Raw genomic sequence first — 144,179 nt, 5'->3', positions numbered from 1 at the left:
TTTGTTTTCATTGTTGGTGTAACGTTAGCTAATGCTAACAGCTTTTAGCTGCTGGAGCCGCAGTGACGCTAACGTAGTTATTGTTTGTTTATTGTGTGCAAGATAAACATGAAACTTATATGGTGAGGTTAATTATTTTTATTTATTTTTTTTCCAACTTTATTTATCATTATTTCATATTGAAAACATTGACATCATTGGTTAAGAGCATTTCTTACAAAAGTTGTGAACCTCCCCCCCACCCCCCACAGGTGGCATCCCCACAGACACATCCACTTAAACACCCACGTATCAGACAAGCAAACAGAACATCAAAAGAAAACAAATGTACATCAATTTAAAAAAAAAAATTAAAAAAAAGCACAAAAGGACTCAAACCAATCTGTGTTGATCCTAAGGACGTGACACCAACATTCTGGACCTCTGGCATTAAAAAAGAAAAAAAAAAAGGAGTCCCAACAGTCAGAGTAAGGGCATTGTAAAGACCAGGACGGCAGTCATAGAGAGAGAGAAAAAATAAAAATAAATTAATTAATAAATAAAAACAGGGAGTCAGGCAAAAGGCAGGCTCTTGATATGAGTTATGAACTGTGACCAGGTTCTGTCATATTTATCTTCCAATCCGTGTACTGCATACCTAGTTTTTTCCAGGGCCAATCCCAACATTACCTCTCTAATCCAATGAACATAGGCAGGAGGGTTCTTCCCCTTCCAGTTCAGCAGTATCAGACGGCGGGTATGCAACGATGCAAAGGCAATTGCATTTTTGTGGAGGCGGGACAGCTTAAGCTCATCCCTAACTACACCGAAGATAGCAATCAAAGGGTCAAGCTGCAGTGTTTTGCCAGGTATGGCTGAAACTGATTGGAAGATTGAAGACCAGAAACCATACAGAGAAGGACATGACCAGAACATGTGTCCCAAAGAAACAGGGGAATATTGACATCTAGGACAGTTTGGTGCAACATTAGAGTAGAATTTTGACAGTCTGTCATTAGAGTAATGCAACCTGTGGACAACCTTAAACTGGATCAAGCCATGTCTAATGCAGAGAGAAGATGTGTGTATACGCTGTATGGTATTTTTCCAGGTGTCTTCTGGTATTATTTCTCCAACTTCTCCTTCCCATGCTGCCTTCATTTTGTCCCACGTATGAGGGCAGCTATCCAGAATTAAAGCATATATTTTTGATATTGCTCTTTTATTGAATGGATTTACATTAAGGACTAAATACAGTAGGTCTTTGGAGGGTGGAGATGGATACCCTGGGAAAAATTTAGAGGCAAAACTCCGAACCTGAAGATACCTAAAGTAATGAGATTTTGGTAAATTATGATCTTCACATAGAAATTTAAATGATGCAAAGCCATCATCACTGAAAAGATCTTGAAAGTAGACCAAGCCACAAGCCCAAACTGCAAATGCCTGGTCTATTTGAGATGGTGCAAAAAGATGATTAAACATAATTGGGGAAAAGCTACATATACTTGTCAAATTAAAATGTTTTCTGAACTGACCCCAGATGTTAATCGAGTTTTGGACCACCAAATTAGAGTTCAGTTCAGGTGTTTTGATGATTAGTGGGAGAGGGGCAGTCAAGATTGAAATCGGGGAAACTGGGAGTGTAGCTCTCAGTTCCATATCAGCCCAGACCGGACCCTCCTTGTCTGCGAACGGGGTGATCCAATATGTCAGCTTGGCAATATTAGCTGCCCAATAGTAAAATAAAAAATTAGGTAAACCCAAACCACCATCAGATTTAACTCTCTCCAGGGCTTACCTTCTTTATACGTGGAGGTTTTTTATTCCATATGAACGAAGAGATAAAGCGGTCCAGCTGAGCAAAATAGGATTTAGGGAGAAAAATGGGGATCATTTGGAATAAATAAAGAAACCTGGGCATTACAGTCATCTTCACTGCATTTATCCGTCCTGCCAGTGAGAATGGGAGTTTCGACCACCTATCCAAGTCAGTTTTGGTACGATCTAAAATAGACCTGTAGTTATGCTGAAAAATAGCCTTAATTGAACCTGCTATTTCTATTCCCAGGTAAGTGAATTTGTCATTTTCAATTTTAAAAGGGAAATTTTCATAAGTGATTTGTTTAGCCAGATTATTCAATGGAAATAATAAAGATTTCGATAAATCAACTTTATACCCTGATATGCTACTGAATTTTTGCAGCCAGTGGAGAAGGTGGGGAATGCTCTCAATTGGGTCTGATATTTGCAAAAGCAGATCATCAGCATAAAGCAAGGTTTTATGGTCTGTTTCACCCCTGGATATACCCTTAATCCTGCAATCTGATCTAATAGCAATTGCCAGTGGTTCGATTGCAATGTCAAACAGAAAGGGCGACAGACAGCAACCCTGTCTTGTACCTCTGTGGAGCGGAAAGTATTCTGAAATCAGGCCATTTGTCCTGACTGCAGCCAAAGGTGTTGAATATAGGACTTTGATCCACCTACAGAAAGTGAGCCCCATTCCAAATCTTTCTAAGGCTGCGAAAAGATAGGTCCATTTGATTCTATCGAATGCCTTTTCAGCGTCAAGGCTTAAAATAACTTCAGGCTGTACAGTTGAATGGGGGGAAAATAACACATTAAATAATCTTCTCATGTTAAAGAATGATTGCCGTCCAGGAATGAAGCCTGTTTGGTCCTCATTAATAATTGTGGGAATTACAGGGTCTAATCATTGTTTTAGTTAAGGGTTTTTTTAAGGGTTTTAGTTAAGATTTTATAATCGCAGCACAGAAGACTAATTGGCCTGTATGAGCTGCACTGTACAGGATCCTTATCTTTTTTTAGTAAGACTGAAATTGTGGCCTCTGTAAGCGTTTGCGGTAATTTTCCATAGGTCAAAGATTCATCATAAACAGATTTAAGGATGGGTGCGAGTTTTGAAGAGAATTCCTTGTAAAACTCTATGGGGAACCCGTCCGGACCTGGCGCCCTTCCTGTCTGACATGACCTGATGGCATTCGCTATTTCCTCAAGCGACAATGGCTGCTCTAAAAGTGACTGAGCATCTGGAGAAAGCTTTGGGATATCGAGCAAATCAAGAAACGACTGAATCTCCGATGAGCTACCATCTACCTCAGATTGATATAGAGTAGAATAATATTGTTTAAACTGGTCAATGACTCGGGGGCTGCGAGATATCGAGTCAGCACCTGTGTCAATTCCTGGGATCATTTGTTCAGCTGACTGTTGTTTAAGTTGAAGTGCAAGAAGCCTCCCCGCTTTATCTCCATGCTCATAGTATACCTGTTTGGATTTTAAAATATGTTTTTCGGCTTTCCATGTCATAAGTGTATTAAATTCAGTTTGCAACAGTAATTTCTCCTTAAAAAGATCTGGCATAGGTGAAAGAGCATAGCGCCTGTCAATGTCTGCAATTTTGTCAGCCAGCTCTTTAAGTTGTCTGGAACTCTCCTTATCCCTATGTGCCACATAAGAGATAACTTGGCCCCTAATGTAAGCTTTCATAGACTCCCACAAAACTCCCCTTGATACATCCTGTGTGTCATTGACTTCCAAAAAAAAGTCAATCTGATTGTTGAGATATGTTCTAAAATGCTTACATAAAAGTAATTGGGGGTCTAGCCGCCAAGTTCGTTGGGGCGCTACATTGGCTGGAAAAATGAGATCCATCTGCACTGGGCTGTGATCTGACAATACTATACTGTGATATTTGCTGTTGGAAATTAAAGGTAGTAGTTGGTTATCGACAATAAAATAATCAATCCTGGAGTAACTGTGATGCACGGGGGAGAAGAAGGAGAATTGCTTCGTAGTTGGATTTTTTATCCGCCAGGGGTCTGATAATCCATAAGAGCGAAGGAAGGAGTTAATAGCCACTGCGGCTGACGAGAGAGTGTTGTTTGACCTTACACTTGATCTGTCTAGCTGGGCATGAAGGACGCAGTTAAAGTCCCCACCTAGAATTAGTTTGTAGGAATTAAGGTCCGGGAGAGTTGAAAAAAAATTAAGAAAGAATTGTGCATTGTCCCAATTTGGTCCATAAATGTTAGCGAGTATTATTGGTGTATTAAATAGCTTGCCCACTACAACAATATATCTGCCGTTGGCATCTGTTATTACTTCAGAGTGTTCAAATGGAATCCCTTTCCTAATTAGAATATGGTGAGGTTAATTTAAGCCAGCTGGTGCAGATGTCTCCATATTTTTCCCTGCTGCGATTTTTTTATAGAGATTTACACAAAGTTTATGCCGTTAATTACCGGTAACCCCCCCCCCCGCGGCCACCATTAGCTTTGTGCAGGGGGGACCTTGAAGTTACTGTTGTGAGTTTCGTGGTTTAAGCCACAACTAGCTTTATTTTCGTCTGTATTTTGGTAAATGTGCATGCTTTTCAGTAAGTAACTGTTACTATGTTTGTGTGTGTCGCTGCTAGAATAAGCAGAGACATAACCTCCGACCGAACAAACTGTAGCGATGCAAAAAGTGTCTGTTTTAAACTGAATTAGCTGGGCACAATACCAGGACGTTATTGTTCAATGTGAAAAGCTAGTTAGCTAGCAGCTGACAGTCATTGTTAATCTGCGGATAAAATCACAAGAAACAAATAGATCAATCAAAGTTATTTGCTTTTACTGTATTTTTTGAGTATAAATATCACTGCTCTTTGTGTTTAGGCAAGCACATCTGGACTGCTGGATAGGGTACATCATGTGGCATGCCGGACGGACCCACCAACAACACGCTCATTCGGAACACAGCTTTCAATGAAGACTCTCCAACCTCATTTCAAAAGTATAGATTAGTTGACCAAAAGTAACTTCATTCGTTGATGGGATTTCTTGTTTGTGTACTGTTAATGAGTAACAATACGATTGCTTATCATTTTAGAATTTTGCATAAACAATAACATCATCTGTCTGTTTTTAAGGCACACAGAAAACTGTTTCCTGCACTGATGTTGGTGTTGGCACCTCAGCTCTTCTGCCGTTTCTTACATCAACACCTATAAAGAGACCTAGTAAGAGACGTCGCATAGAACTGGAGGAGGAAGAGGAGAACCGTGACGTGAGTTACCTAAACATTTTAGTAATCATTGTGTTACATTCCTCTACTTATTGAAGCTCTACTAGGACGATCTTTGACTCATTTTCTGTCAATGTTTTGTTTTTATTGCAGAATGGAATCTTCTACCCCTGTCCATAAGACTCCAACTTATATTGTGTATGAGAACTGCCTAATGGAGCTGTTTCAGGCGTGCCTGTGTGTCAGCGGGAATGTGACATGCAGAAAAGAAAATTAGGCACGTTCCTCTTTGTAGAACAACGGTGCCCGCATTGTGAGTTCTACAGAAAGTGGAACAGCCAGCCTCTTGTTGGGAGCACTGCTGCTGGGAACCTGCAGCTGTCCACTGCCGTGTATGCCACTGGTGCCTCTTTCTTTAAGCTTGAAAAGGTATTGTATTTACACTAAACTATGAATAAAGTAATGGAATATAGCATATGATGTAGCTAAATTTATATACACAATGTGTATTTCTGAGAAAGTGATTAACGTGTGGGTGCCTGTCCTGTCTGTTTCTTTCTCCCACAGATCTTCCGGGCAATGCAGTTGAAGATGTTTCAATATGACTCATTTCGAAGGCATGCTCGGATGTACATAGAGCCCGCGATTGTACACAGGTGGAAGACGGCACAGACTGCAATGTTGGAGCAGCTCAGTCAGCAGCAGAATGTTGTCCTCGGTGGTGACTTGAGAGCAGACTCACCAGGTATGTAATACTCTGTCATAATATTCTTTTTTATATATAAACAAATTTACTTGAAAATAAATAAAACACACTGATAAATACTATGTAATGTATATATTAAAAATAATTACTTTTGAAGGACATTGTGCCAAGTTTGGCAGGTACACAATAATGGACATGAGGAGCAACACTGTTATTGTTTTACAGCTGGTTCAAGTGAGTGACAGACCATAAATAATCTCTGTTGTAATCTGTTACAGTGTAGCTCTTATCAGCTGAAATAATCGATTTTTATCTGCTTTCTTAAATAATAGAGTAATGAGGTTGGTGGAAGCTACCACATGGAGAAAGAGTGCCTGAAGAGGAGCGTTGCTCTGTTGGAGGAACGGGGTGTTACTATAGATAGTATTGTGACGGACCGTCACCCCCAAATCCAGAAGTTCCTGAGGGAGGACAATATCACGCATTACTACGATGTGTGGCACATGGAAAAAGGTATTATTTTTTGTGTCTTATTTGTCAACATGAGAGGGAAAAAAAGTTTATTTATGATAACTGTAGTTCCTTTATTGTTACACTGACAGTTATTGATGTGTTCCAGCCTATTATTAATTCAATTTAGACTGTAAGATATATAATTTCTGCTATGTTAATTCAAAGTAATATGGTGGTTTACTATGTAATTAATATACGCTCTATATATGTGAAAGACTCTAACGCTTTTTGTATTATTAGGACTGTCCAAGAAACTGTCTAAGATCTCACAGAACAAGGAGTGTGAGAAACTAATTTTTTGGAATGTGTACAATGTGTTCTCAATCTTATTTAGCATTTTATTATTTTTCCTCCCAAGACTATACCTGGCAGCCCTGCACTTCAATGAAAATGCAGACCGTCCACAGGCAACAACCTCAGCTGGTGAGCCGCTGTTCAGGCTTCATTTTCCAAAGTGGAAGAAAGGAGAATGCACAGCAAAGCCAGTGAAGGAGCAACCAACCTTCCGTAAGTTTTAAACCTTTTTATTGAAAATCACACTGAAAAATGAAACTATAAAATATTTGTAAAATTAATAAAATATAAATTAACCAGTGTCTTTGGCTTTTTCAATGTTTTTAATAAATAATAAATAAACACGATAGAGTAAACACAATATTTTACTTTTTCTTATTGCAGATTACGTGGATGAAATCTTGGACCTGGTGTTTGAGAAGGTTTTTACTGATCCATACGCAGATGAGGTTTTGAAGATCTCCATTCCTGAGGATCTCTCTGCGCAGTTCGAAAGGCCCGACAAGAAGGAGGTGATAGACCACTATGTGACGAGGTTCAGCCAAGGGCCAGTCTGAACCCCACGTAGATGCCTTGAGTGTTGGGGAACTCCGCCCGTGTACGCAGCACCACACAGCTGGGCAGTGCCACGCGAACTCTTCGGCCCAGAAAGCCCCAACACCAGCTCACAAAGCTCCTATAGGCCAAGTACCTGTAACGGCTGAACAGAGTAGATATATTTAGTAATACATTTACATTTATATTTAGACATCATTTATGATTACCCACATTTTTTTTGTAAATATTTGTATTACCTATTTTTTGAACAGTTGTTTGCTGTACTTGTATTTATAAAAATAAAACTATATAAGCTGTTTTTTGTACTTTCAGTGTTTGATATGTAGACATAAACATTATGGTCAGCAAGAGACAGGTTCTTATGAGTGGGATGAGTATCCAAAAGTACGAAAGATAAATTCCTGCACAATATCAAAATGCCAATACCACCATTTATTAGCAGCAAGTTGGTGTTGGACCTAGGTTTAAATGTTGATAATAAATTATGTTATTGCAAGTTAGATTTGGTGCAGAAATTAATCTTTTCTAGTGTTTGATATGTAACATTTTAACAATTATCAAACTGCCTTACAAGAAAAGTAAGCAATGTAACAAAGGGGAAAATGGAATTGTTTTTGGAATATTTTTATTTTGTTTGATGACAGATAATATGACTGAATAGTTACATTTTCATTCAACAAGCATCCATGTACTACCTGTGGTATCTCCCTGCAGCAGACATTCTCTGGCTCTGTAGGCATTGTTGTGCAATTCTCACAAGTACACCTAAACCAGAGGCAAAAAAGGGAAAAGAAATCAGTTATAGTTTTTTATTTGAATATGTTGTTAGCAATAACGACAGGTCAGCTTATGCAACGATGTGATTTGGAATTGGAATTATTGCATTATGTTGAAACACAGTAAATACGGGTAAACAGGAATTACTATGGGGTATACGGCGCTGGCAGAAAGTCGCCCCAACCCCCACTACATCCCTCGTTTCACACCTAGGTGAAAAGTGGCTACAGTGTGGCTGTGGATAGTACATTAACGTTTGATGTTGGACAGAATAATGATGCAATGTTATTACGGCGTAGCTGAGAATAAAAAAAACGAGTGCTATATTCCCACTCGTAGCTAATATTGCGGACTTGTGAAGTGTACTCGTGTAACGGGAATAGCATGCTACTTATGTTTACTCAATTAACAGAAATCTAGATTTTTATAAGCAGTAAATTACCCAAACAGCGGTCAGCGGTTGACCGTATTTAGTCAGCGACCGTATTTACCCGACGTCCAAACATACACATTTTTAAGAATCAAGTAAACTAAAGCTCATAACTCACCATTCAGAAAGGTCTTGTTGCAGTCTACATTGAACAACTTCTTCGCTAGCTCCTTACTGTTCAGGGTCTGACTCTGGTTCAAACATATATGGTTGGACCGAAAAGTTTCTTCCAGCTGCCATCTTTCTCCCAGGGTTCACATTCAACTGTTGTCATGGTAGCGTGAGCGTGCCGACATCGGCACACCTCCCGGAAGAAGTGGGTGGATTGCCTGTGTCTCATTTGCATTTAAAGAGACAGGCACTCAAAACCGGGCGCTCTGAACAGGGCTGTTTTGGCAGGGTGATTGAACTGCTATTGTGCTTCATCCTTATGGTATTTCGACCAAAGCATGTCACAGACATTACATCAGGACACCAGGGAACTAGGTTAACTTGTTGAAATAGGGTATAATATGACTCCTTTAAAATATTTAAGGTGTTTTAATTAGGGACCGAGCCAGTATCAACTGGAAGGTCCCTATTGTTTTTGCTGGATTTCTTATTATTATTAGGGACCAAGCCAGTATCAACTGGAAGGTCCCTATTGTTTTTGCTATGTTTATTATTAGGGACCGAGCCAGTGTCAACACTGTGAGGTCTCTATTGGTTTTGCTTGATTTTTAGGGACCGAGCACTAACAAGTGCAAGGACATTATTGTTCCTCTAGGAATTATTATTATACCTCTGGGACTTCGACCGCATATTTGGCCCCTGCAACAGTCTCAAAATGGCATGAAAATTTGCACAAAATTCAAACGTAGCAAAAATACCGATACGACATTGTCCCCGTGCACGGGCGCCGCCAAACGTCTAAGCCACGCCCCCCAGAATCAGCCCCCAAGACACGTAAGGCCCACATGTACGAAAATTGATACGCATGTGTATCATGATACAAGAAGCAGAAAAGCCTCTTGGACCCATGCCCCAAAACCCACAGGAAGTCTGCAATTTCAATTTTAAATTTTCATCATTTTGTGGTCATTTTGACTTTTTGGGCTTGTATTTGAACAAACTCCTCCTAGGGAATTTATCGGATCTGCTTCAAAATTGGTCAGTACAGTCAAAACATGGTGCTGAATGAACGCTGTTCAATTTGTAACTGTACGTTGAAGGGCGTGTCCGTGGCGTGCCGTCAAAGTTGGCCATTTTTAAGTCAATGGTCATTTTCGGTGAATTTTCGCCTTGCATTTGAACGAACTCGTCCTAGGGATTTCTGGGATCTGCTTCAAAATTAGTCAGTACAGTCACAAAATGGTGCTGAATGAACGCTGTTCATTTTTTGACTGCACGTTGAAGGGTGTGTCCGTGGCGTGCCGTCAAAGTTGGCCATTTTGAAGTCTGTGATCTTGTATTTGAATGGTAAATGGTAAATGGACCTGTACTTGTATAGCGCCTTTCTAGTCTTCCGACCACTCAAAGCGCTTTTTACACTACGTGCCACATTCACCCTTTCACACACATTCACTCAGTGATGGCAAAGTCCATCGAACAGAAACTAACATTCATACACACTCACACACCGATGCACGGCATCGGGAGCAATTCGGGGTTCAGTATCTTGCTCAAGGATACTTCGACATGTGGCACCAGGAGCCGGGGATCGAACCCACAACCTTCCGATTGAGGAACGACCTGCTCTGCCTCTGAGCCGCACAGTTGAACAAACAAACCTCTAGGGAATTTATCAGATCTGCTTCAAAACTTGACAGTACAAGTTGTGCTATTTATGACTGTACGTTGAAGGGCGTGTCCGTGGCGTGCCGTCAAAGTTGGCCATTTTGAAAGAATGTCACACTGTGATGTCATTTTTGGCATTTCAGGGCTTCTATTTTAACTAACTCCTCCTACAGGTTCTATTGGATCTACTTCAAAATTGGTCAGTACAGTCAGTTTTTTTTGTCCAACATTGTGCCCGTGGCGTGGCGTCCCGTGGCATCCAATTTCAAACTTCGCCACGAAAGAGGGATTCGTCATAACTTCTGCGTACGTGATCCGACTGCAACGAAACTTCACATGTTCGATAAGAGTCCCGCCCTGAACATGTCTATGTGATAATATTCGGTAATAGTCAGAGCGCCACCTAGTGGCAACAGGAAGTATCACGTTTTATACTTTCATGTTCTACTCCTAGCAGGATGATCAGACCCAGCTGAAATTTACTTATAAAATGCAAAACACATTGCTGATTATATGTGATGACTGCGGTGAGGGGGCGTGTCTGTAGCGTGGCGGGAAATTTTTATGTACCGCCACAAAACACGAATTTGCTATAACTTGAGTGTACATTGTCCAATCGGCTCCAAACTTCACGTCTGATAAGAGTCCCGCCCTGAACACGTCTAAATGATAATATTCAGTAAAAGTGAGAGCGCCACCTAGTGGTAAAAGGAAATGTAATTTTTTTATACTTGCATGTTCTACTCCTAGTAGGATGATCAGATCAAGCTGAAATCTAGTCAGAAAATGGAAAACATGTTCTTGATGATATTTCTTGATTGTGGTGAGTTTTTGTTACAGGGCGTCTCCGTGGCGTGGGGTCAAACTTTGATGTACCGCCAGAGCACACAAAGTTGCTATAACTTGAGTGTACATTGTCCAATCGGCTCCAAACTTCACATGTCTGATAAGAGTCCCACCCTGAACACATAGTGATAGCGCCACCTAGTGGCAACAGGAAGTAAGTGCTGCGTGGCGATTTTGAGCTGATTTACGTGAGATTTTCATGTCGCGGTCTGCACGTGTTACGATGGCACGTGATAGCACGCTACGAGTTGCGTGGAGTGCGAGGTCCCGTCCATCGCTGCTTGCAGCTTTAATTTCTTATTATTATTTTTAGCCCCTTTCACTGCATTTTTGACCCCCTGAACATATACGAAAAGTCTATTTTATTTGTCAAAGTTGTCAGGCCTGGGGTACTCCTGGATATTCTTCGCGTCACTTTCAGGTTGGCCACTAGGAAGGCCACTAGGTGGCGCTACTTTTAGGCAAAGTTCGATAGGCTAATAACTCCTGTATCGTTTGTCTCACATTCAAAAATTGTATATCAACGCGTTCGGTGAATGGAGCTGAATCTCCCTATATAGGCCACGCCCACTTCTGCCTAGATTTTTTTCCGCTACAGCGCGAAATGTCCAAAAACTACGTTTTCCTGTTCCATCCATGCACTTTTGTCCGATTGGCACGAAACTTTGCACGTAGAATCTGGAGACCATCCTGGCAAAAAAGAGTAATTTAAAGTATTTTGATATTTCAAAAAATAAGCACGTTATAAAATTAGCACTTCCTGTTGATTTTTCATCAAAAAAGGAGGTTGACCATTTCTCCACATTGGTATGTCCGATTGACAGCAAGCTTGGGTCAATGGTTCATCATGTGTTCATTAGGCATCTTGCACAATCTTTAACAACTCGAGGCCACCGCCACAAGGTGGCGCTCTTCCAAAGTTAAACGTTTATATCTCTGCATCGGCATGTGTGATTAAAATGAAACTTGGTACGATGCTTGTCCATGGCTCCCTGAGGCTCCTCTACAAAGGAAAGAAAATCACGCCACTAGGTGGCACTCTGGTGGCAGGGTAAATCATTCTGCAGAGACTGTAATAGTTATGAATATGAAATTCACAGGACATGTGTAGCGTGGTGCCTGTAGTTCACATACCAAAAATCGTTTTTGTCGTGTTTGTAGCGCCCCCTACAGGATTTTTAAAAAGCAGCCCCGGCGCCACGTTTCACCGATATGTATGAAACTTGGTAGGCATGTGTGAGGTGCCGAGACATACAAGAAAGCCTCTTGGATCCATGCCCCAAAACCCACAGGAAGTCGGCTTTTTTCATTTTAATTTTCACTATCGTCGGCCATTTTGTGGTCATTTTAACTTTTTGGGCTTGTATTTGAACGAACTGCTCCTAGGGAATTTCTCGGATCTGCTTCAAAATTGGTCAGTACAGTCAAAAAATGTTGCTGAATGAACGTCGTGCATTTTGTGACTGTACGTTGAAGGGCGTGTCCGTGGCATGCCGTCAAAGTTGGCCATTTTGAATCGGATGTCAATCTGTGATGCCATTTTTGGCATTTCAGGGTTCTATTTTAATTAACTTCTCCTACAGGTTTTGTCGGATCTGCTTCAAATTGGTCAGTACAGTCAAAAAATGTTGCTGAATGAACGCCGTGCTATTTGCGACTGTACGTTGAAGAGCGTGTCCGTGGCGTGCCGTCAAAGTTGGCCATTTTGAATCGAATTCAAACTGTGATGCTATTTTTGGCATTTCAGGGCTTCTACTTTAATTAACTCCTCCTACAGGTTGTATCGGCTCGACTGCAAATTGGGTCAGTACAGTCAAAAAATGTTGCTGACTTTCGTGGTCTTGTATTTGAACGAACGAACTCCTAGAGAATTTATTGGATCTGCTTCAATACTGGACAGTACACTTGAAATATGTTGCTGATTAAAAGTTGTGTGATTTGTGACTGTACGTTGAAGGGCGTGTCTGTGGCGTGCCGCCAAAGTTGGCTATTTTGAATTCTGTGGTCATTTTCTATGAATTTTTGCCTTGTATTTGAACAAACGCCTCATAGGGAATTTATCAGATCTGCTTCAAAATTGGACAGTGCAATCAAAAAATGTTACTGATTAAAACTTGCGCAATTTGCGACTGTATGTTGAAGGGCGTGTCAGTGGCGTGCTGTCAAACTTTGATGTACCGCCTGAAGACACAAATTTACTATAACTTGAGTTCTTGACTTGAGTTGTTCAGTCGACACCAAGCTTGGGTCCATAGTTCCCCATGTCTTCCTCAAGCATAGTGCACAATTCGAGGCCATCGCCACAAGGTGGCGCTCTTTAAAATGAAGAAATGTATATCTCCGCATCAGCACATGTGATTAAAACGAAACTTGGTACGATGATTGCCCATGGCTCCCTGAGGCTCGCTAAAAAACGTGTCAAAAAAATTGCCACTAGGGGTCGCTCTGACTGTAGGGTAAATCATTCTGCAGAGACCGATAGTTATGAATTCACAGGGCACGTCTAGACTGGTGCCTGTATCTCACATACCAAAAATCGTGTGTGTTTTATTTGAACGAACTCCTTGTAGGAAATATATCGGATAAATTTCAAAATTGGTCAGTACAATCAAAACAAACTGGAGATAAAAAGTTTTGCTATGTGTGACTGTGCGTTAAACGGCATGCTCATGGCGTGGCGTCAAATTTCAATGACTGACTTTCAATGAAAAAGGAAGTTGCCATAACTTCAGCATACATGATCAAGCTCAATGAAACTTCACATTGATCTGATTTGCGTGAAATTTTCATGTTGCGGTCCGCGCGTGTTACGACGGCACGTGTTAGAACGGCACGTGTTACGACAGCACATGACGCGCCCGCAGCACGCCCCGAGTTGCGTGGAGTGCGAGGTCCCGCACAATGCTGCTTGCAGCTTTAATTTTTTATGTTTCTAGATTTAAATTTATTTTACACATATTACACATTAATGTTACACATAACTGAATTCAAGCCATTGACCACTGAGTTGACACAATCCTGATTAAGCTTTTCGGTTTACAGAGTTATGTGGAGCTGATGGGCTTAATCAGGATTGTGTCAACTAATTTGTCAATGGCTTGAATGTAACAGACATTTATTTAATTTACATTAATTTATGTGATGTATCTTCTATAGAGTTTATGTCTAAATAAGCTGTTTTCATTTCTAGTTTCAAACAGTATTCATGCTTAATGTTAATAAGAAACTTTTTCAGAACTGCTTGAGTATGAGATGCTTGAATAAACATACGGTTTATGTTAAACTTCCCTTTAACTTTATATGTAATATTGAATAAACACATAAGGTTTATGTAAAAGTTCACCTAAAGTTTATATGTAGTAAGTAAATTAACACATTAAGTTAATGTAGAAATTTGCATCAACATTATTTATTTATATTACTTATAAATGATAGAAAAACATTGCATTTAATGTGACCTTTTACATTCAACAAAGTCCACGTTTTTGTTCTAGTTAAAAGGCTGGCAGGCTATACAAATAAAATTTAGTCGAATGGAATTGAATAATTTGTATGTGTATTTGAACTGGATACCAAAATAATACTGTGATGGAGGCAGTCATGAGTTTGCTGTTTCTTATAAGAGGAAGAGCAATATGATGTACCATTACAATTTCGGGCCTGGTTGTTTTTGTGTGATTTTTATGCGCACAAAGGCAAATTCCTTGTATGTGTAAAAACTTACTTGGCAATAAACTTGATTCGGATTCTGATTCTGGTTCAAATCCAAACATTTTGGATGTGGATGTGGAAGGGAAGACAACAGAGGGCAAGCACTAGGACCCAGTCAAAGGGGCAATCTAAGGGGAGGGAAGCTCACCTGGCCTTTTCTTCCTACTGTGAGACACACCTGAGAGAGCAGCTGAGACCAGCCTTTGATTCTTCATGTTGGTGAGGTTCAAAAGCTTGGAGTGATTGTTTAAACACATCAGCCAATGAACAGATTATAGCTGGGGGAAGGGACTGTGTTTCCAGTTAAGCAAGTTTTAAACATCAGAAGAGCCAACCACTGTTTTTCCCATATTCATTAGATTTTTAATGTGCCTTAACTCATTTATTTCACTGAAAACTTTGTTTTATTTTTCCTTTGTGGTGTTTCTGGTTTCGGGTGTGTCTCTGGTTCCAGGTTATTCTGGTACTGGGTCACATTAGGTTGACGTTGGTATCATAGAGTCATAATATTGCTTGGAGTTTGTGTTTTTTGATAGTCGGAAATAATTATATTATTATTTAGAAGTACAAATATGAAAATTTTATTGTCCAAAATGTGGACATTTGTCTCATTATAATTAGTGTGTTTTTGTCACACAAGTCTACACTATACACAAAATCACATTAACTAGGGCCTACTTTCATTTATTACCTTGATGGTATTTGGGACAAAGGATTTCTTGTAGTTATTTCTGTTAGCAATTGGTAATCTATGAAGATCAAGCATCTCCCTGAAGGTAAAAGTTCAATTCACTGTGCAAAGGGTGAGAAGGGTTGTTGATCAGTCAGCCTTACTTCTTAAGTAAGTTCATCTTACATACTACTTAGCTGTTTGTGTGGCTTCCCTACAATTTAGGAGGCCATGTTCACTATTTTCTGCAGTTTTCTCCTCTTAATGTTCAGATTACCATATAACATGAAAAGATAAAATTCTTTCCACTTGGGTTTTATACAGTTTCCAGAATATTTTGGCTTACTCCAAAATGGTTGAGTTTGCCTATATTGTTTAATATTTACATTATCTTGCCAAATTATTATTTTCTATTAGCCTATATCAATGTGAACAAACTTAAAAACATGGGAATCCATAATGATAACTAGATACCTTCACCAAGGAGGACTCACTGAGGTTTTGACGCTATAATGTAGTTGCACAGTTACTGTGCACGTGACATCTGTAGTTAAATGTTGAATTTAAGAGGAGTAACTTAATACTGCCTTTCTCCAGATATTTCACCACGGTGAATACCCCTAACCTAGACCATTGTGGAAGACTTCGTGGTGCACAAGACTCACAGGGTTCAGACAGGTACGTTAGTTATACAGGTAGTACAATAACAATCAATCCCCCCCCCCCTCCATTTCTTAGCCGAAAAGTCAAAGGTAAGCTTTCACCTGACTACAAATGACGTATTGGCTAGCTAATGAGTTTCACCGACAGCTCCTCAAGAGGATTCATATCTAAAAATGCCCGGAGAAAACAAAAGCACCTCATTTTGTATAGTTGTACCCTGTAAGAATCCATCTTGGAGCCAATATATTTATGATAACATTCAAACATGCATATTCACTGGAATTATACATATGCACCATCAATAAAGTGATAATCTCCATTTAGCCAGAAACTATACTTTATACCTTTTTTACATGGTATCTTTCAAGTATTCACCACATATATGAGTCCAGACAGACATGGAGGTAAACTGTTACTTGAATGATTAGCAGTGTGTTCTGTGCAGTGTTTTTGTTTTCCCTATGAGTATCAAGTAAGTAAAATTGGATGAAGGCACAGACAACAGCCTACAACAGGATGTAATAAGTTAAACAAGTGCATTTGTTTTACAGTATTTGCACAGTACACAAAAATGTCAAAATCATGCCTGAATGTCATCAGAGGCAGATCTAAATGTGACACTAAAAAGTGCCTGGCCACCCCAGCTGCCACCCCAGTTTGATGTCAAATGTGAAATGTAAATAAAACAATTTACTGATTTCTAATGCCACCTTTAGAATTTCTACTTAATGCTTTGCTAATCTTTATTAAATGCCACCCTCTGGACACCCCAAGAATATTTTTCTAGATCTGCCCCTGTCATTCCAGTTGGTTGGTGATTTAACATATAGTTTTGTAACTACTGACAGAAATCAGACAATTATACAAACCATTATGATTCAGGTTCCTCTGTAACACCTGTGTTAGCTAGTTCCGCTAGTCAGATGTTAAGTGACAGAGCAACAGGAATGTAATTGTATTTAAGGAAAGTCTGGCAGATGGAGCTGTGATTTATTTAGTCAGCTGCTTGAAGACTGATGAAAGATCCGCTCCTGTATTGTGGAGTGTGAACAGAAGAAATAGCAGCCACAGACTGAATCAAATTCTGTTTATCATTGAAATACAAATACATCTGAACAGATGACGTACTCTCACAAAAAAAGATGGATTAGCCCCAATTTTATGTGTTTGGGAATATACACTATAATCAAATTACATGATAATAGCTTTTTCTTATCTGGGGACACTAGGGGCTGTCAGTCAAGTCTCAGAGGAGGTTTTTGTCCCAGACAAAATATATCTGTAAACATATATGAAAGGCATTCAGTTGGACAGTTTTACAGTGTCTTACACAGTGTCTAATCACTGTGTGCAAAAAAAGGGCGCAAACAAATCTAACAAGCAAGGTAAAAGCATTAATGTCTGAGACCAAGATAATCCCAGAGTGGAGCCAGATTTGGGGATCACTGCCAATGTTGTTAGGGCCAATTACCATGGCACAGAAAGCTTGATTACAGGATTCCTAAACACACTAAAGAAAAGTTAGAACAAATCGACTGTCTTTCACACACACACACACACACACACACACACACACACAGCTTTACTACTATCACAGAGTCATATATACTATCACTATCAATCAACAACAATAATATCAACATGAATTATGTGTAAGTAAGGGTGTTGATCGAGGGTGCACATATTCTCATCTGGATTCCTAGAGAGAGAGAGAGAGAGAGAGAGACATATGACATTGTCCATACTTAATTTTTTTTCTCTCCATATTACCTATTATCTATCAATATGCCAAAAAGAGAAGACTTACTGTGGTCACTGTAGAATGTCTGCCAGCTTCTCTTGATAATACTCATAGTTTTCTTTGCAGTCCTCCCACAGGTTCAGAGGTTGCTCCTCGTTCTCCACAAAAGTTTCCCAGGTGTAGGAGAAGTCCAGAGGCTTCATCACTCTCAGCTTACAGCCAGCAGCGTGCAGGGCCCTCAGCCCGGCCTGGATCTCTGCTTCCTCCCACTCAAACAGCCGAGCAGCAAAGATGCTCAGCTTGACGTTTTTCCTGGCTTTCAGCACCTCAGCTACCTTTGCTGCACAAGCAGAGCAGGGACTGGAAGACACATACCTGAAAGGAAGGACAGATGTTTGTAATTTTCGAAACATTTATCATTGTATATGTGCATTAAAGGACACTCATATTACAATGCATGTATCTAAAGCCAGAGAAATGTGTGTGCTAGCATGATGCTAAGAAGGCTCTCCACTGTTTTACATGTCAAGGTCAGTTTACTCGTCATGAGGAGTACTACACAGCTAGCCCAGTCTGAGAAGATGACATAAGTGACATCACTTGAAAAAGATGCTATTAGGTCCAGTGTGTAACATTAAGGAGGGTTTTTTTCAGGGTCTGCCATGTTGAAACACCATGTTTCAGTAGCCCAGAACAGAAAGTAAACAGTGGATCTAGTTGTGGCCATAAGTGTTTTTTGGGAGTTAAACAGCCACTGTAGTTTCTCCCAACGTGCTTGGTTGACTCGAGGGGTTTTATTTGGTTGCAGTCTGAAATATCACCGCTAGATGCCACTAAATTCTATATGAAGTATGAGACAAGTATAACCCTGTGTTTTTCCTATGCTGCTTTGATTTTGACCGTTTTTAATCCTGTCTCTCACAAGACCCCAAACTTTATCTATTTACAATACAAAATCACTGGAGTACCTTTTGATATTTAGTTACTTATCAGAGGTTGGTGGAACATTGTGTAGGATTTAGTGGCATCTAGTGGTGTAGTTACAGATTGCAACCCCATTACCTCAACATCCTGTTCCAAGCATGAAGGAGAAACTACAGTGGCCATGAAACTCAAAAAACAAGTGTTTGGTTTGTCATTCTCTGATACTGTAGAAGCGTGACGGACAATATCCAACAGTTTGAACCCACAGATATTGTTAAGAAAATATTTTGCTCATCACAAAAATCAGAAGGATGAGAGAAAATTTAATTGCTTCACCATACTATTCATTAGTGAGCTTCTGGTATGTCAGAATAAACTAATAATCATTTGAAAAAAAAAAGATTATTAGTCTTGGGGATGAATAAAGTATCTATCCATCTATCTATCTCTATCTATCTGATGCATGCATGTGAGGCTACACAATGTGTCGCCACAGTCTTTTTTACATTCTCTGTGCCACATACCCTTTAACAGTTTAAGAGAGGTATATACCAGGTGACTGTGTATTTCAGTGCAGGATCGTAGTTCGGCAGGCACTGAATAAAGAAGGCCTCCTCAGCATGAGCACAGGTATGCTCATCCTCCAGATAGCCCCTCAGCAACCCATCACTTGAGTTCCCTTTATCCACAAGGTAACACAGGAAGGTCTTGTTGCGGCCTGAGGAGTATTCCACATTCTTGAACTGGAACTTAAAGACGAAAGGATCAATCCGGTCCCTGTATAAAAGAGAATAATGAAATTGGCATATTAGTTTTCACATCCAAATGTTGCAAACCAAAGCTAAAGTTTTATTTAGGGCGGCTGTGGCTCAGAGGCAGAGCGGGTCATTCCTAAATCGGACGGTTGTGGGTTCGATCCCCAGCCCCTGGTGCCACATGTTGAAGTATCCTTGAGCAAGATACTGAACCCCAAATTGCTCCCGATGCCGTGCATCGGTGTGTGAATGTGTTTGAATGTTAGTTTCTGTTCGATGGACTTTGCCATCACTGAGTGAATGTGTGTGAAAGGGTGAATGTGGCACGTAGTGTAAAAGCGCTTTGAGTGGTCAGAAGACTAGAAAGGCGCTATACAAGTACAGGTCCATTTACCATTTAGTTTTTTTACCTATTCTCTCTGACACCAAGCCCAAAAAAACTGCTGTGATCTGTCATTAAACATCACTAAAATAAAAGTTAAATCGTGGTCATGGTAGCCTATCTCTAACTCACTGAAGTTCTTCAAATGAGTGAAACAGTTGTTGGGTCCGTGTATCTTTTGGTCATTCCATTTTCCTTTCAGAAACGGGTATTAAAAAACAGAAAACAAGTGGTTATTTCATTTTCGTTGGTTTCTTTTCTGCAAAACTGGGTTGTTATAAAGTTACAAACTTTGTTATAAACTTTGAATGAATTATAAAGAAAACAGTCAGCCTATCGGTTACATGAGTATCGTCCATTTCACTGAACCCAGAGCAGGTGCCACAACATAGTAACATAGAGTACTTATTTCTTATCCCTTCCAGGACATTCACCTTTGAAAGACATTCCACAATGATCTAACAGTATGGCTGTTTATCTACCAGTGGAAACAAAAGTTTTTGTTAGTATATTAAAGGAGACCTATTATGCTTTCCCATATTTTATATATCTATATATATATATATATATATAATGTTACAATGTGAGGTGTGAAATGTTCATATTAAACATGGTCAAAGATATAAATAATGACGTAACTGTAAAATTGACCCCTTTGAGTAAAAAGCTCAGGTTTCAAACTTTCCTATGGCTTTTTTTACGGAAGTAACAAAAAACTAAAACTGCAGTTCCTCTAACGGCCATTTGAAGCTTAGAAGTGTTTACAGTCTGGTACAAAAACGGCTTTTGGTCAGGGGAATGATGAATGTTTATATGACTCACCCATTTAAATGTATTAAGGCTTAAAGGGTCGCATAACTAAGGGAACGGCTGCTTTGCATGACAGGTGGGTGCTGTCACAGGCAGCTGTTTTCAGTAACCAGGCTTCTTCAGCCTGCCTCAGCTCCACCCACGCTCCACCTCTTCACCCGTTTTTGGATAAGCCGGGAGCTGGCGGAGTCAGGAGTGCCAAGATGGTGACGGACAGAGCCGACCACACTGAGCTTCGCAACGGCTCTTCAGAAACCGGGCTGGCTGCTGATCTACCGGTGGAAAACATTTTGTTAGTGATGTCACGTACACTACAACCCTTTTTAATTACAGTCTATGGGCACAGCACGCCAAGGTATATCCCATCAACCCGCTCGGCCTGTCCAAGTTATTCAACTGCTCTGCTCGGGACTTGCAGAGAGTGCTGAGCCAACAGAGCGCAGGTGTTTACGTCGATGATGTTTAGTGCTCACTATCTTGTTGCTGCTGTTGACATTTCCATGACGCAAATTCAAAAGATGCACTGCATAATTATTTCCTAAGAGTATATGTGTATGTATATATGTATATAAATAACTGTATATGTTGTTGTATTTAATTTTATCTTTTTCTTTTTTGTTATTTTATTAATTGAATTATACTTTTCTTTACATGTAGCATCAAGGGGCCCAAACATTAATTTTGTTAAAAAACCTTGTGTTGTATATTGATGAATACATTTCCTTGATTCCTTGGCATAATCCAGTTACACCAAAATCAGTGAATACCTTTATAAAGTTGTGTTTTTGTTCAGTGAGGTCCAGCCCCCAGAAACACTGTGCTCCAGTGGTGTCTACTGTTTTTTCAACCAAGTTCTTTTCATTGATGGTCTGACTAATTAATCAAATGAATTTGGAAATAACTGTCAGTTAGATAAGCTGTAGGTCGATGCTAGTTACTCGGCTGACCATGCAAAACCACTGGTGTGGTGCTTTAAATAGAAGGCCAAATCTAGCGAACATCAAGGATAGTGAGGTGGGTGTCAGGTTGAAACTCGGGTTGTCAGGATGGGGGCAGCACGGCAGCAGCAGGGAGAGCAGAGCTAATTTTACATTGTGTACATGGCTGTGACTGGAATTCCACTGCCTTATTATTAGACTTGTTAACCAGTACAGTCTCTCTCTCTCTCTCTCTCTCTCTCTCTCTCTCTCTCTCTCTCTCTCAGTGTCAGAAGTCAGCATCATTAACATACAGTGCCATTACTCTGCAGTTACAGTGTAATATTTAGTACTAACAGTGTACAGTACATAACCATACTTTTGTGTAGGCACAGGGGAACAAGATGTGAAGTTATGGAAATGCTGACATTTCAGGGAAGATGTAGTGATGACGTTTATGATCTTCCAACACACAGTGATAAAAGTCAAAGCCATTCAGATATGACTTAAATTGCAAAGAATCTAACCTGTATCTGATTTGGACCTCATATGTTGTTTATCGATGTAGCAGCATCTCTGACTATTTTGTTGGTTAATCTTATATCTGCCTAACATATACCATCCTAACATCTGATGAGCCTGACCTGAGAAGTAACAAGGTAACAGCTGCAGACGTTGAGCTAATAATTATGGGAGGTACCACGAACGGAATCAGAAAACATAAGTGACTCTCATTCATGTTCATCACAAACTACCTATCTTCTAGCTCTCACAGCTCTACCCACACCTGATTAGCTAACTGCCAAACTGGTGTTTTATCTACCTGTTGACTGGCTGAACAATCCCGATTTTACTAATCAGATGAGGGTGGAGAGAGACTGCAAATATGCAGGGCTTCCTGTTTATTTGTGCAATAAGGTAACCAGAGATCACTCGCCATTGAAGTATTATATTTTTATTCGGGCTGTCTAACTATTATTTCCATGATCAATTATTATTTTTCTCAATTTAATCAATTCATTGTTTTGTCTACAGAATGTGAAAAATTCCTAATATATAACTTTAAAATATATACGTATATACAGTATATATAATATAATATATAAAGTCGAAGGTGACGTTTTCAGATGTCTTGTTTTGTCCAATCAGCAAGTGGGCCATTAACTCTGCTATCTGGTGTGTAGGGCCCTGTATGACCTGTGATGACATGTATAGCTGCATGTCGTCATTCCACCACTGGCTGTAGAGGTGGTATCCAGAAAACGATGTGGGCTTTATAGATAACTGGCAGCCTTTTTGGGAAAAACCTGGTCTGATTAGGAGAACCGGGATCTATCCCACTTTGGATGGAGTGGCTCTCTTATCTAGGAATATGACCAAGTTTATTTCTAAAACCTGACAATCCAGAGTTGGGACCAGGAAGCAGAGCTGCTGTCTTACACACTTCTCTGCGCTTCCATTAGAACAGTCACCCACCAAAAACCCCATAGAGACTGTGTCTGTCCCCCAACCACCTAAATAATTTAAAGAAATAAAAACGAGGAATTAAACATAAAAACCTAATAAAAATTAAAACTAACTCCTCAATAGCATAAAATAAAATAATGTTATGTGGACTGTTAAACATCAGGTCCCTGTCTTCTAAAGCTGTTCTAGTTAATGAATTAATATCAGATTATGACACTGATTTACTGAGACCTGGCTGTGCCACAAAGAGTATGTTAGCCTAAATGAATCAACCCCCCCAGTCATATTAATGCTCACATTCTTTCACACTCTTGACCTCCTTCCATCATATGGCATTGATATTGAACATTTAATAGTCTTCCCACAAAATCCTTTTCTTTCTGGCCATTATTAAATAACTTTTGAATTCCTACTACTAGATTATAAGTCATTAGGCAAAACGTCCTACAGCAGATGTCTATCTGATAGTGCTGTAGCTAAATTTAAGGAGGAGATTCCATCAATGTTTATTCAGTTTAGTGAATTGTTGTTATTTAGTCCTATAACAACTTTAGTCCCTCCCAAATTGATAATCTTGTTAATAGTGCTGCAGGCTCACTACGAACAACATTAGATTCTATCGCCCCTAGATAAAATTATTACTATTAGAGACAAAATTAATAACCAAAAAGGAACATTTGCATACAGCAGGTCCAAGGTCTTATTGTCTCTGGTGGTGCATGTGACAAACTGGTGGAAGGTTGGGAGTGTGGACGAGAGAGAAACGTGGTTGAAGTCCCCTGTGATGATGATGAAGCCTCCGGGTGTTTCGTTTGTAGTCCTGCAGTCAGTGTGGATGACGTCACATGCTGCTTTGTGGCAGATAACATGGAGGACGTAGTCTGACGGCGACAAGCTTGATGTCCGGGCCGCAGACACGCTCTTTAACACAGATGTGCCTGGAGTTACACCACCTGTTGTTTATGAGCACAGCCGGTCCCCCCACCGTTCTTCTTGCTTTTCGCGGTGGTGTCCCTGTCGGCTCGAACCGTATGGAAGCCGGGAATGATGACGTTGGAGTCCGGGATCTGTGTAGCCACGTTTGTTTCCAGTGATGACTGCAGGGATGTAGAGTTTAAACCTCCTCTTCTTCATCCTCCATTTAACCCCTGCTCTGCAGCCTCGCCGTCTCCTCCTCAGCTCCTCCGGTATGGAGGGTCTCTCTCCAGTCAGGATGCTAGGGTGCCTCAGGGCGATCATCTGGTCGCTGGTGTAAGCAATGCGACTCCCCGTCGCCATGGAGACACGTGCAAAAAAAAAAATAAAAGGTGCTCAAAAACGCCAAAAAAATATTTAGGCGACATGAACAAAGTAGTAAGAAAGTAAGAAAGAAGGAAAACAGTTAAAAATAGGGGAAAAAAACACAGGCTAAAAATACACTAAAACTACAACGATAGGAGCTGCCATGACAGGCTGCCGTCGTCGCCGGCGCCATTCCAGAAGTCAGATCGCTCGGCAGGTCAGACCACAACCTAGCCCGGCTCTCACCATCATACAAACCTGTGGTTCAGAAGCAACCAGTCACCGTGAGGACAGTGACGAAATGGTCTCCAGAGGCCATAGAAACACTGCGTGGATCACTGGAGGCCACCGACTGGGATGCTTAGTATGGGCCACACGGGGAGGACATTGATGGCCTTACTGACTGTGTCTCTGAGTATATTAGATTCTGCATTGACAACTCCATCCCCACCAAGGAGGTCCGATGCTACCCAAACAACAAACCGTGGGTAACCAGCAACCTGAAAGCCCTTCTCAATGAGAAGAAGAGGGTCTTTAGATCAGGGGACCGAGCAGAACTTTACGTGTACAAGCATGTACAAAGAGAGCTCAAACACAGCATCAGGGGGAGTAGGGACGCATACAGGAGAAAACTGGAGGACAAACTGGAGAACAACAACACCAGGGACGTGTGGAGTGGGATGAGAGAGATCACCGGCTTTCAGGGGAGAGGTGGGGGTGCAGCTGAGGGGAATCAACAACGAGCCAATGAGTTGAACCAGTTCTTCAACAGGTTTAACTTCAGCTCCCCCACCCCTGGCAGCCCCTCTACTGCTCTTCTAAGCAACAAACCCAGGACACTCCCACAGCCCCCACAGCCCCCTACCACCTCCTGCAGCAGACACCTCTCTGTATCAACCTCGTCATCCCCATCCCCCAACCTACTGCTGACACCCACTACAGACCCTGCCACATCCCCCACGTCCCAGACTGGACTTTATATCAGTCAGCAAAGTGGGGCGGCTGTGGCTCAGAGGCAGAGCGGGTCGTTCCTAAATCGGAAGGTTGTGGGTTAGATCCCCAGCATGTCGAAGTATCCTTGAGCAAGATACTGAACCCCAAATTGCTCCCGATGCCGTGCATCGGTGTGTGAATGTGTATGAATGTTAGTTTCTGTTCGATGGACTTTACCATCACTGAGTGAATGTGTGTGAAAGGGTGAATGTGACACGTAGTGTAAAAGCGCTTTGAGTGGTTGGAAGACTAGAAAGGCGCTATACAAGTACAGGTCCATTTACCATTTACCAAAGTGAGTTGTATGTTTACAGCTAGACAAATAAGTAATTCTGTCTAGCTGTAAACATACAGCTAAACAAATAATTAATTCCGTCTAGCTGTAAACAACAACAACACGAAAGAGAATGCTGTTTTCACTGTTGTTGTCATAATAACATAAGTTAACTTATGTACTGTAATTAGGGACCGAGCCAGTGTCAACACTGGGAGGACCTATTGTTTTTGCTGAGCCAGCGACCGCGCTAGAGTCCATGAACTACGTTTTCGTGTTCCATCCATGCGCTTTTGTCCGATTCGCACGAAACGTTTTACGTAGCATCTGGAGACCGTCCTAGCAAAAAAAGTAATTTAAAGTATTTTGATATTTTAAAAAATAAGCACGTTATAAAATTAGCACTTCCTGTGGATTTTTCGTCAAAAAAGAAAGTGGACCATTTCTCCACATTGGTTTGTCCGATTGACAATTTGTCCAATTGGGTCCATAGTTCCCCATGTAATTGTAATAGTTATGAATATGAAATTCATAACTATAGCTCAGATACCAAAAATCGTGTGTGTCATGTTTGTAGCGCCCCCTACAGCATTTCAGACCTCGCGCCACGTTTCACCGATATGTATGAAACTTGGTAGGCATGTGTAACGTGCCTAGACCTACAGAAAAGCCTCTTGGACCCATGCCCCAAAACCCACAGGAAGTCAGCTATTTTGATTTTCATTGTCACTCTCGACGGCCATTTTGTTTGTCATCTCATTTTAGGCAAATGTTCGCCTTGTATTTGAATTAACTCCTGATCGGGGACTTATCAGATCTACTTCAAAATTGGACAGTACAATCAAAACATTTTGCTGATTAAATGCTGTGCTATTTGTGACTGTACATTGAAGGGTGTGTCCGTGGCGTGCTGTCAATGTTCGTCATTTTGAATTCCGTGGTCTTGTATTTGAACGAACAAACTCCTAGGGAATTTATCAGATCTGCTTCAAAACTGGACAGTACACTTGAAAAATGTTGCTGATAAAAAGTTGTGCGATTTGTGACTGTACGTTGAAGGGCCTACAGATTTTATCGGATTGACTTCAAATTCGATCACAGCAATCTATACACTTTGGTGATCAAAAGTTAATCAAATATTTAATGTGCGTCAAACGGCATGTCCGTGGCGTGGCGCTGAATTTCCACGTTTCGCAGGGAAGAGTCTTGCTATGAAAGCTTAAGTCTTTTGCACATTGTCTGAAATGCCTGACAACGTAGAGCGGTCTCACTCAGCTTCTGGCGATGAGGGCTTGGTAGAGGGGTGACGTGGCATGGCGTGGCTGTGGTGGGCGACCACCATGCAGGCCCCGTCGTAGGTTGATGGCGAGGTCCTGTCCAATGCTGCTTGCAGCCTTAATTAGGGACCGAGCCAGCGACCGGCAAGGTCCCTATTGTATTTGCTATGTTTCTTATTATTCTTACCTATTATTTTTAGCGCCTTTGATTGCGTTTTTGCCCCCCTGAACATATACGAAAAGTCAATTTTATTTGGCAAAGTGGTCAGGCCTGGTGAAAAATTTGATATTCTATGCGCCGCTTTTGGGTTGGCCACTAGGTGGCGCTACTATCATAAAAAATGCGTTTAGGCTAATAACTTCGGCATAGTTTGTCGCACATTAAAAAAACATATCCACGCGTCCGGTGAGTGGAGCTGAATCTCCCCATATAGGCAACGCCCACTTCCGCCTATAATTTTTCTCTGCTAGAGCGCGAAATGTCCATAAACTACGTTTTAAAAAAAACAGCAGCCCTGGCGCCACGTTTCACCAATATGTACGAAACTCGATAGGCACGAGTAACATGCCGGGACTTACAAAAAAGCCTCTTGGACCCATACCCGAAACCCCACAAGAAGTCGGCCATTTTGATTTAAAATTTCACTTTCGGTGAACTTTTCGCGTTGTATTTGAACGAACTCCTCCTAGGGAATTTATCGGATATGCTTCAGTCAAAAAATGGTTCTGATTAAAAGTTGTGGTATTTGTGCATGTACGTTGAAGGGCGTGTCCATAGTATGCCCTCAAATTTGGCCATAGTGAATTCCGTGCGCATTTTCGGTTAATTTTTCGTGTTGTATTTGAACAAACTCCTCCTATGGAATTTATCGGATTTGCTTCAAAATTGGTCAGTACAGTCAAAAAATGGTGCTGATTAAAAGTTGTGCTATTTGTGCATGTACGTTGAACAGTGTGTCCGTGGCATGCCCTCAAAGTTGGCCATAATGAATTCCGAGGTCCCGCCCAACGCTGCTTGCAGCTTTAATTGATTATTGTGTTTATATGTGTCATTTTCGGTTTGTTCAATCAAACTGTAAAGTGTCTAGCTGTATATATGCTTGGTCATAGCACAAGATGTATGAGACAGGCATATAGCATTATTTTTGTTCATTTATTTTTTCTTTCTTTAACCCAGTTCTCACGGGTTGACCAGCAATAAAGCCCTGTATTTTAATCAAGACCTCTTGCCTCATGCCTGTCACTGGAGGAGCTACATGTGTTGTTGCTAATTTGACAGTGCCAATGTCTAATTGTGCAGCTAATAGCTAATTTGTATTTATGAAATAGGAAGAAAAACTACTAGTGTCTTTGGTGGTAGTATTACGATTGTCCCTAAAATATGAAACGTTTGTCTTTTGGCTTTATTTTAAGAGTGTAACCGGACGTTGCTTATTTATTTTCCTAATTTGCTTACTCATGGTGGGAATTGTTTGGTCTCTGTAAATAATGTCTAGACCTGCCCTATTTGAAAAGTGTCCTGAGATAACTTCTGTTATGAATTGGTGCTATGCAAATAAAATTGAATTGAATTGAATTGAAATAGTGCTACAGGCTTCATGTTTTAACCCTGTTATACAGTCAGACAAGTCCTGTCCATGGTGCGGATCGGTTTAGACTGCCTACAAGTCAGGGACACTAAAATTATTTGACAAACTTCAAACATCCTCCTAGCCTGTCTGGGGGCTCCTATGAAACTACAGTAGAATGTGCAAGAAAATATGGGATTGATTCAGTAAGGGACAGTGCATTTTATTTTTCAATACGTGACAATCCTGTATTATATGGGACAGATTGTAACCCTAGTTAGTGACAACAAAGGTCAGAGTTGAAATAATTTCAACTTAAATGGTAAATGGACCTGTACTTGTATAGCGCCTTTCTAATCTTCCGACCACTCAAAGCGCTTTTACACTACGTGCCACATTCACCCTTTCACACACATTCACACAGTGATGGCAAAGTCCATCGGACAGAAACTAACATTCATACACATTCACACACCAATGCACGGCATCGGGAGCAATTTGGGGTTCAGTATCTTGCTCAAGGATACTTCGACATGTGGCACCAGGAGCCGGGGATCGAACCCTTCTGATTAAGGAACGACCCGCTCTGCCTCTAAGCCACAGCCGCCCTTAGCTGTTATCTCACTGGTTTTCTTTAAAAGGTCAGCATTGGTTGCACTTTGAAAGGTCAGCGGCAACCAAGGTCATAGTTGAAATCATTTCAACTTTGAGCGCAGTGCTCAGTGGCAGTTTCGAGCATTGCACCACATCAAAAGTAACATCACAGCTTTCCCCATATAAAAACAACGGCCCATTCAGTGCTGAGCAGTTTTACAGCTGATCATGTGCAGTGGAAGTTTGTATGGCTGTTATTTTGAAGTACCATTTATAACAGCTGAGTGATAGTCAATAGCAGCAGTTTACTGTTGGTTGGTTACGTTTTTTTAATCACATTCTAATTGAAGTGAAAGTTGGTCTGAATCTACATTTAGACATTTTATAGTCACTGGTATAAAACAATCCGTACGATGCACCAGGCAGTTTATAGGTTAGGTTATAGGTTATGTAAATTACATTAGGTACATTGATCATATTAGAAGTTTCTGCAAGGTACCTCCTTGGGTTAAGATCCACATCAGCACTACTAAATGTCAGACAGTTCACTGAAGTCAAATCTGTGGGATCACTGATGTGATCAGCCAAGACAAACTGTCGACTTAAGCACATGTTGAATGAGAATGTGGTCTCTTACATGCATAGCCTGAGCTTTGTCTAATAAGCTGTTACATGAACAATACTATGTGATTTGGACCTACCCTGCGATGATTTCAAATGGAGGTAGTTCCATTGGCTCAACCTGAAGATCTCCGTTCTCACCGTTAGCTACTGAACCATTGGTGACTGTCACCTCAGCTGATGGGAGTTCTCCACTATCCACTTCCATCTCTCCTTCATTCTTAGCTTTCTTTACATCCTTGGTCATTTCAGCAGACTCCTTTTCTTTCCTCTCTTTTCTTCTCATTGGTGTACGACTTTTGTCAGCCATGGTTAAAGAATGGAAGTCTGTAGAATTTGTGTTGAGAAAGAGAAGACAAGATGTAGATGAAGACAGGAGGTAAGGACAGAAGACGTGAAACAAAAAATGACTTAACAGCAGACAAGCACAGAGGAAGGAAGAACTAGCTAGGGGGAGGAGTGGAATGGTAGAGAGGGCAGGGGGGAGGCAATGGAAGAAAGTAGTGCAAGGAGCTAACCAAAGAGAGAGAGAGAGAGAGAGAGAGAGAGAGAGATGGGAGAGAGAGAGAGGCAGACCATACAGTTCATAGGATTGTCCATAACCCAGGCTGATATTAAGGTTTGTTTACAGTTTCACTATCAGCGGGGAAATCACTCTGCTGTGGTGAGGGAATACTTTACTCAAATCAAATAAAACTATCTATAAAACTTTAAGGGCTGGTTAACCATTCCATTTTTGGTGAGTTTTAGCTTCAAGCTTTGAAGTGTGTGACTTCTTAGGCTTTCAGAGGGGAACACTGGATACTTTACTCTTTTTTTTTTGGCACAGAAATTGTAAGATTCAAAGATAGTGAATTAAAACTCACCATATAGTATTGTCAATCAGCAGCTTCAATCTAAAAATATATGTATTGGCACTAGCCTTTAAAGGTTTATATAGGTCAAACCATGGTAGACACACACAGCAGCTGCAGCTCAAAGACCAAGCAGGTCTATTTAAAGACCCTGAGGGTGGGGGGGTTGGACAGTTGTTTCTGTGCTTATCTGCATTTTGACTGACTAAGATTGCTGCTAATGTCAACTGATACATAAGATTTATCAGTATTTGTCCTCAGTGTGGCAGTGTCGAGTATACGTATGTAAAAGGACTACAGTTATATAGCACCATTCTAGTCTTCTGACCATTCAAAGCATTTTAGTACAGGTCACATTCACCCATTCACATGTATTCATATATGATATGGAGGGTGAGAGAGAAAGTGTCAGAGTAGTCAACTGGTTAAAAGTGGCCACAGTAACCCTGTCCCTCTCCCCACAGAAAACATTTCTCAATTTGGGGCATTTAGCTGCATCTTGCACAAACATTTTAAGCTTTTTAGTTCATAATGCACCACCCATTTCTTTTTCTTTTTCTTTCTTTTTAGCATTTTCAGTAATTATGTTAAAGCACAAAATGACAGATGAAAATGACTGAGCAATCAGATTTCAACAAAAATGAGGATCAGTCCAAATTGGGAAGGGCAGCGCCTTTACCTCCTCAATACTGATAGTATAGGATTGGCCCAGTCTGACAGGCAGTTTTTTGCTGTTTGCTGTGAGGCTTAGAGGACCAGGGTGGTCCATGGTAAACGGTAAATGGACCTGTACTTGTATAGCGCCTTTCTAGTCTTTCAACCACTCAAAGCGCTTTTACACTACATGCCAAATTCACCCTTTCACACGCATTCACACTGTGATGACAAAGTCCATCGAACAGAAACTAACATTCATACACATTCACACACCGATGCATGGCATCGGGGGCAATTCGGGGTATAGTATCTTGCTCAAGGATACTTTGACATGTGGCACCAGGAGCCGGGTATCGAACCCACAACCTTCCGATTAAGGAACAACCCGCTCTGCCTCTGAGCCGCCCATGCCATGGTTGGGGACCACACAGTTACTACTGACATTGGAAAAATAAAAACTCTATGACGAAACAGACAGATGATCATGTCCTTGGCTTCTTAGTGAAGTCTCAACATCCCGCTGTTTACTTGGACATAGAGTGTAGATAGAAACAGGGCTTAAGGTTATATGCATATAATAGCCTCTTTAACAGTTGCATATGTATGTATGTATATATATGTTTACAATAACTGGGTCAAAGGGTTTTATAGGTTCTTAAAAATTGCCATTACAAGAGATGGTTAAAAGTTAAAAGCAATAGCTAACAAATGGCTAATGTAACTAGGTAGCTAGTTAGTTTGCTAATATTTTGCTAACATTATTCCCCATTGGGGGTCAGCCCCATGTTCCCACAGCTCAATAGTCCCACAGCCCTATGATCCCACATTTCTAAGAACGGTTAGGGTTAGGGGTAAGGGTTAGAAAAAGGGATACAATCTGATACAAATTTAGAAGAAGGAAAAAGGAAATGTGGGAAGGGTTAGGGTTGGGATTAGGATTTTAAATATATTCTAAATTTTACAGGGAGCCAGTGCAGAGAAGCTAGTACAGGAGAGATGTGATCTCTTTTCCTAGTTCCTGTCAGTACTCGTGCTGCAGCGTTTTGAATTAATTGGAGCGTCTTAATGGACTTATTGGGGCAGCCTGATAATAAAGATTTGCAGTAATCCAGCCTAGAAGTAACAAATGCATGGATTAGTTTTTCTGCATCTGTCTGTGACAGGATGTGTCTAATTTTTGTAATATTACGTAAATGAAAGAAGGCAGTCCTAGAGGTCTGCTTTATGTGGGAATTAAATGACAAATCCTGATCAAAGATAACTCCAAGATTCCTGACAGTGGTACTAGAGGCCAAGGTAATGCCATCTAGAGAAACTATATCTTTAGACAGTGAGTCTCTGAGGTTTTTGGGTCCAAATACAAGAATTTTGTTTTTTTCTGAGTTTAACATAAGAAAATTGCAGCTCGCACTCCACGCAACTTGGGGTGTGCTGCAGCCGTGTCACGTGCCAGAGTAACACATGCGGACCACAACGTGAAAATTTCATATAAATCAGATCAAAATCATCGCCCACTCACCACAGTGATCACATATCATCAACCATGTGTTTTGCATTTTATAAGTAAATTTCAGCTTGATCTGATCATCCTGCTGGGCACGTGTAGACTGGTGCTTGTAGCTCACATACCAAAAATTGCATTTGTCGTGTTTGTAGCGCCCCCTACAGTATTTCAACAAAGCAGCCCCGGCGCCGAGTTTCACTGATTTGTATGAAACTCGGTAGGCACATGTAATCTACTTCAAAATTGGTCAGTACAGTCAAAAAACCTTGCTGATTAAATGTTGTGCTATTTGTGACTGTGTACGTTGAATGGCGTGTCTGTGGCATGCCGTCAAATTCAGCCACGTTGAATCGAATGTCAAACTGTGATGCCATTTCTGGCATTTCAGGGCTTCAATTTTAACTAACTCCTACAGATTTTATCGGACTGACTTCAAATTCGATCACTGCAATCTAGACACGTTGGTGATCAAAAGTTAATCAAATATTTACTGTGTGTCAAACGGCTTATCCGTAGCGTGGCGCTGAATATCCACGGTTCGCAGTTTAGAGTCTCGCTATGAAGGCACAAGTCTTTTGCACAGTGTCTGAAACGCGTGACAATGTAGAGCGGTCTCCCTTAGCTTCCGGCGATGAGGGCTTGGGCGTGGGGTGACATGCGTGCAGGCCCGACGTAGGTTGATGGCGAGGTCGAATGTCAGCATATACAAACACCTTAAGATAAACATAATTTATCTAAATATAACATGAATTTGTAACTACACATCAATTCTTATGTGGAGACATTCAGACATTTTTTAAGGCTTGTGCAAATTTGAATTACATTGTAGAAGAACTATGAAAATGTGTTGTTACAATACATACCAACCAAAGTCTGAAAAAATAAACTATACGCAGAATTTATCTGCAAAGTAGCACAGCATGGTTGTAGCATGGAGTGACTTTTGTCACCCCATGCTACAACAGCCATGCTCATTGTCTATATTTATTCTCTTGACCAAACAGCTGCTCAGTAAACTAATCCCTTACAAGTCGAGGGGACAGCTGCCATTCCACAGATAAGAGACAGAGAGGGAACTCCGTCAATCCATCAGCGAGATACAGTGTGGAAGATGTTGAGACAAGAGAAGGGTTATTAAGGACAGATTGGCCGACAAGACTACCACAATTTGAAAGATCTTTGACAAATCTTTTGGAAAACCGCTTGTATTTCAAAGTAAACTTGGTACAAATATTCTCTTGACGCCGCAATGACAGACAGCAGCAGTCCCCCACTGTCATCCTACATCATGGATGAGGAAACTCTAAAGCGAAAACAGAAGGAGAAGCTAAAGAAGCTGATGGCTACAGGAGGCAACCCAAGGCCTACACGCTCTCTCCTCTTCTTGACACTCAGGAATCCCTTCCGCAAGGCATGCATCAATATTGTGGAGTGGAAGTATCCTGCTGTAAAAGGTTGCTAGAGGGACAGCTGAATCAAACTTATAAGATAACATTTAATGTGATTATTGCTACCACAGACCATATTTACCATATTGTTACATTTGGTGTTCTATTTGCAGAACAGCTGTAGGTGGTGTGTATAAGTGTGTCAAGGTGTTTGCTGTTTACTTTGCGTGATGTGGGAACATCTAAATGTGAAATATTATGGTTGGTACGTAAGCTTCCTATGAATCACTTTCAGACCTTTTGAAATCATAATCCTGCTGGCCATCTTTGCCAACTGTGTGGCGCTGGCTGTGTACTTGCCCATGCCTGAGGAAGACAGCAACAACACAAACAGCAACTTGGTACGTCAGCATGCTTTTGTTTGAGTGTAAATGGATATTATAATATACTGTGGATATTAATAGTGGTTTAAGCCAGTGGTTCCTATAGTGGGTGCCTTGAGGACAGGTCATGTCATTGACATCATTCATTGTTCATGTTTTGTGTTCAAGTAAAGAGACCAGGTGTCTCACCTTGTGTAGCACTGCACAGACCTTTTGATATTTGAGACAGTGTCCCACAGTTTAATTGGCACATAAGTCAAATCACTCCATGATAGATGCTTTTTTTTCAAAGTAAAGTCTGGCTTTTATTCCCATGGCTGTGAAGAAAGCAGGGAACTCTGTTATTATGTTGTGTTTGATGTACACGTGGGTCAACTGTAGGTTAACCATGTCAGTACCTTTTACTATATTAACTATGAATATAAAATTGATATGAATCTGTGTACATACAGTGAATGTTATATTGGGGATTGGGTGGTTCAGGGTGCCATGGTATAAAAAAGTTTGGGAAACACTGGTTTAGGCACTTAGTGCTTCTAAGAAGTAAGTAGAAAGCATGTATATTACATTTCTTGTACTTTGAATACCTGACTTCTAATAACACAAATATTTCATTGGAAGGAATAAAGTACATTGTTTCTCTTATCCTGCCTTATCTGTCGAATATATTTACTAATCTAATCTAACTAATCTAAGAATGTACATTTAATTTAAAATTCATTTAATTTTACATTTAAAAAGTTTCGTTAAGATGACACTAACTGACTTATGTGCAACCAACATAGGTGAATTTGAACAATTAAATGAACTTGGATAGAATTAATATTTCAATGTCCAGCTAACTAAACAGACCAAGATTCATTGACAGAATGCAGTTTCTTTTTTTTGTATCCAACTTTATTGTCATGTGTAGGCACATATGTAAATGAAAAGAAGTGGGCCATAGACATACAACATAAGATAAATACAGATAAATATAAATATGTAAAAATCTCATGTACAAGTTTATAAATGAGGTAGTGTATGTACGTGTATGTAGTGGCACTGTAAACATGTCAGTAGTGCAAAAGAGTGCTGTAAAGGTCAATGCAAACTGGATCTTGTTCCTGTATGCCATCTCATCATTGATGGGGATTCAGCCTACAACTGTGGTGTCCTTTGCAAACTTTATTATACAGTTTCAGAGGTGAAATAGCAGGCAGTTGTGGGTAATGCGAGAGTAGATGAGGGGTCTCATAGCACAACCTTGTGAGGATGTGCTGAGGGTCAGGTTTGAAAGAGAAGTGGTTACCTAATTTCAGAGAGTCCAGGGTCAAGTTATAGAGGGAGGGGTTAAAGTCTGAGGGAGGGGAGTTTGGTGGGTTGGTTTGAGTGGATGATGGTGTTAAAAGCAGAGCTGTAATCTATGAACAGGTACTATCTGAAGTCAAAGGACAGACCCAGTATTTCCACTCTTTTTTAAACAAGATCACATCATGGACTTTGTTGGTTTTCTCTATTTGTATTCTGTCCCAAAGGCATACAGCTGTGAGCTTGAGTTGTTTTCTGTAAATTATGTTTCTTTGTAAATAATTGACCAGATGATCTGCAGTTTTGACCTTGGCTGCAGCATTACTTATTTGCTGTAATGTTTTTAGAGATGTATGATCTTGGATTTTTGCCAATATCTGATATGACGATATTCAATTCAATTAATTGTATAGCACCAAATCATAACAGAAGTTCAGGACACTTTTCAAAATAGAGCAGGTCTAGACCGAACTCCTTATAACATTATTTACAGAGACCTAACAGTTCCCACCATGAGCAAGCATTTGGCAACAGGGGCAAAGAAAAACGTCCTTTTAAGAGGCAGAAACTTCGGACAGACCCCGGCTCTAGTTGGGTGGCCGCCTGCCATGACCAGTTTTCCAGCTCATTTTGGCCAATTGAGAATAGATAGATAGATACTTTATTGTCCTTCACAGGAAATTTGTCACTATATTTGTCACACGAAATATATAGGGACACCACGACATAACAAGAATAAACACTTAAGGCAGCACCTTTAGCATATTTACCCCTCCCTGTCCTGTGCGTAGCACCCACCAACAGCGGTTACCGGGATGCCTTGTTAAAAGATGCTATGGCAGAAGGTACAAAACTCCTGCCATAGCGAGCACGTTTACATGCCAGAGTCCTGTATGCTGATATATGCACATATTTTCAGCAAGGGCTGATGCAGACATAAAATAAATGCAGTCACTTTCAAACTGTAAAATTCATCTTGTTTAACAGGCTTGGATGATGCCCTGCCTGAGACAATCCTGAGAATAACCGTGCGGCTGTGGCTCAGATGTAGAGCGGGTTGTCCACTAATCGGAAAGTTGTTGGTTCGATCCCTGGATCCTCCAGCTGCATGTCGAAGTATCCTTGAGCAAGATACTGAACTGTACATGCTGAAATGAACTCCGATGCTGTGTCATTGGTGTCTGAATGTCCATTCAATGGACTTCGCCATCGTTGTATGAATGTGTGTGAAAGTATATGTACGGCATGTAGTGTAAAAGTGTACATTGTCCATTGGGCTCCAAACTTCACTTGTCTGAAAAGAGTCCCATCCTGAACACATCTATATGACAATATTCAGATATAGTGAAAGCGCCACCTACTGGCAACAGGAAGTAAGTGCAGCATGGCGATTTTGATCTGATTTATGTGAAATGTCTGCTTTCCCCAGCCATGCACCAACCCCTGCCGATTTATTGAATCAATTATAAATCCAAAATTAAGTATGTAATTGCTCTGATGATGGGAGGACATACAGACTTCTATGCTGGTCCGTGCAGCTAACATTGGGGCAGCTGTGGCACTTAGCTCTAGGCTTTCAGGAACAGCCAGTCCTTGCAGGGCAAACATGGCGGACAGCGGCGAAGACAGCTCTCCTCCTTGGGAGGTGGTTAGTCAGAGGGTAGGCGGTACTATGCAAATGAATCAGCTTCCTAGGTAGCAAGGGGAGCAAAATCTTCTGATATAGGTAGCCCACAAAAAAAGGACTGAGTGGATTTTTTCCCCAGTTTCTGGTCTGGTAGGCCACCCAAATACACAAATGTGTGTACAAACACTAAAAAAGTGCATGGTGACTCATTTTTAAATTCAAAATGGGCGACTGGACAATGTACAATGAAGTTATAGCAAAGTCGTGTGTTCAGGCAGTACTGTTGCCAGTAGGGGGAGCTATGTTGCAGACCGAAAAAATGCAATAATTTTGGCAGAAAAATAATAATTCCTTGCATTACAATATAATAATTAAAGCTGCAAGCAGCGATGAACAGGCCCTCATACTTGCGCGCGTTGGGGTGTGCTGCGGACCTGTCATGTGCCGGTGTAACGTAGATCAAATCAAAATTGCCACACACCGCTTACTTCCTGTTGCCAGTGGCCCCCCCATTACATTACACTGGTATCGATCAATATCAATACCAATGTTGGACTAGTATCTTGCTCAAGGATATTTCGACACGCCTGGAGGAGACAGGGATGACTATGACTGAATATTGGCATGTAGATGTGTTCAGGATGGGACTGTCACAGAATATGTGAAGTTTGGTGGAGATTGGACCATGTTCACTGAAGTTATGATTTTATGGTGAATTGTTGAAATTCGACGCAACGCCACAGGCACGCCGTTCGATGTTCAGTCACAAATAGCACAACTTTTAAAGGCACACTATGCAAGATTTTTACCTTAATATAACAGCTTCAAAGTCATTGATGGTAAACGAAGACGTAGTATAGCGAATCATCCCGATAGCAAAGCAGGAGAGGGATGCCGCTAGCAGAACCAGCAATGCAAGTCTGAAAGGTGCCGCCCTGCCAAATCTCGCGAGAATCACAAATTGCTTTACGGCGCGACGTCACATACATCAGCGACATAAGAAGCAGCCTCAATGGAAGACACTAGCAGGCATTCACGCAGACGTTACCTGGTCAGTAGACATCTTTGGAGTCTATCTTTGCCTGTTCAATGTCCGAGCTTCCATCCTACTGAACATGTGTGTTTTCAGTGTGTTTTTAGCCTGTGTTTTTTGCTATTTTTAACTCTTTTCTTACTTTCTTACTACTTTGTTCACGTCGCCTAAATACTTTTTTGGCATTTTTGAGCACTTTTTATTTTTTGTTTGCACGGGTCTCCATGGCGACGGGGAGTCGCATTGTTTACACCCGTGACCAGAAGATTGCCCTGAGGCACCCGAGCATCCTGATTGGAGAGAGACCCTCCATACCAGAGGAGCTGAGGAGGAGACGGCGAGGCTGCAGAGCGGGGGTTAAACGGAGGATGAAGAAGAGGAGGTTTAAACTCTACATCCCTGCAGTCATCACTGGAAATAAACGTGGCTACACAAGCAGATACCGGACTTCAACGTCACCATTCCCGGCTTCCAGACGGTCTGAGCCGACAGGGACACCACCACGACCAGCAAGAAGAACGGACGGGGGACCGGCTGTGCTCATAAACAACAGGTGGTGTAACCCCAGGCACAGACTACGTCCATGTTATCTGCCACAAAGCAGCGTGTGACGTCATCCACACTTTGACTGCAGGACTACAAACGAAACACACGGAGGCTTCATCATCATCACAGGGGACTTCAACCACGTTTCTCTCTCGTCCACACTCCCAACCTTCCACCAGTTTGTCACATGCACCACCAGAGACAAGAAGACCTTGGAGCTGCTGTATGCAAATGTTCCTGTTTTTTATATCTGTATTTATTACACTCAAATGTTGCTGTGACAAGTGAACTTCCCCATTGTGGGATTAATAAAGTCTATCTATCTATCTATCTATCTATCTATCTATCTATCTATCTATCTATCTATCTATCTATCTATCTATCTATCTATCTACCGGTATACAGGGGGGAGGGGATCAGGCCATGAGTGCAGAGACGCAGAGCCGTAATACAGTATGAAAATTACATTTCCTGTCACCTCTAGGTGCTGCTCTATTACTGAATATTATCACTTAAACGTGTTTAGGACGAGACTCTTATCAGACAAGTGAAGTTTGGAGCTGAATGGACAATGTACACTGAAGTTATAGCAAAATCGTGTGTTCTGGCGGAATAAACTGCCATTGATCTGCACCAAAAAAATGTTGTGGCTCAGGATTCATCCACTAATCAGAAGGTTGGCGGTTTGATCCCTGGAATGTCCTTGAGCACGATACCCAAGAATGAGTGTATAAATGTGTGTGTGAATGAGGCATGTAGTGTAAAAGGATCTTGAGTGGTCGTAAGATTTTCCTTTATTAGACCTAGTATATGTCCCCCCTCATGAAGCCTTGACCACGCTCTGGCCACCCCTTGTATAAAAGTCTAGTTCCGCCACTGCGGTCTTGTGAGACAAAAGCCTGTGATTGAGAACTTTAGTTTTACATTGTAGTTTTTCCATTACTTTAATTAGTTCATTTAAATGAATTTGAATCACTTTAATCTATCCAAGGACAAGGACACAAGGACATTAGGCTCACATATCAGTTAAACACCACTGAAGGACACTGTCCTTGTGGTGTGTTTTTAAAATAGACATTCACTGCATGCTGCGGCTGACATGGAAGTGGACAGTTTGTATGTGACACGAATAGACAGAAGTAGATTAGTGTAAGAAACACGAGCAAGGGACATTATTTGACTACTCAACAGTGTGAAAAAAAAAACAGTCTCATTTTGATGTAAATAAAATTATTTGCTACATGTTTGTGTACACAGCAGATACAACGATAGCAGTAACTCGGCATCTCTCCATACCAAAAATGATCACCAATCCAAATAAAAGCCATTGTTGTTGTTTTACAGGAGAGCTTGGAGTACATCTTCCTCATCATCTTCTCTATAGAGTGTTTCCTGAAGATTGTTGCCTATGGATTTCTTTTTCATGCTGATGCATATTTAAGAAACTGCTGGAACATTTTGGACTTTGTTTGTGTATCTGTTGGGTAAGTTTATAAGTTTGTGTTTATAGCCCATTCAGTTTGTCGTGTAATGTTCTGAATGGTCGTATTAAAGCTTCTGGAAATGTGACTTGAAATACACAAAAAGCCTGGTTTTCCTGGTTAGCTCAGTGGGTAGAGCTGGCGACCCATGTACCAAGGCTGAGTCCTTGCTGCAGCAGCCCAAGGTTCAAAATCTTTTGCTTTAAAAAAAAATATATATATATATATATATATAGTAGGGATTAAAAATAAAAAATATGTTGTAATGACAGAAGAGGAGAATATGATGTTTAGCACCAATAAAAGCATTTTCATTTCCGCATGTGACACTGAAAATCCCTATGTATCAAGTAGAAACTGTATATTTTGATGTGTGAAATATTTAAATTTCCTTTTTCCAAAATAATTTTGGATGAATGACTTCCACTCATTATTAAAATCATAATCTGGATACTTGACAGAATATGCAAATAATTCAGAAATTAATTTGATAAATGTGCCGCTACCAGCAGTTTCTAAGCAGGGAAGGGAAAACATATGTTCTGTTTCTGTCTGTCCAGCCTGTTCACTGTGGCTGTTGATGCCATTAACCACATCAGTGGAGTGGAGGCTCCAGTAGGAGAAAAAGGTGGTGGCTTTGACATGAAAGCTCTGCGGGCATTCAGAGTCCTCAGACCACTCAGACTGGTCTCTGGAGTCCCCAGTAAGTAACTGGTCTGCTGTTGAATCAAAAACTTTCAACAGTTAAACTGTATATAATATTTAACTGTTTATAATGTATGTAATTTAATTCCATCATGCTACATAATCAAAAGCACCAAGTTAAATTTACTTTTATTGTTACTTTTTCTCAGTAGTATTTATTATTATTAAAGCATTTAACAGTTATAACTGGGAAATTATTGATTGCTTGCTTGTGACAAAACACACTGTGTTACATGTGATCTGAATTCAGATTTTACTTGGATATTTCTACTGATTTGATTTATTTTAAGATGCGTCCTGTTTCTCCTCTCAGGCCTGCAAGTTGTGATGAACTCCATCCTGAAGTCCATGCTGCCACTTTTTCACATCACCCTATTGGTCCTTTTCATGGTCACTATTTACTCTATTATGGGACTGGAACTCTTCAAGTGCAAAATGCACAAGACCTGCTACTACAGAGGCACAAGTACAGTATACTATATTATAGTACCTATTAATACTAGGGATATCTTATTATTGACAGAGTCAATGCAAGATAAGGCTTAGGGCCCTATTGAAACTCTATTTAAAATATATAGGGCATGGGTGCATGGAATCAGCATGAGAACTTAAACGTGTTACCTTACTCATAACACACACAAATGTGTTTATACCTTTTCTTTTGAGAAATTAAGAGTACTGTTATAGGATTTTTACTCTGTATTGGCCAATACTGAGTTTAGCTTTAGGGAAAAAGTCAGACAGGTGCAATGCACACAGAGATCAACCTAATCATTACCATTACCCTCTTCTGGCCTTCAGACATCATTGCTACTGTGGAGAATGAGAAGCCAGCTCCATGTGCCCAAGCAGGGAATGGTCGCCGTTGTACCATCAATGGCACAGAATGTCGACCTGGCTGGCCAGGCCCAAACAATGGAATCACCCACTTTGATAATCTGGGCTTTTCAATGCTGACTGTCTACCAGTGTATCACCACACAGGGGTGGACTGATGTCCTCTACTGGGTAAGGTATTAGCCTAGTGTAAAAGCAAATTGGTTCACTCCCAAAGTAATATGTTATTGAAGTTTTTATTTATTGTCAAGTTTGAATAATTAAAAAAAATCCTGTATAGAAGTACTCCAGAGCTAACCTGACTGCGCCAGACCGTTTGTTACATAGAACCATGTGGAAAGTGGACGTTGGAAACACAAAAAATCTGTAGCAGGTGATCGAATAAACCATCTGTTTATCATCATCTATCACAGGCAAACTTCAACCAATCAATCAATGAACTATACACTGATCAGCCATAACATTATGACCACTTGCCTAATATTGTGTAGGTCTCCCTTTTGCCACCCAAACTGTCATGGGTATGGCTGTATCCTTGCCTTTTCCTTTTTTGTTTTTGTGTTTCCCCCTCCCTTGTGTGTGTTGTAGGTGTGGTTTTCTATCCTGACTTCCAGCTCTGCTCCACACACCTTTCTGCCATCAACTCATCAACTCCCCAAGTCTGCTCACCTGCCTTCAATCAACTTAGCTATCCAACAGTATATCTATCCCAGTGCTCCATCTACTCTCTGCCAGATCATGCCGTCTTTTGTGATGAATGCGCCGTCTTCTATCGTCAGTGTTCCGGCTTTAGTATTTCGCCATCCATCTTCCATGGGAGTTACACCTCAGCTGTCCATTCATTTGCCAGCTTTCATGTAGTCCAATCTGTTAGGCTCTGAATTGTAAGCCTGCTGCCTTCCACTCCTGAGTCAGCCTGTCAGTCACCTCTTGAGGGAACCCACCTGGCCATTTTCATGTGGTCACATGGAGGCCACAGAAGAAGACGAGTTTGTCATGGCTCCTGACACCTCTGGGTGCCTCAGCTGCCCAGTGCCCCAGAGCCTTAGCTGCCCAGCACCTCAGAGACTGAGTTGCTCAGTGCTGCAGACTCTCTGCACAGCCCCCTGCCTCGCTGCTGCCCAGCACTTCTGACCTGCCATCGTTTCTTGGTTCTTTGTCGAAATTCCAGCCAACCCTGCTTGTTTCTAATCAGTGGTCTGGCAGACACCCGTACTTGCTTCTCTGTCTGCAGACCAGTCTACACCGGTTTCTCCCTCGGCGGTCCGGCCGACACCTGCTCCTTGTGCCTGCTCAGCGTTCTGGCCGACACCATCTCCTGCTCATTGGCGGTGTAGGGTTGCTATGATAAAAATTGCAGCGGTACCATTTGTTGGTAGAACATTGGTTTATTTGTATTTATGTAATCAATTAATTTTGGTTATCAAAGTTTATAATTATCATAAGATAATAGAACATGACTTTAATATTAAAGATCCTCGGGCACCACTTTTAAATAAGGGAAATGATAGCCAATAATTGATTAGTCTCATTAAAAAACACTAAATTCATTTAGAAATCGGATAAATAATAAAAATTAACTACAACCAAAATCATTACTACTAGTTAAAGTGGAAGGCTTTGGTGTTCTGCATAGAAGAGGTTGGTATCACCCACTCTTGTATGAAATTAAACAGGCCAGCATGTATAAACACAAGCATTTATTAAAGGGATAATAAAAGCAAACAGAGGAAAATACACTATAAACAATCTAACTTAAAGGAACTAAGTTAGAGGAAAAAAGAAGAAGAGTTGCCAATGAGCTGCGTGGATCAGCTGGTGGTCCCGTGAGCCAGGCTGATCAGAGTTGTGGTTCTGGAGTCCAGACAGTCTCTGCTGTGGGACGTCTGCTGGTGCAGGTTGCAAGAGGAAAGGTGTTTCTTTTTAAAGCTTCACATGTTGACTCCCGTTAGCGGTGCATTGACCTGGGATCGCAGGAAAAAGCAGGCACTTATGCTGTGCTACAATCCTTTGTCGTGCATCAAATAAACAAACAATAAAAGTCCCGTAAACCACTTCAAAGGAACAAGTTCATGTTTAAAGGTTTGACCCTACAGCAGTTCAGCCAACCCCTGTTCGTTGTTCTTCACCGGTGGTCTGGCAGACGCTTGTTCCTGATTCGCCGTCTCCAGACCAGTCATCTATCCAACAGTCTGCAAGATCATTCCGTCTTCTATCATCAGTGTTCCATCTTCAGTATTCCGTCATCCATCTTCTATGGGAGTTACACCTCACCTGTCCATCCGTACCAACCTTCATGTCTGCCTTCGTGTCTGCCTTTGAGCCTGCCTGCCAACCAACCAACCATCTTCAAAATACTCTTACACTTCTCTGCCTGCAAGCCTGCCATCTCCAGTCTGTTGGCCTTCTTCACCAGCTTCCATCCCAATAGATGAGACCGGCTCATCGGGATACTTTGGCCTTGTGTCAAGCCCCCTTTTGGGTCAAAGTAGTGATCATCGATCAGCATAATTATGTAGAAAAAAGAAAAATGGGGGGGATCTGATATATACCACTGCCTTATTGAATCTCATATTTCTGACATCTGACACTGTTTCTCTTTTGGTCATCTGTCCAATGTGACCTTGCTGTAAACTGTACATCCCTGTGGCAAAGCAAACCACCAATTGTGTTTATTGAGCGACCGACCTGTTCTCTGCTTCTGTTGGTCATAGTAAAACTATGACCAACAGAAGCAGTTTTATTCCCATGTCCTATGTTACTTTATGCTGTTTACAAGTTTCATTATTTGAAGGTAGTTTATGTGAATTAGTGAGATTTAAAGCTTCAGAATGTCAAACCGAACTCCATTCTAAAAGCAGGTGTTTTATGGTATGGTGCTTGTTCAGTTGCTCAGTTTTAGAAAATCCTTGTTTGTCAGACTGTGACTCTAACTGCCACACTAGCTTAATGTCAGTGACATACTAAGTATAATATATAATGAAGACAAGTAATGGTGCTTTGTCTGACAGGTAAATGATGCTATAGGAATGGAATGGCCATGGATCTATTTCACCACACTGATCCTGGTTGGCTCCTTTTTCGTGCTCAACCTGGTTCTGGGCGTGCTCAGTGGGTAGGAATACCCTAAACCTAACCAATACTCCTACATTAATTTCTTTTGCGGAATCATGATTTACTCATTCTGTCTTTGTAGTTCAGATTGGTTATCTTGTTTTCCACTAGTGAGTTTACAAAGGAGCGAGAGAAGGCCAAGTCCCGTGGAGAGTTTCAGAAGCTAAGGGAAACCCAGCAGCTGGATGAGGACCTCAAGGGTTATATGGAGTGGATCACTCAGGCTGAGGTCATGGACAATGATCAGGAGGGACACGGTAAGACACAAGACCATGAAGAGCTTTGTAGGTGAGGAGGAGGATTTAAAATTCCATTCTGAATTTTACAGGGAGCCAGTGCAGAGAAGCTAATATAGGAGAGATATGATCTATTTTCCTAGTTCCTGTCAGTACTCATGCTGCAGCATTCTGAATTAATTGTAGCATCTTAACGGACTTATAGGGGCAGCCTGATAATAAAGAGTTGCAGTAATACAGCCTAGAAGTAACAAATGCATGGATTAGTTTGTCTGCATCCGACTGTTACAAGATGTGTCTAATTTTTGTAATATTACGTAAATGAAAAAAGGCAGTCCTGGAGGTTTGTTTTAAGTGGGAATTAAAGGACATGTCCTAATCAAAGATAACTCCAAGATTCCTGACAGTGGTGCTAGAGGCCAAGGTAATACCATCTAGAGTAACTACATCTTTTAGACAGTGTGGTAGTCTGCATCTCTAACCGCTCGACTATCCAGCTGTCATATATATAACTTGGTGGTTATCCACGGTGCTAGCCTCCTATGGGTGCACTGAGCTCCTCTCTTCCTCTCTCTTTCTGCACTCATTCATGTTCCATTAATGCACTAACTTCACTTCTGCCGCGGAGTTCTTGTGCTTTCTCGTCTCGCAGGTTCTTATCGATCCTGGTGGAGCCTCCTGCCATGGTCCTGCTAGATTGCCATTGCCAATACTGTTGTTGCTGTGCACCTGTGTGTGTGTGTGTGTGTGTGTGTGTGTGTGTGTGTGTGTGTGTGTTCTCTCTCTCTCTCTCTCTCTCTCTCTCTCTCTCTCTCTCTCTCTCACCACAACTGGTCGAGGCAGACGACCACCCACCTAGAGCCGAAGGATCTGTCCTAGGTTTCTGCCTTTTAACAGGCAGTTTTTCCTTGCCCTTGTCGCCAAGTGCTTGCTCATGGTGGTACTGTTGGGTCTCTGTAAATAATGTTATAAAGAGTTTGGTCTAGACCTGCTCTATTTGAAAACTGTCCTGAGATAACTTCTGTTATGAATTGGCGCTATACAAATAAGATTGAATTATTTAAGTCCCAGGTTTTACCGGCCACCTGACATGCTGAGTGTAACCTAGCTCAAAAAGAGGAAGCATAGTAGGGCTGTACAATATGGTAAAAAGATAAAATAATTTTGGCATCACAAATAAAATTTTCACTGAAAAGAACACCAAAATCACGATCTGAAATTTGATGGGGTTTGTACCAAACAAAGATGTTTCCTTACATCTGTAAAAACAAGATTTGTAGACCATCTCTGCAGAACAACAGCACTTTATTATAATGCTGTTTGTCACATATTTTACCTTTTTTTTTTTTTTTTTTTTTTCTCAAAACAGCTTTTGTTGATTCGGATATAGCAATTTTAATAATATTTCAATGAATTATGCAGCCCTACTACATAGTTAAGACCAACCACCAAAACATTATTATGTTAAACTGTCCCTCTACTCAAAAATCTTGAGTTTGGAGGCTTGGCAAGAAAAAATGACCTGAAAAGGGGCATAATATAAGGAGATCGGTCTAGACCTGCTCTATTTGAAAAGTGTCCTGAGATAACTAATAATGAATAATGTCTCCTTTTAAATAGTATGTATCTACCGATCTAAATCTTATATCTAAATTTTGTCAAGATGTGCAAATGATCTATAGAACTGTACCTATGTTTGTTTCTCATCAGGCCTGCTCACTACAGAAAATGGAGGATCAGAGACCGGAAGTGTCAGCAAAATGGATACAATGCAGCTGATCATCTATTACTAGTCAGTAGTGTGTTTGTCATCATGGCTTTCTGTGGAAGATATGTTTTTATCTTCCAGATTTTTTTTTTTCAGGAATATAATAATATTCAATTAAAAAAATGTGTGCAAACTACAAATGTACCATTGTATTATTAAAGCTAAAGTATTGTCATATTTCAGTCACTGTGGGTGTATGTGACTTAATGTCTCAGTCAAATATAACCAGTAAGTGCGACAAGATGGCAGTAGCTACATTTTAAGTACTTTGATTGAATTTTGCAAGTCACTGAATTTTCCACATGTTCCTGCTTTTGCAATAAAAGCCCTGTTTAGAAATGACGGTATTCCGTCCACCAGAGGGCTTTTGATTTGAAACAGATAAAGGAAGTATAGCTTGTATTACCAGCATAACAGTGACATACTAAAACAATAGAAATAATAATATAAGCTTGCTTCAAATAAAAACCTGGTCTCCATCTACTGTTGAGGTAAACAGAGACCCAGGTCATGATTTGAGGAAATACGGTTGTAGGATTTATACTTGAGTGCTTCTGAAAGATACCAGAAGCTAGACGTAGAATGGATGGAAAAAAGGTGGGGAGAAGTCATGATAACTGGGCCTATACTTAGGGCTATTATGAGGACTCACCTTTTCTCCTAATTCAACTGATCTTTCTTCCCCTTTTCTGCAGTAAGCTGGCTCGTAAGTGGAATCGTTGGTTACGCCGTAAATGCAGAGTGTATGTAAAGTCCAGACTGTTCTACTGGTGGGTGATAATGCTAGTCTTCTTCAATACGCTGGCCATTGCAACGGAACATCACAAGCAGTCTCAGAGACTCACTGACTGGCAAGGTATATCTTCTTTTTTTCATACAATAACCAATAATTACTTGCTTCTTATGGTACAATAAAATACAATAAAATATTTGATACAATAAAATATTTCACAGTTCACACAACAGAGTTCTTTTACCGTCAGGGTAACACTTTATAATGAGTACACACTATTAAGCATTAGTTAAGCATTAACAAATACTGAATTCATTATTTATAATGCATTTTTCTGACATGAATACACATTAGTATGTAGTTTATAAACACAGTTAATTCCAACCCGCCCGCGGTGGCTAAGCCAGCCTGCCTGCATTTATCATTATCACTTTGAATATTTTCCTAAAAGTTTTTTTTTTTTAACTTGTAATGTTGTCGCCGCAGTTAAGTCAGTCTCGTCTAGCCGGGCGAGGTAAATGGTAAATGGACCTGTACTTGTATAGCGCCTTTCTAGTCTTCCGACCGCTCGAAGCGCTTTTACATTACGTGCAACATTCACCCTTTCACACACATTCACACAGCGATGACAAAGTCCATTCAGTATGGGGTTCAGTATCTTGCTCAAGGATACTTTGACACGTGGCAGGAGGAGCCGGGGATCGAACCAACAACCTTCCGATTAAGGGACAACCTGCTCTGCCTCTGAGCCACAGACGCCCTGGCTCAGGTGAGTGCCTAGCAGCGGCAGGTCGGCTTAGCCACCACGGGCGGGTCGGTAGTAACGTTAGTCGGGGACAGGTGACAGGGGACAGTCGGGCGACAAGCTAACGTTAGCTTTCATCCTTAATGTGTGCAAGCAAACAAAGACACATACTCACCACTAGTGCCGCTGACAGCCGCCAATGTATACGCCAATGTATCCAAGGTTGTTGGTTCAATCCCTGGCTCCTCTCGCCACATGTCGAAGTATCCTTGAGCAAGATACTGAACCCCAAATTGCTCCTGATGCCGTGCATCGGTGTGTGAATGTGTATGAATGAGTTAGTTTCTGTTTGATGGACTTTGCCATCGCTGACTGAATGTGTGTGTGAAAGTGTGAATGTGGCACGTAGTGTAAAAGCGCTTTGAGTGGTCGGAAGACTAGAAAGGCGCTCTACAAGTACAGGTCCATTTACCATCCATTTACAATCCCCACACCGCCATTTTTATTGGCCCGCGTCCGCCTGACTCGTCGATTTAGGCCAGACTTCTTGGTGCTTATCTTGGCTGCACTCCCAGAAACTTCTTAGAGTTAACGTAAATATGAACGTAAAATGCTGCTGCCTCCCATCGTCATCACTTTGACGTGCTGAGAGCTGGATTGCAAGCTCAACGTACACATCCCAAACAGATAAGATCACAACAATAGCATGTCTTCATAAACCACCCTTGTTCGTCTTTATACAATATGTTGGGAAGTTGCAATAAATATCAATACAATATGTTCTATATCCCTTTGTGTTGTGTCTCTCCTTCGTCTGTTAAGATAACTGAAAACTTTGAGTCTTGAGGCATTGCCAGCCTTTAAATCTCATTTGTAAATGCTTTATAAGCCATAGATAGTGCTCACTTTAGATGAGCTCACACAAAATACTTAATTAACGAGTAGTAAGTGAATAGTGGCTGTGCAAGTGCATGCAGAAATGTACATCTAAATAGTTTGTTTATCATTTACATACACTTTCTAAATGATATTACAAACCACTGACAAATCCTAAATAACTGGTTAGTAAGTGATGTAATACTTGATTTAGAAATGCTGAATCCATCATATATAAAATATGAAAATGCAATCAGTTTTAGATGAGCTTATTAATGAAGAGTAAAATATTTATAACTGATTATAAACCACATAGTAATAAGTATTTACGGCAGAAACATGCTTTATAAATGATGAATTCAGTATTTACTAATGCTTAACTAATGCTTAATAGTGTGTACTCATTATAAAGTGTTACCCACGTCAGGTACTTGTTGGAAAGGTAGGTAAGATGTAGTGAGCAAAGATAGGTGATTTAATATTCCATAGCTCTATTCTAACCCAGTCTGGCATCACTATTGTTAACACAACAAAAAACAGGAGCTCTGACTCTTCAAATGTTAATTTAGTTTTTATAGTAAAGTTCATAAAAAAAAACATTACAAACATACTTCGGTTTTCATAGAGCATAAAGCCCATGAAATGTTTGGACAAGAATATGAAGTATTCTTCTTCTTCTTCTTCTTCTTCTTGTTATTATTATTATTATTATCAATAATGTATGGGCTGTACTTTCATTATCTGCCAATATTTTCTTTAAAAATTATTGTGCATTCCTCGTAAACCATTAATGATATGTTATTTATCAGTTTTATATACAAACACCACAAGACCACAAACAGGATGGAGTTATTAAGTAGTCTTGCTTAGTTAATCATGATTTCAACACTGGGATTCAATATAATACATACTGTATGCACTGCTGTGAGTGATCAGTGTTTTTTGGCCTGTCCCTTTAACTGCAGACTTATGAAGAAGATGTGAACATCATCATCATGATGGTTGAAATACATCAATTCATGTACCCTTCCCATAAAGTGTTACTAAAACATTTAATGTAAAGGTCCAGTATGTAACATTTAGGAGGATGTATTGTCAGAAATGGAATATAATATTCATAGATATGTTTTCATTTGTGTATAACAACCTGAAAATAACACTGTTTTCCTTTACCTTAGAATCCCTAAACCATAACTAAATTATAATTGATTTGAAGCCTTGTTCTTAGTTTTTCTCACCTGAAATCTGAAAGTAAATGGCCCACTTCGAAATTATTAGAATATCGCTCAATTTGGCAATATAGCCTTAAAATATATAGAAAGGCCCTCCCTAATGCCAGAGGAGCCTATTATTCAGCACTAAGACAGGCTGACAGAGAGTCACAGCTCTATTGAGCCACGTATCCCCATGACCCTCAGTAGCAACGACTTTGTGAACTTCTTTTATGATAACATTTTTACTATTACAGACAAAATTAATAACCAACTGTCTCTCCAAATTCAGGAACTTTAATAAATGTAAAATCAGATATATATTTAGACTGTTTTTCTGCTATCGATCTTCGTCAGTTAACTTCAATAATTTCTACATCGAAGCCATCAACCTGTCTGTTGGACCCCATCCCAACTAGGCTGCTTAAAGAAGTAGTACCCTTAATTGGCAATGGATATGATCAATCTTTCTTTATTGTCAGGATATGTACCACAGTCCTTTTTAAAGAAGCTGTAATTGAACCCCTTCTTGAAAAGCCCACTCTCGACCCAGGTGTTTTAGTCAACTATAGATTATAGATATAGATTTCTAACCTACCCTTCCTCTCTAAGATTCTGGAGAAAGTAGTCGCCAAACAGTTGTGTGACTTTCAAAATAGCAATAGCTTATTTGAGGATTTTCAGTCAGGATTTAGAGTTCATCACAGCACAGAGACAGCACTGGTTAAAGTTAATAATGACCTTTTGATTGCCTCAGACAATGGACTTGTCTCTGTACTTGTATTATTAGATCTTAGTTCCGCATTTGACACCACTGACCATAATATTCTTTTACAGAGACTTGAGCATCAAATTGGCATTAAAGGAACCACCCTAAGCTGGTTTAAGTCATACTTATGAGATCGTTCTCAGTTTGTACACGTTAACAATGAATCCTCCATAAATACTACAGTTAGTCATGGAGTTCCACAAGGTTCTGTACTTGGACCAATACTATTCACTTTATATATGATTCCCTTAGGCAACATTATTAGGAATCACTCATTAACTTTCATTGTTATGCAGATGATACCCAGTTATATCTATCGATCAAGCCCAATAAAATAAATCAATTATCTAAATTACAAACATGTCTTAAGGACATAAAAACTTGGACGACCTGCAATTTTCTGAAAACTCAGAAACAAACAAAGTTGTTGTACTTGGCCCCAAAAACCTCACTGTCTTAAGATATAGTTACTCTAGATGATATTACCTTGGCCTCTAGCACCACTGTCAGGAATATTGGAGTTATCTTTGATCAGGACATGTCATTTAATTCCCACATAAAGCCGACCTCCAGGACTGCCTTTTTTCATTTACGTAATATAACAAAAATTAGACACATCCTATCACAGACAGATGCAGAAAACCTAATCCATGCATTTGTTACTTCTAGGCTAGACTACTGCAATTCCTTATTATCAGGTTGCCCCTATTAGCCCATTAATACCCTCCAATTAATTCAGAACGCTGCAGCAAGAGTACTGACAGGAACTAGGAAAAGAGATCATACCTGTACTAGCTTCTCTGCACTGGCTCCCTGTAAAATTTAGAATAGAATTTAAAATACTCCTTCTCACCTACAAAGCTCTTCATGGTCAGGCCCCTTCATATCTTAAAGAGCTCATAGTACCCTATTACCCCTCTAGAGCACTGCACTCTCTGAATGCAGGGCTACTTGTGGTTCCTATAGTATCAAAAAGTAGAACAGGAGCCAAACTCCTCTCTTGTGGAACCAGCTTCCAGTTGTGGTTCGGGAGGCAGACACCCTCTACACATTTAAGAGTAAGAACCTCCTACCATGGTCCTGCTTGACTCCCATTGCTAATACAACTGATATTATTGTTATTATTAGGGCACAAGCACAAATTGTGTGCGAAGGCACAAATTGTGTGCGAAGGCCCCATTGTATCTCTAGGAATTATTAGGGACAGAGCCAGCAACCGCTGGAGATCCCTATTGTATTTGCTAGAATTCTTCTTCTTCTTCTTACTTATTTTTAGCCCCTTCGACTGCATATTTGGAGGTTGCAACATGCTCGAAAACTCATGAAACGCAGCACACATGTCAGTCGTGGCGAAAATATTCATATTTTCTAGGGGTCCACTATGAGCATGGCAAAATGGCCCCTCAGGGGCCCATTTACTGCACCATCCGGGGCCCCTTTCACCGATATGCATAAAAATGAGTACGCGCGTAGATCTTATCCAGACGAACAAAAAATCCAGTGGGCACCATACCCCAAACCAAACAGGAAGTTGCCATTTTGGATTTAGTGGCCATTTTTGGCGATTTGCACACATTTGCAACTCCTCCTAGGAATTGATCGGAACTTCAGATTTGGACACAGCCATCTAAAGACATTCACGATCCATCGCCAAGTCATGCTCATGGTAGGAATTGTTTGGTCTCTGTAAATGTTATAAGGAGTTCGGTCTAGACCTGCTCTATTTTAAGTGTCCTGAGATAACTTCTGTTATGAATTGGCGCTATACAAATAAAATTGAATTGAAAATTGAATTGAAAATTGAATTGAAAATTGAATTGAAAATTGAATTGAATTGACTCCTGTGGATTCCTTTCTTCAGGATAGCTAAAGTAGCCATATGTACCATATGTGTCTGAATATATGGAATGAAATTTTAACAAATGGAATGAAACAAATATATGAAATGTGATGTGATCAAGGCACTGTCCCATCTTGTTTTTCGATACCGGCCTAATATTATTCAATAAGGGTGTTACTGCAAGAAAGTGTGGGACTTAGTAAGCCTGCATGGAATCTATCAGAAGCAGTCCTAACTAAAGAAGAATGCTGAATGCAGGCCAATATTCACACTGTTACTGTACTTTAGCTTTATGTTCAAACACAATGCGTAGGAAGCAGCAAAAGGTTTAATGTGATTAAAGCAGGAAAGCCGGTTGTAGCAGGTCAGGTAACAGCCTATGGACCACTCTGAACTTAAACGGCTGCAAAGCCAGATACCACAGAGTGATCCGGGCGTTGGCATTTTTCATGCGGTGGAGCCATTGGAGGGGAGCATGGTCCGAACAGAGGGTGAATGAGCGCCCCAGCAGGTAGCAACGCAGAGCCTCGACCGCCCACCGGAAAGCCAAGCACTCCTTCTCAATCGTACTATACCGTGATTCCCTGTTGGACAGCTTCCGGCTGATGTATAGCACCGGGCGGTCGACACCCTGCACCTGCTGGGACAGAACGGCCCCCTGTTCGAAGCATCAGTCTGCAAGATAAAGGTAGAGTGACTAGACAACGATTAGCAGCTGCAGTAATCAACTCACCTGGTGCTGCTCTCACAAGCCTTCCCCATACCTCTCTCTCCTGCAGCTAAGTGCAAACCACACCCACCTCCACATTAGTAAATCAGTAACTGATCTATGAATGAATGTCTGTGATTATTACAGTACTGCTGTCAACAACGGCTTTATATTGTATAAAAAGCTTCTCCTTCAGTTCATGAGGTCCCTGCAGCATCTGAAGGCATTGAGGGATATGTTAAGTTTTCTTAAGTGCTGCACCAGAGCGCAGTGTCTTTAAGCACGACCGTTCACTGAGTTTACCTTCATTAAATCGCATGAAAATAGCAGGCTGCTACAATATAACTATACAGAGCTCTACATGGTCGGATATAACTCAATATTCTGTTTTTTTATGAAGGAGACATCCAGTTACCAGGGTTTATCATAGCCTCATCCAACTTTCTGTTTTGGCAAATGTTGCGTCTCATGTTTTATCTGCGAAACACACTGCAAAGCAAACGCTGTTGTGTAACACTAATTACTGAACAATGTGACCATGTACGAGGTAAGATACATCATATTTTTTACTAAAACAGCATCAGTCAGGTTATAATAATACAAGCGCCATTCATTTTAAAATAATTGTAATAAAACAGTGCTTTATTTTCTGTAAAATATAATTAATGCAATGTAAATATAATCTTTATGAATTTATATGCACAACTTCTGTAAACTGTTCTCAAAGGTAACACATGGTTATTAACCACTGAAAAAGTATATAATTATTGATGTGGCATGCCTAAATACTACATATTTCCATGCAGTTGACTCTGTCCCTTTGTCTTTATTTCTTGTTCTGTCTTCCCTCTTCATGCTGCTGGCCCCACATCCACCATTACAGACAATGCCAATAAGCTACTGCTGTCTATGTTTGCCCTTGAGATGTTCATGAAGATGTATGCCCTCGGCTTGCCCTCTTACTTCATGTCTCTCTTCAATCGGTTTGACTGCTTTGTGGTGTCCACTGGCATTATGGAGCTCATTCTTGTCCACATGGGCGTCATGTCAGTCATGGGAATTTCTGTGCTGCGCTGCATACGCCTGCTTCGCCTTCTCAAGGTCACCAGGTGAGAAAGCTTTTATTAATAGCTTTTACAGTATGTGCTATGTGCGTGTAGTTAGCAGTATGGTCATTATCCATTGCTGACATTACAAAAAGACTCGCAGGAAGCCTTCATCAAGGATAGTTGATGGGCAGCCAGTGTGTCATACACTTGTGACCCAGTGCTACTCAATGCACAAGTGCCAGAATTACCTGGAACCAGAGACTGCTGTACCAAAATATAGATTTATTTACGACTGATAAGAAGTTAGGAAAGGGAGTAAATTGTATACATATAATACATACATAATACATACATAAATATAATACATACTACATAAATCAAAACTAAGTAAACAAAATAAAATACACAATTTGGGGCTAGGCTGTACAACCAGGGAAGCTGGTGTACAGTTTAGCATAAAAATAAATTGTAGCAAAAAGTGCCACAATTAAATAAATGAATACACAATTAAATAATTACTTAAATGTGTCATTAATTAATTACAATTGGAATTAAATACATAAATGTGTTATTTAATGTGTCATTAATTCATTCAAATACCGATTCATTTTATGAAAAAACATATATAATTATTTCACTATTTAATTCATTATTTCATGGCCCTGTGTTGAAGTGCTTCATGAATTACTTAAATCTGTCAAACTCACCCATCAAACTCAGTGGGTGGGGCTAACGCGAATCTAGCCTGATCCATTGCTTTGGTCTGAAGTAGAGTGCCTGGATGATCTTAATGAACTTTCTAGGGCAGAGGTCACTAACAGGCGGACCGTGGTCCGAGTCTGGACCCAGTCGCCGTCCTATGCGGACCCAGACCTATAATCAATTAATTATTGAGGGATTCTAAATTTTGACGGGGCACTTCTATTTTAACAAGCACAGCTTTTCTAGTCTTTACGGTATTTGTTTAGTGGATCAGGAAGCTTACAGACCAATCGCATGCGAGTTAAGCCATCCCACGTGATGCTGCTCAGCCAATCAAATCTGTGTAAACAACAGCGCGACTGAATACAGAGATGAGAGCAATGAGAGGCGAGTGACAGACGGAAAGAGAAGTTAGCGATACATGGAGAGGAAACGGAGAGTTGAGTGAGCACGAGACAACAGAAGATTTATGGCGCTCTCTAAGAAGAGAAAAGTGGATAGAAAATAGAGCTTTTAACCCGGAATAGACAGATTCATTCATATTCATTCTTCCCACTGGGGGACTTAGGTTGTAACTGTAGTCTTTGAGACTTAGGGTGATGTTAGTTTAATGTTACGCTTTACATAGACAGTCTTTGCATGCCACTAACTCCCTTTTAACGGCACCATTAATCAACAATCACACTCACACACATATCAAAATCAGAATCAGAATCAGAATGAGATTTATTGCCAGGTAGGTTTTTACACATACGAGGAATTTGTCTTGGTGCAATGGTGCTTAATATATACAATCTCACAAAAATCACACAAGAATAAAGTACTTTTAAAAAAAAAAAGATAAATAAAGTTAAGAAAGATAAGAAAAAGATAGGAAAACTGTACAGAAGACGGGAGTACATTAATGTAACGCATATATATAGGGTGGGTATAAGAGTTAGTGTCAGTGGGGGATCCGGGCCTTGTTAATGAGGCCAGCTGCAGACGGGGAGAAACTGTTTTTGTGGTGAGAAGTTTTGGTCCTGATGGGCCGTAGCCTCCTGCCAGAGGGAAGAGGTTCAAAGAGTTTGTGGCCGGGGTGGGAGGGGTCAGCCACAATCTTGCCTGCACGCCTCAGGATACTAGAGACGTACAGGGATGGCAGGTTGCAGCCGATCACCTTCTCAGCGGAACGAATGATACGCTACAGTCTGCCCTTGTCCTTGGCAGTGGCAGCAGCGTTCCAGATGGTGATGGATGAGGTGAGGATGGACTCGATGATGGCGGTGTAGAAGTGCACCATCATCGTCTTTGGCAGGTTGAATCCCAAGCTGCCACAGGAAGTACATCCTCTGCTGTGCTTTCTTGGTGAGGTCCTGGGTGATGATGGTTCCCAGGAAGCGGAAGGACTCCACACAGTCAACTGGGGAGTCACACTGGATGATGGGGGCGGGTGGGGCTGGGTTCTTTCTAAAGTCCACAACCATCTCCACTGTTTTTAGAGCGTTTAGCTCCAGGTTGTTCTGGCTGCACCAGGTCACCAGATGGTCAATCTCCCATCTGTAGGCAGACTCATCTCCACCAGAGATGAGCCCAATGAGGGAGATGTCATCCGCGAACTTCAGTAGCTGTTGGTGTACAGGGAGAAGAGCAGAGGAGAAAGAACGCAGCCTTGGGGGGAACCGGTGCTGATGGTCTGGGAGTCAGAGACATTTTTCCCCAGCTTCACGTGCTGTTTCCTGTCAGACAGGAAGTCTGTGATCCACCTGCAGGTGGAGTCAGGCACAGTGAGCTGGGAGAGCTTGTCCTGTAGCAGAGCTGGGATGATGGTGTTAAACGCAGAGCTGAAGTCCACAAACAGGATCCTGGCGTAGGTTCCTGGGGAGTCCAGATGCTGGAGGGTGAAGTGCAGGGCCATGTTAACTGCATCATCTACAGACCTGTTGGCTCTGTAGGCGAACTGCATGGGGTCCAGGACTGGGTCCGTTATGGCTTTCAGGTGGGAAAGCACAAGGCACTCAAAAGACTTCATGACCACAGAGGTGAGGGCAACTGGTCTGTAGTCATTTAGTCCTGTGGTCCGTGCGTGATGGTATACAGCAGTCCTCACAGAAGCTGATGTATGATGTCACAGCCTCTGTGTACTCATCCAGACTTTTAGTAGCAGTCCTGAAAACATCCCAGTCAGTAGAGTCCAAACACGCCTGGAGATCCTCCGCAGCTTCACTGGTCCACTGCTTTGATGTCCTCGCAACAGGTTTACAGTGTTTTAATTTCTGCCTGTATGAAGGAATCAGGTGGACCATGACGTGGTCAGAGAGGCCCAGTGCGGTGCGGGGGACAGCGTGATAAGCTCTGCTGACTGTAGTGTATCAGTGATCCAGTATGTTCTTCTCTCTGGTCGGGCATTTAATAAACTGTTTGTATTTAGGAAGTTCGTGACTGAGGTTTTCTTTGTTAAAGTCACCAAGGACAATAACTAAGGAGTCCCGGTTAGTCCGCTCCATACACAGTATCTGGTCGGCGAGCATGCGCTGTGCATCCTGCACGTTGGCCTGCGGTGGAATGTAAACACCGACCAGAATGAATGAAACAAACTCACGGGGGGGGGGGAAGATTTGCAGTTTATGATAAAATATTCCAGAGTAGAAGAGCAGTGCTGTTGGATCACTGTCACATCATTGCACCAGCTACTGTTGGTATAAAAACAGATACCTCCACCTTTTGATTTGCCGGAGAGTTTGGTGTCACGATCCGCTCTGAGGAGTTGGAAGCCTGCCAGCTGCAGTGCAGAGTCTGGTATCGATCCACACAGCCACGTGTCTGTGAAGCATAAAACAGAGGATGAAGAAAAGTCACAGTTTTTCCCCAGAAGTAGCTGAAGTTCGTCCATTTTGTTGCACAGTGAACGCACGTTGGAGAGGAATATTCCAGGTAACGGTGCCGGCACGATTCCCTCTCCTCCTGCGTGAGCAAAGGTGAGTGCACCTTTGACCACAATGTCCAATAATTCCACGGAAGAAAGAAGAATAGTAGGAAAGAGATCAGCTGGAGTTACTCCCCTGATGTTCATGAGCTCTTCTCTAGTGAAAGAGCCCCAGGTATCACAGCCAAAAACTGAATTAACACACAAAACAAGAAAAAACAAAGCGCACCAACACACCGAGGCAACCGTCCGTGGTGCCATCTTAGGTCATTCAGCCTTAACCTCAGCACATACATGAGTAAAGGGAAATCAAACCCTCCCGCTCCTCCATGCTCTTTGTCTCTCACCAACACTTGTTTCATACTCAGCTGAAACACACACACCTTTTTCCTCTAACTTAGTTCCGTTAAGTTAGATTGTGTATTGTGTATTTTCCTCTGTTTTGCTTTATCATCCCTTTAATAAATGCTCGTGTTTATACATGCTGGCCTATGTAATTTCGTACAAGAGTGGTTGATACCAGCCTCTTCTATGCAGAACTCCAAAGCCTTCCACTTTAACTATTATTGTTTTTTGGTTGTAGTTAATCATTTAATATTTAATCCGATCTCTAAATTAATAGTTTAGTGTATTTTATGAGACTCAATCAATTATCAGCTATCGTTTCCCTTATTTAAGGGTGGTGCCCCGAGGATGTCATTTTCTATTATCTTTTGATAATAACATTTTATAACCAACATTCATTTATTGCACCAATATGGTTGTACCACTGTGATTTATCATAGCACCTACAGAAATAAGACATAACATTTGACAAAACTTGCAATATAGAGTAAATGTTATACCCTGCTTAAGTGGAAGTCCCCCAGGTGGAGACATGCAGGTGACTGGAATCTATATTTATAAATAATCATGTTAATATTGTGTTAAAAACCTATTTAAAACCACCCCAGCATTGCTTGAGCATACCTGTTCGTTAATATGTTTAAATAATCACTCGCTTTCAGTCTTTACTAAAACATTAAATGGCCTTCTTTCCTGTTGTGGAGCCTTGGGTTTTAGGAAGTAATAAACCAACCATCTGGCTCAAGGATATTTTGACATGCAGTAGGAGGAGCCTGAAATCAAACTGCCAACCATCGGATTAGTGGACGACCTGTTCCCACTCTAGCTCCTGTGCCACAGTCAACAACAACTAGCTCATATAGAGTTATATAGAGTCTCTTCTTTACATTGAGCATACAGTACAGCTTATTAATTAACAGTATCAGAACAGTACTCTGAATTGGTTTGGATTGGGGGGGTGGGGAAAAAATAAAAAAAAATTAACAAACCAAACAAATTACAAACTCTAAACAAATTTACAAACTCTGAAACAAATTAACAAACTCTGAAACAAATTTAAAACTCTGAAACAAATTACAAACTCTGAAACAAATTTACAAACTCTGAAACAAATTTACAAACCTGAAACAAATTAAAACAAAACAAAAAATTTACAAACTCTGAAACAAATTTACAAATCAAAATGAAACAAATTTAAATGGAAGGATTGAGTGAGCGGTTTGTTGTGGAAAGAGTTGTGCGGTTTATATGGAGTTTCAAGATGTTGCAGCATGTCTGGTCCTATCAGACTTCCCCCCCTTTTAAAAAAACAAAAGACCCCCCCAAAAAAATCAAAAACCTTAATACCTGCCCCAAATGTTTCCAAAAAACGGGCAAAACATCTTGAAACTCCATAAAAACTCACAACTTTCCCTCTTCATTTTTTTTTTTTTATTTTTTTTTTTTTTTTTTTTTTTTTTTTTTTTTTTTTTTTTTTTTTTTTTTTTTTTTTTTTTTTTTTTTTTTTTTTTTTTTTTTTTTTTTTTTTTTTTTTTTTTTTTTTTTTTTTTTTTTTTTTTTTTTTTTTTTTTTTTTTTTTTTTTTTTTTTTTTTTTTTTTTTTTTTTTTTTTTTTTTTTTTTTTTTTTTTTTTTTTTTTTTTTTTTTTTTTTTTTTTTTTTTTTGTTTTTTTTTTTTTTTTTTTTGTTTTTTTTTTTTTTTTTTGGTTTTTTTTTTTTTTTTTTTTTTTTTCCACCCCCCGGGGGGGTTTTCTTTTGGTTTTCAAGTATCTGTAAAATTTTCTTCCTCACCATCAACAGGGCTAATTTATGTCAAATGTATGATACATTTATGAAGAATTGTGACAAAGATATGTTGGGAGTGGACCGTTTTACTCTAAACTTTATGATTGAATAAAACTGTCTGATAACTAATAATTGATCTTGTGTGCCCTAGATACTGGACATCTCTTAGTAATCTGGTGGCTTCCCTCTTGAACTCCGTTCGTTCCATTGCCTGCTTGCTGCTGCTCCTCTTCCTTTTCATTGTCATCTTCTCCCTGCTGGGTATGCAAGTGTTTGGAGGGAAGTTCAACTTTCCCAACAAATCCAAACCCCGCAGCACCTTTGACAGCTTCCCTCAGGCCCTCATCACTGTGTTCCAGGTAAAAAAGATTTTTTTCGTTTTTTTGTCCTCCACTATTCAGAAAGTAAATGAGCCATGTGAGCTGGCTTTTTGAAGGACCTCCAATCCTGGTAATAAAAATCAACAACTGCACTTTGATAAAAAGATTAGAATTCTGTTGCCCCCACAGCTAATACTAGGCTGAAATTAGGAAATATGCTTTGTGGAACCCACAATCAATTGATTGACTTATGTGTCACTTCACTTTAACTACATCTTTCAATCATTCAATTAATCTTACGACGAAAGCTTCTTGAATTGTTACCGTTCCTACATAAGCACCTCTGCTCCATATTAGTGGCTTCTGATGCTAACAGGTCCATAGGTATTCATAACCACACTAATCATAAATTGATTAAAAAAAACAATTTGGAAATTCTTCAGAAGATAATCCCATGCTGCTACTTTTAGGTTTAGACAGTGGTAAAAATAGGCTGGTATGTTTCGGTACTCTGTACCGCTAAAAGATTGAGTGCGATACGAAATAGTGGGGAAAGGTGGCAGCAGCTGCCCGACAAAAAACCCACATGCAACCACCCATCATGTTTGTATTTACAATGCAAAAACACATCTGCTAACGTTTTATGATCTAATGTCACCAATCTTACGGTGGCAGTAGTACTCCACACCGCTGGGGGGACACAGGCTTTAAGCATCCTGGGAAATACACCTGCAGCTTTGCAGGAGTGGAGTCTCGTCAGCTGTCTTCTCTCCAGGTCAGGCATGAAGGACACTGTAGAGGTGACAGTGGGGGGAGGTGTGAGGTCCTCAGGTTGTGGAGGACATGATGCAGAGTAGGGGGGAGGGGTGGAGTAGGTGGGTGTGAACTGAGGTGGTGAGGGGCAGACAAGGGGTCTGTAAGGAGGTGGAGTAGGGGGAGGTAGAGTGGCAGTTGTTGTTGGGCAGCCAGCCGCAGAGTCTTGTGGTGGAGGGTGAAGCTGATATTAAGTGCTTTTTTGCAATATTCTTTCAATCTTTACTTCCTAACCTAACCACTTGCCATTGTAAAAGACAGGTTATAAGTGATCAGTTCAAATATTGTTGTAATTTTCTTCTAATTAAAAATAAATCTAATTGGGATTTTGAAAGTCATGTCAACACTGACAAATTATTCTGTGGCACTAACATCATTTAAATAAATCATTTGCTATACATGATGTCAAGTGTTCCCCCTTTTTTCTACATCATACAGGCATTAAAAAACTGAATCTGTGTGTTTAGGGATGCATGAAGCTGGGGGTGAGAGGAGAACAATATGAAGTGATAAAGTAGTACAGCAAGAACTTGAATTTACTTTCACCCCTAGGTTTAGATTGAGGTTGTCATGAAAACATTCAGTTTTTTAAATTATAGGATGTAAACTTTAAAATGATAGTGATGATGTGTAAATTATATGTGTTCAGATCCTGACAGGTGAGGACTGGAATGCTGTCATGTACGATGGTGTAATGGCTCATGGAGGACCGAGCATGCCTGGTATCCTGGTCAGCATCTATTTCATCATCCTCTTCGTATGTGGAAATTGTATCCTTGAATGTGTCTGTGTACCGTGTGTGTATCTTTTTATAAACGTCAACACTGAACCACAGCCTCACTGCAATTAAAATCACTGTCGTAATCTTTGACTACCCTGTCATTCAGTCATCCTTCTAAATGTCTTCCTGGCTATTGCTGTTGATAATCTGGCAGAGGCTGAGTCTCTGACTTTGGCACAGAAAGAGAAAGCAGAGGAAAAAAAACGCAAGAAAGCACTAAGGTAAGTCTCCTCTAAACGTGTGAAACATATTTAGTTCATCAAAGCCCATCTTTTCAACTTTATACTGACTTGCTCGCTATGTAAACTATGTTTAGTAGGAGATTTGGGGCATATAGTTTACACGATTCAGCCAAAAGTAGGCGGACACAACATGGTAATGGTAAATGGACCTGTACTTGTATAGCGCCTTTCTAGTTTTCCGACCACTCAAAGCAATTTGGGGTTCAGTATCTTGCTCAAGGATACTTCGACTTGTGGCACCAGGAGCCAGGGATCGAACAACCTTCCGATTAAGGAACGACCCGCTCTGCCTCTGAGCCACAGCCGCCCCATGAACTAAACAGTGATAGTTGACCATGTCATTTCCATTGACAGTATGTAATTAGTGGATAAAACTTGAGGATCCACAGTGCCCCACAAACCAAAGGGTGACATCGCAATAAGTTTATACTTATTCCCAAACCATGGCATTAATAATGTTCTGAGCTCTTCTGAGAAGGCTTTCCAGCTGATGTTAGAACCTGACTGAAAGGGATTTGCTCCCGACACAAGAGCATTAGTGAGGTCAAACACTGATGTTGGGCCATAAAGTCTGATTAAATTATTTATTAATCAAGGTTATGAATGGATTTTTAGAAATTGTAAAATTTCTAAAAGAAATTCTAGGTACTTAATGGAAATTCAATTCAATTCAGTTTTATTTGTATAGCGCCAATTCATAACAGAAGTTATCTCAGGACACTTTTCAAATAGAGCAGGTCTAGACTGAACTTCTTATAACATTTACAGAGACCCAACAGTACCACCATGAGCAAGCACTTGGCGACGGGGGCAAGGAAAAACTGCCTGTTAAGAGGCAGAAACCTAGGACTGACCCTTCTGCTCTAGGTGGGTGGTCGTCTGCCTCGACCAGTTGGGGAGAGAGAGAGAGAGAGATGCACAGCAACAATAGTAGCAACAACTACACTAATAGTAGTGACTGATGATGATGAACATGAAAAAGATGATGACGATGACAACTGCAATGATGGGGGACAATGAGCAGAGACAATAGTAATGATAGTAACTGTAGTTATAATATTATTATTATTATTATTATTATTATTATTATTATTAATAATAACACTAATATCAGTGATATTAGCAATGGCAGTCAAGCAGGACCATGGTAGGAGGCTCCACCAGGATCCATGAGAACCTGCGAGATGAGAAAGCACAAGAACTCCGGGGAAGGAGTGAAGTTAGTAACATGCATTAATGGGACATGAATGAGTGCAGAAAGAGAGAGGAAGAGAGGAGCTCAGTGCACCATGGGAAATCCCCAGATAGTCTAGGCCTATAGCAGCCTGACTAAGGGATGGTTCAGGACTCACCTGAGCTAAACCTAACTATAAGCTTTATCAAAGAGGAACGTCTTAAGCCTACTCCTAAATGTGGAGAGGGTGTCTGCCTCCCGAACCACAACTGGACACTGGTTCCACAGGAGAGGAGCTTGGTAACTGAAGGCTCTGGCTCCTGTTCTACTTTTAGAGACTATAGGAACCACAAGTAGCCCTGCATTCAGAGAACGCAGTGTTCTAGTGGGGTAATAGGGTACTGTGAGCTCTTTAAGATATGAAGGGGCCTGACCATGAAGAGCTTTATAGGTGAAGAGGAGGATTTTAAATTCGATTCTAAATTTTACAGGGAGCCTGTGCAGAGAAGCTAGTACAGGAGAGATGTGATCTCTTTTCCTAGTTCCTGTCAGTACTCGTGCTGCAGTGTTTTGAATTAATTGAAGCGTCTTAATGGACTTATTGGGGCAACCTGATAATAAAGAGTTGCAGTAATCCAGACTCGAAGTAACAAATTTGTGGATTACTTTTTCTGCATCTGTCTGTGATAGGATGTGTCTAATTTTTGTAATGTTATGTAAATGAAAGAAGGCAGTACTGGAGGTTTGCTTTATGTGGGAATTAAATGACAAATCCTAATCAAAGATAACTCCAAGATTCCTGACAGTGGTGCTAGAGGCCAAGGTAATGCCATCTACAGTAACTATATCTTTAGACAGTGAGTCTCTAAGGTTTTTGGGGCCAAGTACAAGAATTTCGTTTTTTTTCTGAGTTTAACATCAGAAAATTGCAGCTCATCCAGGATTTTATGTCCTTAAGACATGTTTGTAATTTAGATAATTGATTAATTTCATCGGGCTTGATCGATAGATATAACTGCGTATCATCTGCATAGCAATCAAAGTTAATGGAGTGATTCCTAATAATGTTGCCTAAAGGGAGCATATATAGTAAATAGTATTGGTCCAAGTACAGAACCTTGTGGAACTCCATGTTGACATTAAGAAGAAAAATAACAGATCATAAAGAGAAAAATCTCTCTAATGTTTATTGTTTTTTGGTTAATCCGCGAATAAAGAACCATTATTCTTAAAGGCCCAGTGTGTAAGATTGCAATGCAGTTGCAGATTGCTTCACCCTTCTTTTCCAAGCCCAAAGGAGTTTGTCCCTTCTGGCTTACTGTAAAAACATGGCAGGGCAACATAGAAGATTCTATGGAAGGCAACCCGCGACATCTGTAGACAAAAATGGCTCGTTGTAAGGTAACAAAAACACAACAACTTTTATTTTCAGGTGATTATACACTAATGAAAATGATATGCCATTTCTGAAAACAGATCCTCCTAAATGTTACACACTGGACCTAACTAGATGATGATTTCAAATCAGTAATCAGTGCTCATTCTGGTCCCACTCCCCTCCTCCTACCAGCACTCCAAAGGTACTATGCTAGTGTTGTAAACAAACCTCCACCAGCTTCAAGGACCACAAGCTAGTGGCAGCAGCTCATACAGTTAGCTGGTATATTGGTAAATAACTTAGATAGATAGATGGATAGATAGATAACTTTATTAATCCCACAATGGGGAAATTCACTTGTCACAGCAACATTTGAGTGAAATAAATACAGGAACATTTGCGTACAGCAGGTCCAAGGTCTTATTGTCTCTGGTGGTGCATATGACAAACTGGTGGAAGGCTGGGAGTGTGGACGAGAGAGAAACATGGTTGAAGGCCCCTGTGATGATGATGAAGGCCTCCGGTTGTTTCGTTTGTAGTCCTGTAGTCACAGTGTGGATGACGTCACACGCTGCTTCTGCTTTCCCAGACGGAGGAATATAGACAGTGATAGCAAGAACACTGGAAAATTCCTGTGGCAGATAATATGGACGAAGTCCGAAGGCGACAAGCTCGATGTCCGGGCTGCAGACACGTTCTTTCACACAGATGTGCCCAGGGTTACACCACCTGTTGTCTATGAGCATGGCCAGACCCCCTCCTTTCTTATTGCCGGTTGCAGTGGTGTCCCTGTCGGCTTGAACCGTCTGGAAGCCGGGAATGGTGACATTGGTGTCCGGTATCTGCTCGTGTAGCCACGTTTGTTTCCAGTAATGACTGCAGGGATGAAGGGTTTAAACCTCCTCTTCTTCATCCTCCGTTTAACCCCCGCTCTGCAGCCTCGCCGTCTCCTCCTCACCTCCTCCGGTATGGAGGGTCTCTCTACAGTCAGGATGCTAGGGTGACTCAGAGCGATCATCTGGTCGCTGGTGTAAACAATGCGACTCCCCGTCGCCATGGAGACCCGTGCAAACAAAAAATAAAAAGTGCTGAAAAACGGCAAAAAAGTACGTGATGTGAACAAAGTAGTAAGAAAGTAAGAAAAACTGTTAAAAATAGAAAAAATCACAGGCTAAAGACACAATGAGAACACACTAAAACTACAACAATGAAAGGAGCTGCCATGACAGGCTGCCGTTGTCGCCGGCGCCATTCCAGGAAGTTAGTAAATGTACTCTGATTCTTGCAGTCTTGAAGTAAGTTGTCCCAGTTATCAGAAGCTGAATTGACTACCTTTAATAGAATAAAATATATTTGTCATTATACAAGTACAAGATGCAATTAGATTTAAAATTTTATTTGTGTTTATGAAAGGTGTTCTCTAAATAAAGCTGACAACTCAAGAAAATCACCTGGGTTACAGCACATATACACAGTGTAGGTGCTATGATAAATCGTAACAATGCTATTTGTTGGTACAACAATGGTTTAACCATATTGGTAAAATAAATATTTTTTTGTTATCAAAGTTTATTTATTATCAAAAGATAATAGAAAATGACATTAATTAATATTAATGTTTCTCTCGGCACAACCCTTAAATCAGGGAAACGATAGGCAATAATTGATTGATTGATCAGTCTCAAAAAGTACACTAAACTATTAATTTAGAAATTGGATTAATAATTAAAACTATAACCAAAATCACTATTAATAGTTAAAGTGGAAGGCTTTGGAGTTCTGCATAGAAGAGGTTGGTACCACCCACTCTTGTACGAAATTAAATAGGCCAGCATGTATAAACACAAGCATTTATCAAAGAAATAATAAAAGCCAAACAAGATTTTTTTTAAAAACGCACAATGTACAAACTAACGTAAAGGAACTAAGTTAGGGGAAAAGGTGTGTGCGTGCGGAAAAGGTGTGTGTCCTCAGAACATACGTTTCGGCTGAGCCTGAAACAGGTGTTGGTGAGAGACAAAGAGCATGGAGGAGCGGGATGGTTTGATTTCCTTCTCCTTATGTGTGTGCTGAGGTTTAGGCCGAATGTAGGTGTGCATTAACTTAGCATTGTTCCGGTAAAGTCAGCTGGCAGACTTTCTCCTTCAAGCTGCAGACGTTGACTCCTGTTAACCGTGCGCTGACCAGGGATCACAGGAAAAGGCAGGCTCTTGTGCCGTCCTTTTTTTCCTTTGTTGTGCGTTGCCGGTAAGCCGGGCCGCACAGAGGTGCGAGAACTTATCACCCGGTGTGGGCGAGAGAGTAAGAGAGGGAAGATAGAGGAGAGATAGAGGAGAGATCGAAGAGAGCGAGAATAACACCGTGCCAGGAGTTTTATCACCTGGACATCGTGCGTCATCAAGTCGCATCAGGTTGTGACCGAATGAGGTGACAGGAAGTGACCCGTAACAATAAAAGTCCAGTTAAACCACACCAAATGAACAAATTCATGTTAAGGGTCTCCTTTGACCCTACAACAGCCTCTAATAATTGTCATTGGAGGGCTGCTTGTGGGTTCAACCTGCAGGTGACTAGGATGCATTGTTTATATAGCTGGACATGAGACATTGACTTATTTATATGAGAATCAAAAAACCCTTGTTGTAAAGCTATTTCCATTGAGCACACTCATGTCCACATTGATGTACAATATGGTGTACAATTACAGTGTGTAACATATAGTTGTTTTAATAAGAACATGATGATTCAAGTTATATAATACAGCAATTTTCTTTAATGCCACAAGCCAATAACCAATATGTACCATTCTATTGATTTAAAGGGCCAACATGCCTGATAAGGTATCAGAGGAAAAGGCTAATTTGGCAAAGAAGTTGGCTGAGCAAAGGGCCAAGGGTGTAGAGGGCATCCCTACTACTGCCAAGGTGAGGCACCCAAGAGCATTCATCAACCATGTAAATATATATATATATATATTTTTTTTTATTTATTTTTTTTTTTTCTTACCTTTCAACTACTTCATTTTCACACATGCAGCTCAAGATAGATGAATTTGAGTCTAATGTCAATGAGATCAAAGACCCTTTCCCTCCAGCGGACTTTCCTGGTAAATCCCAATGCCTCCATACCATATTGTCAATAATCAATAATTCCAAACTCAGAGGTAAGAAAAGCCCCTGCTAATCACTCCCTCTTTCTGTTGACTAGGTGATGATGAGGAGGAGGACCCTGAGATCCCAGTGAGCCCCAGGCCTCGTCCAATGGCAGATCTGCAGTTGAAGGAGGAAGCAGTGCCAATGCCTGAAGCCAGCTCATTTTTTATCTTTGGACCTCAGAACAAGTATGATGCTGGTTGTTGTTGGTGTTGATTTCAATTCAATTCAATTTTATTTGTGTGGCGCCAATTCATAACAGAAGTTATCTCAGGACACTTTTCAAATAGAGCAGGTTTAGACCGAATTCCTTATAACATTATTTACAGAGACCCAACAGTACCACCATGAGCAAGCACTTGGCAACAAGGGCAAGGAAAAACTGCCTGTTAAAAGACAGAAACCTAGGACAGATCCTTCGGTTCTAGGTGGGTGGTCTTCTGTCTCGACCAGTTGGGGTGAGAGAGAGAGAGAGAGAGAGAGAGAGACAGAGAGAAAGAGAGAGAGGGAGAGAGAGGGAGAGAGAGAGACAGACAGACAGACAGACAGACAGGTGCACAGCAACAACTACACTAATAGTAGTGACTGATGATGATGAACATGACAACATCAACGATTTGGGACAATGAGCAGTGACAACAGCAACAACAGTAACCGTTGCTATAATAATACTTATAATAATAATAACACTAATATCAGTGATATTGGCAATGGCAGTCAAGCAGGACCATGGCAGGAGGCTCCACCAGGATCCATGAGAACTTGTGAGACGAAAAAGCACAAGAACTCTGGGGAAGAAGTGAAGTTAGTAACATGCATTAATGGGACATGAATGAGTGCAGAAAGAGAGAGAGAGGAAGAGAGGAGCTCAGTGCACCATGGGAAATCCCCCGATAGTCTAGGACTATAGCAGCATAACTAAGGGATGGTTCAGGACTCACCTGATCCAGCCCTAACTATAAGCTTTATCAAAGAGGAACGTCTTAAGCCTACTCTTAAATGTGGAGAGGGTGTCTGCCTCCCGAACCACAACTGGAAGCTGGTTCCACAGGAGAGGAGCTTGGTAACTGAAGGCTCTGGCTCCTGTTCTACTTTTAGAGACTATAGGAACCACAAGTAGCCCTGCATTCAGAGAACGCAGTGTTCTAGTGGGGTAATAGGGTACTATGAGCTCTTTAAGATATGAAGGGGCCTGACCATGAAGAGCTTTATAGGTGAGGAGGAGGATTTAAATTCTATTCTAAATTTTACAGGGAGCCAGTGCAGAGAAGTTTTGATGGACTTATTGGGGCAACCTGATAATAAAGAGTTGCAGTAATCCAGCCTAGAAGTAACAAATGCATGGATTAGTTTTTCTGCATCTGTCTGTGATAGGATGTGTCTAATTTTTGTAATATTACGTAAATGAAAGAAGGAAGTCCTGGAGGTTTGCTTTATGTGGGAATTAAATGACAAATCCTGATCAAAGATAACTCCAAGATTCCTGACAGTGGTGCTAGAGGCCAAGGTAGTGGCATCTAGAGTAACTATATCTTTAGACAGTGAGTCTCTAAGGTTTTTGGGGCCAAGTACAAGAATTTCGTTTTTAGTAGTTTAGTTTAACATCAGAAAATTGCAGCTCATCCAGGATTTTATGTCCTTAAGACATGTTTGTAATTTAGATAATTGATTAATTTCCTCTTGCTTGATCGATAGATATAACTGCGTATCATCTGCATAACAGTGAAAGTTAATGGAGTGATTCCTAATAATGTTGCCTAAAGGGAGCATATATAAAGTAAATAGTATTGGTCCAAGTACAGAATCTTGTGGAACTCCATGACTGACTGTAGTATTTATTGAAGATTCATCGTTAACATGTACAAACTGCGAACGATCTGATAAATATAACTTAAACCAGCTTAGAGCGTTTCCTTTAATGCCAATTTAATGCTCAAGTCTCTGTAAAAGAATATCATGGTCAATGGTGTCAAATGCAGCACTAAGATCTAATAATACAAGTACAGAGACAAATCCATTGTGTGAAGCAATCAGAAGGTCATTATTAACTTTAACCAGAGCTGTCTCTGTGCTGTGATGAACTCTAAATCCTGACTGAAAATCCTCAAATAAACTATTGTTATGTAAAAAGTCACACAACTCTTTGGCGACTACTTTCTCCAGGAAGGGGAGGTTAGAAATCGGTCTATAATTGGCGAAAACCCCTGGGTCAGGAGTGGGCTTTTTAAGAAGGGGTTTAATTACAGCTTAATTTAACCCCTTGTGGTACATATTCTGATAATAAAGAAAGATTAATCATATCCAGTAAAGAAGTGCCAATTAAGGGTACGACTTCTTTAAGCAGCCTTGTTGGGATCGGGTCTAACAGAAAGTTTGATGGCTTGGATGTAGAAATTATTAAAGTTAACTGATGGAGATCGATAGCAGAAAAATAGTCTAAATATATATCTGAGTTTACATTAGTTAAAGTTCCTGAACTTGGAGAGCCACTGATAGCTGTTGATGGCAGTTGGTGATTAATTTTCTCCCTAATAGTAATAATTTTATTATAAAAGAAGCTCATGAAGTCATTGCTACTTAAGTTTATGGGGATATGTGGCTCAATAGAGCTGTGGCTCTCTGTCAGCCTGGCTACAGTGCTGAAGAGAAACCAAGGGTTCTTATTTTCTTCTATAAGTGCTGAATAATAGGCTCCTCTGGCATTATGGAGGGTCTTTCTATAGGTTTTAAGATTATCATGCCAAATTGAGCAATATTCTGATTGATGAATTGATAATAAATAAAATGATTGAGGTGGAGCTTGTGATTACCAGTGTAATAAATATAGATTTGATCAGTTTTATAGATTTCATTAGTCAATGATCAGTTTAATAAATGTCAAATAATGTTGAGACAAGAATTACAGAATACAAGCATATTATCACTGCTATATTAGCTGGCCCAAACTGCATGTATCATATTATTATACGTATTAGCATTGTGTTCATTTTAGCACTTTCCTACTGTCACAGTTGCAGGTTGTAATTTGTCAATTTTGATTGCTGCCAAGCTTCAAAAGGGTGGTTCGTATACACCAATCAGCCATAACATTATGACCACTGACTGGTGAAGTTAATAACACTGATTGTCTCGTTATCATGGTGCCTGTCAGTGGGTGGGATATTTTACGTAGCCAGTGAACATTTTGTCCTCAGAGTAGATTTGTTAGTAGCAGGCCAAATTGTGATGGCTAGACGACTGGGTCAGAACATCTCCAAAACTGTATCTTTTGTAGGTTGTTCCCGTTCTGCAGTGGTCAGTACCTATCAAAAGTGGTCCAAGGAAGGAAAAGCGGTAACCTGGCGAAAGGGTCATGGGACCGCAAGGCGAGCCACTGTAGTTCAAATTGCTGAAAACGTTGATGCTGGATCTGAAGTGCATCACAGTTGGTTGTGTATGGGGCTGCATAACATTAGGACTACCAGGGTGCCCACGTTGTCATCACATTATGGCTGATCCATGTATATTTGAGCCTTTCAGAGGACAGATGTCCGGTCTTGGTGTTATGGAAGAATACTGCTGGGATTCACCTAGCCAGTCCATCTAGACCGAATTTAAGATCAGCCATCCCCATTTCTTAACAAAGAAAATGTTTTGCCACAATTTACTGTAGTCACTAAACTTATTGTTCCCATCGTTTTTTTAAGAGAATTAACATGTCTTTTAACCTTTTTAGGTTCCGGAAGCTCTGCCATCGTATTATCAATGCAACTACTTTTACCAACATCATCCTCCTCTTCATCCTACTGTCATCTATCTCTTTAGCTGCTGAAGATCCCATTGACCCCATGTCCTTCAGGAACCAGGTGACAAAGTGCATGCCTATCTCCTTGCAATTTCAATCATCCATTGAAAAATTACACTAAGAGTATGTGGTGTACGTTATTATTAATATGATGAATAATGTGATGTTTTTAGGTGTTGGCCTATGCTGATATAGTCTTCACTTCAGTGTTCACAGCGGAAATTGTGCTCAAGGTAAAACCAGACATCATAGTTGTTGATACAGATGAGTGAAACATAGTGAATGTGCTTTTTACAGGTCATGATGGGTCACTGAATGGTTTTATATATTAAATTATACTAAATCTAACTAAACTGAGCCTATTATTTCAGGAGAATAGTGTTTATCCCTCCAATAAGGTTCCACAGATGTTGAGAATCTATGCCAAGGGTTCTGAACATTCGTCAAACATCTTTTTTATGTTGGATTTCCTCACATGTATATTATAATAGAACTGGTTCACCAACCACATCACTGGAATCACCCTGAAAAATATGCCATACCATCCAAACTGACTGTCCTCACTGGCTGAATATTAAAAGATGTTTTCATGTCAACATAAGGTGGTTAATGAGTGCTCTCAGATACACTATTCAACTTTTAGTTCAACTGAGGTTGAAGACGCATTTAGAAGAAGCAGAGTGGTGACAAGGTCATGTTTAAATAGGCAAAATACATGCATGGTGGCCTGCATGTAAACAAACCCTAATCTGTATAATAATAATAATAATAATAATATACTATATACTAATTATATAGCACCTTTTATACAGATGGTGTAGCTCAAAAGCTCAAGGTATTCTACAAAAGAGAGAAAAGGCCTAGAATAAATAAAAGACAAATTAAAGTCCAAATATTGCACTGACTGGTAAAAAAAAATATTACTTTAGTGATACTTCTTAAATGAAAGAAAGCTGCTTCGGTCATCCAATTTATGTGGGATACTGCTGTGTGTCATCAGCCTAGCTGTGTAAATCGGGCTTATGTTGTCTGATAACATCGCCTAAAGGAAGCATGTACAAAGAAAACAAGCAGAGGATCATGGCAGCTTCCCTGAGCAATACAAAAAAGTAATTCAATTTCTTTGATACATAATAATCACCCATAGTAACAAGAAACAAAAAAACAGGGCACACAGAATATTCTGATTATTGGTATCAAAGGCTGCACTTAATCAAGACCTTGTTGGCATTAGTGCACCACAGCTAAGAGCTAACTAGCAGACCTAAGACCACTCCAGCCTACTTGTGGTAATGTCTGATCACAGGAAAATAAAACGGACAAAATAAGACTCAAAACTAACTCTGCAATGAGTGTGCCCACATCTTTGCAAAGATGCGAGACATGGTCTTGGTCAATAATATCATTTTTCTTTTTTTTGGTCCTTTTGTTATTTCTTTTTTGCAATACACATTTTTTATTGTTGATTATAATATTTACATTGTAACTACAAAAGGGACTTCATTCTTGGTACTTTTCTTTGTTTTCAGATGACAACATACGGTGCCATTCTTCACAAAGGGTCTTTCTGCCGGAACTCTTTCAACATCTTGGATCTTCTGGTAGTCAGTGTATCTCTCCTCTCAATGGGCATGGAGTAAGTGGAGTCTAAATATATACCTCATCTTTTCTTACTTACCTCCACTCTCATGCAAAGAACTCTACTCTTTATTTCTTGAGTGGATTTAATAAATAACATATGTATGGCACTATTATTGTAGCAAAACTATTTACAAATGTGCATGGAGAGTTGTGTAACTGTATTTCAATCTGTGTATGCGTACTCAGATTTGTAAATGTGTAAAATAATCTGTAAATATGTACTGAGATTTGTAAATGTATACAGGAATCTGCAGATGTCTGTTCAGAATCTATGTGCGCATAATCAGATTTGTAATTGTGTAAAAACTCTTTGTTCAGATTTGCAAATGTATTGAGATTTGTAAATATGTAGACAAATCTGTAAATGTGCATATAGATCTGAAAATGGGTGGACAAATCTGTAAGTGCACACATACATATTAAAGGCTGAGAAATCTAAGTATTTGCTCCAAAAGCTGAAAATACAGACAATTCATCGTTGTTTTACATGTGACTTTTGCTACACTTCTGGCAATGCAGATCTGCTAATGCGTGTGGAGATCTGTGTGCGATGAGAGATTTGTCTGTGTGCAACAGTAGCTATACAGCCTACAGACCATCAGTCAGCGGTAGGGTGACATTGCTGCGCTGTCTTCATTTTTCAACCCACTTTAGATTAAACCAGGAAAAGAGCGACACTTTAATGACTTGGCACTTTAATGACTTAATTTACTGTTTATCAGACCACAAATGAGTTAAAAATTAGGTTGGAAAACGCTAGATGAAAAATGGCATTGTTGCTGGGGGCCTGGCCTCACTGATTATTGTATAAAAACACATTACAATGGTGAAAGTGGATCATATTCCCTTTTATGTCCTCCAGCTGCTCTCTGTCTCATCTATCAGTTAACTGCAGCTAGATAACTATAGCTAGTTAAGTCCCGGTACACGTAAATTTTCCAAACTACTGTACATTACTTATTCTTTCAGGGCTTTCGTCAGACAGAAGTGTGTGTGGCTACTGATGCACACAGACAAATCTCTCCTCACACACAGATCTCCACACACATTTGCAGATCTGCCACACCAGAAGTGAAGCAAAAGTCACATTTAAAACGACAGCCAATTGAGAGTCCTGCCTGAGTTGTAACCGATGAATTGTCTGTATTTCCAGCTCTTGAAACAAATACTTAGACTTCTCAGCCATTACTATGTATGTCTTTACTCTATTTCATAACAATGGTGCTGTGCATAAGTGTATGAATGTGGATGAATGAGTGTTTGTTTCTGTTTTTGATGGCCATCATTGTGTGAATGGGTGAATGTAGCATGCAGTGTACAGCCTTTTAAGTGGTTCTAGAAGACTAGAAAGGTGCTATACAAGTACAGTCCATTCACTATAAGAATGGACTGTTACCTTGGCGATGGGGTTAAACCTGAAGTGACCTCAGTTACCTCAAATCCTGCTTCGTATTACAGGCCAGATGTTGCATAAGACTTTCTCGACATTTTGAGAGACAGAGTCGTAAAAATTCCATCCTAATCTATTATTACCATCTATTACTCTTTTTTCACTTTGTTTATCAACCAAATTACAATTATTGGTCTTTCTAAAGAAACCTAAGACACTCAGCTGCTGTGACATTTTACAAGAGCTAATTATACCCAAGTAAATATGGTGGGCTGTGTTTGTGTCATCTAGATCCAGTGCCATCTCAGTGGTGAAGATTCTCAGGGTGTTAAGGGTACTTCGCCCCTTAAGGGCCATCAACAGAGCCAAGGGACTTAAGGTATGAGATGTCTGTAAATAGACTTGCTGATAGAAAATGGCCTCATACTGATCTGTACTATCTCTGTCTTTCTAGCATGTGGTCCAGTGTGTGTTTGTTGCTGTCAAGACCATTGGAAATATTGTACTGGTCACCATGCTACTGGACTTCATGTTTGCCTGCATTGGAGTCCAACTTTTCAAAGTAAGAAGTAAAGGAGATAAAATGGCCTACTGTTGCCAAGCACTGTATTTGGTAATGTCATTGTCTATCTGCCTTCTCATGAAGACACTTTTGTTACCTTCCCAGGGCAAGTTCAATGCCTGCACAGATCCTGACAAAATGACTGAGGAAACATGCAAGTAAGGACTTAGCTGTGTTAATTAAATCAATGATGCTGTGTTTTGCTACTAGAAAATACATTCAGTGAACGAGGCACATTTGTCAGTGTAATTAAGGTCTAACCTTTAACTTCTGTGTCAGTTACTATGGTAACAGACTCTAATTATATTATTAGGAATTGTAGTTACATACTGCATATTGAAAAATATGTTGGCTGGTATTAGTGTAAAATAGCTATTCCATTTCATTGTATGTAGTCTTAAAAAGTCTTAAATATAACTTACTAAACCCTGCAGAAAGCCTTATTATGCTGATTTTGACTATAGCCCACCTCACCTCACCTATTTACGGCTGTGGATCAGAGGTAGAGTGGGTTCAATCCCTGGCTCCTTCAACTGCATGTGTCCTTGAACAAGATACTGAACCCCAAATTGCTCCTGATGTGTGTTAATGTGAATGAGAGAATGAGTTAGTTTCTGTTTGATGGCTTTGCTAGAAAGGCGCTATGCAAGTACAGTCCATTTACCATTTCCCTCCCACTTTGTGGCTCAGAGGCTGGTATATAAAATACCAGGAAGGGGCACTTCATGAATTGGAGGTCCATAAGAGGGAATGGACCAACTCAGAATTAAACTTTGACAACATCTTCAATGGCATGCTGGCTCTCTTCACCATTTCTACCTTTGAAGGATGGCCAAAGTGAGTCTTGAACTGTTCTGTGTCAATTGTCTGATGGTTTCTATTCATTTCAGCATTGACCGTTTAAAATTTGTGAAGTGCTATAAGCAGAATTGTTATTCTTGTGTCTGTCTGTATATTGACTGTTTGTGGATTTCTGTGTGACTTTTCTATTATGTATGTATGTCTTTTTTTGTTATTTACCTAGGATACTATACAAAGCCATTGATTCAAACTTGGAGGATAAAGGCCCAGTTTACAACAACCGAGTGGCCATCTCAATCTTCTTTATCATCTACCTCATTCTTATAGCCTTCTTCATGATGAATATATTTGTAGGCTTTGTCATTGTCACCTTCCAGGAGCAAGGAGAACAGGAATATAAGAACTGTGAACTGGACAAAAATCAGGTATTTCTCTTTTCCTGCCTTTACACAGGGACTGAGCTCTTCACACACAACAGCAACAGCAATGTAATTTGTCCTTGACAAAGGGTATAAAATGGTGTGTTTCTCCACTTCAAATCTCCTCTGATCTGTCTCTGACTGATTTACTTCTGGCCTGGTGCCACAATGTTGATTCAATTCAATTTTGCCAATTCATAACAGAAGTTTTCTCAGGACACTTTTCAAATAGTGCAGGTCTAGACCGAACTCCTTATAACATTATCTACCTTGGACAGACCCCTCGGCTGTAGGCGGGGGGGGAGTAGCAACTACACTAATAGCAGTGACTGATGATGCTGACAGCATTGCACTCCACACAACTCAGGGTGTGCCGCAGCGGCGTCACGTGCCATCGTAACACATGCAGACCAAAACATGAAAATTTTACGTAAATCAGATCAAAGAAAAAAAAAATTACGTCACACCACAGACACGTCCACTCACCACATTCATCACATATCATCAACAATGTGTTTTGCATTCTATAGGTAAATTTCAGCTGGATCTGATCGTCCTGCTAGGAGTAGAACATGAAAGTATAAGACGTGATATTTCCTGTTGCCACTAGGTGGCGCTCTCACTATTACTGAATATTATCACATAGACGTGTTCAGGGTGGGACTCTTATCAAATGTGAAGTTTCGTTGCGATCGGCTGGCTCGGTCCTTATTAACATCAGTGATATTAGCAATGAGAGTCACGCAGGGCCATGGCAGGAGGCTCCACCAGGATCCATGAGAACCTGCGAGACGAGAAAGCACAAGAACTCCAGGGAAGAAGTGAAGTTAGTAACATGCATTAATGGAACATGGATGTGTGCAGAAAGAGAAAGAGAGGAAGAGAGGAGCTCAGTGCATCATGGAAAATCCCCTGATAGTCTAGGCCTATAGCAGCATAACTAAGGGATGGTTCAGGACTCACCTGAGCCAGCCCTAACTATAAGCTTTATCAAAGAGGAACAACACTCTTAAATGTGGAGAGGGTGTCTGCCTCCCGAACCGAAACTGGAAGCTGGTTCCACAGGAGAGGAGCTTGGTAGCTGAAGGCTCTAGCTCCTGTTCTACTTTTAGAGTTACTATGAACTCTTTAAGATATGAAGGGGTCTGACCATGAAGAGCTTTGTAGGTGAGGAGGAGGATTTATATTTCTATTCTAAATGTTACAGGGAGCCAGTGCAGAGACGCTAATACAGGAGAGATATGATCTCTTTCCCTAGTTCCTGTCAATACTCGTGCTGCAGCGTTCTGAATTAATTTGAGTGTCTTAATGGACTTATTGGGGCAACCTGATAATAAGGAATTGCAGTAATCAAGCCTAGAAGTAACAAATGCATGGATTTGTTTTTCTGCATCCGTCTGTGACAGGATGAGTCTAATTTTTGTAATATTACGTAAATGAAAAAAGGCAGTCCTGGAGGTCTGCTTTATGTCGGAATTAAATGACATGTCCTGATCAAAGATTACTCCAAGATTCCTGAGTGGTGCTAGTAACTATATCTTAGACAGTGAGTCTCTGAGGTTTTTGGGGCCAAGTACAAGAATTTCGTTTAACATCAGAAAATTGCAGCTCATCTAGGTTTTTATGTCCTTAAGACATGTTTGTAATTTAGATAACTGATTCATTTCATCCGGCTTGATCGAAAGCTTGATCGAAAATTAATGCAGTGATTCCTAATAATGTTGCCTAAGCATGTATAAAGTGAATTGGTCCAAGTACAGAATCATAGAGAGTGCAGCATGTTATGTCTGACGGAGACATGGCTGAATGACATTAAACCAGACTGTTCAGTGGAACCAGCTGGTTTTTCACTAGTTCAGGCTGACAGGAAGAAACAAAGTGGTAAAAAGTCGGGAGGAGGGCTTGCTGTCTTTGTGAACTCTAAAATCATCCACTCCACCGTAGCAGACCTGCAGACACGACATCCCAGCGCATTCATCATAATAAACAGAGATTTTAACCATGCCAAAATTTCAAAGACCCTGACAACTTTACCCAGTACATCACCTGTAACACCAGAGGGAAAAAGACCTTGGATCTGCTGTATGCCAATGTAAAGGAGGCATACAGCGCCACCGCCCTCCCCCCTCTCGGTAAATCTGACCACTGCCTGATACATCTCCATCCTACATACAGGCCTGCTGTTAGGAGGAGACAGTCCATCACCACCAGGACTGTGCAGCAGTGGTCGGTGGAGGCAGAGGAGGCCTTGGTGGGGTGTTATAGGACAACCGACTGGGTACTGTTCCAGGAAGACTACGGGGATGACATCGAGGGTCTCACCCAGTGTGTCATGGACTACATCAGGTTCTGTGAGGACAGCGTTATCCCCACAAAGAGGATTCGCTGTTTCCCCAACAACAATCCATGGATCACCAGGGACATCAAAGCCCTGTTGAACAGAATGAAGATGGCTTTCATGACAGGAGATGAGGATGCCAAGAAATACATTCAGAAGGAGCTGAGGAGGGAGTTGAGGAGGGCCAAAGACTGTTACAAGAACAAGATAGAGGGGAAGCTGCAACACACCAGCACAAGAGAGGTGTGGGGGGGATGAGGAACATTACTGGCATGAAAAGGTCAGTAGGACAAAGGGACGTGCCAACGAGTTAAACCTGTTCTGCATCAGGTTTGACTCACAAACCCCCTCCACCTCCTCAGGTACCTCCATTCACACCTTGGCTACCCCACCCTACTCCTCCACAGCCCGTATCCCCCATGACGACAGTAACACCACCCCCCTCATCTGCCCTCAACCCCCCTCCACTCCCTCCCCTTTCCCACTCCCCATATCCTCTCCATTTTTCCACCCCACAAACCTCCACCAGCTCCCTCCAACAACAATCCATGGATCACCAGGGACATCAAAGCCCTGTTGAACAGAAAGAAGATGGCTTTCATGACAGGAGATGAGGATGCCAAGAAATACATTCAGAAGGAGCTGAGGAGGGAGTTGAGGAGGGCCAAAGACTGTTACAAGAACAAGATAGAGGGGAAGCTGCAACAGACCAGCACAAGAGAGGTGTGGGGGGGATGAGGAACATTACTGGCATGAAAAGGTCAGTAGGACAAAGGGACGTGCCAACGAGTTAAACCTGTTCTGCATCAGGTTTGACTCACAAACCCCCTCCACCTCCTCAGGTACCTCCATTCACACCTTGGCTTCCCCACCCTCCTCCTCCACAGCCCGTATCCCCCATGACGACAGTAACACCACCCCCCTCATCTGCCCTCAACCCCCCTCCACTCCCTCCCCTTTCCCACTCCCCATATCCTCTCCATTTTTCCACCCCACATACCAGCTCCACCAGCTCTCTCCATCTACCTCTCAGACCCCTGGTACGCAACTGCCTGGACCCACTGCAGTCACCCACCTGGAGAACTCACAGAGCACCATGAGGATCATGTTCTTCGACTTTTCCAGTGCCTTCGACACCATCCAGCCTCTCTGGCTGGCAGAAAAGCTCTCTGTGATGCAGGTGGATCAGGAACTCGTGGCCTGGATCACTGACTACCTCACTGACAGATCACAGTATGTCCGACTGCACAGCTGCTTGTCAGACGTGGTGATGGCACTGGTACACCCCATGAACTGTACTGTCACCATTCCTGTTCACCCTCTACACCTCTGACTTCTGCTTCAACTCTGGAGCGTGCCACCTGCAGAAGTTCTCTGATGACTCCTCCATTGTTGGCTGTATCACAGATGATAGGGAGGAGTACAGAGACCTGATTGAGAACTTCATTGGATGGTGCGACAGAAACCACCTACAGCTCAACACAGGAAAAACCAAAGAGCTGGTGGTGGACTTCCGGCGCAGCAGGAGGACCCCTTCCCCAGTTGGACACCTACAAGCAGGGCCGGCCCAAGCCTCCATGGGGCCCTAAGCAAAATTTTATTTTGGGGCCCTCTATTACTGCCATGTGTCTTTTTGGGAATGTGAATGTGTCCTTTATAGGCAGTGGCCCTCTTAATACCTGTTCAGTCCTTTCTGAGTCTGACAGGAAAGAGGGACACTCAGCTGGGTCAACTGGCGGAGCTGCTGATCTCTGCTTCAAACTTGATGCAAGAAGAAGACACATCAATCCCGATGACCAAAGATGAAGGACCTATAGGGAAATCAAAATAATATTTATGGACAAAATTATTCATCTCAGAATATTCTGCAGTACATTGAGCAATTATAAAGGCTGTTTTGCTGTTAACTTACCAGGTACAGCTGAGGTTGCAGAGAGGACAGTGGGCACAGTGGATGGAGCAGAGGATAGAAATGGACCTGAAATGAAAAACAACAAAAACAAAAGCTAGCCATGTTATAGTCATATTACACTTGAAAATGATGCAGCTTATTTTCTAAATAAAAAAGTACAGCTATAGCTTGTAATAAGAAAACAAACTGCCAGTGGAACAACTGAAAATTGCTTGAGAAGTTTTGAAATGATATGGATTTGTCTAAAATCATGTCCCTTGTCATATGATTATATCTTATATTGAAAAAATATTCATCTCAGTATGTTCCGCAGTACTCTGAGCAATTGAAGGCTGTTTTGTTGTTAACTTACCAGGAACAGCTGAGGTTGCAGAGAGGACAGTGGGCACAGTGGATGGAGCAGAGGATAGAGATGGACCTGAGATGAAAAACATGTCCCTTGTCATATGATTATATCTTATATTAGTATATCTTAATGAGATAATTTGACTAGAAATTACAGTTTTTGATCACCTGATTCATCAGCCTTGGCTGCTCCTGAGGAGGTGGATTGCCCCTGGGCTGAGTCAGTGCCTCCTCCTAAATATTTTAACAGTGCTCCTGGGGAAGTTTCATATAACGTATGAGCACAATAGGGAGTTGATGTAAAAGGAATATGTTTATTTACTCACATAAATTACTGTGCTCTGCAGCAAACAATTGCAAACAACATACCTCAAACTATAAGTTAACTAAATGAATTCATTAATGCAAAACCATATTGCTAACAAATGTCACCGCGTTTGTAATTAACGTTAGTTATTAAACATTGGCTATTAAACGTTGTTATCAAAAATGTTGTTTTGATGCCAAAAAGCGACCCAGAATAATATATATACACTGAGAATCAACTTATTCAAAGTATTACGCAAACACAAAAACGTTAGCTTGAATAGTAAGCTATCTAACCGACCCATAAGAGAGAAGTAGTAAGATGTTTTGAACTAATGTTAGCTAGCAAATTTGCTATTATAGGCTAACGTATTTGGAACAAAATAAAATAAATATCAACAATAATTAGGGACTTTCCTAATTTCAGGGAACTTTTCAAAATCTCCTTGACACCAAATGTTACATTACCAAGACATACCTTTATCTTGTCGTTTTTTCTCTTCTTCCTCTTTCTTCCTTTTCCTCTTTCTGCCCCTGAAGGGTAACTTAACTGTTAAGTCCTTTCTTGCGACATCTTTCACCTGCTCCTAGCTCCTGGATGCTCAGTGCGCACGGCACTGCATGGTTGGGAGCACTGCACACGTTACTAGCGGAGCTCTGACAGTTCGAGCAGAGAGGCAGTAGGAAACTACACTCTGTTAACATCATATTGTTGTTGGGTTTTTTTGTACAAGAATGTAAATTTGATAATATATGAATCATCATCACTTACACATGGAAAAAAATAATTAATTACTTTTTTCTTTTTTAAGTTAATTGCTCTTGGGGGCCTCCTAGTGGTCACGGGGCCCTAAGCAGCTGCTTTGTTCGCTTATGCCTTGGGCCGGCCCTGCCTACAAGTTCCTGGGGGTGACACTCAACAAAAAACTGGACTGGACGGACCACATTCAGGCCCTCTACTAGAAAGGACAGAGCAGGCTGTTCTTTCTGAAGAGGCTCAGGTCATTCAACGTGTGCCTTCAGCTACTACGGATGTTCTACCAGTCTGTAGTGGCCAGTGTCCTCTTCTTTGCAGTGGTCTGTTGGAGTGGAGGCATCAGCACTGGGAGTTAGAGTTAGGGCTTAGCTTAGCAAGCTGGTGAGGAAGGCCAGCTCGGTGGTGGGGATGGAGCTGGACAGTGTGGAGGCTGTGAGTGAGAAGAGGATGAGAGGACAGCTGAAAGCCATCATGGAGCCTCAGCTCTCTAGACTGAGCTGAGGCAGCTCAGGAACACTTTCAGCTACAGACTGACCCAGCTCCGAGCCTCAAAGCGGTTTGGAGGCTTGTTTGTTCCATATGCCATCAGACTCCACAACGCCACAGCACCCAGTACCTCCAACCCCCGCAGACAAAGACTGGTTTAAAACTACAACGCACAAATCTTTTGCACTATTTATATTTAATTTTGACTTGTACAGTTTAGTTTTTAGATTTTTAGTTTTAGTCAAGTTTAATTTTCTGCTCATATTTTGCACTCCATGTCCTACTTGAACAATGTGTATATACTTTCATTTATAGTTTTATATCTTCTATTATATTTAGTATTTTGTAATATTTTTATTTGTGATATTCTTTGTTCTCTGTTTTGCACTACTTTGCCCTATTGCTGCTGTGTCAACCTGAATTTCTCCTAAAGGGGATTAATAAAGGAATATCTTATCTTATGACTAACTGTAGTATTTATGGAACATTCGTTAACATGTACAAACTGAGAACGATCTGATAAGTATGACTTAAACCAGCTAAGGGTGGTTCCTTTTAATGCCAATTTGATGCTCAAGTCTCTGTAAAATAATGTTATTGATCTATTGGTAAATATGATCCAGTTTCTATCATGAAAAGTGACCGGATTCACTATGTAGTTTCTGTATCTGACAGTTTGCCAGTACAGTCTGCTCTGTGCTGCTTGATGCAAATGGGGGGTTGTCCCACTTGTATCAAGCAAGTGCAATAAAAGCTTTGCTTGTAATCGTAAGTTAGTTATCAAAACAGCTGCGTAACAAGCCTACGTGGCTAAGGTCTGCTCGCAGTTTCTGCCTCTTAGTGCAAATGTCTGTGTGTCGCCAAGTGCTTGCTCATGGTGGGAACTGTTGGGTCTCTGTAAATAATTTTAGTAGGAGTACAGTCTAAACCTGCTCTATTTGAAAAGTGTCCTAAAATAAATTTGGTCATGAGGGCAATACAAATAAAATACAATTGAACAGAACATGTTACTACATAGAACTGTGTAAAAATCTGTTCATAAATAAATAAATCATAAATACCTCATTGTACCAGAGGCAATGCGATGCAGCAGAAAATTTCTAAATTTCTGACTGATTTGTTTTATTTGTTGTTATAATATAGCCTTGTTTCTGTCTATGTATATGTGTTTGTGTAGATATACAGTACCTGTAAATTAATATAGCCGCTGTTTGTATGTGCTGTATGTATGCATGCTTTGCTTTATTCTTACTGAAGTCCTGTCTCATTACATATCTTTAATAACCAAATTTAACAGCTGTCTGTTGTTGCTACCATCCAAAAAGGAAATTCTTATTAATCATGTTTACTTTGTTTCCTTCTTGTGTACCCCTCCAGCGCCAGTGTGTGCAGTATGCTCTTAAGGCCCGTCCACTGCGATGTTATATTCCCAAGAACCCCTACCAGTATCAAGTGTGGTACATCGTCACCTCCTGCTACTTTGAGTACCTTATGTTCCTCCTTATTATGCTCAACACCATGTGTCTGGGAATGCAGGTATGAATACAACATCTTACATACATACACACACATCTATCTATTCATCTGTGTGTCTGAGGAACAAAAATTGTCTCAAAATATTCAGTATGTAACTGATAGAGCAGATAGGATTTAAGTAGAGGTTTCAGGCTACTCTGTCCCTTTTTAATCACTGACACTGAAAATTACTTATAAAATTTAATTTCTCCTTAGATGATGTATACAGTGATCTGTTTTAAGCCCAGATGTAACTCCTGTAATAGCTGCAGACTTTTATGTCATCGTAGCATCTTTTAAATGTTTGTGATAGGGTGTGTGTAGAAAACTGAAGAATTCAAAACTGGTGTTTTTTTTATGCCCTCACACTAATGTCACTTTACAGTATAGAAGATGGTAAATGGACCTGTACTTGTATAGCGCCTTTCTAGTCTTCCGACCACTCAAAGCGCTTTTACACTACGTGCCACACCTTTCACACACATTCACACAGTGATGGCAAAGTCCATGGAACAGAAACTAACATTCATACACATTCACACACCGATGCACGGCATCAGGAGCAATTTGGGGTTCAGTATCTTGCTCAAGGATACTTCGACATGTGGCACCAGGAGCCGGGGATTGAACCCACAACCTTCCGATTAAGGAACGACCCGCACTGCCTCTGAGACACAGCCGCCCAGATCTGGACTGCGTTGCAGCAGCTATGTATAAGTTCTCCCCTAAGTTAGGGTATAAAGTCGACACTAGAGGCTCAGTAACTGCTAGTTAGTTTGTAAGTAAATCAGCTGTTAAAATCAGTTGCTTCACAATTACACCATGATTGCTTGGGGCAGAACTAGTTTGGACGTAAAGTCAGAAAGTGGCCAGCCAACCATTAAAAATTCCATCGTCATGGTTAGTCGTAGCTTTGTGGCTGGCATTAGCCACTTGTCAATGTAGTACATTGTAGTAAGCTAAATCAATATATAAATATCATATCAGTAAGTTATGTATGTACTTTATTATTTGTACCAGATATAGATCTGAAAATGTGTGGACAAATCTGTAAATGCAGACATAGATATCAATAGCGGATAAGTATTTGCTCCAAGAGCTGGAAATACCTCCATCTCCCTCATCTCCGCTTCACGCCTCTCCTGTCCCCCCGCCTTAACCCCTAGTGTCTCTTTCATCAAACAAAAGGGGGTGTAGTTACTGAGGCACACACACAAATCTCCACACTCATTTGCAGATCTGCCACGGCAAAAATGTAGCAAAATTCCTGTGTAAAAGGAGCCAATGTCTGTATTTCTAGCTCTTGGAGCAAATACTTCTCGGCCATTAATATGTATGTTTGCTTTTACAGATTTGTCCAAACATTTACAGATCTATATAAACATTTACAGATTTGTCTCCATATTTACAGATTTGGTTACATATTTAATTCAATTCAATTAAATTTTATTTGTATAGCGCCAATTCATAACTGAAGTTATCTCAGGACACTTTTCAAATGGAGCAGGTCTAGACCGGACTCCTTATAACATTTACAGAGATCCAACAGTACCACCATGAGCAAGCACTTGCGACGGGGGCAAGGAAAAACTGCCTGTTAAGAGGCAGAAACCTAGGACAGACCCTTCAGCTCTAGGTGGGTGGTCGTCTGCCTCGACCAGTTGGGGTGAGAGAGAGAGAGAGAGAGAGAGAGAGACGGAGACAGGCAGGCAGGCAGGCAGACAGACAGGTGCACAGCAACAACAGTAGCAACAACTACACTAATAGTAGTGACTGATGATGATGAACATGAAATTTACAAATTTAAATACATTTGCAAATCTGATTATGCACACACAGTCTGAACACACATTTGCAGATTCCTGTATACATTAACAGATCTCAGTACATATTTACATATTATTTTACACATTTACAAGTCTGATTACACACACACAGATTGAGATACAATTACACAACTCTCCACTCACATTTGTAAATAGTTTTGCTTCAATAACAGCTCCATATTCCTCCCACTGTACAAAAAGAAGCCAGAATATTCCAGATACAGACCGCCCATATTCTTGGCAGACTCAATCGAATGCAGGGCTCAGCTGACAATCATGACATGAAACCCCCTTTTTTATAGCTACAAATAAGTAATTAAAATCAAACTTATCAGAAAAATGAAAACTTGAACATACATCAGAGTGATAAGACTGAAACATTTTTGGGAGAAATTAATTTGACAACTTCATGACCTGTATGCAGTCAGCCACCAGAGGGAAATCAAGATGTTTTGGATTGACTGTTGGAGAGCTGTCATGTCGTCCATCTTTGTATATATTAATGATGTAGCCTGCTAAATGTAATAAAAGTGTTGTGAAATTCCTGACCAATTAGAGCTGATTATATAAATGATGTGCTTAACTTAATACTCATGCAAGCTGCAGACTGTTGAGAGGCAACAAAGACCCTGCTACTTGAATTCCAAATTTCTTTCTTGTGCTCCTGAGCCAGATGCTGCAGAACCTTTTGCCAGACTGCATACATACTGTACAATCATTGTCTGACTTTATATTTATGCAACTGTCAATCTGTGCCTCTTTAACCCACAGCACTGTAACCAGTCAGACCACGTCACTCACCTGTCTGATATGCTGAACGTGATTTTCACTGTGCTCTTCACTGTGGAGATGATCCTTAAACTCATGGCCTTCAAAGCCAAGGTTTGTCGATATTCAACTTCTTACATTTTCCAGATGAATCATCTAATTCAGTGATAGTAAATGTACGAGCAAATACATACATTTATGTAAGCAAAACACATGCACAACTTCAGGATTCATTCAGTGAACACACAATTAATGCAGCTTTACTACCATAGTCTGTCTGTCTGTCTTTTTATCTTTTTTTTCAATTTCAATTTTCATATATATTTTGTTATGATATGCCGCTATACACCGGCATACCATAACAAAATTTATCTCAGCACACTTTTCAAATACAGCAGGTCTGACCATACTCCTTATGAGACCCAACAGTTCCCATCATGATCATTACATAATATGAGCCATTCTGCGAGTCTTGGATAGAGGCCATGAAAGTGAGTGGATGAGCCATTCAGACAATGAGTATGGCAGACAATTAATAGCATTAGAACTAGGACACTAGTAATAAGTGTTTTAGGTGAACATGCCATGCTGGCGCTACTGCGTGTTGTTTATTAGAGATCAGTTCATGCCCGTGTTAATGTATATGCAACTGTAACCTTAATAATGACTTCTGATTCTGACAAAACCCTGGAATGGGCCCATGAAAAGGATGTGGCCCAAATTAAAGTGAAGAAACTTAAAGCAATGAAATAAAACTGATTCTAGTTCTGATATTAATCAGGCACACATTCTACTCACCTTTTAATGAAAATTCAGTGGACTTATATTATTATAGCCTAAAGAAAATGGCCTCTTTAGGTTCAGAGGGCTTTAGCAGGGAAAGATCAAAGAGCAGCTGCAGTACTGAACATTGCAATGATTTGCTGGGCAACAACCTGGAGCGGTTGAGTTGAGGGTTGCTGTGCCACAGAAAATCTATTTGAATGTTGTCTGTTGAGTGGGAGTGGACATCAATATATTCTAACCATACTGGTTGTTTTGTGGACACAATGGTAAATGGTAAATAGATTGTACCTCTCTAGTCTTCTAACCACTCAAAGCGCTGTTACACTACATGCCCCATTCTCCCATTCACATTTCTGCCTCTTTGGGAAATACAGTATATATTGTTATCTGGATAGTGCAGAGCAGCATGGCATTAACACAGCACCATACACGTTGCTCTCAAACCCACAATTTGATTGTATAATAAAGACAACGCAAGTCCATACATATCACTATCATATCATTCATGCCTTTTGACCACTCTACACTACATGTCACATTCACCCATTCTCACACATCCATACACAGATGACACAGCATCAAGGAGACCACCAACTTTCTGATTAGTAAATGGTAAATGGACTGTACTTGTAAAGCTCCTTTTTGTCACTAATAGTGCTTCACACTACATGCCACATTCACCCATTCACAAACATTCATACACTGATGGCAAAGGCGATCACAAACAGAAATTAATACTCACTCATCCACAGTCATAGCAAAAGCAATTTGGGGTTCAGTATTTTGCTCAAGGACACTTCGAGATCCAGCAGGAGGAGCCGCCAACCTTATGATTAGTGGACGTCCCAGCCTATCTCCTGAGACGCAGCTGCCCCTGCTGTACTTACTGAGCCACAGCTGCCCATAGAGCAGTTTCTCTCTGTCTGCTCCTTTGGAGTTAGTTCCAAGAAAGACACAACTTAGGTGATGTAGAATGTTTAATAACATGAATTCGCCTCATAGAAAATTATTATATATAATGATAATTATATATGCATATGTCTGTGCATGCGCACATATACTTTTATGACAAAAGAAATACATGAATGGACATATGCATGCATACATGCATGGGTAGTGAGTGACATCCCAAGACACACAGACATCCACACTTATCTTCTTTTCTCAAAGGGTTACTTTGGAGACCCCTGGAACGTCTTTGACTTTGTCATCGTCATTGGAAGTGTTGTGGATGTGATGCTGAGCGAAATTGATGTAAGTACCATACCTTGCTCTCTCTTTTCTCCCTTTCTTTCTTTCTTTCTTTCTTTCTCTCTCTCTCAATTTCAGTTCAATTCAAAGTGCTTTATGACATGAACAAACTAAAACTGTTGCCAAAGCAATTAAAAATAGTTACAAATTAAAAGATTACAAAATATTTTGTATAGACACATAACTAGCTGCTAAAGGAGCTGTCTTTCACCAAGGATAATTGACAGTTTCTCTTCTGGGGTTAAATTTGGAAAATTTGGGGTTATTTCCCCATAGTGGAAATCCTCAGGGAAGAGAACTTTACACAGTGGAGAAGGAAGTGCATCTCTGTTACTGTTTCTTCTGCTGAACAGTAAGCACGCACACGCTCCTCTCTGGGCAGCCATATCTGTCTGTGTATTCCAGTTTCTATGACTTGTTAAACTGAGTCTGTATTCGTTCAGGATCATTCTTTGTTTTATATGTCTGACACAGTGGAGATATTCAACAAATTTATATTCTCTGTTTAGGGTCAAATAACAATTTAGTCTGCTTTGTGTTTTTGTTCAATTCATCCAATGCTCTAAATATATAATATATATCTTTTGATTGATTAATAATTAATTTAATTTGTTGTGTTGTTCACAATCAGTGCTGATGGTAGTCTGGTTGCTTAGTTTCATCACCAGCTGACTGAAGGGAATGTTTGCAGGGTTCAGGGACTGGTTTGTCCCCAGTTGAGCTCTGCTGGCGTTATTTGATGTTTTTCTTTGAACATTTAACATTCTTCAACATAAGGAGGACCTCTATTAGGTGTTTGTACAACAAATGTACAACATTGAAACTTCCTGATGCAGATATGGTTAGACCAAAGTAAGTGTAGTTTTGTGTGTGTTTAATTTGGGTGTTATTCAGAGTAAATGGGTATTTGTTTACAAGACAGAATATTCAGATATAGTGATAGCGCTGCATGGCAACTTTGATCTGATTTACGTGAAATTTTCATGTTTTGGTCCGCACGTGTTACGCCAGCACGTGACGCGGCCGCAGCACACCTCGAGTTGCGTGCAGTGCGAGGGCCCGCTCACCGCTGCTTGCAGCTTTAATACTGATATTATTGTTATTATTATTACTAGTATGATTACTACAGTTACTATTATTACTATAATCACTGCTCATCGTCCCCCATCATTGTTGTCGTCGCCATCATCTTTTTCATGTTAATCATCATCAGTCACTACTAGTTGTTGCTACTGTTGTTGCTGTGTGTGTGTGTGTGTGTGTGTGTGTCTGTCTCTCTGTCTCTGTCTCTCTCTCTCTGTCTCTCTCTCTCTCTCTCTCTGTCACCCCAACTGGTATTGTTGGGTCTCTGTAAATAATGTGATAAGGAGTTCAGTCTTGACCTGCTCTATTTGAAAAGTGTCCTGAAATAACTTCTGTTATAAATTGGCTCTATACAAATAAAATTAAATTGAAATTGAATTGAATTGAATCTGTGTTTCCCTCCCACAGGCAGCATTGGCCTCCTCTGGAGGACTTTACTGTCTCCACGGCTGCTCTGTAACTATTCACTTGCTTCACTTTTGCATGACAATCATATGTTGCATGAAATTTGTCTGAACAATGATTAGACTGATAAAGGTGTTAAAAAGCCAGTCCCCCCTTTCCCAAAAGCATATTAAGTTGCAAAACAAATTCTGTATTATTACATAATCAAGAATTGACTGTTAACCCAATACCATTCAAGTACAACCTTTTATAATCACTTTCCTAATCTGTCTGCAGTTGCACTGTTGTTATGTGTTGAGGCAGATGACCACCCACCTAGAGCCGAAGGGTCTGTCCTAGGTTTTCCCTTGCCCCCCTCGCCAAGTGCTTGCTCATGGTGGTACTTTTAGCTCTCTGTAAATAATGTGAGTTCGGTCTAGACCTGCTCCATTTAAAAAGTGTCCTGAGATAACTTCTGTTATGAATTGGCGCTATACAGATAAAATTGAATTGAATTGAATTGAATTGAATTGAATTGAATTATGTGGGCTGGAAGTTGGATTACTTGGCTGTACTATGAACTAAGTCAGTATATGTATGCACTTTCTTTGTGCTTTTGCTGAAACAAGATCCAGCAACAGGAAAACATGCTCTGGGGTGGTAGGCTCATCAGATCATTGTACTGGTAAAGTAGTTGCTAGTATTTAAAGGTCCAGTGAGAACAATTAAGTGGCATCTAGAAGTTGCAGATTGCTTCACCCTGCCTTTTTAAAGTGCAAGGGAGAAACTATGAAGGCTGCAGAATGCACAAATGCACAAACAGCCCTACCTACAGCCAGTATTGGGCCCTTCTGGACTACTGTACTGATACTGTAATTTTTTAATTTTACACTGCTTCTATAAGGAAGGGGAAGGGGATTCAGACAATAAGAACAAAGTTATTACAAAGTTCTAAGCTCAATCTAATATCAGTGAAAAAGGCAAATTTCTACAGGGTGGTGGTAATCTGAACGGTTGTTCCTTGTTCTTTTGACTTATTTCCCAGGATGCTGAGAGGGATTCTGGGGTGTCAAAAATGGAAAAATATTTTTGACACCTTTTTTGACACCTTGTTTTCTCCAAATGAAAAAAGAAATGTTGACTTTATTCTGAGGTAACCCCAGAAGTCTGTCTGCTTGACTGCTATTAGACACCTAATTGTCTTTCTTTGGAAATACCTTTCATATTATCTGTGAGTGATATTTAGTTGCTGATGTGTTGATATGTTGGTAATAATTCAAAACTTTGAGAACCAATAATTGGTTAAAGCCATTTGTCACAGTGCAGCCTTAGAAAACAAATGTCTTTCTACAGGCAGTGGATCCCATGCAAGCAATTGCGGTGAGTTGCTTGAACTTCTCTTGAAATCCAGTTTTGTGGAATTTAGCAGTTGGCACAATGTAATGTCCAATTTATCCTCTCGTTCACTGAGAAGTCCTCTGAGAACATGAGTGTATCAGTCACATTCTTCAGACTGTTTCGAGTTATGCGTCTGGTGAAACTTTTGAATCGCTCTGAGGGGATAAGGAATCTTCTGTGGACCTTCATAAAGTCCCTTCAGGTCAGTATCATCACTCAGCATACCTCAGCCTGTAATTTAGAATTATTAGTATTATATCTGACTGTCATTGGTCTTTGTGTTGCAGGCTCTTCCTTATGTGGCCCTGCTTATTCTCATGCTGTTCTTTATATACGCTGTGGTTGGAATGCAGGTACACACACGCACATTCACCACTATGAAAGATTTTGCTAGTCGACTAGTAGTCACTGAATAGCATGTTTATGATATTAATTCAATGATTTAAATATACTAGTGCAGTGCCCGTAGGAAGTATGTATTGCTATAGAAAATGGGAGGTTAAGTAGCTTTTTCATGGATGGCCAAATGAGGTTGTGTTTGAAGGTGGGACGTCAGGGACATTTAGGTTTGTTGTGAAATGTGTAAATGAATAACTATTGTGTTTTCATATAATTTGTGTTTTAGCAAGGACACTGTAGGGAGTTGTACCCCATTCCACTAATGTGAAAGTACCACACCTCATGGTCAGCGCATATAAATTCTGAAAGAAGAAAGTGAACTACATCTGAAATGGGATGAAAACTGGCAGCATAAACAGACTAACTTGTAGCATAGCCTAGTAAATGAACTGGGCAGGACATATTATTTAGCCCTGTAATATAGGCTAGCATACATCAGAGAGAGCGAGAGATAGAGAGAGAGAGACAGAGAGAGAGAGAGAGAGAGAGAGAGAGCAATGGCAGTAAGGGTTTCCACATCGAAAAATTGTTTTGAAACTACCAAAATAGTGTGAACGGATAAGCCGACGGCGCGGAGCGAGGGCGTGTCAGTCAGACAGTCTGATAACTGCACAGGTCTCTCACTCAACTTAATAAAGAGAAATGTCCCACAAAGCAAGTTACAGGACCAAACAACAGTCACGTAGTAACTGTAACTGTCTTTGGCAACTTACATGAGGACAAAAAATACCACAGCTGTACGTGGAGAAGCATCTGTCCTCCTGTTTGTCCTCCCGCCTGTCCTACCAACTCTTCCGTTACATTTCTGCCCGAAAAACAGTGTCTGTCACCGGCGAAAAACTGCTGAGTGTTTGTGATCAAAAATCACCGCGACCGCCAGCCCTCCGGACCGAGACATCAGTTTACTTTCCACCGGAAAACATTCTCCGTCTTGCGAGTGAGGGAGTCAGACAGCGTCCAGTTTACTGCTGGTGATTATGTAGAATTATGTAATTTAGAGTGAAAAACATAACTTCTTCACTTTCCAGGATGTTTGGTGGGTCAGGATCTCAATTACTACACATTAGGGCTCTGCAGTGATTGGCTCTGGTGCGCACGTGGCTATGGTGGCTATGGTAATGCTACTGGAATTCTAAATAATTTATGAAATAATTTATTAACTGTATCTTTGTAGTCCAAACAAAGCTGACGTTGCACACCCTTAAACCACACAGCAGCCATGTTGAAACTCTCAGGTCAGTCTGATCCTGATCTGCAGAGATATTTGAGCTACACACACACACACACACACACACAGACAGACAGAGATTCCTTGCTTTATAGATAGATAGATTTAAACAGTCGCCTATTAAATTATGATAGAAAAAGTGGTGATGATTCTGTGTGATAATAGGAGACTGAACATTAGTTAATTTATTTCAACACAGTATAACATCACATAAGTCTCCTTATTCAAAACATGGAATAAATAACTTCCAACTTCAAAAAACAAATACTAGCAGACTTTTTGATACGATGGATGACATATATGTTATCAGTTACTTACAAATTACATCGTTACAAACTCTGTCCTCTTCCTTCATTTCATGCCTCTCCTGTTGCCAAACTTGTATTTTTCCCTAACAAAACCTTCTTTTTCAGATATTTGGTAAAATTGCATTAGTTGACGGCACATACGTTAACAGGAACAACAACTTCCAGACATTCCCACAAGCGGTTCTGCTGTTATTCAGGTTGGTGATCTGTCTTCCTCTGTCAAGCCTACAAGGTTTCTGAGTTAACAGATGGCATGGAATCTTTCCTAGAATCATATGAGTAGAATTAATATGTTGATCAAAACTGAGTTTATTGTCTATAATGAGTCCAGTTAACAAAAACAATGAATGACCTTGTAGGAGCATGTATGAGGGGCCGTACAAGACATTATTCATTTTGGCCCTCTCACATACATATATTCTCCTTTCACATACATATATATTCCCTCTCACATACATACATTCTCCTTTCACATACATGTATATTCCCTCTCACATACATATATTCTTCTTTCACATACATATATTTTCTCTCACACATTCATATATTTTTTACTCTCACATTCATATATTTTCACTCACACATTCATATATTTTTACTCTCACATTCATATATTTTCACTTACACATTCATATATTTTCACTCACACATTCATATATTTTTATATATGTATGTAAGAGAAGAATATATGTATGTAAGAGAAGAATATATGTGTGTGTGAGAACAATATATGTGTGTGTGAGAACAATATATGTGTGTGTGAGACAAAGTCTACATGAAACGGAAGGACAATAGTGGAAACGGAAGGCAGGCCATTTTATCGCGCTGTGATTGGCTGATAAGTTGGCACGAGGTCATATACAGGTCATGATTAACATGGAAGGGAGAGAGGAGACCCGTGCACTGCAGCAAGCCATTGGGGTATTAAGAACTATTTTATCATCATCTGAAACTGTCACATCGTTGTCCTCGTCCCTTGAGCAGCGGAGGACAAGCTCATCAGGACCTAACGTTTCTCACAGCACGGCGGAAAGTGAGAGGAGAGAACTTTTCAGACCTCGAAACTCCCAAGTTGCTTCCATAGCCCAAGCAGCTAACGTTAGCGCTACACAAGGGCAAACTGGAGGATTGCGGCAGTCTTTACGATATGAGACACAGCAACACTTTGGCAACTGGGGCTCCCGGAAAAGGAAAAGGTAAGAAAAACGTAGCGTTACATGGTAACTTAACTGGAAGTTACTAAATCCCGAATGCTCGTTTGCTAATTTGGCTTCAGTCAATGTGTATGTTACATGTTCGCAAAACCCGTAAATGTCGTAGTAAAAACAATAAAGGCAATTAAACAATCGTCAAATGACAGAAAACATCAGTGGCTGTTTTATACTTTTGAGTAACGTATAGAGCAGGTGAGGAGAGACATGGCTGACACTCTCCCAGCTCCATCATATTTTATCTTTCAGTAGATTATAATATATCTTTTAGCACCATAATGAACCAATGTTGACGATAACCAAAACTGCTAACTACTATGTTTAATGGAATGTAGACCAGAATTACAGAACATTTTCACATTTTTTTTATTCCTAAATGACAGTAGAGGGTACTAATGTAACTAATGTAACCCTCTAAAGATATTGACAATGCCTAATTTAAAGTAGTTTTATTGCAGTCGGCTGTTTGGGCAGCCTTCTTTGTCTCGTTGTTGTTTATCCATCAGCTTGTTAATAATTAATCAAATTATTGTATGTACTAGTATGCACCAGTATTATTAGTGCAACGTTAAAGGGCAAGCAATTAAGGATCCAAAAATAACACGTCTGCTTTTTTTTGTAGGGCCAAAACACATTATCACGATACTTTCACCAAAGAGGTCATCCTTCTTCCAAAACCATTGAGCAGTGCTGTCATCAGGCATTGCACAAAGCAACAGTTACATGAACAGGGACAGAGCACTGTCTGTCACTGAACAAATAAGGGATGCCTTTGATGAAATTCTCTTTGTAAGGTAAGGACTAATAATTGTTTTTATTATGTCCAAACTGTGATTATAAATGACTAACTGAAATGAGCAATTCTTCTGGTCAGGTGCCAGTATGTCCACTGGAGAGCTGCCCTTCTACCAGTCAGCCTTCTACCTCATCATTAAGAGGAATAACTACAGTTGATCCAACTCTGGTCCTGACTTGCAAAGATATCTCAACTTCACCCTACCAGAACAGCATTCCAGCAAGTCATTGTTCTGCCTATACCTCAACACACCATCAAACAGCAAACTATGAGAACTACCTTTCAGTAATGGCTGATGATGAGAAATTGAACCTCGCGATAATAGCAAGCCAACCCAACAATGAAGTTATTTCTGCTTACAAATACTGTACCTGTATAAAATAAATGTAAACTGATATTATTGTGTTGTTAATGTTAATATTTTCAAAATATTATGCTTTTCTGTTTGACTTGAATGTTGAAATGGCCCTACTGTGTGGGGTCATGTGTAACGCAAAGGAAAAAAAGGACCCACTGCCAAACACAGGGATAGTATAGCATTACACTTATATTTCCGTGTTTTAAGTTCATGGTTGCAGTTTTCTTCCATTTCTTGGATATTTATAGTGTAGGCAATGCTCAGACTATTTTCAATGTGATTCTGTGTGCTTAAAGCACCACATTTACATTGTTAAGCTCTGTTTCCTTACTTTCAAATGTTCAGTGAAATTGTAACCAAACAAATAGTGAAATGTGTGAAACCTTTATTGAAAGTTTGAGTAAAGAACTCAATAAATTGATTTGACCTGTTACTTTTTTTAACATGTCCTTTTTTAAATAAGATGACAAAAAGCTAACATCAACGTTCATGCAGCATCGGTAGTCTGTGAGAATAGGATTTAGGAGAGGCACAAGAAGCAACACAGAAGCAGTAGAATGACAACAAAAACAGGAAATAGTTTCACATTGCACATAAATTGAAGGCTTTTCATCAATCAATTTTACATATTGATTAAAAAACAGACTCAGTTATCTGACCATTCAGACAAATCTAAACCACCTGTTAATTAGTTTTAGACCCTTTCCATAGGATTAGTGTAAAGCAATACCATGCTCAGCCAATTCAATGGAAATCAGCTCAGTGACAGTTCAGCTTGACATAAGAGCAAACAATTTGGCTGCTCCAAAATAAAAGTTTCCTCAAGAGATATAAAATCAATCATTTCATGACAATTTGGAAAAATATATATTACTTGCTTTAAATCAGGGCCTTGATGTGGTGGGAGAAGAAAATCATAACAAATCATTCACTCTACTACACGTATATAATATTTAAATGGTAAATGGACCTGTACTTGTATAGCGCCTTTCTAGTCTTCCGACCACTCAAAGCGCTTTTTACACTACGTGCCACATTCACCCTTTCACACACATTCACTCAGTGATGGCAAAGTCCATCGAACAGAAACTAACATTCATACACACTCACACACCGATGCACGGCATCGGGAGCAATTCGGGGTTCAGTATCTTGCTCAAGGATACTTCGACATGTGGCACCAGGAGCCGGGGATCGAACCCACAACCTTCCGATTGAGGAACGACCTGCTCTGCCTCTGAGCCACAGCCGCCCATTTAACAATTGAACTTGCCTTTGTTTCAGTACAAGTATGCTAAAGGTGACCTCCTCCACTTATATAAGAGGAGTTGTCCTCTTATCTTGGACCAGGCAGGGAGTGGTGAACAACACTAAGCTCTTTAAATTCAGTTTGGTTTCAAGATTACTAGCAAACATCCTGGCTAAAATATAGAACAAAGTTCCAAATCATTTTAAGCTTACTACACAATACCTTTCTACATTTAAAAGTGTTTCTATTGCCTTCATAGAACTTTATTAAAATCGGAACTGTACTTAAGATATTAGCACCTTATTGTTTAACAAAGATGCAACAAATGTGTATTTAGAATAATTCATGCTGAAATGCTGCTGCGATTGGGAGATATACTGCTTTGGGAAGTCAAAGAAGAAGTTTGTGTAAATATCTCTCCACCCCCAAGTGATGAGGTAAAGGTTGAACTGCAGAAGCACAGTTTGGTGGGGAGACAGTCATTGGACTGGTGAAGTTCTCTGAAGATGCATATGAGTGTCTATCTCGTGTTAGAGATGAGGATGAAGCTGCCTTGCTGAACCAGTGATTTCCTCACAATTGTTGTCGACGTGAGAAACATATTAGCATAGATTTCAGATATACTAAATGTCTACTGTAAACTGTATAGTAACTGGAAACACCAGATCTATATTTATTATATTTCTAAGAATGACTTTATATGGTTTGACATTATACACTAATGAAAATATACCAAAGGTCAGAGCTAACTGACAAGATTTGACCTTAATGCATGCATGTTTATGCACCACTTATTGGTTATTATTACAGTTGATTTAATACTATTCTGCAATTGAATTCAATTATATAACATACCAGAATTGGCTTTGATGGTCTGTTGTATAGGGCTTTTGATCTACATATTATATACATATATATGTATGAGATTTGCACCCAACTTCTGTCCAGCATGCAGTCTGGATGAAATCAGTCTGTTGCCACATGCCATCAGAAACTCCAAGCTGAAAAACAGCAGGTAAAATTGCAAAAGTTTTGAGAAAAAAACAGGCCCAAACAAACCTTTTTGCACAAGACACAGTGAAACTGATCAGTTGTGTTCCATTTCCTCTTTGAGATGGACACAACAGAATTTATAATAAATTAAAGAATAATTCATGCCAGAATAATTCATGCCACTGCTAATTTGGACATAATAAAAACAAATATTAGTCCTTACCTTACAAAGAGAATTTCTTCAAAGGCATCCCTTATTTGTTCAGTGACAGACAGTGCTCTGTCCCTGTTCATGTAACTGTTTGTGCTTTGTGCAATGCCTGATGACAGCACTGCTCAATGGTTTTGGAAGAAGGACGACGTCTTTGGTGAAAGTATCGTGATAATGTGTTTTGGCCCTACAAAAAAAAGCAGACGTGTTATTTTTGGATCCTTAATTGCATGCCCTTTAACGTTGCACTAATAATACTGGTGCATACTAGTACGTACAATAATTTGATTCATTATTAACAAGCAAATTAACACATTTTTTGTGCTAAATCACACTTGCTCAGCTGCATTTTGGTTTTTCTAGTTTTTTTCTTCTTGTTTTACAAAGCAATAATTAATAAACAAGCTACTTAATATTTGCTGTACACTTCAATCTGGACACATTCTTCAGGCTGAATTTGCACCACTGCAAGTGATGTGGTCAATGTCTACAACCATTATTTTGCTGAAATTTTATATTGTTGAACTAAACAAAACCAACCAGTTTGACTGACAATTGAATTACAGCAGTTGGTTTTCAGTTGCTAATCAATCCCTTCCCCAAATCAACAGTTAACCAGAGGTCAATGTCAGAGTAATAGAGTAGAGAAATTTGTATTTCTCTTTTGAACAGATGTGCAACAGGGGAGGCATGGCATGAAGTGATGTTGGCTTGTATGTATGGGAAGAAGTGTGACCCCAAGTCAGACTACCTGCCTGGAGAAGAGTACACCTGTGGATCCAACTTTGCCATCATCTACTTCATGAGTTTCTACATGCTCTGTGCCTTTCTGGTAAGACAACATACACATTCAGATGTTCTCAACAGACATTAAAGAGCAACTTAACACTTGTTTCAGAAAGACTGGACAAACTTCACATTTGAAGAGATCTGAACCAGCTATATAATGTTCGCAATATACATGTACGTAAGTGTAACCTAAAGTGTAGTTTAGCCTAACAATAAAAGTAGTACAGTGACTTGTGTGATATTTGAAAGGTTCCTCTGAAGTGGAGGACAATAATTTGAAGAAAAAACAATTTGAAAAAAGAACCCTACTTGCAATGAGCACTAATGACAGAATCAGCTGTTACTAAAATCAAATATACTGTATGCATCAATTTAAAACCAATTTAAAAATATATATATTAAAACAATCAAATAGGAAATAGAAAAGAACAAAGTATATAAATGGAGCACTAAAGGAAGGAATAAAACAAATATATGTACCCAGATATATACTGTACATGTTAGTATACTAATGTTACAGAAGCATCAGACATGACACTACTTTACAAGAGAAAAGGCAAACATAATTCAAAATCAAGCCTAATTAAAACTGCAAGCAGCGTTGGGCGGGACCTCGCACTCCACGCAACTCGGGGCGTGCTGCGGCTGCGTCACATCCCGTTGTTACATGTGCGGACCACAACATGAAAATTTCATGTAAATCAGTTCAGAATCGCCACGCATGGCTTACTTTCTGTTGCCAGTAGGTGGCGCTATCACTATGTCTGAATATTGTCATGTAGACGTGTTCAAGGCGGGACTGTTATCAAAAACGTTAAGTTTCATTGAGATTGGACCATGTACGCTGAAGTTGTGAGGACGTTTTACAGAATATGTGACGTTTAGTGGACATGAGTTTATCATGTTAGTTATGAATACTATCTGTTTCATGGCCAATCGGCAGAATTCAACACATCGTCACGGGCACGCGGTTCGATATACAGTCACAAATAGCACAACTTTTGATCAGCAGTATTTTTTAACTGTATGGACCAATTTTGAAGTAGATCTGATAAATTCCCTAGAAGGAGTTTGTTCAAATACAAGGTGAAAAATTCACAGAAAATGAGCACGGAATTCAAAATGGCCCACTTTGACGGCATGCCACGGACACGCTCTTCAACATACATGCACAAATAGCACAACTTTTAATCAGCACCATTGTTTGACCGTACTGACAAATTTTGAACAGAAACGATGAATTCCCTAGGAGGAGGAGTTCAAATACAACGCAAAAAGTTTGCCGAAAGTGAAAATGAAAATCAAAATGGCCGACTTCCCGTAGGGTTTGGGGTATGGGTCCAAGAGGCTTTTTTGTACATCTCGGCACGTTACACGTGCCTTCCAAGTGTCATACATATCGGTGAAACATACCGCCAGGGCTGCTTTTTCAAAATCCTGTAGGGGGCGCTACAAACACGACAAACACAATTTTTGGTATGTGAGCTACAGGCACCACTCTACACGTGCCCTGTGAATTTCATATTCATAACTCTTACGGTCTCCGCACAGTGATGTATCCTGGCACCAGAGCGCCACCTAATGGCGGATTGTTGACACATTTTTTAGGGGGCCTCAGGGAGTCATGGGCAAGCATCGTACCAAGTTTCATCTTAATCACACATACTGTTGTAGAGATATAAACTTCTTCATTTTAAAGTGCGCCACCTTGTGGCGATGGCCTGAAATTGTGCATGATGCCTAAGGAAGACATGTGGAACTATGGACCCAAGTTTGGTGACAATCGGACATACCAATGTGGAGAAATGGTCCACTTCCTTTTTTGAATCCACAGGAAGTGCTAATTTTATAACGTGCTATTTTTTTTGAATATCAAAATTCTTTTAATCACTTTTTTATTATGAGGGTCCTCAGATGCTACGTGAAAAATTTTGTGACAAAGCGCATGGGGGGAACACGGAAAAGTAGTTTATGGACATTTCGCCATGAGCAAGCACTTGGCGACAAGGGCAAGGAAAAACTGCCTGTTAAAAGGCAGAAACCTAGGACCACTCTTTAATTGCAATTTGTTTAGCAGTGTAACATCAATAACAATGATTTTGATGTTTAATGATTATTTCTTACATTTTTAAATGTTTGAAAATGTAATAAAAACATAGCCCACCAAAATGTTGCCTTTCTTTTGTGTGGTGACTATTAAAAATGCAGAGTAAAAAAACGACGAGGGAGAACAATACCACTGCAAGAGAAGTGTTTTTTTAATAACTAAAAGGAACTTGTGGTCAAACAAAACATTTATGCCATGTGGTGCATCTCTCTTATGACTTCAGTGTATTGCCTCTATACTTAACAGATCATCAACCTCTTTGTGGCTGTCATCATGGATAACTTTGACTACTTGACACGTGATTGGTCCATCCTTGGCCCTCAGCACTTGGATGAGTTCAAGAAAATATGGGCAGAATATGATCCTGAGGCCACGTAAGTTTGTGTGTGTGTGTGTGTGTGTGTGCGTGCGTGCGTGCGTGCGTGCGTGCGTGCGTGCGTGCGTGCGTGCATGCCTCTGGTTCTGGAAGGAGTGCACTGTTTATCCATCCTTGGCCCCCAGCACTTGGATGAGTTCAAGAAAATATGGGCAGAATATGATCCTGAGGCCACGTAAGTTTGTGTGTGTGTGTGTGTGTGTGCGTGTGTGTGCGTGTGTGTGTGTGCGTGCGTGCGTGCGTCGTGCGTGCATGCGTCTGGTTCTGGAAGGAGTGCACTGTTTATCTTTGAGACCTGTGGCAGGGACCATTACAGTGGTTCATACAGGAAACTGGATGGTGACTTGCAAATGCTGATTTCATTACATGGCACTGTTGCAGCCTGTGTAACATTGTGGATATAGTACAAGGCAGGACCAAACTCCTTATAGAGAGATCTTATACAAAGGGAGGTATTATATCAGTATTTAATCAATGAAGATTAGTTTGTTTAAGTACAGAGTTCACTATCATTAAAGAACAGATTAAATTAAAGATAATAAAAAAAAATAAAACATCCTATTTTCTTGTACAATCACAAGAACCGGACATCAGAATCAGAATCAGGTTTATTGCCAATTACGTTTTTACATATAGGGAATTTGCTTGGGTACACAATCACAATCAAGTGTAAAAATATATATATATAAAGATTAAAAGATAAAAAATAGAGACAATAATAAGGAGCCACTATATACAAATATAAAAGAGGTTCAGCATGCTACATTCTAAGGACTAAAACTAAATATCAGATCAACTTACGTTTTAAACTTCATTAGCTGCCAAAAAATGTGAAACAATAACCTCACATTGGTGAGACCACAGTTATCACCTGCAAGACCACCAGCTTCATTTTAGACTAGCGCACAGCTCTTCTATGGGGCCTTCCTGTCTTCATCCACTGCATGGGAAACCTTCTCAAATTAAATTAGCCATTTCTACATTGAGCAGCTATGCAATGCATGCAAGTAGCACCATGGTGCGTATCAAGAGATGGGGTGTCATGTTGGCTGTTACTGATTGGCATGCAAATCAGGGGTGCCTGGCAGCGTGACTCGCAGCCTCGGGAAATTCCTGAAAATTAACCTTTGATGATGATGGGGCGGCTGTGGCTCAGAGTGAAAGGTTGTTGGTTCAATCCCCGGCTCCTCCCGCCACATGTCGAGGTATCCTTGAGCAAGATACCGAACCCCGAATTGCTCCTGATGCTGTGCATCGGTGAATGAATGAATTAGTTTCTGTTTGATGGACTTTGCCATCACTGAGTGAATGTGTGTAAAAGGTTGAAAGGGTGAATGTGGCAAGTAGTGTAAAAGCGCTTTGAGTGGTCGTCAGACTAGAAAGGCGCTATACAAGTACAGGTCCATTTACCATTCACCATTAAAACAATGAATGTTGATGAGGAAATCCATGGCCTGGTCCTTCTGATAAGCTAGGGATTGCCTTGGAGATATTTCTAGTCCACTCAGCTCATCAAGCCTTTTGGTTCAGCTATGAGCCAGAGAGCTAACATTATGCTAGCAAGTCAATATAATTTAATTTAATTTGAGAAAGATCCTCTGTAATTGTGTGAGTATAAAATCCTGTAATTATTGTATTCCTTACAGGGGGCGTATTAAGCACCTTGATGTGGTGACTCTGCTACGGAGAATACCTCCTCCTCTGGGTTTTGGAAAGTTTTGTCCTCATCGTATTGCCTGCAAGGTGAGAAAAATGTTCAGCCTGAATGAATTAAGCATTATGACACCACAGAGTAGCTTAGCCTTCATGTTTTAAAAAGAAGTCTACATATTGCAAGGAGGAAGGTGGCTTTGTCTATTTGGGCATTAGAACTTAACCACCATGAAACAGTTTCATAATGTTTTATTGATTTGATTCACTGCTTTGTTCCTGCTTACAATGCTCCATCTCTTCATTCAATCTTGAACTCTCTCGAACATCACTGCTGCCTGTAAAGACACACCTTCAAGCAGGTAGCCCAGTTACAAATCCGTGTCAAATCTCTATCCACCTGAACTGCTATTGATAGGTTTATGTAATAGCTGTTACCTTCAAAACACAGATCTGACCATGGAATAAGCTTACCATTGAACTTTAAATAAATGCTTTTTTGTATGTGGCAACAAAGAAATAAATAAATAAAAATCAAGAACCTGAAGTTCGGGTCTTTGTGATTTGCTTCTCTTTCCGTTTTTAAATCTGATGTCATTTCTCTCTCTCTATCTATTATCTCAGGACACTTTTCAAATAGAGCAGGTCTAGACCGAACCCTTTATAACATTATTTACAGAGACCCAACAGTACCACCATGAGCAAGCACTTGGCAACAAGGGCAAGGAAAACTGCCTATTAAAAGGCAGAAACCTAGGACAGATCCTTCGGCTCTAGGTGGGTAGTCGTCTGTCTCGACCAGTTGGGGTGAGAGAGAGAGAGACAGACAGACAGACAGACAGGTGCACAGCAACAACAGTATTGGAAATGGCGATCTAGCAGGACCATAGCAGGAGGCTCCACCAGGAGCGATAAGAACCTGCGAGACGAGAAAGCACAAGAACTCCGGGGAAGAAGTGAAGTTAGTAACATGCATCAATGTGACATGAATGAGTGCAGAAAGAGAGAGGAAGAGAGGAGTTCAGTGCACCATGGGAAATCCCCCGATAGTCTAGACCTATAGCAGCATAACTAAGGGATGGTTCAGGACTCACCTGATCCAGCCCTAACTATAAGCTTTATCAAAGAGGAACTTCTTAAGCCTACTCTTGAATGTGGAGAGGGTGTCTGCCTCCCGAACCACAACTGGAAGCTGGTTCCACAGGAGAGGAGCTTGGTAACTGAAGACTACTATGAGCTCTTTAAGATATAAAGGGGCCTGACCATGAAGAGCTTTATAGGTGAGGAGGAGGATTTTAAATTCTATTCTACATTTTACAGGGAGCCTGTGCAGAGAAGCTAGTACAGGAGAGATGTGATTTATTTTTCTCGTTCTTGTCAGTACTCGTGCTGCAGCGTTCTGAATTAATTGGAGCGTTTTAATGGACTTATTGGGCCAACCTGATAATAAAGAGTTGCAGTAATCCAGCCTTGAAGTTGCAAATGCATGGATTAGTTTTTCTGCATCTGTCTGTGATAGGATGTGTCTAATTTTTGTAACATTACGTAACTGAAAGAAGGCAGTCCTGGAAGTCTGCTTTATGTGGGAGTTAAATGACAAACCCTGATCAAAGATAACTCCAAGATTCCTGACAGTGGTGATAGAGGCCAAGGTAATGCCATCTAGAGTAACTATATCTTTAGACAGTGAGTCTCTGAGGTTTTTGGGGCCAAGAACAAGAATTTAGTTTTTTTCTGAGTTCAACATCAGAAAATTGCAACTCATCCAGGATTTTATGTCCTTAAGACATGTTTGTAATTTAGATAATTGATTAATTTCATCGGGCTTGATCGATAGATATAACTGCGTATCATCTGCATAACAGTGAAAGTTAATGGAGTGATTCCTAATAATATTGCCTAAAGGGAGCATATTGTGGTGGAAATTCAATTCAGCCCATTCATGTGAGATGCAAGAATTAAAAAAAGTCAGTCAGTCAGTCTTTTCACCTGGGTGTAGCTCTGCGCAGAGCGAGCCTCTCAGCTTGTCAGCATGAAAAGGTCTCCCTTCACAGGGCTGCACCCATTTATTGAAGAAGCAAAAACAGGAGGTACAAAGTAGATAACAGCTAGTCATGCTAACGAGCATCATGACCTTGTATTCATAGGAGATGCCTGGAGCCAGTCTCCACCGGGTTCAGCCTCTCCTCCCTCAATAACAGAGACATTGTAACCACAGGTTGACTGTTAGTCTTTATCGTGTGGTAAAATTAACAGGTGCTGAGAGCAACCTTGAAACAGATATACATTTTGCACACACAGTAGTTCATAAGCATGAGGTTACATATAGTGTATTATAGTGTATTAAAATTTTCCATTACAATATATAAAGTAAATAGTATTGGTCCAAGTACAGAACCTTGTGGAACTCCATGACTAACTGTAGTATTTATTGAAGATTCATCGTTAACATGTACAAACTGCAAACAATCTGATAAATATGACTTAAACCAGCTTAGTGTGGTTCCTTTAATGCCAATTTGATGCTCAAGTCTCTGTAAAAGAATATTATAGTCAATGGTATCAAATACAGCAAGTCCATTGTCAGAAGCAATCAGAAGGTCATTATTAACTTTAACCAGAGCTGTCTCTGTGCTGTGATGAACTCTAAATCCTGACTGAAAATCCTCAAATAAACTACTGTTATGTAGAAAGTCACACAACTCTTTGGCGACTACTTTCTCCAGAATCTTAGAGAGGAAGGGGAGGTTAGAGATTGATCTATAGTTGGCTAAAACCCCTGGGTCAAAAGTGGGCTTTTTAAGAAATGTGCACACATATTTAATTCTTGGGACTATTATAGAAAGTTGAAGTTAAACAACTACAACCACATAGTATAGGTTAGGGATATAATGTCCACGTGGAAATCATGCTGCTTGTACTACGTAGATGCTCTGCTGCCCTTAAGATTGGATATTGGAATATTTAATAAAAACTTAAAAGTAAGAATGATCTGAAAACAAAATTATATATATATATATATATATATATATATATATATATATATATATATAGAAATTAAATAAGTATTATAGTTGTGATTGATCTGATTGTAAGTAGTTTTTAAAATCCGATATGATTTTGTGTTTTGTGTCTACAGAGGCTGGTTTCCATGAACATGCCTCTTAACAGTGATGGAACAGTCACCTTCAATGCCACACTGTTTGCCCTGGTTAGAACTGCACTGAAAATAAAAACAGAAGGTTTGTATTAACAATGTATGTCTATTGTATAATGACCATAGACATGTTTCGTGAATATGGGTTGAAAATGTATGAAATTAATTTCCCGATAATGGTTTCCAGATTATAGTTTTACTCATGATTATATTATCCTACTAGGAAAAAACTGATAAATCAGGACCCATTTAAAGCATATATACACTGATCAGCCATACCAGTATCACCACCTGGGTATGCTGGTGGTGATAATGTTATCCAGCCCTATACCAACAAACTGTGATGCACTGTGTGTTCTGACACCTTTGTATCAGAACCAGCATTAACTTTTTCAGCAATTTAAGCTACAGTAGCTCTTCTGTTGGACCGGACCACAACCCTAACCCAAAACACAACATTACCCTAACCATAACCTAACCTTTTACTATTGTTTTGGCTTTTGGTACTTAATAAGTAAGAAATATTTAATATAAACCGGTACTGGTGAGTACCGGACCATCTCAACCACTGGAAAAAGGTCTCACTGCTCTTAGAGTGTCATTTTCAGTTGCAGCAGGCAGCTGTTTTCAGTCAGAAAGTTCTAAAAACCCACACTACCTGTTCAGCACCAAACAGCAGCCAGACACTGAGCAGCAACATGCATACGGAACCTCTTGCTTTTCATTTCAGCACCCCTTTGAACCTACCACAAGGAGTTTTTAACTTGTTTACAGTCAAAATTTCATACAGATGCCTCTTTATGACCTACATGAGCAAACAAGACCATCAGCAAGAAGACTGGCTAATTCTATGTAGTTCTTTTTAATGCCTGCCACCAGGTTGGATTTGGTTAAAGTCAGTGTTGAAAGATAGTGCTAGCAGAAGTGGCGCAGCAGCAGAAACACTCTCTATAGCACACAGGTAGAGGTTGGCAGTGTGGCCCAAATATTAGTCTAAATGTGTTTAAAGGCTCATTGATGCACATGCGGAGTAAAGGCTGGTCCATACTGTAGGTCAAATTGCTGAAAACCTTAATGCTGGTTCTGATAGAAAGATGTCAGAACACACAGTGCATTGCAATTTGTTGCCTATAGGGCTGCGTAACATTATGACTGATTGATGTATAGTACATTGCTACAATTTTATTTGCATCTTCTGTGTCATCATTTTTGTCTTAAGGTTTTACTTGTCGGACAGTTATTACCATACTTATGCTTGTTTTTCAGAACTTCAGATTATTTGAAAGTTGTTTTTAGTATGTCTATTTAGCGCTGCGTACCGAACCCGAAAACTTATGGCACCAACCGAATTGCGTTGATGCTACAGAGTATCAAAAAATGTCATTCAATACCAAATTTCTATACCAATGGAGTAAAACATATTTCTCCAGCTGCTCTAGGACATTGAACAGCTTCCTCCATGGAAGTGAGTAATTTTACTGTAATGTATAATGCATTTTATAAAAAATTATATACATTTTTTTTCAAACGATACTCTGTTTATTTTAATATTTATAGTAACTATAGTCATGTCCTATTTTTCTGTGCTCTATCTTTAACGCTAAAAATTCCTTTCCATTTTTTATTACAGTTCTCTGTTACTTTGAGCATTCAGAAATGTAGTGACATTACTAAAGCATTTTTCTAACCCTAACCCCTAACCCTTTTGAGTGATTTTATCACAATAAAACAACAATATTTTGATTGTCTTGAATTTCATTAATTAACTTTTTTTATCATTATTGTGCTTCTTCCATTGGTTCAGGTAATTTTGAACAAGCCAACGAGGAGCTGAGGGGAATTATCAAGAAGATCTGGAAGCGTACTAGTATGAAACTACTGGATCAGGTCATCCCACCTATAGGAGGTCAGCTTTTCTGAGTGTGAAGAAAAGAAAACATGCATATCCTATCATGCTATCTTGTTCGCAGGTCTGTAACTCTGTATGGACTTGGGAAGGTTCATTAAGTTCCTTCACAGAAAATGATTCGCCTACTGGGTCCATATATGGCCAAATAATTCTGTTGTGGTGTTTACATAGCAAACTCAATAGCAGGATACAGATAATGAAGCTGATGAAGTTTAGAAGGTTTATTTCAAATAGAGAGGGAATGAATGGTGATGAGAATGTGGCTGAGGCAGGCAATGGGTTGGCAGGGGAGCTGGCTAGCAGGAAGACAGGAGAGAAAGGTAGGCTTGTGAGAATCCTAAGGCATAGGAATCAAACACATAAATCAAAGGCATTAAGCAAGCAAAAGCGATAGTTGTTAGAATATACAGACAGACTAAGAGGCCAGAGACATAAACTACCACATTAGTAGAGATAATGATATGACAATAAGTGGGAGAAGAGCTGTGGATGATGTTGGAGAGTAATGAGCTGATGGATGGCAGATGAACAACGTTCCAGGAGCCAGAAGAGTGAGTGGTAGGACAGGAACCACGCAAACACCCACACAAATACAGATGGCAAGAGAGGGAAACAATAATGAGGCACAGCCAGTCTTATGTGACAAATGAACAATATTCAGTATTGTAGTTTGCAGAAATGGACAGAGATCTTTAAAAGGTTTAGCTGGTATGGGGTAGAGGAGGCAGTTGGTAGGTTTAGCAGCTAATACCAGCAACGTTTTTAGAAAGATAGTCTCAAATTTTGTAAGAACAGAGACTCAACATATGAATGCCAAATTTTCAGTGTAGCTAGAGACAAGGAATACATTTTTTACCAGATGTCATTTATTCTTCTGCAGTAAAAATCTGCTTTGAGCTCATTCAACTCATCCATAGAAGGTAACAATGGTCACATGTTCTCATATTACAGATGAACAGTACACTAAAATATGCAATAACAGAATCTTGATGCATATTTGACCAGCACTGCCTAGTTTGACAGTTTGAAGTAATTTCCCCACGGGATTATTAAAGTATGTCTGATTGACCTGAGCTTGGTGCGTTGCACTGGACGGACTCACTGAGAATGACTTGTCATTCACAAGGTAGCCACTTCCTAAAGAATGCCCTGTTTTATCGTCTATTTTACTACGAGTAGGACCATAATTTACTTATTGAACATGATGCTGTATGGAAGAAAACATGAAGAGTAGAGCATGGAAAGTAGGTACAACTCGCTACTTTCAAAGTTTTTCATACACTCTAGCTTCATTAGCATTAGCAGTTAGCTATGGCTTCTCCCTCTCCCTCTGCTCTGTCCTGCTCAGTGTGCCAGATGTTTAGTTATTCCTCTGCCTCCTTTAAAGATATTGGTACATGTATTAAGTGTAGTTTATTTACTGCGCTGGAGGCGAGGCTTAGTGAGTTAGAGGAATGGCACCGCACCACAGAGATATCTTTAGCCGCTATAGTTAGCCAGCCCCCAGTAGTCGGTGTGGTCCGACCGAAGGTAGCTTCTGTTAGCCGTCCTCCGGTAGTTCCCGAGCAGCCGGGAAGACAGGGAGGCTGGGTGACTGAGCGAAGGAAGACTAAAACACCGAAGCCCACAGTTCACCACCAACCCATTCATGTTTCTAATACATTTTCCCTACTCAGCGACACACGCTGAGGAACCAACTCTGGTTATTGGCAGCTTCATAGTCAGAAACGTGAAGTTAGCGAAGCCAGCGGCCATAGTTAAATGTATCCCTGGGGCCAGAGCGGGCAACATTGAATTGTATTTAAAACTGCTGGCTAAAGATAATCATAAATATGGTAAGATTGTTATCCACGTCGGCGGTAATGACACCCGTTTACGCCAATCGGAGGTCACTAAGATTAATGTGGAGTTGGTGTGTAAGTATGCTAAAACAATGTCGGACTCCGTAGTTTTCTCTGGACCCCTCCCCAATGTGATCAGTGATGACATGTATAGCCGCATGTCGTCATTCCACCGCTGGCTGTCGAGGTGGTGTCCAGAAAACGATATGGGCTTCATTGATAACTGGAAGCCTTTTTGGGGAAAACCTGGTCTGATTAGGAGAGATGGCATCCATCCGACTTTGGATGGAGCGGCTCTCTTATCTAGAAATATGGCAAAGTTTATTTCTAAAACCTGACATTCCAGAGTTGGGACCAGGAAGCAGAGCTGCTGTCTTACACACTTCTCTGCTCTTCCATTAGTACAGTCACCCACCCAAAACCCCATAGAGACTGTGTCTGTCCCCCGACCACCTAAATTATTTAAAGAAATAAAAACAAGAGGAGTTCAACATAAAAACCTAATAAAAATTAAAACCAACTCCTCAGTAGCACAAAATAAGAGAATGAAATGTGGGCTGTTAAATATCAGGTCTCTGTCCTTTAAAGCTGTTTTAGTGAATGAATTAATATCAGATTATGACATTGATTTACTTTGTCTTACTGAGACCTGGTTGTCCCACGAGGAGTATGTTAGCCTAAATGAATCCACCCCCCCCAGTCATATTAATACTCACATTCCTCGAGGCACTGGCTGAGGAGGTGGACTAGCAGCCATATATGATTTGAGCGTTTTAATGGACCCTAAACCTAAACTAAATTATAATTCATTTTAAAGTCTTGTTCTTAGTCTTTCTCACCCATCCTGGAAAACACTGCAGCCAGTTCTATTTGTTATAGTGTACCGCGCTCCTGGACCGTACTCTGATTTTATATCTGAATTCTCAGAGTTTTTATCAAGTTTAGTCCTTAAATCAGATAAAGTAATTATTGTGGGTGATTTTAATATTCATGTGGATGTTAACAATGACAGCCTTAGTAATGCATTTATATCATTAATAGACTCAATTGGCTAACACTTAGTGTAAATAAACCAACTCATTGTTTTAATCACACTCTTGACCTCGTTCTTTCATATGGCATTGATATTGAACATTTAATAGTCTTCCCACATAATCCTTTCCTATCTGACCATTATTTAATAACTTTTGAATTCATACTATTAGATTATAAGCCATTAGGCAAAACTTCCTACAGCAGATGTCTATCTGACAGTGCTGTAGCTAAATTTAAGGAGGAGATTCCTTTAGTGTTTAATTCAATGCCATGTCTGAATTTAACAGAATCCTATAACAACTTTAGTCCCTCTGAAATTGATAATCTTGTTGATAGTGCTGCAGGCTCACTACGAAGAACATTAGACTCTATCGCTCCTATAAAAAGGAAATTATTAAAACATAGGAGACAAGCACCGTGGTACAATCACCAAACCCGCCAGTTAAAGCAAATAGCTAGGAAATCTGAAAGGAAATGGCGCTCTTCCAAATTATCAGAATATTGCTCAATTTGGCAAGATAATCTTAAAACTTACAGAAAGGCCCTCCGTAATGCCAGAGGAGCCTATTACTCAGCACTAATAGAAGAAAATAAGAATAACCCTAGGTTCCTTTTCAGCACTGTAGCCAGGCTGACAGAGAGCCACAGCTCTATTGAGCCACATATCCCCATAAACTTAAGTAGCAACGACTTCATGAGCTTCTTCTATAATAAAATTATTACTATTAGAGAGAAAATTAATCACCAACTGCCATCAACAGTTATCAGTGGCTCTCCAAGTTCAGGGACTTTTGCTAATGTAAACTTAGATATATATTTAGACTGTTTTTCTGCTATCGATCTTCATCAGTTAACTTCAATCATTTCTTCATCGAAGCCATCAACCTGTCTATTAAACCCGATCCCAACTAGGCTGCTTAAAGAAGTTGTTCCCTTAATTGGCACTTCTTTACGGGATATGATTAATCTTTCTTTATTATCAGGATATGTACCACAGTCCTTTAAAGTAGCTGTAATTAAACCCCTTCTTAAAAAGCCCACTCTTGACCCAGGGGTTTTAGCTAACTATAGACCAATCTCTAACCTCCCCTTCCTCTCTAAGATTCTGGAGAAGGTAGTCACCAAAGAGATGTGTGACTTTCTACATAACAATAGTTTATTTGAGGATTTTCAGTCAGGATTTAGAGTTCATCATAGTACAGAGACAGCTCTGGTTAAAGTTAATAATGACCTTCTGATTGCTTCTGACAATGGACTTGTCTCTGTACTTGTATTATTAGATCTTAGTGCTGCATTTGACACCATTGACCATAATATTCTTTTAGAGAGACTTGAGCATCAAATTGGCATTAAAGGAACCGCACTAAGCTGGTTTAAGTCATATTTATCAGATCGTTCACAGTTTGTACATGTTAACGATGAATCTTCAATAAATACTACAGTTAGTCATGGAGTTCCACAAGGTTCTGTACTTGGACCAATACTATTTACTCTATATATGCTCCCTTTAGGCAACATTATTAGGAATCACTCCATTAACTTTCACTGTTATGCAGATGATACGCAGTTATATCTATCGATCAAGCCCGATGAAATTAATCAATTATCTAAATTACAAACATGTCTAAGGACATAAAATCCTGGATGAGCTGCAATTTTCTGATGTTAAACTCAGAAAAAAACTGAATTCTTGTTCTTGGCCCCAATAACCTTAGAGACTCACTGTCTAAAGATATAGTTACTCTAGATGGCACTACCTTGGCCTCTAGCACCACTGTCAGGAATCTTAGAGTTATCTTTGATCAGGATTTGTCTTTTAACTCCCACATGAAGCAGACCTCTAGGACTGCCTTCTTTCATTTACGTAATATTACAAAAATTAGACACATCCTATCACAGACAGATGCAGAAAAACTAATCCATGCATTTGTTACTTCAAGGCTGGATTACTGCAACTCTTTATTATCAGGTTGCCCCAATAAGTCCATTAAAACGCTCCAATTAATTCAGAACGCTGCAGCACGAGTACTGACAGGAACTAGAAAAAGAGATCACATCTCTCCTGTACTAGCTTCTCTGCACTGGCTCCCTGTAAAATGTAGAATAGAATTTAAAATCCTCCTCCTCACCTATAAAGCTCTTCATGGTCAGGCCCCTTCATATCTTAAAGAGCTCATAGTACCCTATTACCCCTCTAGAACACTACGTTCTCTGAATGCTGGGCTACTTGTGGTTCCTATAGTCTCTAAAAGTAGAACAGGAGCCAGAGCCTTCAGTTACCAAGCTCCTCTCCTGTGGAACCAGCTTCCAGTTGTGGTTCGGGAGGCAGACACCCTCACCACATTCAGTAGGCTTAAGACATTCCTCTTTGATTAGTTATGCTGCCATAGGCCTAGACTATCGGGGGATTTCCCATAGTGCACTGAGCTCCTCTCTCCCTCTCTCTTTCTGCACTCATTCATGTCCCATTAATGCATGTTACTAACTTCACTTCTTCCCTGGATTTCTTGTGCTTTCTCGTCTCGCAGGCTCCTGGTGGAGCCTCCTGCCATGGTCCTGCTAGATTGCCATTGCCAATACTGTTGTTGCTGTGCACCTGTCTGTCTGTCTGTCTGTCTGTCTGTCTCTCTGTCTCTCTCTCTCTCTCTCTCTCTTTCACCCCAACTGGTCGAGGCAGACGACCACCCACCTAGAGCCGAAGGATCTGTCCTAGGTTTCTGCCTTTTAACAGGCAGTTTTTCCTTGCCCTTGTCGCCAAGTGCTTGCTCATGGTGGTACTGTTGGGTCTCTGTAAATAATGTTTTAAAGAGTTCGTTCTAGACCTACTCTATTTGAAAAGTGTCTTGAGATAACTTCTGTTATGAATTGGCGCTATACAAATAAAATTGAATTGAATTGAATTGAAACTAGAGATAGACCCGGAAGCTCTGTCCATTATATATACTGGATGCAACAGGACGGCTTTGGCTCAGAGGTAGAGTGGGTCACCGACTAATCAGAGTGTTGGTGGTTCAATGCCTAGCTCCTCCTACCGCATGTTGAAGCAAGACACGAAACCCCAAATTTGTGTGCATAAATTAGTTATTTCCGTTTCCATCACTGTCTGAGTGGGGTGTACTGTTAAAGCACTTTGAGTGGTTGGAAGACTAGAAGGGTACTATACAAATACAGTCTGTTTGCCGTTCAACAGGAGAGACAGTGTAATAAACTGTGCCAGAAATGCTTTACTTAGACAATCAAAGGTCTTATTGACTAATTATTGGTGATTTCAATATTCATTCAAAGACCGGATACTCATTTTCAGTAAGACCTTGGTAGACAGTGATCTGCTATTTACAAAACCAAATCTTAATATAAATTTGAGAGTCTAGTTGGGGCTACAGTTTTCATTAATGGTAAATGCACTGTACAGCACCTTTCTAGTCTCCTGACAACTCAAGGCACTTTTACACTAGAGGACAGAGGACCGCTCTACCTCACAGCCAACCTCTAATTTGAAATCTTTTTTCCCCAATTCTGTATCTTTTCAGTTACAAAGGTTTGTTTTGTTTTTTTTTGGTTCCAGATCCTATTCTTGAACAAATACAAACAAAAACATCAACCTATACAGTATCTCTGAGTAAATGACTTAAAGCTGTTTTTTTCTCTAGTGGTTTGATGTTGAGAAAGCCTCAGGATGAGTGCAAATGTTCTGCTCTTTCGAGTCACGTTTCATGCAGTTGTGCTACATGTTAAATTGATTGACTTGCTTTAACAAATAATACTTAGAAAATGTTTTTAAAGTTGATCCTGATGAGTCTCATTTGTTGTAAAATGGCCATTGTACAGGGGATTAACCCTTTGTAAACCTGATAGCATGACTTTCTCACCCTTCACATTCTTTTCTGTGTTTTAACAGATGATGAGGTGACAGTGGGAAAGTTCTATGCCACCTTCCTAATCCAGGATTATTTCAGGAAATTGAAGAAGAGACAGGAAGAGTACTATGGCTACCGGCCCGCCAAGAAAAGTGCTACTCATGAGATACAAGTAAGCAGTTAATAGTATATGTACATTTAGCAGCAGGCTGAGGGTAGCGGACGCTAACAGACTCAATAAACTGATCCGCAAGGCCAGTGACGTTGTGGGAGTGGAGCTAGACTCTTTGACATCAGTGTCAGAAGAAGAGGATGTTGTCCAAGATTCATGCCATCTTGGACAATGTCTCCCACCCACTCCACAATGAACTCATCAAACACAGGAGTACTTTCAGTGCAAGACTCATTCGCCTAGATGCAACACAGATCGGCACAGGAAGTCATTCGTGCCTGTGGCAATCAAACTCTTCATTCTTTCCTCAGCGTGTCAAAACTCAGAGTCATTAGTCATTAAACTGGTGCTGATAATGTGCAATGAGTCGATTAAAGTGCAATATCCGGGTCAATGTGTAATACACTTGATTATTATGTCATTCTTCTTCTTCGTAATTATTAACTTCTGCAACACTACAATTTTAAAACTCATTACTATTTATTTAATTTCTGTCAGCAATATGGTGGAATATGTTTACACTTATGTTTAGATTTACTGTCGAGTACTGACAAGAAGTAGGAAAAGAGATCATATCTCTCCTGTACTAGCGTCTCTGCACTGGCTCCCTGTAAAATTTAGAATAGAATTTAAAATCCTCCTCCTCACCTACAAAGCTCTTTATGGTCAGGCCCCTTCATATCTTAAAGAGCTCATAGTACCCTATTACCCCCCCAAGAACACTGCATTCTCTGAATGCAGGGCTACTTGTGGTTCCAATAGTCTCTAAATGTAGAACAGGAGCCAGAGCCTTCAGCTACCAAGCTCCTCTCCTGTGGAACCAGCTTCCAGTTTTGGTTTGGGAGGCAGACACCCTCTCCATATTTAAGAGTAGGCTAAAGACGTTCCTCTTTGATAAAGCTTATAGTTAGGGCTGGCTCAGGTGAGCCCTGAACCATCCCTTAGTTATGCTGCTATAGGCCTAGACTATCGAGGGATTTCCCATGATGCACTGAGCTTCTCTCTTCCTCTCTCTCTCTTTCTGCACTCTTTCATGTCCCATTGAAGCATGTTAGTAACTTCACTTCTTCCCTGGAGTTCTTGTGCTTTCTCGTCTCACAGGTTCTTATGGATCCTGGTGGAGCCTCCTGCCATGGTCCTGCTTGACTGCCATTGCTAATATTATTGATATTAGTGTTATTATTATTATTCTTACTACTACAGTTACTATTATTACTATAATCACTGCTCATTGTCCCCCATTGTTGTTGTCGTCGCCATCATCTTTTTCATGTTCATCATCATCAGTCACTACTATTAGTTGTTGCTACTTTTATTGTCTGTCTGTCTCTCTCTCTCTCTCTCTCTCTCTCTCTCTCTCTGTCTCTCTCTCACCCCAACTGGTCGTGACGACCACCCACCTAGAGCTGAAGGGTCTGTCCTAGGTTTCTGCCTCTTAACAGGCAGTTTTTCCTTGCCCCCGTCGCCAAGTGCTTGCTCATGGTGGTGCTGTTGGCTCTCTGTAAATAATGTTTTGAGGAGTTCGGTCTAGACCTGCTCTATTTGAAAAGTGTCCTGAGATAGCTTCTGTTGTGAGTTGGCGCTATACAAATAAAATTTAATTGAATTTAATTGAAATGTACATTTGCTTTCTATATAGGCTCTTATTATCGTATTATATCTCTTAGGCTCTTATTATATTTCTATTTTCCATTTTTATTTTTATATATCTATATGTATATATTGTGTTAGATATTGTATATACTACTATATAATAGTAAGTACTATTCTTTAACATTGTGTGAGTGGAACAACTGAAACAAATTTCCCCCCCGGGGATCATTAAGTATTTCTGATTCTGATTCTGTAGACCGCAGCTCCACACCACTGAGACCGCAGCTGAAAAAACGATGTGATGCATCGAGACACTCATGAGACCGGCATCAATAAAAAATGAGGAACAAAACTAGGATTAAAATAGGTCAATTCTGGGTGCCTGGTTAGCTCAGTCGGTAGAGCTGGCGACCCATGTACCAAGGCTGAGTCCTTCCTGCAGCAGCCCAGGGTTCAAATCCAACCTGCGGTCCTTTGCTGCATGTCATCCGCTCTCTCTCTCTCTGCCCCACTTTCCTGTCTGCCTTCAGCTGTCACTATAATAAAGGTAATAAAAGCCCCAAAAATATACTTTAAAAAAATAGGTCAATACTAGGCCTTCCGGTAGATTACGTGACCGAGCAAGTGCTGTCTTTTATTGTCAAGTCATACACCTGTTCTGTGCAAAATGCCCACTTAATCCAATGACCACAGAAACCTCACTACTATCTCACACATATGGCTGTTTCTTATATCAGCTAAATTCAGTTTTTCAGCAGTGAGTGTAAACAAGTACCACAGGAGCCATGAGATGCTGGAACACATTTTTAATTAACTCAAATCCTTCCGATATTTACTGATAGAGAATACCTCCTGGTATGACACCAAAATCAATATGTCAAGGTACCACAGTTAATTTGTCATTACTTATTTACATACTGTATTCCATATCCCACACCACTATTTAATTATTGACCTGTAGATGAGCCAAGGCCTGGAACATGCACCCAAGGCCTGCATGGGGTTTCTTCTTATTTTCTTCACTCACCACATCATTCTCTGTGTCCATCAGGCAGGGTTGAGGAACATTGAGGAGGAGGCCGCACCAGAGCTTCACAGGGCCATCTCTGGAGATCTTGTGACTGAAGAAGAAATAGAACGAGCTACTGACGCTGTGGAGGGCATTTTCAGGGTAGGATGGAAAGATAAATAGATAGGTGGAGGGAGGGAAGGAAGTATGAACGGTAATATATAGACATTTACCAGAAGCTGAACGACCCTCCCTGCCTTCACTCAAACAGTAGTCTCAAACAGTGGTTCCCAACCTTTTTCCTTAATGGACCCCTTTTATGTCATTGAGTAAAGTAAATCAATTATATATTTAATGGATATTTCATATTATATTCACTGCATAACAGTAACAGTAGAGACGTGCTGCAAAAGGCCACAGGTCGGAATTTAAACCATGGCCACTGCAGCAAGTTCTCAGCCTTGGTGCATGTGGCACCAGCTCTACCAGGTGAGCTACCAGGGCGCCCCATCTTCTAAAACATTATATTGAATTATTTTGTTGTGATTCAGTACTCTGAAAAGAACTGTTTTGCCCATCACTAACTTCAGGCCAGCCACTTAAGGTACACTTAAGGTTTCAGCAAGTACTTTATAGTAACTGTCTTCATGTGTCTGTCTTTATTCTGACATCATTTCCAATGATTAGCATGTGACATTATTGCAGCTTTAGAGTGAGAAATGGTCACTTCTGACGAGCATAAACACAAGGGGATGAACAAAAAATGAAGGTTATATACTATTGACAGTTTCATACTGATGTGTAATGTTTTTGTATTAACTTGTATTGGCATATGTGTCAGCTATGAATATAGCCTACAATAACTGTGTTATCTTCTCTAAAACAGAGACAAGGCAGTCTTTTTGGAAACCACTCAGACCCTTTTTCTGCAGAGAGTGAAATAGCCGATGCCAGCCAGGCCATGAGCCAACGCCCTCTGCAGATGTCAGAAGGAATCAACAACAATATGAATATCAGCAACATAAGTCACAGGTCTGTGTGCTCATGCTTATTTTCGGGTATGTTAATACTGCTGAATCCTTAAGTTTACTGCATTATCAACAAATTATTTTATTACTGTACTGTATTGTCCAATTTGGACAGCACAGTATTGGTGCCTGTGTGTGGCACTGAAACTTGTTGTACAACTGAACTCAAAACACCTTTTAGCAGGATTCCTAATTATCAAAACCCTTCCTTGATGTAACAAGAATACTAAGACATATTCACTAATCCTGGTGTAAATGATCAACGGGGCTTAGCTTTTGCGTCACTGCAGTTTTTCAGTTTAGCTGGTATTTACTAAGACTAAAGATGTAGTAGAAAACATTATGCCCAAGAAAAGTTCCACTCAGTAACTGCTGCTATTGGATGGATTCTGTATGTTGTGTCTGTGTCTGTATCTGTGTTTTTTAACTAACCTGACAACACTGCTCAAGTAGCTAGAAGGCTTATTTACCATACTTGAGCAAATATGGTGGCTAATATAAATGAACAATTTGCTGAAAATAGTATTGATTCGGTAAGTTGTAGGCTACTGTTTCAAACCAGGTTGGCGGTTAAGTGCACCTTGCATTAGGAGATTTATTTCATCCAAAGCCTAAGTGGTAAAAAATTAATGTGGCCTATTCACAGTCTGAATATAAGATAACCCTAACCCTTCATTAACAAAATAATCTATTTTTTAATTGTTTCTGTATTGACATTTTGAATCTTAATTCTAAAACAAATATAGGGTAAAACTGTTTCTTTTTGTGGGTGCAGTCTAAATTCAGTCAATTAAATGCTATTTAATTGTGTTCATTTATTGTTAGTAAATAAGGCACTGGGATTTTTTTTCCTGGGTGGGGCAATGGCCATCATTTTGGCCATAGCCCCACCTAGTGGAAAAGTCACGCCACTGAAGAAGGCTATTTTTGTGAGTGAATATTAAATAGCCTACTTTAGACTCCACAAACACACAACTGATTTATTTTAGTTATGAAAAATGTGTGTGGGAGTAAACCTTTTAAACTCCTTTGAGTACATTATTTCTGTTAACAAATTAAATATAATATAATTATAAGCATTAGTAAGCAATATCATACTCAACTGGATCTACCATCAAAAGTCAGGGCTTCAAACGAAACGAAAACAAAAGGTTGTGAAAACAAGTTTTAGGTCATTTTGAGATTATTTTGAATGACATTTCAGAGCAGAGATTTCACACTTTAGATAACAGCTTGTGGAAGAGATTATATTTAAAAAAACAGAAGACTTAGGTAATTGGCATTTCACCTCTGTGTGGACAGCAGGGACTAGTTCTGGCAGTGGTTGGGCTTTTCACCAATGTGCAAGAGGTTGCCAAGGCTGACAATCCCATCCGCTAATAACATATGAAGGGCTGCAGTTCTGGGCCAGAAATTCCAACCAGAAAATTACACACACATATATAGTCTGAAATTACATAGAATTCAGTCCTTTCTACAATTGCATTTTCCCAGATTCTCCTCTCTTCATTCAGACAGAAGGGACTGTTTCCTCTGACAGCTGAGCCTAACTGTACAGAAGCAAAAAATACTGGGTAACCACACTTACATGTAAAATAGAGTAGAGGCTGAATAAATAAATAAGAAAATAAGTAAATAATATTATATTAGCTTCCGTAGAACAAGCGATGATGTCATCATATTCAGAGAAGAAATTATTTTACCTCTACAAAATAAACAGCAATGTACAACACATGCAGAAATCAGGAATTCTTTCTGCATGTGTTGTACATTGCTGTTTTTTTCTTCAGATTGTTTTTATTGGACAATTGATAGTATATGCATGGACAGGAAACAGGGGAAAAGAGAGGGATGTGGCATTCAACAAATGGCCCTGTAACCAAATCAAGGACATTGCAGTTATCCGCTTAGCCACCAGGAGGCCCCATGTACACTGTTTTTTTATTGTAATGCTAATTTTCTGGCTTGCATGTTTGCCTGAAACTGAGATTGCATAACTGTTTCATTCTTCTCCCTGTTTTCTCAGCCTTTATTAACAGTAGTTTGGAAGTATTGACATCTGACCATTGATGTCTGTGAGAATACTTCACAGTCATGCCTTTTTACATCTGCATAATGGGGGCAGCCGGAGCTTTTCAACAGACGCAAAGAAGAACTGTGATGAAACGGGTTACCAACCGTGGCAACATCTGCACCCAGTGTAGAGCAATGGACTTAGGGCCAGGATGAAAAACTCTGTTAACTAATAACACTAAACAAAACCAAAAATACTTTCTTCATTAAATGATTAAACACTCTGCTATTGTGAACTTGTTCTGGTTTTCATGTCTTGACAGAAGAATGCACATTTTTCAAGTCAAGTCAATGCTGTTATTTGTCTGTGGTGTCTGAATCCATTGATATGCCCAAAGCTGCATTACATTAGCATTAGTGTGAAGTTATGGTTCTGTCCAATATTCATTCTCCTTTAGCTCTATTTTGGTTACCTTCAACTCCTGATGAGTTAGGGTCATATCTGCTTCTAAAGCTGCAGTGCACACATTTGTCATTTGCCTCAGACCTCAAGGAGGCAGGAAAGACACAGAGTTGACATAAACAAGATCATGGGGCCAAACCAGTAGGGGGCCGGAAGCTGCACCCAGACGTCACTACTTGTACAGCACACAACAGTCTCATTGTCCCACTTTGAAAAGTAAGGACTGCTGTTGTACTAGTAAGTACAAGTACCGAATAGACAGTCCAGTCCAAGGTGTAAATGTTGCTGGTATAATGTTGATATGACTACAAGCAGATCCTTTTCACTGTTTGTTTCTATTCTATTTTTCCTGGGAACCACACGCAGCTCGCAGAAACAAGAGGAAGTGGGTAGTGTGGCTGCTCTAACCTGTTAACATGGGCGCAGAAAAAAAAAAACAAGATGTTCCATGATGTGTGTTGTGTCCACGCCATAAAGCTTTTCAAATAAAAGGAGACATAAGCAAGCAAAAACAAACAGGAATCATATTGAAGTTTCTTTCTTCTCCCTATAACAATAATATCAGTAATTACAGGTGCACTGATCCATATTTTCATCCTATCAGTGTATCAAAGGTTATGTTTAATGTCAGTGGGGTTAGTTGAAGAATGAGAATTATCACCAAGAGCTTTTTAGCCAGTGACTAACAGTGGTATTCAGTGTTGGGCCAGGTACTCTACATATGTTATTTATTACTCATTACTCTTTTCAAATGTAATATTGTAGATATATTACCTGCTACCCCACAAAATTGGTAATTTCCTCCTTTCCCCCTAGTTTTGTTAGTTAAAATTAAAGTAATGGAATATTTCCAGCCACTGAATGTTAGGGTTTCCATATTCCAAACTAGTTTCCTCCACAATTACAAAAATGAATATGTGGACGTGATCCGATTTCCAAACAGTAGGAGGGTGACAACAAAAGTAGGGTTGTAACTAATTATTTTTAGGGGGTTACTAATATTATTACTGAAATGTATTGTTAATTAGTTTCACTACTAGTTGCTGGGGAAAGTAATAGTATTACTTGTAATGTGTTACTACCCAACACTGGTGGTATTTAACAGATAATTTGTTCAACAAGTGGACTCAAAATAAATGCTGTGTTGCTCTGTGTCTGCTGGACTGTAAATAGGGAACACATTAGCCATATACAACCTAAATGAGCCTTACAAAGCCAAAAAATATTCAATCAGTTTCAGTAATGCAATGCATGTCTCATGATGTTTTAAAGGCTGTTCCTTCCTTCCAATTCCACAGATTTATGGCATAAAAATTGACTGTGAATATTTAGACAAATGATTAGGTATTTCAAACAGCCCTCAACCCCCATATAATTCTACCCATATTACCAATATTCACATAAAACAGATTTCTTTTTTGCCTAATTTGGCAGCTGTTAGTGACTCCCTACAGGCAGGCGTGGGAGGCAGACATAGGCCTTGGCAAACAGATTGATGTTCAGGGGGTTGCCATCCAGACGGATATCTTCCAGGTTGCTGCGGATGAAGTTGCGATCATGGCGGTTACAGAAGGTGTCTTCATGCAGAGACTGGATGTTGTTATTCTGATTGGAGCACAAGAAAGTTACTGTTGACACTGAAAAGTGTTAAAATTCAACATTTGTGGAGGGTTAGGGCTTGCTATGTAACCAATATTTCATTCTTCATTTAACTCTGCATTTAGAAAGCAGAACATGCATAACATGGATGTGTTTCTCTACCTGCAGGTGTAAAACTCTCAAGCTAAGTGGGAGCGGTGTAGGAATGTAATCCAGGTTATTGTTAGACATATAGAGGAATTCCAGCTGGCTCATATCCTGCATGGAGGAAAAAGAAAAAGAGAACATATTGTATGTGTCACATAACAACACAGTAATATATGAAAATATCCACAAGATGGAGCCCTACGCCAACTATAAATGATCTAGATTTTGTGCAACTTGAATTTACTGAGTAAGAACATAAGAATTTCCATGTTTTCCATCATAATCATTGTTTTAATAAGCAGTATGGCTCTGTGTCCAGAATCCATAAATAACTGGATCTTACCATAATTAATCAGGGGGCTGGACCACTACTGGAACATCGATATGATCTATAGTATATTGTCTGTATTTTATGTTCTGACTAGATATCTACTGTTGATATAATTGTGCAGTACAAATGAAAGTAGGAGAACATGTTCCTGTCTGATACTGCAGCATAACAGATTATTTCATTGCCTTTATCAAACCTCTAGAGTACTGAGATATACACTAAATGTAAAAACTGTTGTGTGACTTTTCTGGCTTTGCCTTAAAGACATTAATTTGATCCTTTACTTAGATGTAAAAACTTGCTTTTAATTAATTAAAAAGCAATTATCAGTTTTCTAATGTTTCTATCATTATGTGAGGCAAAAATGGGATTCAACAGGTACTCCAGGAATTTAGTGTTGCAATTCTGTTGGCAGAGTCTTGACAGACAAAAGAGAAGGGCCAGCAGGAGCTCTGATGTCCAGAAATTTGGAACTCAATAGTATCTTTACAAAGTCTGTAAAACGTCATGCCCAAGTGACAAGGGCAGGTTTTCTATTATAATATAATAATATGATATATATATATATATATATATATAATATAGAAGTCTATACAATGCCAGCCACTCAGAATTGTTGATCCCAGCCAGAGGCTCTATTGGTATTTGTTTAGTGTGTGAGGATCACATTGAATTGTTAATTCTATTTAGAGCCAGTGTTTGGTTTGTCTGTTTTGGGCTACTGTAGAAACACAGAGGTTCATCATGGCGGCCTTTGTGGAAGAGGGGAGGACTCCCTCTGTAGATAAGCTCATTCTAAGGTAACAAAAACATAACGATTCTTATTTTCAGGTGATTATACACTAATGAAAACATACCTATGAATATTATATTCAATTTCTGCCAAAAGATCCTGCCAATGACCAAACACAATTTTTCATCATTGGGTTTGGGCTAAAAGATGTGGGAGGGAGATAAGAGGCCTGTACTACAAAGCAAGTTCACCATACCCAGTATATCTTTAGTTATCTGTCTTCACTAACCCTAACAACCGCAATCACACTAAGTGGTCACACAATGGTGGTTTTCAACTCGGTAAAGTTTCCTAATCCAGTCATGGCTCATTAGTGCAAGCAAAAAAGCAGATTATTTTTTCACCCTATTTATAATGTTTTATAGGATGACATTGAAAAAACAACTGAAAGAGAATGTTTTATTCAGCCAAGAAACAGAACAGAACAGACCAGTAACAAATAGATTCCCAGACAAGTCATTGTGTAGTATCAGCTGGGACACCCAGAGGAAAACCCAAAAGATGTGTTTTGTCTAACAATATTCATACTCAAACCCCCAAACTGATCCTTTGTTGCCCAGGGAGAAGGTCCCCAGTATCTTAAAAATTGTGCAGTTTTATGACTTGTAAAGTAAGGGAAAATTTTATGAACTTTGTGAAACATTGTCAATGACAAATTCTTAATTATGCTTGCTTTATCGTAAATTTTGCTAACATTATTTATGTCTACAGTAAAAAAAATATACACAAATCAGTTATATTGTGATTTATTCCCATGCATACTGCTCAGAGGAATCTCAGTCAATGGCTCTTCTGGCAGCAGCACAGCTTCTCTCGCTGTGTGCACACAGGCAGGAGTGATAGTAAGTTACTATGGTTATGGTGAGACAGCACAGTGGGTATGTGTTTGCATATTTATGGGCCATTAACTTAGCTGAATTGCCAACCTTAATAAACCTTTTCAACCCTCTACCTCCCATCACAAAGAACACAAAGTAACATTACATTACATTTCAACTAATTTCATCATTTGCACTACATTTATGAAAGAAGACAATAAGACAGTAAGACCTTATGCTTATGTCATACCGACATTTTAAGCATATATGCAAGAGATTTACCTTGAATCCCTCAGAATGTACCCCATGACTGATCAGCCTGTTGTTGCGTAGATCGATGTGTTTCATGGTGATTGGCAGCTCAGGCATGACCTGCAGGTTGTTATCCGCCAACAGTAACACCTGGAGCTGCGGCAGAGAACGAAACACTTCCTCATCCATTCCAGAAATCTTATTCCCTGTTAGATCAATGGACTGGAGCTTATCTGTGACAACAACAATACAAAAATCACATCAACTATTATATGCCATTTATCGTGTTATTAGTGTGTCCAAAGTGATTCCTCACTCAGGTTGATGAAGTTTGTGTTCTTGACATGTCGAATCTTGTTGAAGCGGCCATAAAAATGAGTGGTGTCTTTTGGCAGGACTGGTATCTGATCCAGGCCTGTGTCATCACAGTACACACTCCCACCAATGCAGACACACAGTAGACAAATAGGCATACCTGCACAAAGACAGATGGCAGAGTATTAACACATCACACACAATACACAATTTAACTATTTAATTTTAAAAAACATCAGTGACAGCAGATATAAACACAGTTGACACTTTAACCTACCCAGGCCAGTCTCAGGGCCAAAGATACCTGGTCCCTTAAAGTCCAGGGTGACAGGAGCTAGAGGTGGGGTGGGCAGGGTCCCCTCCTTTTCGTAGTGTTCAGCAGTTTGCTGGTTGGCTGGTGCCACAGTACCCACTTCAAACTGACCTCCCAGGGAAGCCAGGAAGACAGTGACAGTTCAAATTAGATTTTTAGTACTGTTATTTTAATGACTTTTTAGATAAAAAGCAAAGTGTTATGGTTTATCCGTGATGCAAATACCTGTATCCCATTGAGGTTCTTACTATGCTACACTTATGTTTATGTGTACTCCAGGGTGTTTCAGTACACAGTGCCTGTTGGGTGGTGTTTAGTAAGGGTAAGTTACTGAAAATTTGTAATTAGTTGCAGTTACTAGTTTTGTTTTCTGTCATTCCAGGGAACTCCACAAGAATATCTAAAATAAGAGCTTGTACTATACCTATTTATTGAACTGCCTTTGGGCAGTTATTCCTTCTAAACAGCAACACGAAAGTAACATTACATCCACAGCACTTGCTAGCTGCTAGTTCTCTACTGCTTCTAATGTTATATTAGTGTTTCATCACTTCCCCCTCACCTCTTGGTCCAAGTCATCATACTCATAAATGTTTCCAAACAGGTCCAGTTTCTCCCAGTCCATCTCATTGTTCAGGTCGTAGTTCTCAAGGTCAAAAGCTTCATCATCTGGCTCACCTGGAGGGGCTGCCATGTAAGGGCAAGAGCCCATGAAGACAAGGACCAAGACAAGAGCCAACATCTGAGACTGCAGAGACATCCTCAGCTAAAAAATGGAGACCTGCTAACAGAGAATGAAGGTTTTCATTTAAGAGTGACAATATGTTTAGTTACTGTGTCTCAAACAGGGACAGTTTATTATAATTTGAGTACTAAGCCAGTAAAATAAATACATGTATTTAAAAAATGCCCACCACCAATGACAAAAAATGTTAATTGCACAGTTAAATAAATACAATATGTAAAATCTAAATATTATTATTATTAAACTCTGACAGGCTTTCCTTTCCTAGTGTCTGGTCAGAATGTTCGAATAGGGGTGGCATTATAAGTCTAAAACCCTGACTACAGCCCCATTGTAAGATAGAATTCAATTCACAGTATGTCATTTCTGCTATTAGACCTGTTGGCTCTGTAAGCGAACTGCAGGGGGGCCAGGAGTGGGTCCGTTATGGCTCTCAAAGGCGCTCAAAAGACTTCATGACCACAGAGGTCAGGGTGACAGGTCTGTAGTCGTTGAGTCCATTTGGTCTTTGGTTTTAGGGGATGGGGATGATGGTGGAGGCTTTGAAAACAGACTGTCACATGATGGAAAGACAGTCTGGTCCGACTGCTTTGCGGGGGTTCTGGCTCTTAAAGAGCCTGTTGACATCCCTCTCCTGAAGACAGAGAGTCATCTCTGTCGAGTAGGAGGTGGAGGGTCACAGAGGGGTGGAGTTGTGGATAGGCCCAGGTTCCTGCTGAGCTGGGGGTAGGAGAGCTGATGAGATGGAGGTGGTGGAGGGTGTAACGGGGGATGGTATCAGGACTGTCCCTTTGTCTTTCAAAGTGAAAGCTTTGAAAGACAAAGTAAACTTGTACATTTTTTACTTGTGACTTTTTGAACCCATCCCTGTCCCCACTCCTGAACACTTGATATGCACTGCTGACTATAGTGTAACAGTGATCCATAATATTCTCCTCTCTGGTCAAGCATTTAATACATTGTTTGTATTTGGGGAGTTTGTGGCTGAGGTTTCCTTTGTTAAAGTCACAAAAACTAAGGAGTCCAGGGGCACATCCCAAATTATTTGACATTTCCTCGCTGCTAGCTAGAACCGGAAGTTTGTTCTGGTCCACCATCTTGCAGGTCATCCCAAAGCACTTATTTCTGCACAGAGTAGCAAGGATCAAGGAGCGATCTCTGAGGATCGAAGATACACGAGAGAAACCTTCACAGAAGACGAAATGGATACTGTCATTGAAGATTTTTCCGTCACATTGGCAGAAATTGGCTTCCATAGGACACAGAGTTATCAGTGCCAGAGCAGCAGCCTGTAACCTGTTTAACAAACACCTGCACATGAATAACACCTGTATTATAGTGATGATCAGATTGCAGTAAATCTGCAGCACTAAGATCCCTTGAGCCCACGGAACTTCACAACATTGTCTTTTGTTATTGTTTTGATGTGAGTGACTAACCTGACTGACTGAGACAGTTGGTTTGAACCATCTGGGAAGTCGTTGTTGGAAACTGCTAAAAAAATACGGATAAACCACTGGTGAACTTCAACCAATCAGATCTACAAACAGTCAAACTAAAGCCACTCTGGAGAAGAACGAAATCATCTTTTCTATCAAGAAAAGCCTTCACTGCCATTCTTTGTTCTTCTTTCAACATTTACACTAACCTTTAGCAGCCGTCATTGTTGTTTTCCAGTGAGTAACACCTTTTTAAACTGGATTTTAACTGACTTGTATCTCCTGGATAATAGTATATCATTTTATGTATTATAAATTAATGTAATTTATCTGTTTTTTATCTGCCTCTTGTGTCCTTTGTTAATGCACTTTTTAACGTTTTTAAGAAAAGTGCTATACAAATTATTAGTACCTTATGAATGAGGCTGAATGAACTTGGAAAAAAGCACATAGCTTGAGGCCCGGCAAGATGGAGCCCAGCTAAAAGGTTAGTGAGCCAACCTATAGCAGCATAAATTACAAAGTGGATGTTTAAATCCCAATCCTAACGTTCTATCAGGTTATTTTCTCATTGATATTGTCTCCCATATGAATGCCCCTTTGACATTCTACATGCTAAACATTTAGAAGAGGTTATTGTGGGTATAGGTCCACACATTTGTCAAATCAAGCTTAAGTTCCTGTCTTTGACAGGCATTTTTGTTTTGAACTTAATAACCTAATTTCCTTGTCTACAAAGTGTACTTCAAGGGTCTAGGGTCTATGCCTCCCTTTGGTCACATAATTAGTAGACAATATATTGTTTCATTTTATGCAGATTCCTTTCCTTTCCAGACCCTTTCTTCTAAAAGACTGCTATGATAATCAAAATGGTTTTTGATCATTTTGATCTGAAGTGAGGATGAGCATCTTTTCAGATTTTTCACTGTCAACTGGCAATAGCCATCACTGATTCCAGCAGCAACCATGTGAAGAACATTTTTGATACAAATTTTGCCAGCCAAGTTAAATTGTCATGTCCATTTATCTTAAGATTGTTTAAAGGTCCATTGTATAGGATGTAGTGGCATCTATTGGTGTAGTTGCAGATGCAACAAAGGAGAACCCCTTTTCAACCCTTCTAGGCAACTATAGAAACATGGCCGTTCAACATGGTGGGCTCCATAGAAGGTGACCCGTGGCATGTGGCATGAAGCATGTGTAGATATAAAAGGTTCATTCTACACAAACATAATGATTCCTCTGTTCAGGTGATTATACACTATTGAAAACATACCTATGAACATTATATTCTATTTCTGCCAATAGATCCTCCTAAATATTACACACTGGACCTTTAAGAATTTGACCGAATCCCTGCCCTGATTAGTGAGCCAAAGGAGCATTGTTGGCTTTTAGGTCAGAATACCAAAGGAATGATTGCTTTGAAAGCTGAAAGGACTGTGTGAGTTTTGGTCTGCTGAGATAGTTTACTGAGTTTTAAAGGAGATCTGTCGTTATACTGTCAATATCCTGTCATTAATGAACAAATAATCATTCTGTCATGCTACTTGTTAAAACACACAGGTCCATAACAGCTGTAGTATCTCTGAATACTAGCCACCAGACTCATTGACATGCACAGTCTGAAATTAAAGTATAATCTGTAAAAAGAACTGTGAAAATAGAACAGGTCTTAATCTTACACTGCCTACACTGTACTGTAGTGTCTGCAAACAGTATGAATTCCAGCAGTGATTAAACCAGCCACTGCAACTGAGACAAATATCTGAAATAAAACTAAATGAATCTCTTTAATGGGACGTCTCTCATTTACATCCAGGAACAATTTAATAACCATCAGAGCAAATAATCATTATTGTAAGGGACTCAGCGCTTGAACGAAATGTGATCTTCTCCTGCTTGAATTAAAGGAAACAAAAATGACATGCCATAATTGCAGAGAACTTACTGCTTTGTTTCCGCTGTACACTCCTGAAGATTTCACAACCTTCACTTCTGCTAATTCTGTTGCTTCTTCATCCCCTGGGTGCTCTCAGACTGGTCCCAGAGTCCCTGCAGACCCCTTGTTGTTCACTTGGCCTCAGTGGCCTGTGGACAATGCGTCATTATGAGGTGGAGAGAGGGGGAATGACACAACAGAAGGAGAGGGGGGTTGTGCAGGTCATTTCAGGCAACGTGTTTTCAGCTGTCACTAGTGCCTAACTTTGTTGCAGGAAAAAAGTAGGTTCTGAAACTTAAAAGGAATAGATGCTGTTGGTATATTTTAACCAGGGCCGGCCCAAGGCATAAGCGAACTAAGCGAACTAAGCTGCTTAGGGCCCCGTGACCACTAGGAGGCCCCCAAGAGCAATTAACTTAAAAAAGAAAAAAGTAATTAATTATTTTTTTCCATGTGTAAGTGATGATGATTCATATATTATCAAATGTACATTCTTGTACAAAAAAACCCAACAACAATATGATGTTAACAGAGTGTAGATCCTACTGCCTCTCTGCTCGAACTGTCAGAGCTCCGCTAGTAACGTGTGCAGTGCTCCCAACCATGCAGTGCCGTGCGCACTGAGCATCCAGGAGCTAGGAGCAGGTGAAAGATGTCGCAAGAAAGGACTTAACAGTTAAGTTACCCTTCAGGGGCAGAAAGAGGAAAAGGAAGAAAGAGGAAGAAGAGAAAAAATGACAAGATAAAGGTATGTCTTGGTAACATTTGGTGTCAAGGAGATTTTGAAAAGTTCCCTGAAATTAGGAAAGTCCCTAATTATTGTTGATATTTATTTTATTTTGTTCCAAATACGTTAGCCTATAATAGCAAATTTGCTAGCTAACATTAGTTCAAAACATCTTACTACTTCTCTCTTATGGGTCGGTTAGATAGCTTACTATTCAAGCTAACGTTTTTGTGTTTGTGTAATACTTTGAATAAGTTGATTGTCAGTGTATATATATTATTCTGGGTCGCTTTTTGGCATCAAAACAAAATTTTTGATAACAACGTTTAATAGCCAATGTTTAATAACTAACGTTAATTACAAACGCGGTGACGTTTGCTAGCAATATGGTTTTGCATTAATGAATTCATTTAGTTAACTTATAGTTTGAGGTATGTTGATTGCAATTGTTTGCTGCAGAGCACAGTAATTTATGTGAGTAAATAAACATATTCCTTTTACATCAACTCCTGCTCATACGTTATATGAAACTTCCCCAGGAGCACTGTTAAAATGTTAAAATATTTAGGAGGAGGCACTGACTCAGCCCAGGGGCAATCCACCTCCTCAGGAGCAGCCAAGGCTGATGAATCAGGTGATCAAAAACTGTAATTTCTAGTCAAATTATCTCATTAAGATACACTAATATAAGATATAATCATATGACAAGGGACATGTTTTTCATCTCAGGTCCATCTCTATCCTCTGCTCCATCCACTGTGCCCACTGTCCTCTCTGCAACCTCAGCTGTACCTGGTAAGTTAACAACAAAACAACCTTTATAATTGCTCAGTGTACTGCAGAATATTCTGAGATTAATAACTTTGTCCAAAAATATTATTTTAATTTCCCTATTGGTCCTTCATCTTTGGTCATCGAGATTGATGTGTCTTCTTCAGCATCAAGTTTGGAGCAGGGATCAGCAGCTCCGCCAGTTGACCCAGCTGAGTGTCCCTCTTTCCTTTCAGACTCAGAAAGGACTGAACAGGTATTAAGAGGGCCACTGCCTATAAAGGACACATTCACATTCCCAAAAAGACATATGGCAGTAATAGAGGGCCCCATGGAGGCTTGGGCCGGCCCTGATTTTAACTAATAGGCACCTATTCTGTTATTAAGGGGTCCAGTATGGGCTGCTGAGCAACAATCTGGCATTTGGGGGGAATTAAAAGAGAACTTGGTGTTGTAAACTATAGTACCCATTCTAATAGTATGTCGTACAGTAGCACTTTATATCTGCTTTGAATAGTGGCCGACAAGGGCGAACGCGCTGCAAACGGCAAAATGCTTCGAACACGGGAATGATGCAAATCCAGAAACACACAAACACATAAAACAAATCCAACAGAAAAACACAGCAACAGAAAAATGCTGCAATCACAGAAACAAAGCAGAAGCACAAACTTACAAACACACAAAACAAATGCCAAAGAAAAATGCAGCAAATTTCAAAAACACACAAAACCCCAAAACAACTGCGAGATACAAACGCTGCAAATTCGCTCGACAAAACGGAAGTGCGCCGGGATGGACCAGACCCGAAAGACATGAAGAAGAAGAAGAAGAAAGTTGGTTAAGTTTTGGAGAGGAGAGTAAAAAGGTACGGAAGCGTATTGCATTCACTTGAAAAAAAAAAAAAAACTCAATAAATGTATCTATTGGTTTGTTTTTTTGAATAATTTTTTCTGTTTTTCTGACTGATTTTTTTCCCCCCCTTGTTTTTCTGAGTAATTCTTTTCCTGTTTTACGGAGTAATTTTTTTCTGTTTTTCTGAGTAATATTTTCTGTTTTTCTGAGTAATTTGTTTTCTGAATTATCGAGATACTTAGAACTCCCGCGAGAACCTCCAACCTACAAGTGACTCCCATGGACCTATGGTGACTCCTGCATAGATACATACATGCCCCATCTTCAACTAGGCCTATCTACCGTACCGGGTCAATTTTGCTATGTATATATTGCTATGTCTAGCAGATCTGAATGGGCTTTCCTTCTGAACAACCACAAAGTCCTCAGGTGCATGCGTGCAAACTAATGATAATACCATCTATATGACTTGAAGACAGGACTATCTCCCAGTGCCTTAAACCCAGATCGAAGTAAAACTTAAACTAAACAAGCCATTCATGGTTGTTTCCGTTAAATCAAGCTCTCAATAATGAATGAATGGGTCTATTGTTTCAAATGCTCTCTAAACTCAGAAGTCATTATGTATTAATTAATTATTAAAAAAATCAAAATAAATTAGTCAGAAAACCAACCATAAAAATGAATTACTCTGAAAAGCAGAAAAAATAATTACTCCGAAAAACAAACCAAAAATTAAAGTTTCAAGTGCACTGTAAAACCCGATGAGTTAGTTCAACTTAAACCATTTAAGGAAACCGATTGCCTTGAATGGTTTAAGTTTATTAACTCAAACAAGTTGAGCATAAAAAAATATTTGATTTGAGTACAAGTAACTTAAGTATTTATTGTTACAGTAACTTGGGTAAAGTTCATTGTACTAATTCCATTCAGTTAATAGGACTCAAAACTAGTAAGTATGTTACACTTATATGCAGCATTTATCTAAACTTGTTTAAAATGCGTTAACAGAATTCATCTGAATAAAGTAAGAACAACTTAAATGAATCTTCTTTAAACAAATGTTAATACTTAAGTTGAATTTACAGTTTCCTTCTGCTAAATCAAATTATTACATTCTAGTTCTGACAACTTCGAACTTTGTTGTGTCTACTTACTTCATTTAAGGAAACCGATTGCCTTAAACCATTTAAGTTGTATTAACTCATTACAAACAAACACACATCTGACAATACTTAAATGATTTATTTAGTTGAATCCTCTCAATTCAATACACAACATTTCAATGTTTACAACGCTAAGAAGAAACTGTACTAATCTACACTTACTTTTATATTTCTTTAATCTTAAATAAGTCACTCAAATTATCAACAAATCAATCTTTTTTCCTCCATTTCACTCATCAGCTTCTTTGGTAAATATTTTGGACACTGATAATTATGATCTGTGGGCTCCATCACACTACACCAAAATACCTGCTGGTTAAAGGTCCAAAAAAAGTCTAACAAATTTCCCATATACATGTGCAATTTGTGTGGTACCTTATATAAACTATCATGTAAATTTTAATAGCGGCTTTAATTGCTTATTTAACTATAATAATGATACCAGTAATACTAGAAAGCCTTCCTGGAGCAGATGCACCTTGCATGAGAGGGGAACAATTTGGGGAAGGAGGCAATGCAAAACTAATAAAGCATATAGTTGAGCCTGCCGTGGCCTTCAACATTGATATTATGCTCTATCATTATTACACCGCCTCTACCCCAAACTTTTCCCATCTCCTGCAAGCAGCAGGTTATTGTATTCATACCCAACATCTATTAACTCTAAATACCTGATTTAGAACACTTTGTTAAATTTCATGTTTTGATACATTTGTGCACCCTTCAGTAATGTGTCCATAATGTTACACAATGAAGCTGGTGAATAAATATCATACACATTTATGTGTACAATGAAACATGCGGAAAGTGTGAACAACTCACATAATACACAAACATATTGTAGAAAAAACTATGCAATCAAACTAAATAGAACTAGAATCAACAAGTATTGCATCCTTGTTCAGTGATTTGCACAGTATCTGTTTAAACACAATCAGAATTCAAAAGAACTGCGGGGTCATTAGTTCACTGTACGCAAATTATCAGCAGTAAAATGCCCCTTAGTTTCTCACTCATTTAACTCTTTTAGGCTTGCAAGCTAAAACAAAAACATGCTGACCTGTAACAACAAAACCTGTTTGTCAACTTACTCCAGCTCATTTCTCAAGGCCTGTAACTTAGGTTTGAGCTGCTTTCGCCCATCATCAAGATTCAGGAGGACAACCTGGATGAACTCAAAGAAGCCACTGAGCTTCTCAGGGTAGCTCAAATGGAGAGCGTAGATCAGTCCAAACAAAATGACAAGTGAATCTGCCCAAGATCTGTGAACCATTACAACCTGATTCTCGAGGACGATAGACACATGGTGAGTTTCAAAGGGAACTCCTGCAGGAACCTTATCTTCATTCACTACTGCCACCAGAGCAACTGCCCCCTCTTGGGTTGCTTCCAACTCATCCTGAAAAGGGAACACATGTTCAGTGTTTTCAGTGTATTTGGACACTGCTTAATGCAATAGTCAAATGGAAGCAATATCAATAAATATGTTCCATGTATTAGTTCTGAAATGTGGTGTTACACTGTACTAACATCTTATACCAAACTGAAAATACAAGATTTAGGGAAGATCACCCTTAATTTCTCCTTCCATATGATGAGGAGAGAGTTCGAGTCTGTGTCTTCACTTGTTACTAAGGTTTTGTCAAACTATCTTATAAAGATCAGTTTACGGACGTGTATCAGAATCTTGTACCTGAATCTTTGCAGTACTAACAGTAAAAAATTGTTAAAGACATAAAAGACACAGCAGAAGGCAGTTTAGAATTTCATGTTCATCAGAGATTTTTCTTTGAAAAGTATATGAAGGTATTGAGCTATGGATATTGGGAGGAGAATAGAAAAATACCTTGCAGGTTTTGAAGACCTCTGATGAGTCCTCCTTTAAATACAGTGGCAGGCCGGCCAGGGCTGCTGTTCTAGCTGCAGTGATGTTTTTGTCCTGTTCCACAAACAAAAAGGTATGCACAGGGGGGTGTTAGGGTCTGCTCCTCACATTCAACAGCAATGTCATATTAATTATATAAAAATATTCTTACCTGTTCCTCATATGCCATCAAAACACCTTCCATCTTCTCGCCAAAACTTCCAGTCTTCCTTTTCTTGTAGAGTTTTAGCAGCTGAGGTGTATATTTGTCAAGTGCAGCGTAGAAGGAAAATGGTAGGTTTTGATTGGTGATTCTGTGGAATTCACTGTAGAGCTGATGCAAAACAAAGCACAGGACATTTTCAGACAACTAGACATACCATATTAAAAGCATTACTACAATGATGACTTAGACAATGTGTGGGTGTTGCCATCATTTCAAGTGTCCTTTTCAAGATTGTACTCACTTGAGCTTCACAAAAGAGTGCAGGCCATCTCTCTTTTAGTTCAGCAATGGGAGGCGCTGAATTCACAATTTCTTCACGCCTGAGTGCAAAGGTGCGCTGCATATGTTGATGGATGAGAATCATGTCTCTTTCCATTGATGTCTTCTTGAACTGCTCCACCATCTCAATCCTGTGGGTCTCCAATGTGTCCTTAGTTTCTCCATGCGGATAATTGGGAAGGAAGTTCACTTCCCCTCTTTTGGGTCTTTTGATTTTGGCCCTTGCTGCTGCACCCTCTGGATTGGTTTTGCTGCGTTTTCCTGCATTCACAGCTACATCCTTTATGCCAGCCCTGCTTAGTTTGGTCCTGTAGTTGCCCATCTTAAAGCGCAGGCTGTTCTTCCAACCCTCATACCCGGTTCTGGATCCATTTTCTTTCAGGCAGGGGTGTTTGCTCACCAGAGCCTCAGCAGCCTTGCTAATCTGTTTGGTGCTAGGATAAGCTTTATGCTTATATATTTCACCAGCCATCGCATCTAGTATGTTGTGTTTTTGATCCCTGGTCAACCGGACAGTTTTTCCCTCTTTCAAAAATGCCGAGTTGCCCTCTCTTAGAGCATACTCCACCTCGTAGGAGAATGCTGGAACAACAAAGATCTCTGGCCATCGGCAAAGACGCTCTGGTGAATCAGTGTTATCAGACATCAACACTGTGTCATCTGTGCTGGTCGAACTCAGATCTGACTCAACAGCTCGAACTATCTTAATTGTTGCCTTGGATGGCAGATCCTCCATGTTAACTAAGTTACACAGGGCATTGTCAAATTCTGGGTCTTGAAACTGAAGGCGAAAGTCATAGGCCAGATTCAACTTATTTTTCACCTCAAATATGAGGGCATTTACAGTCTCAGGACGAGAGGGCAAAATAAGCCTCTCTGCATTGATGTCATCGAGGATGACCCTTAATTTCAGGACATCAGTCGTTTCCATTTACACAGTGTTGGGGAGACCTGTAACATAAAACACAAAGAGCTACTGGAGGTGCTAGGTCTGTTTTTCAATAGCAGTTTACAGACTACATAGATATCAGTATATCAACTGTTCTTATTATTAAACCAAACCATACACACCATGGTCAGAGCACATGTGAGCAGTGTGTAGCAGCAGTTACACACAGTAGCACATATTTTTTCTCATAACTTTCTTAGATGCAAACAAAGTTACCATGTAACCACTGCACACAGTTGACATATTATCCACAGCATTGAAAGGTCCAGTGTGAAGGATTTTGTGGCATCTAGTCCACTCTTGGCCTTTTGCTGAGTTAGGTGAGATGACTGATACCACTCTCATGTCTGTACAATAAATACAAAGCTACAGACAGCAGTTTGTTAGCTTTACCTAGCACTGACATTACCTTTGAAATATGTTGTTCAGTGTCCAGTAAGGTAATCACTAGTGTTCTTGGGAAGGTCCACACAGATCTTTAGCCTCCCTCAGGTCACAAGGCAGAAAATGCTGCTCGGTTTGGTCCTGTGCCGTTACTCGGACACTGGAATGAAATGTTTAGTTGTGATAATTAGCTTGCTTGAAACTTTGTAAGCAAACTGTGGCATTTGGTCACTTAGCTGACACACAGATTTCACTGTATGGCTTTTATGATCTGTTAGCTCATATGACCGCAAATGCTCAATATACCAGGTCTCAAAGTCTTTCAGTAGAAAGAAGATGTCATTCCTGATAAGTAATATCTTTCGGATCTCTTTAAACTCAGGCAAGGCAGCATGTGCCCCAGTGCAAACAAACATGCCAGCCACAAAAGTTGTGCCTTCAATGGTTACCTGTTTTGTGCCATATACACTACTGCTGTCTGCGATGCTCGATATTAACATGTGTGTATCAGTAGGCAATGACTCAACATAGACTGACTCCACTTTTGAAGTCTGTACTGGTGGCTTGAAAAATCATGGAGATGACAAATGGAATGCCATCATGTTTTGGTGTCTCTCTGCCAAAGTTTTCAAAACATTTTTGTAGTTATGAGTATCATGAATAATTTTCTTGAAAACTTTGTGCTTTCCCTCAAATCTCATTGTCCAGAGATGCACCAGAGGACCAAAGCACTTTATAAGATGAGGATAATGCTCTATGTAATGATGCTTTGGTCGTAATCGTAAGCTGGGGAGGACTTCCTGAAGTAGTTGCCTGTGATCTGAAATCTTACAGGACATGTACTGAATGGTATCATCAGTAAAAGCATGAGACATAGCTAGCTCAACTATATCTTTTAAATCCATAAGCACCTCCCAAAATGTGTCCCTTTCTGGGACTCTGGAGCCAATGAGAACAGGTAACAGTCTAAGCAGGGTGTGGTTCTCATGCCCATTCCCACCAATTGTTCCTCGTATGACAAAATTTTGAGGAATTGGGTGAGGGCGATCAACCTTATCGGAATGTTGGAAGGGAAAAGTTAGTATTGCTCTATTCAACTCTTCCAAAGTGAAATATTTTTTTGCAATCAAACCTTTCAAACAATGTGCCAACTCCACAGGAACCACACCTTCAAACAGGTCATGTAGGATGTCAGGTGGAAATCCTGTGATAGGATGGAAATAAGAGAGATGGTCAGAGAGTACACAACTGTGTTTTATACCATATTTCTCTTGGCTGTCATTGTTCTGTACTTCCTGTACATGGTTATCATGCAGATATTTTGTCCTCATCTCAAAACTACCAGATACAGCATCTGATATTTGCATTTCTGTTTGGGTGGCCAGACAAAATCTGCAGAAATATGTAGACCTGAAACTCTCATTAAAACCAGCTAGCCCATGGGCAGCAAGGTTATCAGCAGCAACAGAGTAGACTGTTCCTTTGAGACAGTCACCAAATGTTTCAATGTAGACACCCACTTCTTCAAGAGTTTTTAGGTCTCTCAAGAGAGGTGCAAAAACTTTTGCAAATCCAAACTGCCGTACATCATTTGAATTGCATAAAAGAGCAAGTTGAGTAGAGTGAAGGGCTGATCGGTACTTTACTGGCAAGTTAGCCAATGTCCAATACACCGCACAGACTTTGTGTATTTTTTTGGATGTTCCTAGAGGGTTTGCAATTTCAAAATCATCAACATAGAGAATTAATGACAATTTCTGACCCTCACTTGAAAGAAGTGCATTCTCCTGGTAGTAGGAGCCATCGCGGTATGACAAATACTGTCCAGGCAACTGTGAAGTGGTTTCTTGGATTTTCTCACATACATCTGTTTTTTTTAGTAACATCTGCAAAGATGCGAGAATGGGAACGTACGTAAAAGTACGCTGTGATGACTCAATAAGGTACTCTACAGGCTTAACAAATGGAAACTTCTCCTCATAATAGGATTTTCTCCTCTTAGCTGTTGACAGTGGTCCTTCAGATGTAACAGATTTATACAAAATATTACTATCTGAAACTGCCTGGACAATCTCACTTACAAGAGTGTCCGTAAAAGGGCAGTTATGCTTTTCCAGTATCTTTGTTACAGATTCTCTGACAACAGGTTCTGTCAGTGAAAACAACTGATCAATATGCTCAATAATTTCCTGTGTTGCCCTCTGTGATACATGGAGAATAGTTTGCATTTTCAAGAAGAAGGCAGCCAGATTGTACTGTATCTGCTCTGTCAAACCCTCAGTGCTACTGCCTGCTTCTGGGGCAGTTTCATTTTCATCCGAAAGCTCTACTGGATCCTGTTCAATGTCCCTGTCATGTGAAGCATTTGAAACACTTTGCACTACAACTGCTACATCATAGTCTGATGCATTTTGGTGTTCTCTACATTTGTGTGCATTAAATGTGGAGTAAACATTTGATGTAAATTTACAGGCCCTGAATGGACATGGCACTATTTCTTTCAGTCTTAAATGCCCCGTTAAATGGATAAACATATCCCTCTCAACAAATGGCTGTTTAAAATCACAGACAGGGCAATGAAATTCCCAATTACTAGTCAAGTCTCTACTGCCTGTTTCTGGCACTTTCTTCTTAGAATGTGTTCTTGACAAATGTACTTTCAATGAATTAAAAGTACTAAATGTACACATGCAGCTGTTATACAGGCATGGTAAAGGTGAAACTGTGGAATACTGGCCATGGTAGAGTCTGTAATGTCTCAATAACTGCACTTTTAAGGCACTAGAAAAAACACACAATTTGCAATTCCACATGATTTATACCTGTCAAAACAGCTGAGTACAGTAAAGTTAAATTAAGTTTGTCAAAGTCAGGCCAGTAAGCTTGTTTTTGTGTCTGTTCATGGCTCTCGAATGAAGAGGGTTTTCTTGTCAACTTCACTTTTCAATCCCTGAGACCTTACATGTATGTGAAGAAACTAAAATATGTTCTTGCTTATTCTCTTTAATATGGTGTTTCGCTGTTGCTTCACTGCGCGCTTAAAATTTTACCTGAACTCCAACGTCAACTAACCGAAAGAAAAAACAGCACCTTACTCTAGTTTCAAAAGCATGAGGATATTAGCTAACAAGCTAACAAACTATAGTTGCTTCTTTTTTTTTTTTTTTACATTTTTAACATCACAAACGTTCACAAACTGACAACGAACGAGTTAGACCGCGATAGTTAACGTTAACGTTTTGAAAGTTTTTTTTAAAGCAGAATGAGGTGTGCTTGCAAGCTAATGCTAACGTTTTCACAACTCAGTAACTTAGCAAGTTTCACACAACGCGCTTTTATATTTCTAACAGCATGTAAAGAAGTGATAAAATAATGGCTTACCTCGTATGCAAGACAACAACGTCGACAATAAATGAAAAAGCAGCAAACACACACAGCTGCGGTCCTCCGTAGCCTCTGCGCTAACCCAATGTTGAGGGCAGCAGGTCCGAACTTGTTCCGTCCTCTCTGTGCCGTGTGCAAAGGCAACGATGTCAACTCACAGGTTCACGTTCACGTACGGGGCACCGTGCAAAATGCAGTAATTTGTGTTAAAAATGAGAAGTTTTAGAAAGTCTGCAAAGCTCTAGTGTCCTAAAAACACAGCAGTACTGGGCTCCTCCTGAACCTCCACGCTATTGCGATGCTAAGTGCAGCAGGTCCAACCCATCACATGGATTGCTCAGTCTGTCTCTGCCGTGAGCAAAAAACGATGAGGGGACAGCTAGCAAAATACAATAATCTCTGTTTCCTAAATGAGAAATTAATAAAGTTTAAGTCAGCAACAATTACTTAATTGTGTTAAAATTAGTTCAACGCCCGCCTCCAAAAGAAAAATGTGTGAAACCCCAAATTATTCCAATTACCTATTTAAAAAATCAACAAAACTTTACATTAGACAATTTTGGAAACATGAATTGATTGTAATTTATATTTGAAAATGTTTGACAATAAATCAATTATCTCAGTGTTTGCCAAGTAATTTTCTGTGGATCAACTAATCTAATTATTACTGCTGAAATTAAGTTATTAACAATAGCCTACATATTGTGATGTGACTAGCATTACATCTTTACTCTTTAGGCATCATTAAGAATTGTTTAGATACACTGTAACAAAAAAAAAATCCTAAACTATATAGCATTATATTACTGTGGGACTTAGATTTGTGTAATAGTATAAAGCCAACTTAAAGAAAATGAGTTAATGGAACAAACTGGAATTATATCAACAATGCTTAAAATACTACACAAATTTAAGTGCACTCAAACCAACTGAGTTATTACTTCAACAATACATTTTGGAGTTAGGTTAAATTCATGGGAATGAGTGACTCCAAATTTTTTGGAAATTTGAGTTATGTAAACTTACTTCTTTTAGTAAGATTCGCTGTTAGGTTTTACAGTGTGAATGCAATACGCTTCCGTTTAAAGGTAATTTTTCCTTTATGTCTTTTTTAAACACTTGGCCGTAATCTTTTATAATATTATAATATTATAATATAATTATAATAATATTATAATATTATAATTGTATTATTTAATAATATTTAATAATATTTAATATGATTTAATATGATAGAATAATATTACAATTATTATAATATTCTTCTATAATATTATATTTTTTATAATAATATTATATTATAATATTATAAAAGATTACGACCAAGTGTTTAAAAAAGACATAAAGGAAAATGTACCTTTTTTACTCTCCTCTCCAAAACTTAGCCAACTTTCTTCTTCTTCTTCTTCTTCTTCTTCTTCTTCTCCTTCTTCATATCTTTCGGGTCTGGTCCCACAGGACTGGTCCATCCCTCAGGTCGGGTCCCCCTAGTGTCCTGGCGTAGTTCCGTTTTGTGGTGCGAATTTGCAGCATTTGTATCTCGCAGTTGTTTTGGGGTTTTGTGTGTTTTTGAAATTTGCAGCATTTTTCTTTGGCATTTGTTTTGTGGGTTTGTAAGTTTGTGCTTCTCCTTCGTTTCTGTGATTGCAGCATTTTTCTGTTGCTGCGTTTTTCTGTTGGATTTGTTTTATGTGTTTGTGTGTTTTTGGATTTGCATCATTCGCGTGTTGGAAATGTTTTGCTGTTTGCGGTGCGTTTCCCACCGTAGCGCGTTTGCCCACCGTAGCTTTGACTTTAAAATGATAATTTACTATTTAATTTACCATCTACAAATCTAGCTGTCATTTCTGTGTGCATTTATCCATTATGAGACTGTTCTGGCTCCAGACCCGCCTTATGATCCAAGGTTGTGAAAAATATAATAATGACTTTTTCCCATCCTTAATGCAACCAGAAATGAGAATCAATAAAAAAAATTGTTTTCATCAAAACTCTTTAATTGTTATTTCTTTTGTCCATTTCAATGGATATTGGGTCCAAACAGTTGTTAAAATACCAACATCATATCACAACATCATACCTATTTTTTGTCTCATAATTGTCACATTGACATCACATGGAACATGAACTTGAACAGTTCAAATTATGTTTTTTTTGTAAGGTCCAAACTGTTTTAAAATATAATTTCTTTAATTTTCTTTTTCTTTTTTTGTTTTATTTAATATTTTCAACTGATTATCAACTAATTATCTTGTTCTGATGTACTGTTTTTATAATAATAAGGTAATTCATCAATACTGGCCAATTGAGTTCAATAACATGGTTTCTGACCCACTGTCCATAATGGACAGTGATATTTGAAAAAATCTTGTGTAAGAACTTGCACTGAAACATGTGATATTACACTTCTATTCATACATCCCATCTTTCAATGTTATATCAAAACTATGAAATCTTGGCACAAATATCTATAAATGTGAGTAAAAATGATCCTTACTTCGACGTGTGGGGTGAAGCCCTGCCATGCCTCTCTTCTGTGTGGTGGATTTTTTTCATACATCAACAAGCAAAGCTATACTGCTGTTTGATTGGTTGTTAAACGTCCAATTCAATGGACTTGAGGGTTCAAGTGGTGTTAAATGTTGCAAAAAGTAAAAAAGAAGCCCCTGTCATGTGACATCCATTGTAATGGACACAGGGTCTGACACAGGGTCAAAATAACAATGGTTCATGTTTGTGTTTTACTTGGAACAAAAGGTCCATATACTGCACACTGTTACTGTCTATGTTGTAAAGTAGGCCTACTTGTGGGATATAACATTATACTTAAGACTTAAGAGTCTTGAGATGGCACAAGTTTATGTGGCTT

The 144,179-nt window shown here is 39.9% G+C and overlaps 3 protein-coding genes and 3 long non-coding RNA genes across 11 annotated transcripts; 3 read left to right on the top strand and 3 right to left on the bottom strand.

Moving 5' to 3' along the window:
• The first annotated feature begins 5,367 nt into the window (after positions 1 to 5,367).
• On the top strand, positions 5,368 to 5,950 carry LOC127371890 (uncharacterized). The gene is made up of 3 exons (XR_007886474.1): positions 5,368 to 5,439; positions 5,578 to 5,755; positions 5,874 to 5,950. It is a non-coding gene; the product is annotated as an uncharacterized LOC127371890 (long non-coding RNA).
• Positions 5,951 to 7,099: 1,149 nt separating this feature from the next.
• LOC127371887 (uncharacterized) lies at positions 7,100 to 8,562 on the bottom strand. The gene is made up of 3 exons (XR_007886470.1): positions 8,407 to 8,562; positions 7,777 to 7,846; positions 7,100 to 7,223 (listed from the first exon to the last, which is right to left on the bottom strand). It is a non-coding gene; the product is annotated as an uncharacterized LOC127371887 (long non-coding RNA).
• Positions 8,563 to 17,026: 8,464 nt separating this feature from the next.
• On the bottom strand, positions 17,027 to 30,043 carry apobec2a (apolipoprotein B mRNA editing enzyme, catalytic polypeptide-like 2a). The gene is made up of 4 exons (XM_051415048.1): positions 29,639 to 30,043; positions 19,172 to 19,396; positions 17,762 to 18,070; positions 17,027 to 17,653 (listed from the first exon to the last, which is right to left on the bottom strand). The coding sequence occupies exons 1-3, from the start codon at positions 29,866 to 29,868 to the stop codon at positions 17,767 to 17,769; spliced, it is 759 nt and encodes a 252-aa protein (XP_051271008.1). The 5' UTR covers positions 29,869 to 30,043; the 3' UTR covers positions 17,027 to 17,653; positions 17,762 to 17,766.
• A 3,601-nt stretch (positions 30,044 to 33,644) lies between these two features.
• LOC127371808 (dihydropyridine-sensitive L-type skeletal muscle calcium channel subunit alpha-1-like) lies at positions 33,645 to 122,461 on the top strand. 3 transcript variants are annotated; one of them, XM_051414894.1, is made up of 42 exons: positions 33,645 to 34,010; positions 34,257 to 34,362; positions 40,185 to 40,324; positions 40,882 to 41,024; positions 41,340 to 41,492; positions 41,828 to 42,033; positions 44,874 to 44,977; positions 45,088 to 45,233; positions 46,923 to 47,004; positions 47,676 to 47,836; positions 54,747 to 54,972; positions 60,799 to 61,006; positions 62,430 to 62,550; positions 62,668 to 62,782; positions 68,177 to 68,279; positions 68,392 to 68,461; positions 68,563 to 68,695; positions 72,223 to 72,352; positions 72,465 to 72,524; positions 73,821 to 73,927; positions 75,614 to 75,701; positions 75,777 to 75,884; positions 75,990 to 76,042; positions 76,575 to 76,721; positions 76,909 to 77,110; positions 84,626 to 84,784; positions 87,361 to 87,471; positions 89,314 to 89,397; positions 90,886 to 90,933; positions 92,215 to 92,241; positions 92,336 to 92,461; positions 92,547 to 92,612; positions 94,300 to 94,391; positions 99,685 to 99,844; positions 102,155 to 102,282; positions 103,931 to 104,027; positions 107,074 to 107,176; positions 108,896 to 108,997; positions 115,775 to 115,905; positions 118,550 to 118,669; positions 119,394 to 119,539; positions 122,378 to 122,461. In XM_051414894.1, the coding sequence occupies exons 1-42, from the start codon at positions 33,823 to 33,825 to the stop codon at positions 122,424 to 122,426; spliced, it is 5,049 nt and encodes a 1,682-aa protein (XP_051270854.1). In that variant the 5' UTR covers positions 33,645 to 33,822; the 3' UTR covers positions 122,427 to 122,461. The 3 variants fall into 3 exon arrangements, 2 of the variants coding, with proteins under 2 accessions (XP_051270854.1, XP_051270855.1); XM_051414895.1 differs by lacking the exon at positions 122,378 to 122,461 and adding an exon at positions 121,562 to 121,832; XR_007886454.1 differs by lacking the exons at positions 99,685 to 99,844; positions 102,155 to 102,282; positions 103,931 to 104,027; ... (4 more) ...; positions 119,394 to 119,539; positions 122,378 to 122,461 and adding exons at positions 95,179 to 95,390; positions 96,028 to 96,199; positions 96,280 to 96,992.
• On the top strand, positions 82,626 to 83,712 carry LOC127371895 (uncharacterized). The gene is made up of 2 exons (XR_007886479.1): positions 82,626 to 82,685; positions 82,818 to 83,712. It is a non-coding gene; the product is annotated as an uncharacterized LOC127371895 (long non-coding RNA).
• Positions 122,462 to 122,533: 72 nt separating the features above from the next.
• optc (opticin) lies at positions 122,534 to 130,847 on the bottom strand. 4 transcript variants are annotated; one of them, XM_051415044.1, is made up of 8 exons: positions 130,715 to 130,847; positions 128,764 to 128,818; positions 127,142 to 127,360; positions 126,544 to 126,685; positions 126,268 to 126,426; positions 125,982 to 126,184; positions 123,773 to 123,868; positions 122,534 to 123,616 (listed from the first exon to the last, which is right to left on the bottom strand). In XM_051415044.1, the coding sequence occupies exons 3-8, from the start codon at positions 127,337 to 127,339 to the stop codon at positions 123,449 to 123,451; spliced, it is 966 nt and encodes a 321-aa protein (XP_051271004.1). In that variant the 5' UTR covers positions 127,340 to 127,360; positions 128,764 to 128,818; positions 130,715 to 130,847; the 3' UTR covers positions 122,534 to 123,448. The 4 variants fall into 4 exon arrangements, with proteins under 4 accessions (XP_051271004.1, XP_051271002.1, XP_051271003.1 ...); XM_051415042.1 differs by lacking the exon at positions 128,764 to 128,818 and having other exon boundaries at positions 127,142 to 127,363; XM_051415043.1 differs by lacking the exon at positions 128,764 to 128,818.
• Positions 130,848 to 144,179: the final 13,332 nt, after the last annotated feature.

This window comes from Dicentrarchus labrax, unplaced genomic scaffold (assembly GCF_905237075.1).
Source record: "Dicentrarchus labrax unplaced genomic scaffold, dlabrax2021, whole genome shotgun sequence".
NCBI classification, from domain to species: Eukaryota; Metazoa; Chordata; class Actinopteri; family Moronidae; genus Dicentrarchus; species Dicentrarchus labrax.
This window is presented reverse-complemented; position numbering and strand designations above follow the sequence as displayed.

Excerpts from the sequence above, each read along its gene's own strand:
- apobec2a (XM_051415048.1), bottom strand. The coding sequence starts at position 29,868 with ATGGCTGACAAAAGTCGTACACCAATGAGAAGAAAAGAGAGGAAAGAA. Across the intron at positions 19,397-29,638 it reads CCATTTGAAATCATCGCAGG|GGACCGGATTGATCCTTTCG; the intron begins GTAGGTCCAAAT and ends TCTTTTATACAG. Across the intron at positions 18,071-19,171 it reads CTGAAATACACAGTCACCTG|GTATGTGTCTTCCAGTCCCT; the intron begins GTATATACCTCT and ends CCTTCCTTTCAG.
- LOC127371808 (XM_051414894.1), top strand. The coding sequence starts at position 33,823 with ATGACAGACAGCAGCAGTCCCCCACTGTCATCCTACATCATGGATGAG. Across the intron at positions 54,973-60,798 it reads CGCCTTCTCAAGGTCACCAG|ATACTGGACATCTCTTAGTA; the intron begins GTGAGAAAGCTT and ends TGTGTGCCCTAG. Across the intron at positions 92,613-94,299 it reads ACGCTGTGGTTGGAATGCAG|ATATTTGGTAAAATTGCATT; the intron begins GTACACACACGC and ends CTTCTTTTTCAG.
- optc (XM_051415044.1), bottom strand. The coding sequence starts at position 127,339 with ATGTCTCTGCAGTCTCAGATGTTGGCTCTTGTCTTGGTCCTTGTCTTC. Across the intron at positions 126,427-126,543 it reads TGGCCCTGAGACTGGCCTGG|GTATGCCTATTTGTCTACTG; the intron begins GTAGGTTAAAGT and ends GTCTTTGTGCAG. Across the intron at positions 126,185-126,267 it reads CACAAACTTCATCAACCTGA|ATAAGCTCCAGTCCATTGAT; the intron begins GTGAGGAATCAC and ends TTGTTGTCACAG.